This window comes from Trachypithecus francoisi, unplaced genomic scaffold (genome assembly GCF_009764315.1).
Source record: "Trachypithecus francoisi isolate TF-2019V2 unplaced genomic scaffold, Tfra_2.0 Lachesis_group7, whole genome shotgun sequence".
NCBI lineage: Eukaryota > Metazoa > Chordata > Mammalia > Primates > Cercopithecidae > Trachypithecus > Trachypithecus francoisi.
The window spans coordinates 29,496,580-29,640,758 of record NW_022681472.1 but is presented as its reverse complement, the minus strand read 5'-3'; the positions used below and the strand labels follow the sequence as shown (position 1 = coordinate 29,640,758).

Here is a 144,179-nt window from a genome sequence, read left to right as displayed (position 1 = left end):
TCTGGTAGAATTCGGCTGTGAATCCATCTGGTCCTGGACTTTTTTTGGTTGGTAGCCTATCAATTATTGTTTTTGTAAATTAAACACTTCACAAATTTGTGTGTCATCCTTGCACTGGAGCCATCCTAGTCTTCTCTGTATTAGTCCGATTTTAATACACATGCTGCCAAAGCGAACATCATAACTATCTATTGATACAACTCCCTTGTAATCCTCTTCCAAAGTTGTTAGACAGCTTTTAATGGAGACCAGTATACTCCCAACATACTGGCAGACGATAAATTACAAAGGGCATTCCCTGAAGATAGTGTATTAGTCAAATTCTCCAGAGAAACAGACCTAGTAAGATACTTAGAGAGATATGTAGAAAGAGATTTATTATGAAAGATTGGTCCATGAGATTATGGAGGCTGAGAAGTTCCACAATCTGCTGTCTGCAAGCTGAAGGCCCAGGAAAGCTGATGGAGTAATTCCAGCCTGAGTGTGAAGGCATCAGAACCAGGAGTGCTGATGCCCAAGGGCAGAAGATAGATGTCCCAGCTCAAGCAGAGAGAAAATTCACCTTTCCTCCGCCTTTCTGTTATAGCTGGGACTTCAACAGATTGGATGATGCCCAGCCACTTTGGTGAGGGCCGATCTTTACTCAGTCTACTGATTCAAACACCAATGTTTTTGGGAAACATCTTCACATACACACCCAGAAATAATGCTTTACCAGCTATCTGAGCATCCATTAGCCCAGTCAAGTTGACATATGAAATTAACCACTACAAATGGGCAGATACGTGAACAAAAAAAGAGAGAGAGAGAGAAAGCCCTTAGGAAGAGGAAATGCCCAGAGCTTCTAATTAAAATTCAGAATAGTATTGTTAAAATTCAGAATAGTATTGTTTTCTTCTTTTCTAATTTTTCTAGTTCCAGGAAGTTAGGCAGGAGTGTCATCAGCAGAAAGGGCCATCCCAGGCCTGTGAAACTCTGTGGGTCTGCCCAGCAGCCACGGGAGGACCAGTGCAGTTTGCTTTTCCAGGAGAGACAGAATATGCTGCCCCAGGCGTGCTGCCAGATTCCCTGGGAGACTGAGAAGTGGCCAGCTTTGAACTCCAGTGACCCAGTGCAAAAGCCTCAGAACCCAACACAACCTAACTTGGAATCCCATTAAAAACACTTGGATGAGTTCCCAAATATCTGAGTCTTAATATCCCAATCGACATAAAGTGAATCCTAGAAAATCTAAATAATAACATGGGGTTGTGACTGTGAGAATTAAGACAATGTATGTAAAGCACCTGACACTGTGTCTGGATGCTCTCAAAAATGCTCTCAGTAGTTTGCTTTCTGTCCTGCCTTATAATCTTCCTGTATCTCCTTTCCCAGTTATTCATTTGGTCACACTCGACAGGAAAATCCTTACATTCCACTGAAAGCTATCAGCTGCCACTGAAGGATGCTTTATCTCCAGGGCAGATCGTCATAATACTCAAAACTGAGTTTACTCTGGATTTACTTGTTGATTTCTAGCATATGAAAGACATCCAATAATAGATGCCCCCTATTTATTATGATAATTCTGCTTTTTTTTTTTTGAGACAGGGTCTTTCTCTGTCACACAGGTTGGAGTGCAGTTGTGCAATCCCTGCTCACTGCAGCCTCAAACTCCTCGGCTCAAGCAATCCTTCCACCTCAGCCTCCTAAGTAGCTGAGACTACAGGCATGCGCCCCGACACTTAGCGAATTTTTTAAATTTTTGTAGAGACAAGGTCTCGCTTTGTTTCCCAGGCTGGTCTTGAACTCCTGGCTTCAAGCAGTCCTCCCACCTCAGCCTCCCAAAGTGCTGGGATTACAGGCATAAGCCACCACACCTGGCCCATGTTACCTCTTTTACCAATGAGGTATTATCTTAAATGACCTTTGGTATTTTTTTAATGTTTTATTATGTTTTCATATTTTTAATATATTTAATTTTTACACATTTATATATCATAATATTCATTATAATTTATATTTATTTTATGTATTTTTCTATATTTATCTTTTCATTATGTTTTGAATTTCCAGATACACACATAAATAGAATACTAAGGAGAATCTTTTTGAGCCCATCTCTAGTTTTAACAGTTATCAACAATTTAGCATTCTTGTTTTATCTATCAGTTCTCCATTTTTATTGCTGTCGTTTTACTGGAGCAAATCCCTGGGTACCTTATTCTACCAGCATATTATGGTATCTTACATAACCATGATTCCATCATCACACCTGTAGTATAAATAAGGCTATCTGGTCTTCATTCCCGGTTCCTGGCACAAAACTTCTAAAACCCTTGGAATTTCCTGAGTGATAGGAGTGTCTTTTGTTATTCATAAAGCACCTCTTTAGATCACACCTGAGTTCATGCTAATGAAGTATCTGGAAAAGGGCGGACTCAGAGTAAGTGCTATAAAAACTCTTGAACAATGAGATTTGATGAGCTTCCAGGTTGGTGAATACATCAAGGTGCTGGGAGGGTGGCGTGCCCAGAGAGAGAAGAGAAGAGACACAAACCACTCTCCGGCCCCATACATTGCCCTATGCATCTCTTCTCTCTAGATTTTCTAGAGGTGTGGCCTTCATAATAAACCACTAAACGTAAGTAAAGTGTTTCCCTCAATTCTATGAGTCATTGTAGAAAATTATCAAACTTATTATGGGAAACCCCAATTTAAAGCCAGTCATTGAGAACTGCAAGAGCCCCAGATATGCGATTGACATCTGAAGTAGGGGCAGTCTTGAGGAACCGAGCCCTCTAACTTATGGAATCTGATGCAAACTTCAGGTAGATAGTCTCAGAATTAGATTAAGTTGTAGTACACCCAGCTGGGATCCAGAGAGTTGGAGAATTGCTTGGTGTGGGGGGATAAAACCCACACATCTAGTGTCAGAAGTGTTATGTGAATATAAACAGCATGTTTTCTCAACCCCCAAGAAAAAATTAACACTAATCCCCTACTATCATTGGATACCCAGTCTATATCTATATTCCCACAATTGTCTCAAAAGTATCTTGGGGCGGGCATGGTGACTCACGCCTGTAATCCCAGCACTTCAGGAGGCCAAGGCGGGTGGATCACCTGAGATCAAGCGTTCAAGACCAGCCTGGCCAACATGGTAAAACCCCGTCTCTACTAAAAATACAAAATATTAGCCGGTCGTGATGGTGCAAGTCTGTAATCCCAGCTACTCGGGAGGTTGAGGCAGGAGAATCACTTGAACCCAGGAGGCGGAGGTTGCAGTGAGCCAAGATTGCACCATTGCACTCCAGCCTGGGTAACGAGAGCAAAACTTCATCTCAAAAAAAAAAAAAAAAAAATAGTATCTTGGTTGTTTGTTGGAATCAGGAATCGTTGGCATTTGATTGATGTCCCTTAAGTCTTTCTTAATCTATGAAGGTTCCCGGGGTAGCCATGGAGGGGCATCACCGAGATACCCATCAAGAAGAACCTGAAGCCCAACTGCAAGGTGTGGGGTCAGCAGACAGCCTCCAGCTCTCAGCTCCTTCAAGGTCAGCATCAGCCGCTGAGAGCTGAGGTCACACTCTTCCCCGAGCGACCCATATTCAGCGACTGAGAAAGGAGGGGTGAAAAGGTCCAGCTGTTGGCCTGACACAGAACAACTCTGATAAACAATATTTGCTCACAAAGCCACTCTGGGTTTGCCAAAGTTTTGCCAGGCCTGCGTTGCAACAGGTCTTTTCCATCTAGCACCTTCCCTTTATAGGCACTGCGCCTTACCATCATCCTACACGCAAACCGTGTGTCAGCATCTGCTTCCAGAGAATCCAATTTGCAACAGTTACCTTTTACTTGTTGAAGAAACTAGGACTGACTTTATATTTAAAACATGATTTTCAACATTCCCACAATCATTTCTCAAGAATGAAAATTATAAGCCAAACATTCTCATTTTTACTAATAGGAATTTCTAATTATTTAATCAAAAGAAATTAAAGATAAATACAATATATTTTAAAAGTCTCACTTTATCTTCTAAAATAGGTAAACCATATCAATACATTTCAATTAAATCGCTGATGTCACCAAAATAAACCACAATAAGCCAGGCACAGTGGTTCATGCCTATAATCCCAACACTTTGGGAGGCCAAGGCAGGAGGATCACTTGAAGCCAGGAATTTGAGAATAGGCTGGATAACATAGCAAGACCTTGTCTCTACAAAAACAAATTTAAAAACTAGCTGTAGTAGGGCATGCCTGTAGTCCTAACTACTCAGGAAGCTGAGGCAGGAAGATCGCTTCAGCCCAGGAGTTCGAGGCTACAGTGAGCTGTGATTGCGCCACTGCACTCGAGCCTGGGCATTAGAGCAAGATGCTGTCTCAGAAAATAAAAGATACAAATAATTTTTTAAAGCCACAGTAGAAGTCTAGATTCTCTATATAATAATAAAGGAGTCAATTCAGCCAGAGGATATAATAATTGTAAGTATATATGCACTCAACACTGAAGCATCTAGATGTATAAAGCAAATATTAGAGTCAAAGGGAGAGATAGACTCCAATATAATAATAGTTGTAGACTTCAACGCCCGTCTTTCAGCATCGGACAGATCTTCCAGACAGAAAATCGATACAGAAACATTAGACTTAATCTGTGCTATAGAATAAACGGAACTAATAGGTATTTACAGAACATTTCATCCAACAGCTCCAGAATACACATTTTTTTTTTCTCAGCATAATGATCATTCTCAAGGATAGATCATGTGTTAGGTCACAAAAACAAGTCTTAAAACATTCAAAAAAATCGAAATAATATCAAATGTCTTCTCTGGCTACAATGGAATAAAACTAGAAATCCATAACAAGAGGAATTTGGGAAACTATACAAACACATGTAAATTAGAAAATACGCTACTGAATGACTAATGGGTCAATGAAGAAATTAAGGAAACTGAAAATTTTCTTGAAACAAATGATAATAGAAACACAACATACCAAAACCTATGGGATACAGAGAAGGCAGTACTAAGAGAGAAGTTTATACCTTTAAGAATCTACGTCAAAAAAGAAGAAAAATGTCATGTAATTAACTTAACAATGCATCTTAAGCAGAAAAGCAAGAGCAAACCAAACCCAAAATTAGTAGAAGAAAAGAAATAATAAACACCGGAGCATAAATAAATAAAATTGAATGAAAACGATATAAAACATCAACAAAATTAAAAGTTGGTTTTTTCGAAAAGATAAACAAAAATTTTAAAAAGAAAGAAAAAGAATCAAAAGAAAAGTAATATTCATGACACATAAAATAATTAAAAAGTCAAATTTCAGTGTTAAAAAAGTCTAGACTTATATTTTTAAAACTATGGTCATGCCGGGCACACTGGCTCATGCCTGTAATCCCAACACTTTGGGAGGCTGAGGCAGGTGGATTACTTGAGGTCAGGAGTTCGAGACCAGCCTGGCCAACATGATGAAACCCTGTCTCTACTAAAACTACAAAAACATTAGCTGGACGTGGTGGCGTGAGACTGTAATCCCAGCTATTCAGGAGGCTGAAGCAGGAGAATCACTTGAACCTGGGAAGCAGAGGTTGCAGTGAGCTGAGATCGTGCCATTGCACTGCAGCCTAGGCAATAGAGCAAAACTCTGTCTCAAAAGCAAAAACAAAAACAAACAAACAAAACCAAAATTAAAACTATGGTCATATTTAAATTACAATAAATTCATCAGGTCGGGTGCAGTGACTCACACCTGTAATCCCAGCACTTTGAGAGGCTGACGCAGGTGGATCGCTTGAGCTCAGGAGTTCAAGACCAGCCTGGCCAACATGGCAAAACCCCATCTCTACTAAAACTACAAATATTAGTCAGGCGTGATGGCATCCTGCCTCAGCCAGGCAGGAGGCTGAGGCAGAAGAATTGCTTGAACCCAGGAAGCAGAGGTTGCAGTGAGCCGAGATTGTGCCACTGCACTCCAGCCTGGGCAACAGAGCAAGACTCGGTCTCAAAATAAACAAACAAACAAACAAACAAACAAATAAGTAAATAAATTCATCAATCTCTTTTTTCACCCCTAATCAATCAAGGGCCAACTTGAGCAACCACAGGTTGTGGGAAACTGCATGGATTAGAACTGCAAACCTACCCTTGAGTATCTGATTATAAAAATGAAAAAATTTGCAGTCCCATCACCATTCCTCCCTTCTACATGACTGAGCTCTGGAATTTCAGTTTACCCACCTGTGCATTAGAAATGCTTACACTTCTAACCTCACAGGCTATTGTGTGGACTGAATGAGATCATCTGTGAGAAAGCACCTTTCACACCGTTGGATGCCTATGGCTGTAAATTCTTTCTTTCCCTCACATACATCTGCTGATCTACTGACTTACCTGGTGGCAGGAAGGCACAGCAGAACCTGCAACTGCTCCGCCTTCCCCTTCCCTCCTTCAGCTTCTTCTCCTGAGCCAGGTGTATATGGTTAGGTCCTCAGTAAAGGACCTTGGCTTCTACAGACAGAATGGCCACACTATCAAGGTCAGAGGCAACAAGAAATGACACGGATTTCAGTCCGTTTGTGTGGGCTTAGCTCATGCTTGCAGAATCCTACCTGCCCTCGGTCTCCTCTAATTTCCATCTGTCTTTTATGCCTGACTACCTGCACCATGGACTTCAAGCTCCAGCCTCACACAGACACAGGGATAACAGCCTTACAGAGACCACTTAACCCACTTCTTGAGTTGCAAAAACCCAAATCCTTATATCTGTACATATATCTGCTAGCGGTTCTGCTCCCCTGGTTGAATCCTGACTGAGGCACCCACATGCTCACCTCTGAACTCATGTAGGCTCCTGGCCTTTCTCAGAAGGGCTGTGCTGAGCATGGCTCCTCCCCTCCCAGCTTTTTCCAGGACCTCCCTATGTGTTCAAGCTTTTCCTCTTTCACCCCAACTTTGTCAAAGCCCATAAAACTGCTTATATGTTTCACAGGTTAAGAGAAAAACCTCATCAGATAGATTGGCACTATTTCAGGAGGTAACTTTTCAGTGTATTATCAAAATATTTTACAAAATGAGCGTGTCTGCCTCCTCAGCCTACTCCACTTCTAAGATTTATTTGAAAGAAAGAAATCCTGAAGATACACAAAACGTTATCAGGTCAGCTTTACTTGTAATAGCAAAATATTGGGAAAAAACAAAATGTCCAACAATAGAGGACTAATAATTATATTTTAACCATATGTTAGATTATAATGCATCAGTTAGAAGTGGAAAAAGAACAAATAAATTGCAAAGAACAAGCCTTTCACAGAACAGAAAACAGACATGGCCCATAAAATATGGAAAATTTTTAATTTCATTAGGACTTAGAGAAATGTGAACAGGCTTGCAAGATAAACAATTTTATACCCATTAGTTCGGTAAAATTTAAAATTTGTGGACATTTAGCCACAAAATGTCCACTTCACAACTTTAATTCAAAATAAATTTTAATAAATTTATATTCATTTCTATATCTATTAAAAACGATATAGATCAATGCATAGTAGAGTAAAAACTGGTACAACCACTTTGGAAAATTATTTAGTGTTATCTTGCAAAGTTGAACATCCACATACACTCCAGCTCAGTAATCCCATTCCTATTTATCCCCAAAAATGTTTGTGCTTGGCATTGTACTTGGCATACAGGAGACATGTACAAGACCATTAGCAATGTTTGCAATAGCAAAAAACTAGAAACAACTCCAATGGACATCAACAGGTAAATGCATAAATAAATAAATTGTGATATATCCACACAATGCAACATGATATTGCAGAGAAAATGAACCACCACTACACACAATGTGAATCAATATTAGTAACATAATGTTGAGGAAGGAAAGGCAAGAAACAGATAACTATATATCGTTTACATAATTCTCAAAACAAGCAAAGGCGAACAATATAGTTCTTAGACAAATATTAGTGCTAAAACCATATTTTTGCTTAAAAAGCAATAGGATGGCAAGCCTCTAGGTAGGCCTGGAGGTGAGAGGCAGGGGACTGGGATAGGGAAAATATACATTGGTAGATACAAAATTTTGGAAATATTCTAGTTCTTGGGTTGAGAAGTGGTTCATAGTATTTGTGATATTACTATATTTAATAACTAATATTGATGTTACAGGTAATCTCATGTATATTATCATTTTTTTTTATTACAAAAGGCATTCTGGAGTCAGATGGATTCAACTTTGAGGGTGGCCAGAGGAGAACTGGGAACTGGTTGCAGTACCCTACATTAAAGAGTTAACTCTGCTGGCAATATAAAAAACTGAAAGAAGAAGAATTATTTGGAACTATTTTCTGATTCTACAAAAAAACATTTTTCTGTTTCTTCTAACTCTGTTTCTTCATATTTCAAAAGTTTTGCTTCTAAAAAAAAAAGAAAGTCCTTGTAAGACAATTTATCCTGCTTAAGGTACTTCCTGCCACATCTCCTATGAGGAATGCTTCTGAGCAACTGAATAGCATCATAGCATGGTGCTCATAAGCCCATGTTCTGGAGTCCAACTGCCTGGCTCCAACACCTGCCCTATACTTGCTAGCTGTGTGACCGAGGAAAGTTACTAATATCTCAGTCTCATTTTTCTCATCTTTCAAATGGGGATGAGAATAAGAGCCCTAGCAAATTTCATTAATGTGAGAATTAAACGCTTAATTGTGTAGTAAAATGCTTGATACTGGATACCCAGTAAGGAAATTTTCATTTCTAGCAATATGATGCACAAGTTACCCAGAACATTTCTGCTTAAAAAAACAAAATCATGCCATATAAAATGTTTTTAATTTTTTAAAAAATGTATCCATAAAATGTCAAGAACATAAAAATCCCTTGTATCCTGATTTTGGTCTCTAGTGCCATTCCCTATGGAAATAAAAATAACAATTAATCATTTTTTTAAAAAAAAAAGCAAGATTCCTTGGAGAACTGATTCCAGAGGCAGGATGGTAAGGACACGAAGTGAGCCTGGGGTATTTCTGTAATGCTCAAAAACAAGGAAATTTCCAAAGATGAATGGACTCATAACAAAAGGACACAGGAGTCAGTTGAAGGGGAACTTACTGACATAGTTGTGATAACATAAGCATCAAAAAGAATAATGATCATAGTTAAATGGCATACATTGGTTATGTAAAAACCCAGAAGTCTACAATACTGAAAAAACATAAAGCTGGAGTGGGGGAGACTCCTTTGTCTAAAGAAGCTATTAAAAGAAGCCATCTAAAGAAGCTATTAAACCAAATTCTTGTTTTGAAAATTGGCAAAGGGAAAGATTTAAGCATTCATCTTAATTTTCTAATATGAAATATATTCAGGAGAGCCAGCCAGCCCTACTTTACAGAAGAATGCCAACTAAGAAGTATAGAAGAATAATTGAATTAATTAAAACTCATTATTTCCATTATTTCACAGCTCCTAATTGAAATTACTGATTCATTTTCTAACAAATAAATGGGCCAGGCACAGTGGCTCATACCTGTAATCCCAGCACTTTGGGAGGCCGAGGCAGGAGGATCACCTGAGGTCAGGAGTTCAAGACCAGCCTGGCCAACATGGTGAAACTCCATCTCTACAAAAATACAAAAATTAGCTGAGCATGATGGTGGGTTCCTGTAACCCCAATTACTCAGGAGGCTAAGTGGGGAGAATCACTTGAACCCAGCAGGTGGAGTTTGCAGTGAGTCGAGATGGTGCCATTGCACTCCAGCCTGGACAACTGAGCAAGAATCTGTCTCAAAAAACAAACAAATAAAAATAAATAAATAAATAAATTTATTGACTGCTGATTAATGAAGTTTAAAAATGTTAGGTAAAGGCTGAGCGCAGTGGTTCACACCTGTAATCCCAGCACTTTGGGAGGCCGAGGCAGACAGTCAGGAGATCGAGACCATCCTGCTTAACATGATAAAACCTCGTCTCTACTAAAAATACAAAAAAAAAAAAAAAAATTAGCCGGGCGTGGTGGCAGGCACCTGTAGTCCCAGCTACTTGGGAGGCTGAGGCAGGAGAATGGCGAGAACCTGGGAGGTGGAGGTTGCAGCAAGCCAAGATTGCACCACTGCACTCCAGCCTGGGTGACAGATCGAGACTCTGTCTCAAACAAAATAAAATAAAAAAGTGTTAGATGGGTGGTAGATGGGGAACTGAACATGCAAATGGTGCTATGGAAACACCACGTAGAGTTCTTCCTGGTCACGTGTGTGAATGCCACTGTCCATCCCAGGAATGAGGCTTCCTTCCCCAGGTCTCCTGAGGATATGTGCATGAAGGGCACAACACTTCTGACCTATGATAGCCACAAAATGTCCACTTCACACCTTTGATTCAAAACAAATCCCAGATCCAAACCTAAATGGATAAAACTACTAGAAGAAAACACTGGAGAACATCTTCATGACCTTGGGAAAGGCGAAAGACACAAACTATTTTTTAAAAATAGATTGAACTTCAGGAAAATCTAAAACATGCTTTTCAGGGGACATTGTATAAAAAGATAAATCACAGAGGGAAAATATTCACAATATATTTATCTGACAAAGGACTTGTATCCATAATATCTCAAGAATTATTAAAACTCTGGCCGGGCACAGTGGCTCACACCTGTAATCCCAGCACTTTGGGAGGCCAAGGCAGGCAGATCACTTGAGATCAGGAGTTCGAGACCAACATGGTGAAACCCTGTCTCTACTAAAAATGCAGAAATTAGCCAGGCATGGTGGTGCGTGCCTGTAATCCCAGCTACTTGGGAGACTGAGACACGAGAATTGCTGGAACCCTGGAGGCAGAGGTTGCGTGAGCTGAGATTGCGCCACTGCACTCCAGCCTGAGTGACAGAGTGAGACTGTCTCAAAAAGAATTATTAAAACTCAGTAATAAGAAAAAAAAGCAATTGTTTAAAGGCAAAAGATTCTTTTTTTTTTTTTATTTTTTTTTATTTTTTATTTTTTTTGAGACGGAGTCTTGCTCTGTCACCCGGGCTGGAGTGCAGTGGCCGGATCTCAGCTCACTGCAAGCTCCGCCTCCCGGGTTCACACCATTCTCCTGCCTCAGCCTCCGGAGTAGCTGGGACTACAGGCGCCCGCCACCTCGTTTTTTGTATTTTTAGTAGAGATGGGGTTTCACCAGGTTAGCCAGGATGGTCTTGATCTCCTGACCTCATGATCCGCCCGTCTCGGCCTCCCAAAGTGCTGGGATTACAGGCTTGAGCCACCGCGCCCGGCCAAGGCAAAAGATTCTAAGAGATCCTTCATAAAACAAGATATTGCATATGAATGACCAATAAGGACATGAAAAAATTCTCAACATCATTGCGAATTAAAACCACAATGCCATCCTCTGCATACCTACTAATGACTAAAACCAAACCCTGACAATATCAAGTATTAGAGAGAATGTAGAGTAATCATACACTGCTGGTGAGAAAGTAAAGTTCAACTAATTTGGAAACCATTTTGAAAATTTACCAGAGTTAAATATATATTAACCACATGACCCAGTAGCTCTATTCTTAGGTATTTACTCAGAAATTATTTGTTCACACAAAGATATGTACATGAGTATTCATGGCAGCTTTATTCATAAGAGCTAAAACCAAAGACTACACAAATGTCTGTCAAAAGGTAAATGAATAGTGTATCTTTTTTTTTTTTTTTTTTTTTGAGATGGAGTCTTGCTCTGTTGCCCAGGCTGGAATACAGTGGTGTGATCTTGGCTCACTACAAGCTCCGCCTCCTGGGTTCATGCCATTCTCCTGCCTCAGCCTCCCAAGTAGCTGGGACTATAGGAGCCCACCACCATGCCTGGCTAATTTTTTTTTTAGTAGAGATGGGGTTTCACCATGTTAGCCAGGATGGTCTTGATCTCATAACCTCATGATCCACTCGCCTTGGCCTCCCAAAGTGCTGGGATTGCAGGCGTGAGCCACCATGCCCAGCCATGAATTATGTATCTTTATAACAGATAACAATACTCAGCAATAAAAAGAAACAAACTCCCAATACATATAACATGAATGAATCTCAAAAGATTATGCTAAGTGAAAGAGTGCATTCTGTATGACTCCATTTATATGAAATCTAGAAAAGGAAACTCTAATATACAGAAACAGAAGACAGACTGCTGGATTTTTGGACCCAGGATTGGCAGATGCTCACTGGAAAGATAAGAAGAAAACCTTTGGGGGATGATGGAAAAGTTCTTTTTTTTTTTTTTTTTTGAGACAGAGTTTCACTCTTGTCACCCAGACTGTAGTGCAATGGCATGATCTCGGCTCACTGCAACCTCCACCTCCTGGGTTCAAGCAATTCTCCTGCCTCTGTCTCCCGAGTAGCTGGGATTATAGGCATGTGCCACCATGCCCAGCTAATTTTTGTATTTTTAGTAGAGACGTGGTTTTACCACATTGACCAGGCTGTTCTCGAACTCCTGACCTCAGGTGATCTGCCCGCCTCAGCTTCCCAAAGTGCTGAGATTACAGGCGTAAGTCACTGCGCCCAGCCTGGATATGTTTTATATCTTGATTGTGATCTCAGTTGCAAAGATTTTTTTTTTTCCAAAACTCAGTATTAACCTCAGAATACACCTCAACACCTCCATCTCCCCCACCATTGCCATATCCAAATGGTTGTCAACTTGTGACAGTTCTGCTACTGAGCATCAGTTGAATTTGGGTAGTCCTCTCTAGTCCCACTTCTGCTTTTGTGAAAGTTGTCAGGATCAAAATGGAGTCACTGTGTCAAACTCTAACAACAACAAAAAGAAAACACATGGAAGGCGCAGTGGCTCACATCTGTAATCCCAGCACTTTCCAATGCAAGAGGATCACTTGAAGCCTCAAGACCAGCGTGGGCAGCATAGTGAGACCCCATCTTTACAAAAAATAAAAAATTACACATGGTGGTGCACACCTGCAGTCCCAGCTACTTGGGAGACTGAGATGGAAGGATCACTTGAGACCAGAAGGTTCAGGCTACAGTGAGGTGTAATTGCACCACTGCACTCCAGCCTGAGTGACAGAGCAAGACTCTGTCTCAAAAAATAAATAAAGCCGGGAGGTTAAGAAGGGAGGGCTGTCATGCACACGTACCTATGATAATAACTATTACAAAGACTCTCTGAAGGGCTTTATGCACATATGCCTGTAACCAAAACTTTTGCCAAGGACTTTCCAAACTGCAGCTTGCTACATGAGTCACAAGGACAGCTAGCGGGATGCACAAGAACACTTGCCTGACACACTGTCTCCACTAAAGAACTAGTGTCAACTCCTGTGATGAGCCCCTGTAACCACTGTTCTCTTTGTTTCAAAACAAATTACCTGTACTTCTCTCTTTTGCCTTTAAAAGATTCCCCCTGCCTGAACCTCTTTGGACAGATGTGATCCCCAAAGCCCACACATTCTGCATTTGCAAATCCCCTGAGCACTCCCAAATAAATCTTTGGATAAATATTTGGGTATTATCTTTGGAGAATCTCCCTCTGTTTAGGTTGACACCTTCATCCTAGCTTAACTAGATTGTAGCTGCTGGTCCACCTGCCTCCAGTCTCTTGCCTTGGGTCCATCCTTCCTCCAGGTAAATCTTTAAAAACACAAATCGTCTCCTATTTATTCCCTGCTGCAGTCTGTCAATGTCTCACCGATGCTGACAGGTTAAAGCACAAATCCTCAATATAAGTCTTTAAGCCTAGACGCTATCTATTTTTTCAGCTTTATTTTATACTTCTTTTCTCCACACCCATCCCCCACAAAATACATATGCATACCTGCTTCCCTCACACCCATGTTATCCTACCATCGTACTGAATTCCTTAATAATCCCCAAAGACATCTTTATCCATCATGTCTCCACACCTTTGCACATGTGAGTCCTCTGCTTGGGGTGTCAGCTATGATTTGAGTGTTTGTGTCCCTCAAAATTCATGTTGAAACTTAATCTTCAGTGCAAAAATATTAAGATGTGGGGCCTTCAGGAGGTGAATAGGTCATGAGGACTCCATCCTTATGAATGGGATTAGTGTCCTTATAAAAAGACTGGAGTGATTCTGTTGGTCTCTTCTACCACTACCCCTTCTGCCATATGAGGACACAGCAAGAGGTGCCATCTGTGAAGCCGAAAGTGAGCCCTCACCAGAAACTGAATCTGCTGGTGCATTGGTCTTGGACTTTCCAGCCTCCAGAACTATGAGAAATAAATGTCTATTATTTATAAATTATCCAGTCTAAGGTATTTTGTTATAGCAACCCAGACTAAGATGGTACTCTTCCCTCACATACAAGGTTGCCAGATTTAGCAAATAAAGACATAGAATGTCCAGATACGTTTGAATTGTCCTGCATGTCCAAAGTGTGCCATGTATAACATGTTAACAGTTTCACCTCTGTACTCACCAGGATAATTCAGGGGTTTGCTTTCAACTCCAAGAGCATTCCTCCATTACCAGACTATGGCAGAATGTTCCCTTTTAATTTAAATGGCTCAGAAATGTGTTTCTGTCTCAGCTGTGAAGATTGTCTTCATAGCTACTGTAATTCAACGCTAACTGGGTTAAGTGATTTATATACACTCTGTCTTCTTTATCATCTCAGTTGTCCCAATGGATAAGTAATGTTAGTAATTTTCATTTACAGATGAGGAAACCAAGGCATGGAGAAGTTATAGAGCTTGGTCAAGTTTACATAATAAGTGGGGGAGCACCAGAATTTGAATTCAAATAACCTCACTACAAAGCCCACAGGATAAGTCTTTGTGCTTCAACAACTACTCATGTTTGCATAATACCTTACAACTTGTGAAACTTTTATTTCTTTTCCTTATGTGATGTCTTAGAATAAGGTATAAGAATAATACAACCAAAACTCATGTGCACACCTACAAGAAATACAGTGCAAATATAGCTGAAACCTGTTGATGAAAAGAACCAAACTCTGTAAAAATATTTAAAGAGGTTTATTTTGAGTCAATATGAGTGACCATGACCTGGGAAACAGTCTCAAAAGGTCCTGAGAATGTGTGCCTGCAGTAATCAGGTTATAGCTTGGTTTTGTACAGTTTCAGGAGACAGAATTTACAGGCAAAGACATAAATCATTACATGTAAGGTATACATTGGTTTGGCCCAGAAAGGTGAGACATCTAGAAATAGGATCTTACAGGTCATGGTTGGATTCAAAGATTTTCTGAGGAGCAACTGGTTACGAGTTAAGCTTTGTCTAAAGAGTTGAAGTCATGGCTGGGCACAGTGGCTTATGCTTGTAATCCCAGCACTTTGGGAGGCTGAGGTGGGAGGACTGCTTGAACCCAGGAGTTCAAGACAAGCCTGAGCAAAATGGCAAAACCCCATCTCTAGAAAAATTAGCCTGGCTGGTTGGCATGCACCTATGGTCCCAGCTACTCAAGAGGTTGAGGCGGAAGGGTCGCTTGAGCCAGGGAGGTCAAGGCTGCAGTGAGCTGTATTCACATGACTGCGCTTTAACCTGGGTGACAGAGCAAGACCCTGTCTCCAAAAAAAAAAAAAAAAAAAGGAGTTGAAGTCAGTAGAAAGAAATGCAGAAATGCTTGAGTTAAGATAAAGACAGTTGTAGAAGCCAAAGTTCTTGTTACATAGATCAAGTCTTTAAATGGCAGGCTTCAGAGAAAATGGATGGTAAATGTCTCTTTTCAGACCTTAAAAGGTGTCAGACTCTTAGTTAAATTTTTGCTAGATACAAAAAAGACCTAGAAAGGGGCTGGACATAGTGGCTTATGCCCATAATCCCAACACTTTGGAAGGCCTAGATAGGAGGATCGCTTGAGCCCAGGAGTTCAAGCCCAGGGCTACAGGGTGAAACCCCAACTCTGCAAAAAATTAGCAGGGCATGGTAGAGCATACTTGTAATCCCAGCTACTTGGGAAGCTGAGGTAGGAGGATCACTTGAACCTAGGAGGTAGAGGCTGCAGTGAGCCGAGATAGCACCACTGCACTCCAGTCTGGGCAACAGAGTGAAACCTCGTCTCACAAAAAAAAAGAAAAAAAAAAAAAAGAACTAGAAAGGGAAGGAAATTTTCTACATATGCAAATTTCCCCCACAAAAGACAGCTTTGCAGAGCCATTTAAAAATATGCCAAAGAAATATATTTGGGTGTAAAATATTTTGATTTCCTCCGGGGCTTACTATCTTATGTTGTGCTATACCAGAGTCAAGTTGGAATTTGGTATCTTATTGTCACAGATAGTCTGTTTTGTCAGTCTTATGATCTCTATTTTTAGATTAATGCTGGTCTGTTGTGCCTAAACTCCAAAAGGGAGGGAGTATGATGAGGCATGTCAGATCTCTCTTCCCATCATGGTTGGAAATTCAGTTTTTCAGGTTTCACTTGGACCACAGGGGGTCCATTCAGTCAGCTGGGGGCTTAGAATTTTGTTTTTGGTTTACACCTCCAGTAACATTTTCTTCACCAAACCTGTACCCCTAACGAGTTCTTATCCTTCACCCTAATGTACAGCTTATGTAAAGTGTACAATGTACAATATTACTTCGTATTTTAAACACATTATTAGTGTTGTTATACTGTGTGTATTCTTCTGTGGTTTACATTTTTCTCACTTTTTGCATTTTTGAGACTTAGCCATGTTGATACATTATATCTGTCTATTTTGTATTGCTATAAAGCAATACCAGAGGCTGGGTAATTTATGGAGAAAAGAGGTTTATTGGGCTCCCAGTTCTGCAGACTGTACAGGAAGCCTGGCACCACCATCTACTTCCAGTGAAGGCTTCAGGGAGCTTCCAATACTGGTAGAAGGAGAAGGGGAGCTCACATATGACACGGCCAGAGAGGGAGTAAAAGTGGGGAGGGGGTGCCACGTACTTTTAAAATACCAGCTCTCTGAATCTTAAAGTCTGCTGGTGAAAAAATAAATAAACAATTTTTTTAAATAAACAATCAACTCTCTTGTGATCTAATAGAGTGAGTACTCTCTTAAGGATGAGGATGACACTAAGCCATTTATGAGGAATCCACCTCCCATGACTCAAACACCTCCCACTAGGCCCCACCTCCAACACTGGGGATCACATTTTAACATGAGATTTGGAGGGGACAAATATCCAATCTATATTACATATGTAGGTTTATTTATTCATTTTCGCTGCTGTATAACTTTTCATTGAATGACTATATCATAATTTAGTCATTCATTCTCTTGTTAATGGACATTGTTATCATTATCAGCCTTTTGTTTCTTGTTTTGGTTTTTATGTTGGTTTTTTGGTTGTTTTTGTTTGTTTCTTTGCCTTTTCTTGGCTGGAAACAAAGGCTACTATAAATTACTTTAATGGCTCCTTATACACCTGTGCCAGAATCTCTCTTGGTAAATGCTTATTTTCCCTAAGCTGCAATATACGGATTAAACTAAACTAAACTGCCAATATTTACAGTCAATCTAATTGACTGTACAGACAATCCAAAATTTGACAAGACAAAAATTTAATAAGAGCACAGCAAAAGAGGCTGCTCATAAACTTAATGTTCAAGTATTTGTTACATTCTTACACTATAGCAAAGAAGGTTGGAAAATATAAATTTTAAGAATAATTAGGAACAAATTTTACAAAAGATGTACAGGATCTTTATGAAGAAAATAATAAAAATTTATAAAGTGCATCATAGATCTAAACAAATAGATATAATCATGTATAGAAAAACTTAATGTTGTAAGGCCATTAGTTTCCTTCTAAGTGAACAGATGTGAATTTATTGCAATTCCAATCACAATCTCAGTGGGACTGCCACAGACTGGGAGAAAATATTTGTAATTCAAATATCCAACAAAAATGATTGTCCAGAATACACAAAAAATACCACAGGACAAATTTTTTTAAAACACAAGGGGATCATCAATATACAGGTGGTGGTTTTTAAAATGTCAACAAATTCTGTCCATATTCCCTTCAAAAAGCAGAGCTAATTCTCCTCTCCTTGAGTATGATCTGGATTTAGTAACAAATTTAACAAGTAGAATAAGATGGAAACAAGATAACATGTGTGACTTCTAATAAGTTATATAAGGGATCATGGCTTCCTCCTTGCTCACTCTTGAATTACTTACACTGGAATAAGCTAACCACTATGTCATGAGGACACTCAAGCAGCCCTATGGGTTGGTCCATGTGACAAGGAACTGAGCCCTTCAGCCAACAGCCATATGAGTCAGCCATCTTGGAAGCAGATTCTATGCCCCAGTCAAGCCTTCAGATAACCCAGCTGACACCTTGACTTCAATTTTGTGAGAGATCTTGATACAGAATGACATAGCTGAGACACTCTAAGATTTCTGATACTCAGAAGTTATGAGTTAAATTTTTGCTGCATTGAGCTGCTAAGCTTAGTAGTAATGTGTTATGCTATTATAGATAACTAATGCAGGAAGTTGTATATTAATAACATAGTAACTAAGAGCACAAGATCTGAGCCAGACTGTCCAAATTCAAATTCTGACTTCAACACTGACTAACCATATGACTATGGCCAGTGACTAGTCATGTGACTGCCTCATTTTACGCATCTGTAAACTAGGGATATTAGCAACATACCACATAGGACCACTGTGAGGATTGACTTGATATGGATTGAGTTGATACAACTAAAGATACTAAAAGACAGGAAATCAACCCAAATGCCCATCAACAATAGACTGGTTAAAGAAAATGTGGTATATATACACCATGGAATACTATGCAGCCATAAAAAGGAATGAGATCATGTCCTTTGCAGAGACATGGATGAAGCTGGAAGCCGTTATCCTCAGCAAACTAATGCAGGAACAGAAAACCAAAGACCGCGTGTTCTCACTTATAAGTGGGAGCTGAACATTGAGAACACATGGACACAGGGAGGGGAACAACACACACTGGGACCTGTCCGGCGTTGGGGTGGGGGGAGGGAGAGCATTAGGAAAAATAGCTAATGCATGCTGGGCTTAATACATAGGTGAATGGGTTCATAGGTGCAGCAAACCACCATGGTACACATTTTCCTGTGTAATAAACCTGCACATGTACCCCAGAACTAAAGATAAAAATTAATGGAAAAAAAGATACTAAAAGAGTACCTGGCCACCAGTCCATCTGAGAAATATTACCTGCTGTTACTAATTTACAGAAGAGTAAATCTGAATGTCAAATAGGAAGCTCAGCCTCACTATAAATCAGGGAAACAAATTAAAAGCAAAGTGAGATACCATTTGTTACCCATAAAATTGGCAAAAAGTATCAGTTCTTAGCTTGAGTAGTGGTTACTTGGGCATGCTCATTTTGCAATAATTTACCAAAAAGTACATGTCTGATTGGAGCACTTTTTTGTGTGTACACTGTACTTCAATCCAAAAGTTTAAAGAATAAACAAAATACATACAGAAAAATCCTCTCCCTCCCTCTACCCTTCCCCTAGGAATTGCTCTGTCAATATTAAATGTTAGCAAAGACGTAGAACATGAGAGTTTTTGTGGTTTGCTGGTGTTAGCATAAATTGGGGCAACCATTCTGGAGAGCAATTTGACAATATAAGAAAAGTTGAAGTTGCACAACTAAGGTTTTACCTGAATAGCTGAATAATAAAACATAGACTTTCGCTGCCCATTTTTCTATATCCTCTTTTTCTTTTTTTTTAGGAGCAAAACTGCAAATTTATTTGTGGTCACCTAGCTTCAGGGGAAGAAGGTGGGTAGGGAGAGGTCTGTGGGCCTCCGGCAGAGGAGGCCGACAGAGTCCCCCGATGGGGCTCTTGGGCGGGGTTCCTGATGCAGTCCGGACATCCCTACAGGAGTGGGGCTGGGAAGTCCGCGAGTGGCGTCCTTCCGGAGCGGCTTTTCTAGGAGTGGGAGGGCAATAGGCGGGGCACGGGCGTGTGGGGGGGGGGGGGGGGCGTTCCGCAGGTGCGACCAGGTAAATCTTAGTCTCTTCGGATTGACGTCACCTGGCACATGCCCGGTTGGTCTGCACCTTCCCAGGTCGCGGGCTGCATTTTCGCGCGTGCGGGAAAAGCCGCTACCAGGAGAGTTACCCACGGCTTGGCGAGGGTGATGGGGGTCCCCGAGTCTCTGCACCTTCAGTTGTCGTCGTCCAGATGTAGGAGCTGGAAGGAGCTCCCAGGATCCTGGGAAAGGGGGTCACGTGGAGACGCGGCACCTGTTCTCAGGGTGGGGCAATCAGACCTCCAGTGTCCTCCCTGCTGGCAAGCAGGGCAGGGGGTTGCTGGTGGATGAGGGTTAGGACATTCACTGGCCCAATGATCTGATGCCTTGCACTTATAGCAAGGCTGTGTTGGGGCTCGGGGACCTTGCGGACACCTGTTGGCATAGTGTCCTGCCTTGCCGCACTTATAGCAGGCTCCTTTTGAGTCTGTGGGGTGTGTGCTCTCTGGCCTGGGGTTACGACTGGGCTGTAAAGCCGCTGCTAGGAGCTGTGCCTCAGCTGTCTCCTCTCTGGAGTTATAGACCTTAAAGGCTAATTTAACTAGGTCTTGTATTGGTGTCTGAGGACCATCCTCTACCTTTTTAAGTTTTTTACGAATGTCAGGAGCTGATTGAGCTAGGATGCGCTCCTGCTCCTCAGGGTTTAGGGTGGAGGTTAGGATAACCTGGAGGTCATGCCAAGTTAAGTCATAGGCCTGACAAAGGTATCTAAATTCCTTTATGTATATGGTAGGATTAGCTGAGAAATCACCTAAACGCTTCTCAATTTTGGAAAGATCGGCCAGTGAAAAAGGGACATGTACTCTGACTACCCCCTCCACCCCAGCTACCTCTCGCAAAGGTGCTAACACTGTAGGAGGGTGTGGGCAGAGATAGGGGACTCTAGGTGGCCGGCTGAGGACGTGGAAGGGGGCACGGGTGCGAGCGGGCTACCAGTCGATGAGGAGCAAGGAGGAGGAGTCTGGGCAGGAAGGGAGGGGGTGGAGAGAGCGGGGAGAGAAGGAGGAGTATAGGGCAGGTCGAGAGCGTAAGGCCCAAAAGCCTTCTATGTAATTAATTTCGGACCACTTGCCTAGCCGCTGGCAGAAATTGCTGAGGTCAATCACGCCACGGTGGAAAGGAAAATTAACCGCTTCCTCCTAAGGTCTTGTTCGAGCTGTAAGGTTTTTAAATTGGCTAGGAGGCACCCTAAGGGGGTGCTCTTTGGAAATTTGGACTGGGGGTTTCCCGTTTGTTTCCTCTTTACTTACACAATGGACACAATGGAAATGGAAGTGGATCTCTGCCTGGCTTCAAAGCGTCCTTTGGAACCAGCAGAGACAGACTGGAGGCTCATGGAGCCAAAGTGGAGATTACCTTCAGGCGGACATCTCCGTCCTGAATGGGTCTCCCGAGCCACTTGGTGGCTCAAAAGTGGGCCTCGGACCTGCGCAGGATTTTTGGCTGAGGGAGGTAAAGAGGAGACAAGGGCACTTACCCCAGAGAGGCCGTGAGGGTGAGGGAAGCGGGTCTCAGGTCCTGGTCCGTCTGTGGTGTGGGAGCAGGAGGAGGTTCCTCAACCCTTAGAGGCCTGAGGAGGGGTCTCCTCCCGGGTCTTCGGCACCAACTGATTTGTTTTTTCTAAGACCAGCAGAGCGGGCACAAAAGAACCAGCGAGTAGGCAAGGGTAGGAGCAAAACTGCAAATTTATTTGTGGTCACCTAGCTTCAGGGAAGAAGGTGGGTAGGGAGAGGTCTGTGGGCCTCCGGCAGAGGAGGCCGACAGAGGCCCCCGGTGGGGCTCTCGGGCGGGGTTCCTGATGCAGTCCCGACATCCCGACAGGAGTGGGACTGGGAAGTCCCTATATCCTCTTTTTCTAAAAAAAAAAATCGACATCACTTTTTGTGGTGAGACATTAGAAATTTACTATCTTAGTAACTTTGAAATATACATTATAATTAACCATAGTCACCCTACTGTGCAACAGATCTCACACATTTAATCCTGCTGTCTAACTGAAACTTTGTACCCTTTGACTATCTCCTTATTTCTTCCTCCATCCCCCAAACATTCATTTCTGTTAAGAAACATATTTCTCTCAATTCTAGAGACTGAGAAGTCAAAGATCAAAGTGAACATCTAGCGTCTGGTGACAGCCCTCTTTCTGCAAAGCAGACAGTCATCTTGTTTTGTTCCAGTGTGCTGGGGAGCAGAGAGAGAGGAAACAAGCTCTACAAGTCTCTTCTTATAATGACATTAATCCCATTCACATGAGGGCTCCACCTTCAAGACCTAATTACCTCCCAAAGGCCCCACCTCCTAAAACCATCACATTGGAGGTTATGGTTTCAACATTTTAAACCGGGAAGGGACACAAACATTCAGTCTATAACAGCAATCAGTTGTCACAGGAGCCTAGAGAAGGGAGGAGGCCAGATCCTTGAAGGGCTTGATTTGGCATGCCGAGGAATTTGGCCTTCATCCTACAAGCAGTAGAAAAAATACATAGCATTATATCTCTGAACACAAACAGAGGTCCATTCTCCAGGACACAAAGATATAGAAATGCTCAACATTTTGTCATTCTTGAGTAGGGATGGTATTTTTGATAGCAAATAACAAAGCTCAGAACCTGCCACGGCAACTGGAAAACTGGATTACCAGAAAGAGGTTTGGAAGGACCACGTGGGCCTGGAATTACCCCAAGTGTTAAATAAATAGATCAATTTACCTCTCCTGAGGAAACATAATCTCCTAAGCTAGAGGAGAAAACCTGAGGGCAAGGCGTGACCAGACTACCCCTCAGCTTACTACCTGAAATGAATTTGGTTGTGACTTCCAACATCCACCCCCTAGATTTGCACAGCAAAGATGGGGCTATGCCTGTGCAGTACACAAGGGTCAAGGAGGGACTCAGGTTTATTCATTTATTCCATCAGTCTTACAACATATATTTATCGAACACCTATTATGTGCAAGAAACTGAGACTCAAAAGTGGAGAGTAAAAACACCCCAGATTTTGTTCCCTCCTCTCTAGGAGCTTACTGTCTAGTTGCTCAACAAGGAAAAAATGATTTAAGAGTGAAAAGTGTTGTGATGTAATTACCCCGACTGAAAGTCAGGGTTCTGATAGGCAGTGAATTTTAAGCCAAGACCTGAAGGTTAAGAATGGCCTATTGCCTATCCCATTAGATGTTTTTAACTTTGCTAACTGATTTATAAAATTTTAAGAAATATTTTCCAGATATCAATTGTTTGTTATAACTGAAAACACCTCTCAGACAGACACTTAACTTTTATCTTTGTTAATGGTGTTTTTTTCTTTTGACAATAAAAGTTGAAAGTTTTTTCATTGTTGTTGTTCTTGTTGTTTGAGACAAGGTCTGGCTCTCTCCCCCAGGGTGGAGTGCAGTGGCATGATCCTTGCTCACTGCAACCTCTGCCTCCTGGGCTCAAGCCATCCTCTCACCTCAGCCCCCTGAGTAGCTGGCACCACTCGTGCACACCACCATGCACAGCTAATTTTTGTATTTTTAGTAGAGACAAGGTTTCACCATGTTGCCCAGGCTGGTCTCAAACTCCTGAGCTCAAGTGATCCACCTGCCTCAGCCTCCCAAACTGCTGGGATTACAGGCATGAGCCGCTGCGTCCAAGCAAAGTTTGAAGTTTTTGATGTAACAAAATTTATCATTTTTTTAATTTTATACTTTTGTTGTTTGTGTCTCATATGCCTAATATTTTGCCCTGAGATCATAAAGCTGTTCTCCTAATAGTTTTAAGTAGATTTTTTGTATAATTGTTTTGAAGTTTTGCTTTTCACATTTAGACCTTAAATCCATTTGAAATTTAACTTTTTTGGAAATTTAACTACTAAAAAATGTGAATTAGACATTTCATTTTTTTTTCCATAAGGAAGGTGAATTTTGGCAATGCCATTTATTGATTTTACCCTTTTCCAACTGGTATATGGAAAGTTCCTATGAATATCATCTGTTCCCAGATCTCACTGTCTATTCTGTGTCAATAGTACGGTTTTATTTCTATAACTTTTTAAAAACGCCTTTATATCTGATAGAGAAATCCCCACCCCCTGCTTCTTTTTGAGAATGTCTTGGCTAGAAGTTCTTAGAATCTGTTTGTTAAGTTCCACACAATAATGTTGGGATATTGATTAGAACAGCATTAAATTCATAATTTAATTTATGGAGAATTCATATCTTTCTATCAAGCATTTGCTTCCATAAATATGTTAGATTTCTTCATTTCTTCAGCTCTTCTTTCATATCCTTTGTGATAGTTAATTTTATGTACCAATTTGCCTGGGCCACAGGATGCCCAAATATCTGAGTAAACACTATTGCTGGGTGTGTCTATGAGGCTGTTCCCAGGAGAGGTTAGTATTCGAATTGGTGGACTGAGTAAAGATGATGACCTTCCCCAATGTGGGCGGACATCATTCAATCTATGGAAGGCCTAAATAGAACAAGAAGGTGGAGGAAGTTTGGATTAATCCTCTCTCTGCTTGACTGCTTGAGCTGAAACATCAGTTCCCCACCCTTGGCGCTCCTGGTTCTCAGATCTTGAACTATGTCACTGCCTTTTCCTAGGTTTCCATCTTGCAGACAGCAAACTGTGGGACTTCTCATTCTGTATAACCGCATAAGCCAATATCTTATAATAAATCTCTTTCAGCCAGGCACGCTGGCTCACGCCTGTAATCCCAGCACTTTGGGAGGCTGAGGCAGGTGGATCTCCTGAGGTCAGAAGTTGAAGACCAGCCTGGTCAACATGATGAAACCCCATCTCTACTTAAAATACAAGAATTAGCCGGGTGTCATGGCACATGCTTTTAATCCCAGCTACTCTGGAGGCTGAGGCAGGATAATCATTTGAGACCAGGAGGTAGAGTTTGCAGTGAGCCAAGATCATGCCACTGCACTCCAGCTCGGGCAACAAAGCAAGACTCTGTCTCAAAAAAAAAAAAAAAAGTCTTTCTAGATAGATAGATGGGTATAGATATATCAGTATCCTTTTGCTTCTGTTTCTCTGGAGAACCCTGACTAATATATTCTCTAGTAAACTTAAATTTTTCTCCATAAAGGTTTTGCAATGGATGATATTTTCAAAAGCTGAAGTTCATGAGTAGCAGAGAGTTTAGGCTTAAGGTAGAAATTAAAGTTATAATCCAGAAGCTTCCTCTGGATCAGCTTAATATAATTAAAACTATCATGAAAAAAATAAAATGGAAATTCATTTTAATGGATTTAATGGGAATGTGTTCAGCATAATCTGTGTTGTAATATTTTAGTTTTTGGTTTTTTTTTTTTTTTTCACTCTTACAAGGGATCAAAAGAAAGGCTGTCCTAGCGTTTCTTGGAACATCTACCTAATTTGCTAGAGTCATAGGAGTCTCCCAGGCATATTTGTTCAAGCCTAGACCTGGGGAAGTATCCTCTTCAAACAGGACTACTAACTGTCCTTAGGCTCACGAAGTATTGATGGCCTAAGAAGGTAATCATGGCAGGCTGGATCCCAGAAAGTGAATGCATGTTTTCACCTCTAGCTGGAGCCCTTTTCTACTCCACAGATGTTCACTGCCCTTTTCCATGCCTTCCATTCCACATATTTATACTGAAGCATAACTTATGCTAACACCTCATCCCCTGGATTACTTTAACAGAGAATAAAACAGAGAATAAAACGTAAAAGGAAATTAAGCTATTAGAGTAAAATTGCACGTGTGAGCCTGGCCACCCCATCGCCATTTAATGAGTTCAGACCACTAAAATCAAAACTGATCCGTATCAATGACCTAAAGAAAGCCTTAGCAGGATGAGAGAAACCTAAGTGGGAGTGTGAAGATATGCCCAAACAACCATGATTTCTGTGTGGCAGGGGACAGTGAAATTGGGCCTATTCCAGAGCTCCTCAGAAATGTCAGTCACCTATATGAGACATTGCTCTGTTTGAAGAGCTTCTGAGGGCTTTCTTAGAATAAGGGAGTCAGCATATTCTTTTTCTAAAAGTGAGACAATAATCAAATTTAAATGACCTTCCAATTACCTCCTGAGAAGGATTATCCAATACAAGTTAAGGTAACATTTATAAAAACATTATGATATTTTGTATTTGTAATCTCTATATGTTTGCCATTTGTGTTAAAGTGTCATAATCCCCAGAGTAATCAACGGTAAAATCCCAAAAGTTTTAAAAGCCTGCAGGCTTCTTTTGAGGCCATCAAAGGTAGGAGAGCTTCCCAACATAGCCTTAGAAAATGGGGACTGCTGAGGAGATATGCATGTTCAATTCTTTAGTGTTGCAAGGGGAAAGGTGCGCTATGTGAAATCACTGTCTGTATGAAGAGTGTGATTTAATCTTCAAGAAGCTGAAACTACATGATGTATTTTCCAAGATAGCCTTTCTGCATACAAACTCTCTCCTTCTGATCTCTGCCATTTTTGTTAGCTAGGAGTCTGTGCTTGGGGCAAATGGAAGTGATGATGATGCTACTATATAACGCTAATGCTTGTATAATAACTTAGTTGTCTTTCACTGCCATAACAAGTTACCACAAAACCAGCAGCTTAAAACAACACAGACTTATTACCTCGCAGTTCTATGGGTCAGAAATCCAGTGAGCTCAACTAGTTCCACACTCAGAGTCTTACAAGGACAAAATCGGCCGGGCGCGGTGGCTCAAGCCTGTAATCCTAGCACTTTGGGAGGCCGAGACGGGCGGATCACGAGGTCAGGAGATCGAGACCATCCTGACTAACACGGTGAAACCCCGTCTCTACTAAAAACTACAAAAAAACTAGCCGGGCGAGGTGGCGGCGCCTGTAGTCCCAGCTACTCGGGAGGCTGAGGCAGGAGAATGGCGTGAACCCGGGAGGCGGAGCTTGCAGTGAGCTGAGATCCGGCCACAGCACTCCAGCCTGGGTGACAGCGCGAGACTCCGTCTCAAAAAAAAAAAAAAAAAAGGACAAAATCAAGTTGTCCACAAGCCTGTACACTTCTCTGGAAGCCTTAGGGGGAAAATCCACTTCCAAACTTATTCAGGCCCCTGTTTCCTCACTGACTGCCAGCCAGTGTTGCCTTTAGCTCCTAGGGGACTGTCTCCAGTTCTCCTCCTCACACACAACAAGCAAGACTTTTGTCATCATGAAAAGTCTAAATATTAAACAGGTTCTTGAACTGGTGGCTCATATATAACTGCTCATTCAACTTTCCCACCTGTCTCATCCCCAGTAGCTTTTCCAGAACTGCTTCCTTCACCATGAAGCTCCCTGAGTTTTCTCAATTCAAACTTGGGCTTTTTAAGCATGTTTACTTTTCTAATGAAGACCTTATGGACAGGGTAACTAGACTGGCAAGGCTTTCTATGTATTTGTAGTGCTGTCTTAAATCAATTTATTGATTGTCTCTTTTAAGACATCTGTCTGCACCTCTGGGATCATGATTTCCATCATCTCCTTCCAGATTTGTCAGACCTGTTGGTGCTGAGCATAAACATAATGCAAACCAATTGCTGGGTCACACAGAACAAATGAAGCAAGTAACCACAGGTAGCCTGAACATCAACATGAGCTTCAGTCATGAACTACCATGGAACACATTTTGTTATGGATAAGATTCATGCCATGAAAGCTGGGCAGGTGGATTTTACCCTGAACATTCTCAGTAATTAGTCTGAATTTTCTGAATGCAGCTTCATCATTCTCCACCTCAGCAAGGCTTACCTCAATATCACAACTCTTGAGGCCAGCAGATGAGTTTTGGCTCCTTGTGTCCCTGGGACTAGTGTTCTACCAATATTTCTTACATTGAACATAGCTGGTACTTTCACATTGTACCAATTTTCTTAGAAAATGTTATCAACCACTTTCTTCTTGGCTTCTTTTTTGTTGCTTTTGGTAAAGCACTAATTCTTGCCAACCACCATCATGCTGCTCAGAGAGCCGAAAGGGGCCAGTCCTTGCAGATGGCCACGTGGCCTCCTATATCTTAGGGCCGGCAGTGCTGCTGTAAAAGCTTCTCATACTTGGGATCTGACTTCTCTTTCTGCTCCATCACTTTTGCTGCCAGCCAGCAAAAGTCTTCTCCTCCTAAGGGATCATGTGATTAGATTGTGCCACCTGGATGATCGATGTCTTAAGGCCTATGACCTTGATTTTAATTGCAAAGTCCCTTTTGCTGTGTAACATAACATATTCACAACTCAAGGCTTAGGATGTGGGTATCTTTGAGGGACCATTCTGTCTACTATGCATAGTGTGTCTTGCGTTTGTGCCACATGTCCTGGATGCACTACATACAGCAATTGATTTAAACTTCACCAAAACCTTATGACTGACACTTTGAATATCATAACCATCTTACAGATAGGGACCAAGGAAAAAAGCTTAAAAAACTTGCCCAAGGTCATGCAATTTTTAACTAGCACTAGTGAGCTTCAAATGCAGAGGGACAAAGGGAGACCCCGTCTCAAAAAATAAATAAATAAATAAATACCATACAGTCTTTTCCATCTGTGTATAAACAGGACATAAAAATTCAGCCAGCCATAGTATCTGTGCCCTTAAGAATGATGCATGATGGCCGGGTATGGTGGCTCACACTTGTAATCCCAGCACTTTGGGAGGCTAAGGCGAGCAGAGTGCTTGAGCCCAGGAGTTTGAGACCAACCTGGGCAACATGGCAAAACTCTATCTCTACACAAAGTAGAAAAATTAGCCAGGCATGGTGGTGCTGGCCTGTAGTGCCAGCTACTCGGGAGGCTGAGGTGGGAGGATCACCTGGGCCTGGGGAGGTCAAGGCTGCAGTAGGTCATAATCAGGCCACTGCACTCCAGCCTAGGCAACAGAATGAGACCCTGCATAAAACACTTTTTATAAATAGAGTGGTACATGATTTTTTATAGTCCCAAGTTTAGAGACCAGCTTGGGCAACATAGAAAAAAATTTTTTTTTAACTAGGTGGGCATGGTGGCACATGCCTGTGGTCCTAGCTACTCAAGAGGCTGAGGTAGGAGGATTACTTGAGCCCAGGAGGTTGAGGCTGTGGTAAGCCATGATCGCATCATTGCACTTCAGCCTAGGTGACAGAGTGAAACCCCATCTCAAATAAAAAGGAAGGAAGGAGGGAGGGAGGGAGGGAAGGAGGGAGGAGGGAGGGAGGGAGGGAGGGAGAGAAGAAAGAAAGAAAGAAAGAGAAAGAAAGAAAGAAAAGAAAAGAAAATAGAATAAAATGAGGAATCTGTGTTCCAGGTGACATCACTGAGTCACTGAATCAGACCAACCCTGAAGCCTGCCCTACCACTTGCATTAGATAATAAGTCTCCTTAGTCCATTTTCTGCTACTATAACTGGGTAATTTATTTAAAAAGAAGTTGTCCAAGCACGGTTGCTCATGCCTGTAATCTCAGTACTTTTGAAGGCTTGAGGTGGGAGGACTGCTTAAGCCCAGGAGTTAGAGACCAGCCTGACCAATTTGGTGAGACCCCATTTCTACAAAATATCTTGTAAATAGTTGGGCACTGTGGCATACACCTGTGGTCCCAGTTACTCAGGAGCCTGAGATGGGAGAATCACTTGAGCCCAGAATGTTGAGGCTGCAGAAAGCCATGTTCACAGCACTGCACTCTAGCCTGGATGACAGAACAAGACCTTGTCTAAATAAATAAATAACAAGTGTATTTAGCTCACAATTCTGGAGAGTCCAAAGTCACAATTCTGAAGTCCAAAAGCACAGTACCAGCATCTGGTGAGGGCCTTCTTGCCGCATCATAAAATGGTGGAAGACATCACATGGCAAGAGGGAAAGTCCATGCATGTCAAGTCAGATCTCTCTTCCTCTTATAAAGCCACCAGTCTCATCATGGGGGTCCTACCCTGACAGCCTTATCTAATTCTATACTCCTCCCAAAAGGCTTACCTCCCATCAACCTATGAATTTTGAGATTAACTTTCCAACACATGAAATTTGGCAGACGCATTCAAATCATAGCATTAGTTAAGTCCGTTTGAGTTGGGGTTTGTGTTGCTTACAACTAAACACATCCTAATACAGAAAGGAAAGGGTATTCATTCTAGGTAAGAAAAGCAGTGAGAGTAAAGGTAGAGAGTAATGAAACAGCGTGACCCCTAGAGGAGCTGTGGATGATTCAGTATGTGGAGCACAAACGCTGCAAGGAATGATGCTGAAGTTGCAGGCAGAAGTCAGTATGTGGAGCTAAACATGCTAAATCACACTGATTTTATTCTATAGGGAGTGGGGGAAGATGGGAATTTAGAAGGCAGGGCTTCAGTGCAATGACTTGCTTCAATTTTTATTTTTAGACAGATCACTGAAGGATTAGAAATGGGTGAGAAATGACTGAGATATGGGTTAGATCAGAAAAGAAATTGTGAAACTCTAAAAGACATTGAGAGCAGGAATAAAGAAAGGGGACAAATATAAGAGACAGAGATTTCAGGAGGCTAAATCCACATGGCGAAGTCATGTATCCAAAGTGAGGAGTGGAGTAGAGGAGGAGTCAGGGCTCATGCCCACCTGCCTAGCTTGGGTTCCTGGCAGTCTGTGGCATCACTTGCTGAAATAGGGACTACAGATGGAGTTCCATTTTTGACATGTGGAGTTTCAGGGGCCGTGGAATGTGCAAGGGTTGCTTGGCAGGTACAATAATGTCCCACATGGTACTGTTAAACTTTTAAAATCAATTGCCAACATTTTATGATTAAATTTTCACATAAAAATGTAATTTACCCTTCTCTTGAAAAATCAGAAGATGTGACAGCATTGGTTCAGTATTCCCACATGGCAAATTTAAATGCTGCGTGTGTTCTTCTATTCACCACAATCATCCCTCCTTACTACCCAGCTATTATCCATCCTACTCTATCTGGTCCCCTTAGATCTGAATTTGCACTACCTCTGATGTATGCGATTGATGTGCTAGAACTAAGCATCATCCCCTGAATCAAGTTCCCATCACCCACATATACCTTACTTCCTAGGTGCATTTCTAGAAGCATGTGGAGCTCCTGCCACCAGCCTACCAACACCAAAATCTCTGGTCACCATGCCACCAACAGGCCACAGTTCCCTTCTTCTATAGTTAGGCTTGCTGCTACAACTGTGTCCCAAAAGGAGTCTCCAGTTTCCAGGTCTCTCATGCCTTTAATATCTGAGCCTTAATCTCATATTTTTCTCTTCTTCTGTCTATTTTTCATCTTCCTACTTCTAATAAAAGAAGAGTAGGTCTATATTAGATGAGGAAAGGAAGAGTCAGAAACAGAGCAGCCTGCACAAGGCCAACCGGGCTAAACTGGGGGTAGCTAAAGGTTGCAGCCCTTCCAAGTATCTGTGTGCACACAGGGTTGCCTGGCACCCTAACTGAAACTGTGACGGAGGCAGTTATGTCACACTTCTACTTTCTTTTCTTAGCCCCTGTTGTCTAGCACTCCCACCAGCCCCTGTGGGCCTCCCACACGCACACTCAAGGCACGTGCTCACATACACAGTCCCCTCCTACTGGCAAAAACCTTCCATCCACCAAAACCTCCTTCCCTTCTCCAAAATAACCTCTTCTCTCCCCAACAATATTGCCAAGTATTTTTCTTTTTCTTTTATTTTTCCTTTCCTTTTTCTTGTTTTACACCTTCAGCTGCACTACACATCTGTAGGAATAAATTTTACTTATACAGCTGCACTAAACATGTATAGGAATACATTTTACTCATACAGGGGTTGAACTTGAAAATTCAATAATTTGAATTAAGGAGTGAAATTGAACCCCACTGTCCTAGTATGTATGAACTGCTATAATAGGATACCATAGACTGGGTGACTCAAGCAACAAACATTTATTTCTTCCAGTTCTGGAGCTAGGAAATCCAAGATCAAGGCACCAGCAAATTCGATGTCTGTTGAAGGCCGACTACCTCGTTCATAGGCAGCCAACTTTTCACTGTGTCCTCATATGATGGAAAGGGAAGGGCATTCTCTGAGGTCTCTTTTGTAAGGCGCTAATCCCATTCATAAAGGCTCCACCCTCGCGACTTCATTACCTCCCCCACGGCCCTGCCACCTAATATCCTCACAGTGGGGATTAGGATTGCAGCACAGGAATTTTGGGGAAGCCACACGAATGAATTTGGGGGTATATTCAGTCCATGGTACCTGCTAAAAATTTCAGCATCATGAGAGAGAAGCATGAATTATGAAGATAATTACTAAGAAGTATATATGGATTGGAGGACCTACCTACAGTCAAATGCATTCCTGAGCAGCCACTGAACAATTTAAGAAGCTACTCTCAGTCTTTTATCTCATGCCCAAGTTACACCAAGAGCAAAACAACTGAATTCTCGAGCACTAATCCTTGGTTATCTGCACACCAAAGCCTGCTGTGTACTTTTTGCCTGAAAGCATGTTGTTCTCATTAGCAGTTATATCCAGATCAGGCCGACTTATGAACACTAAGGAAACAGAAGCTCTTCATTTCTCTTGCTTTGAATTACTGCTTCCTCTCTTGGCTCTGAGAATTATAAATGAATGTTATACAAGAAAATGCGTCTTCTGCCCATTGGCCACATTTGTGCTTATGTTTAGAACAACCCCATCTTCTTTCCTCTATTTCCAATAGTATCTTATGAGTCTTAGATAATTTTTTTTTTTTTTTTTGAGACAGAGTCTTACTCTGTCGCTCAGGCTGGAGTGCAGTGGCATGATCTCGGCTCACTGCAACCTCCACCTCCTGGGTTCAAGCGATTCTCCTGCCTCAGCCTCCTGAGTAGGTGGGGTTACAGACATGTGCCATCATGCCTGGCTAATTTTCGCATTTTTAGTAGAGACAGGGTTTCACCATGTTGGTCAGGCTGGTCTCGAACTCCTGACCTTGTGATCCACCTGCCTCGGCCTCCCAAAGTACTGGGATTACAGGCATGAGCCCCCGTGTCCAGCTGAGTCTTAGATAACTTTTAAAAGAGCATTGCTAACAGGATTGGTGGTGGTAATTATGTTTTGGTGATGGTAATAGTGCTATAATTTCCTTTAATTAGCAACAATATGAAAACAACATTAAAGAAGACATGTTAAAATAACAATAATAAAATTGAAAGCCCCCCACCTTCACACATTTTTCATATAGCTTCATTAAGAGTGTCCATATTAAATATATTATTTTATATTCCTATTTTTACAATATGATAATGATAAGCAAAACATCTGTACCTGGTGACGGATGGTGGAGTGGGCAGGTGGGTGTATGTTATGGGTGAGGTGGCCATCATTCACACCAAGTCTTTTTTAAAATATTTTAATTCATACTTAATTTATTGTAACTTTTTTTTTTAATTGAGACACAGTCTGGCTCTGTCACCCAGGCTGAAGTTCAGTGGCGCTATCTCAGCTCACAGCAACCTCTGCCTCCAGTGTTCAAGCGATTCTCCTGCCTCAGCCTCCTGAGTAGCTGGGATTACAGGTACCCACCACCATGCCCACCTAATTTTTGTATTTTTAGTGGAGATGGGGTTTCACCATGTTAGCCAGGCTGGTCTCCAGCTCCTGATCTCAGGTAATCCGTCCGTCTCGGCCTCCCAAAGTGCTGGGATTACAGGTGTGAACCACCACGCCTGGTCATACTTAATTTATTTAATTGCATTTATTTATTTATTTATTTTTAGGGATGGAGTCTTACTCTGTTGCCCAGGCTGGAGTTCAGTGATACAATCATAGCTCACTGCAGTCTCAAATTCCTGGGCTCAAGCCACCCTCCTGCCTCAGCCAGCAGAGTAGCTGGGACTACAGATGTACACCACAATGCCGGGCTCCACCAAGTCTAAACTAAGCTTATTAATTGATCAATACAATATTAATCTCTATTGACTGCTAAAACTCATGGATATTGCATTAATTAGCAACTTAAAATACCATCCTTCTAGATTCTAAACAGAGAATATAACATTTAACTCTTTGCTTCCCAACTCTCATGGAAAGCTGAGGTTTGAGAAACAGCACTCATGTAGAATTGCACGAATGCCCTAATTCAAGTATCTATTTCACTCCACAGCAAGCAAGTCCCTGGGTGTGCTGGCTAACTTGGCCCTTTTGTTTGTTTGCTTTTTTCTTTTTGAACTTTTTTTTTCCTTTGGCCCTTATTTTTTGACTGCAATCAGCCGTGTCAAGCTCTTCATGTACCTCAGGTGATGTTATCATGTATCTTCATGTACCTCAGGTGATGCTATCAGAATTGACATGCTATCATGTCAAATCTCAAAATGAGAAGTATAAATAAAGATGTGAAAATGTGTATCACCTGAAAACTCACCAAAGAAATGTAAGCAATAGTGAGATGACTTTCTTTGTTTACCAGATTAGCAGTGATTTATTTTTAATTGATAATGAATACATTGCTAGGCAATCACAAGTGGTGTGGTCTGGCTGGAGTGTCAAGCATGACAGGGATAGCAAGAGGTAGGGACCTGATTCATTCATGCATGTATTCAACAAATGTTTATTAAGATCCCACTGTGTGCCAGGCACTGGAATAGATGGTAAAGATACAATGGTGAGCAAAAACACATACGGTTCCTGCTCTTGTGGAGATACAGTCTAGTGGGGTAAGATAGCTATTAATCAATAATCACACTAATTAATCTAAGTTGGGCGTTCTGCTCCAGGGACCACTAGGTGTCCTCATATCCACTCACTTTATCTACAATAACAGAGTTCCAGGTACACAGCTATGCACAAGGCAGCTAAAATAAAGGCTACTTTTCTGAGCCTCCCTTACAAGTGTAGCCCTCCCTTCTGAGTGTAGCCACGTGACCAAGTTCGTTCATTCGTTCATTCTCTTTCTTTCTCCTTTTCTTTTTCTTTTCCTTCCTTCCTTCCTCTTCCTTCCTCTCTCTCTCTCTCTCTCCTCTCTCTCTCTCTCTCTCTCTCTCTCTCTCTTTCCTTCACACAGACCACTTCACGAATTTGCATGTCATCCTTGCACTGGGGCCTTAGCTAATCTCTGTATGGTTCCAATTTTAGTATATGTGCTACAGAAGCAAGCACATGACCAAGTTCTGATCAGTAAAAGGTGAGTAAAGTAATGAGTGCAATTCCTGAGTCATGCTTTTATAAAGAGCAGCTGTTTCCTTCCTTTTCTCTTTCTTCCTTCCACTGGCTGGAATGTGGATGTGGCAGAGCATCACCCAAAGCATGCTAGGGAGCCCAACAAGGCAGAAGCATCCTGGGTTCCCAACATCGGAGCCTCCAGACAAGTCCTGGGCTGCTTAGGCCCACACCAGATTTACAAAAATTACCTGGGCACAAAAACTACCTGGGCATGGTGGCAGATGCCTGTAATCCCAGCTACTCTGGAGGCTGAGACAGGAGAATTGCTTGAACCTGAGAGGAGGAGGTTTCAGTGAGCCAAGACTGCGCCACTGTACTCCAGCCTAGGCGACAAGAGCAAAACTCTGTCTCAAAAAAAAAAAAAAAAAAGGACTAAACAAAGGCCACTGTGGCTTAGAGCCTAGAGTAAGAATGTATTAAAATAATGGTGGTAGCTGATGCCAGGCTCCAAGGACTTGAAGGCCATATCAGAGATGTGAGTCTTCATTCTAAGACCAGGTGGGCTTGAGTCCAAGGAGTTCGAGACCAGCCTGAGCAACATAGGAAGACCCTCACCCAAAAGAAAAGTTAGCTGTGTGGTGGTATGTACCTGTGGTCCCAAATACTCAGGAGGCTGAAGTGGGAGGATTGTTTGAGCCAAGAAAGTCAAAGCTGCAGTAAGCTGTGAGCTGTGATTATGCCACGGCACTCCAGCCGGGGGAGACAGAATGAGATCCTGTCTCATTAAAAAGAAAAAAAAAAAGCAGTGGGAAACTGTTAAAATATTTTAAGCAGGGTAATGATATTATCAGATTTGTGTTTCAGATACATTGCTCTAGTTGGGATTACGGTTAGGATTATGGTTTGGATAATACCGCAGCAGTCTAGAAAGAAATTCACAACCACGTGAGGAGGTAAGTATTATTAACTGTGTTTTAGAGATGTGAAAACTCTGGCTTTAGGCACACAATTAGTGGCTGAGCCAGGACACAAAGCCAGGTTAGAGGGTGTTCTACCAGTATTGCCATAATTTATTTACCAGTCCCCTGGCATTGCACTGGGGTAGCAGAATAGCTTTTCTCTTGTATCTTGTGCACAAAGATTGTATTACTGGGCACGATGCTTTACCCAACTTTCAAAGTAGACAGCCAACTTGACCTGCTAAGATATTCTTCCTCCTGTACCCTGATTCTGGTGGAGAAATGCTCCTGAACCCTCTGCCTCCACGCTTACCCATAAGTTGTGGGGACAGAAGCACAGTGTGAGAAACAGACTCCACCACACCTTCCTGGCTGTGCAAAGAAGTCAGATGATGTTTGAGTCTGTGCTATTGTGCCAGAAAGTGTATTAAGGAAGAAATAGTCCCTCTAGTGCAGAAGACAGGCTCTTCCATGAATTCAGGACCAAATCTTTTCATATAGAAAATCCATGTAGAATGAATGGGTCAGGGCCGGGAGCTGTGGCTCACACCTGTAATCCCAGCGCTTTGGGAGGCTGAGGCGGGCAGATCACTTGAGACCAGCCTGGCCAACATGGTGAAACCCCGTCTCAACTAAAAATACAAAAATTACCTGGGTGTGGTGGTGTGCGCCTGTAATCCCAGATACTCAGGAGGCTGAGGCAGGAGAATGGCTTGAACCCAGGAAATGGAGGTTGCAATGAGCCAAGATCGTGCCCCTGCACTCCAGCCTGGGTGACAGAGTGAGACTCGGTCTCAAAAAAAAAAAAAAAAAAAGAATGAGAATGAGAATGGGTGGGTCAGTAAAAATGTTCACTTCCCCCAAAAAGCCATAAGAGATAAGTTCTAATTTAGAAAAACACGCATATAGGAAAGAGAAGGGGGATTGCTGGAAGAGAAGGTGAAGGATTATAAAGATCGATCATAGTTTACCCTTCACAATTAGCAGAGGGTGTGTTATTTAAGAATAGCCTTTGTTTCTTAGTATAGCTCTCAGTCTTTGTTATTGATCATATGCCACCAAAAAACAAGTTCAGAATGGCTTTGTGTTTATTGTTAATATCAGAAAATGTTCATGTATCCTGTCTGGGGTTTTCTTGTGTGGGGGGTGTGCATATTTATATTCTGTTTTGAAAAAAGCACAGAAGAGTACTTTTGGTATGCAGAATTTTCTTCTTCAACTTACACTGCCTTACTAACTTGAAAAATGTGTTCCTAATAAATAGCAAGATTTTTGGTGGGTATGCTGTTAAAGTTTTGCTATCCACATTCAGTAACCATTAAATTACCAGTTCTGGGAGTTGTCAAATATTGACTGAGAAGGTGTTGCAAAGGTCTTTGTGAACACTTGACTGTCAGATTCTTGGTCACTTAGTTGTTCTGGGCATCTTCTTTTTTTTTTTTTTTTTTCAGGAGTCTCACTGTGTCACCCAGGCCTGAGTGCAGTAGCACAATCTCAGCTCACTGCAACCTCCGCCTCCCGGATTTAAGTGATTCTTGTGCCTCAGCCTCCCAAGTAGCTGGGACTACAGGTGCATGCTACCATACCCAACTAATTTTTGTATTTTTAGTAGAGACGGGGTTTCACTGTGTTGTCCAGGCTTGTCTCAAACTCCTGACCTCAGGTGATCCACCTGCCTTGACCTCTGAAAGTGCTGGGATTTCAGGCACGAGCCACTGTGCCCAGCCTAGTTCTGGACATCTTCCATTCACCCCTCCAGATGCTCTCTACCCTTCTCCACTGTCCTCTGTGCTCTGGGAAGCTGACCCGTATAGACTAGATCAGCTGGCTCCCTTGTCTTCTGGTTCCAGTGGGTCCAGCAATGGGGAGCCCAGCAGGAGATCTGAGGGTGTAACAGTGCGATCCCTCCCCGTAGGGTTACTTCCAGCTGGTTAGTTACATAAAGGAGGTGAAGGGGGGTAGTCTTCACCTTTTGCTACTCTCAGACAGGCCCCCTCTGTCTCCTGGTTCTCCCACCCTTGACCCTTTAGATTCGAGCAATAATGGGGCCTCACTCTACTACTAACACTGGGGGACTGCACTATTCATGTTTTCCTACACCTTGTCCACAGCTCTGTAAATATTCCCTTTATTAAACTCTCCTTAAGTAACCCCAGTTTAACTGTGTCTTCTGTTTTCTTCAAGGACTCTGACTGACACAGTAATAATACCTTACAGCTGAAAGCTTTTACAGTGTCTCGTTAATGTATTCAGACTTGGATAACATTTTTTGGATTTTTTAAACAGTAGACCTAGAACCTTAAAATGCATCAGAGTTTGAGTCCTAAATCTGTTTGCTGTCAAGTAGAACTGAACAGTGCCTTTGTTTTTGTCATTGGCATTTATTGTAGCCTTTGTGTTTTTATTTTCATCTGTTGTTCCCTGTATGGTTTTTATATTTATGTCATGTTAAGGCATGAAACAGCTTTTTCCCATTGATTATTGCTTGTTTCATTTTTTATCCTCTCTAATACCTGGACTGACAAGCCTGTGAATGCCCTGAAGACAGGGACCAAGTGTTTTTCTGTTTGTATCCTCTGCATGAAGCACAGGACAGGCATTTTGAATGAATGGAGAATATCATCTATTCTGGATTTCAGTTATTAGGGAGCAAAGATTATCAGACAGTGCTCTGCCCACCTGGGCACCACCCAGTCATGCTCTGAAGCCCCAGCAATGGCTGACAGGAATTTTATACATTCCCACAGCTTAACCACAGAGGTTGTATAATGTGAGCCAAAAATCAAAGATGAACCCAAACCTACTTTCCATTTCGAAGTAAAGTTTCGTTCATAGAGAATAAGGGATTCATAGGAATGTAAAAGAAATCCTTCAACTTGACAACCCACTGACAAGGCAGCTAAAATGTAGGAGACAGAAACCATTTTTCTTTTTTGCATTGAAAGTAGGTTAATGTGGTTAATTCATGAATGTTTAAATGGGATAATTTGCTCAGAGAAAAAAAATTCTTCATCTTTGAATTTTTGAAGGAGAAAAGAATGAAAAGGTAATGTGAGTCTGTGAGCCCTTCAGCTTCCAAAGGTCCCTCACCACCATCTCCATTTGCTTTGCCCTCTTCCCATGCTCTGATCAGCTCTAATTTTTTTCTCACTCTGCCAACATCTTGATGTTTATCTAATTTTTGACTCACATTATACAGCCTCTCTGGCTAAGTTGTAAGAACATATTACATACATTGGGATGGGTACAGTGACTCACAGCTATAATCCCAGCTTTGGGAGGCCAAGGCAGAAGGATTGCCTGAGCTCAGGAATTCAAGACCAGCCTGGGCAACTTATCAAGACCCCATTTCTACAAAATAATTTTTTTTAAATTAGCTGTACATGGTGGTGCATGCCTGTAGTCTCAGCTACTTAGGAGGCTAAGGCAGAAGAATTGCTTGAGCCTAGGAGTTGGAGGTTACAGTGAGATATAATTGTGCTACTGCACTCCAGCCTGGGTGACAGTGAGATCTTATAAAAAAAAAGAAAAAGAAATAAATTTTTCTTAATGTACAAAAGAAAATAACATACATGTTTCCACCTTGCTTACTAAGTGTTATTTACCTTTCTCATGTTTGCTCTGGCACTGGCCATTGTTTTAAACTTTACAATGCTGCTCTGGCTTGGTGGCTTATGCTTACAATCCCAGCACTTTAGGAGGCTGAGGTAGGAGGATCCCTTTAGCCCACGAGTGTGAGACCAGCCTGGACAACCTCCCAACTACTTGGAGGGCTGAGACAGGAAGATCACTTGAGCCTGGGAGGTCGAGGCTGCAGTGAGCCATGATGGCACCATTGCATTTCAGCCTAGGCAACAGCCAGACCATGTCTCAAAGATAAAAATGAAACAATATTAAGATGCTAAAACTTTCATTTTTAATTTTACATGCCTAAGTGTCCTCTTTTAGTTAATTAGGCATTCATCAATTTTTATCATCTATGAATGATGATGAAAGAGTTCATTTATATCATTAATTTTTTTAAGTTAATTTATATTAAGATCTTCATAGTATTGTTTATATTTTCAACCAGTGTGTGTAATCCAAGTATCCAACAATAAGCAGATATGCCAACTGAAGCAGATAAGGCCAATTAAAAAATGACAAATATACATGTGTCAACCTCCTTGGCAACTAATATGAGCAAATTCCAGTCAACCTCAACCTGGAAAAAGTGTTGGGATTACAGGCGTGAGCCTCCGTGCCCAGCCCCAGTCTCAAATTCTGTTAGTTTGACTAGAAAAGTACGCAGTAATGCATGCATGCCTTTGTTGTTTTTAATTAACTTAAATATGTTTAGTTTTAGCTAATTTATTGGGGGAAGCCGCTCCCAATATTTCAATGTAGGTTCTTTCTATTTTCCATAAGTGTCGGCCAACTTATTCTAACTATTTTGTTTATTATACTGAAACAGTTTGTGCCTTCAATGTCTTGTCTCAGCACCTAGGTAATCTTTTGCCCACAATCCTATTTGGCCAGCTGAGAAATAAAGAGAAAGAGTACAAAGAGAGGAATTTTACAGCTGGGCCTCCAGGGGTGACATCACATATCAGCAGGACCGTGATGCCCACCTGAGCTGCAAAACCAGCAAGTTTTCTTAAGGATTTCAAAAAAGGAGGAGGTGCAAGAACAGGGAGTAGGTCACAAGATCACATGCTTCAAAGGGCAAAAGGGAGAACAAAGATCACATGCTTCTGAGGAAACACGACAAAAGGCAAAACAGAACTACTGATAAGGGTCTATGTTCAGCTGTGCACATATTGTCTTAATAAACATCTTAAACAACAGAAAACAGGGTTCAAGAGCAAAAACCTGTCTGACCTCATATTTACCAGGGCAGAGTTTTTTCCCCACCCTAATAAGTCTGAGGCTACTGCAGGAGACCAGGGCGTATTTCAGTCCTTATCTCAATCGCATAAGACAGGCACTCCCAGAGAAGCCGTTTATAGACCTCCCCCCAGGAATGCATTCCTTTCCCAGGGTCTTAATTATTAACATTCCTTACTAGGAAAACAATTTAGTGGTATCTTCCCTACTTGCACATCCATTTGTAGGCTCTCTGCAAGAAGAAAAATATGGCTTTATTCTGCCCAACCCCGCAGGCAGTCAGACCTTATGGTTGTCTTCCTTTGTTCCCTGAAAATCACTGTTATTCTGTTCTTTTTCAAGGTGCACTGATTTCATATTGTTCAAACACACATGTTTTGCAATCAATTTCTACAGTTAACACAATAGTAGTTCTGAGGTGATGTACATTCTCAGCTTATGAAGATAACAGGATTAAGAGATTAAAGTAAAGACAGCCATAAGAAATTATAAAAGTATTAATTTTGGGAATTGACAAATGTCCATATTAAAATGAAATCTTCACAATTTATGTTCAGAGATCGAAGTAAAGACAGGCATAAGAAATTATAAAAGTATTATTTGGGAACTGATATATGTCCATATTAAAATGAAACCTTCACAATTTTTATTCCTGTGCCGCAGCTCCAGCTGGTCTCTCTGTTCGGGGTCCCTGACTTCCCGCAACACTAATTTTAAATAAATATTTAAATAATCTCAGATTCATAATAGTTTCAAATTTATAGAAAAGTTGCAAGAAGGCGGGTTGATCATGAGGTCAGGAGATCGAGACCATCCTGGCTAACACGGTGAAACCCCGTCTCTACTAAAAATACAAAAAATTAGCCAGGCATGGTAGCACATGCCTGTAGTCCCAGCTACTTGGGAGGCTGAGACAGAAGAATCACTTGAAACCAGGAGGTGGAGGTTGCAGTGAGCTGAGATCATGCTACTGCACTCCAACCTGGGTGGCAGAGCGAGAGTCCATCAAAAAAAAAAAAAAAAACCAGACACATAGAGTAATGGAACAGAATAGAAAACCCAGAAATAAATTCATACATCTATAGTGAACTGATTTTTGACAAGGCAACCAAGAACATACATGGGGAAAGAATAGTCTCTTCAATAAATGGTGCTGGGAAAACTGGATATCCATAAGCAGAAGAATGAAACTAGACCTCTGTCTCTCATTATGTATACAAATCAAATCAAAATAGATTAAAGACAAATCTAAGACCTCATACTATGAAACTACTACAAGAAAACATTGAAGAAACTCTCCAGGACACTGGTCTAGGCAAAGATTTCTTGAGTAATACCCCACAAGCACAGGCAACCAAACCAAAAATGGACAAATAGGATTGTGGGCAAAAGATTACCTAGGTGCTGAGGCAAGAGACTGAAGGCACAAGCTGTTTCGGTATAATAAAGAAAATAGTTAGATTAAGAATAGTTATGATACAAATTAGATATAGAGATGATCGTGGACATTATCAATCATTAGCTTTTAATATTACTCTTTGTTGCATTACTAATATAACCTAGGAATAACTGGCAGGTTGAGTACTGAAGGGATGTTGTGAGAAGTGACCTAGAAGCCAAGAGGTGAGCCTTCTGTCACACCCGCATAGGGGCCACTTGAGGGCTCCTTGGTCAAGTGGTAATGCCAGTGCCTGGGAAGACACCCATTACTTAGTAGACCACAAAAGGGAGTCTCCTTTCCTTGGAGGAGTCAGGGAACACTCTGCTCCACCAGCTTCTTGTGTGAGTCTGGATATTATCCAGGCCTGCCCACAGTCATCCAGAGGCCTAAACCCCTCCCCATGGTGCTGTGCTTCAATGGTCACACTCCTTGTCCACTTTCATGTTCCTCCTGTACTCCTGGTTCCTCTTTGAAGTTCATAGTAGATAGTGGTAGAATAAACAGAGAAAGTCTTAAAGTCTTTGATCTTTCTTATAAGTGCATAGAAGAAAATGCTGACATATGCTGCCTTCTCTCTCTGCTTTGGCTACCTAAAAGGGAAGGGCCCCCGTCCTATGATCACGTGACTTGCTTCACCTTATCAATCACTTAGAATATCCACCCTCCTTACCCTGCCCCCCTTGTCTTGTATGCAATAAGTATCAGCACACCCAGCCGTTCAGGGCCACTACCGGTCTCCGTGTCTTGATGGTAGTGGTCCCCGGGGCCCAGCTGCTTTCTCTTTATCTCTTTGTTTTGTGTCTTTTTTTATTACAGTCTCTCATCTCTACACACGGGGAGAACACCCTCTAAGCCCTGTAGGGCTGGACCCTACATAGGATCACATCAAGTTAAAAAGAGCTGCACAGCAAGGAAACAATCAACAAAATGAAGAGACAACCCACAGAATGAAAGAAAATATTTGCAAACTACCTATCTAACCAGAATATATAAGGAGCTCAAGTAACTCTACAGGGAAAAAAAATCTAATAATTTAATTTTTAAATGAGCAAAAGACTTTAACAGACATTTCTCAAAAGAAGACATACAGATGTCAAAAAGGCTGTATGAAAAGGTGTTCGATTGGCCAGGCATGGTGGCTCATGCCTGTAATCCCTGCACTTTGGGAGGCCAAGGCGCGTGGATCACCTGAGGTTGGGAGTTCGAGACCAGCCTGACCAACATGGAGAAACCCGGTCTCTACTAAAAATACAAAATTAGCTGGGCGTGGTGGCACATGCCTATAATCCCAGCTACTAGGGAGGCTGAGGCAGGAGAATTGCTTGAACCTGGGAGGCAGAGGTTGCGGTGAGCTGAGATCATGCCATTGCACTCTAGCCTAGGCAACAAGAGTGAAACTCTGCCTCAAAAAAAAAAAAAAAAAAAGAAAGAAAAGGTGTTTGACATCATTGATCATCAGAGAAATGTAAATCAAAACTACAATGAGATATCATCTCACCCCAGTTAAATGGCTTTTATCTAAATATCAGGCAATAACAAATGCTGGCAAGGATATAGAGAAAAGAGAACCTTCATACACTGTTGGTGTGAATGTAAATTAGTATAACCACTGTGGAGAACATCTTTGAGTTTCCTCCAAAAACTGAAAATAGAGCTACCGTATAATCCAGCAATCCCACTGGATTATCCAAAAGAAAGGAAATCAGTATATCAAAAAGATAACTGCACGCCCATGTTTATTGCAGCACTATTCACAATAGCCAAGATTTGAAAGCAACATAAATGTCCATCAACAGATGAATGGATAAAGAAAATGTGGACCATTTACACAATAGAATACTATTTAGCCACAAAAAAGAATGAGAGTCTGGGTGCCTATAATCCCAGCTCATGCCTATAATCCCAGCACTTTGGGAAGCTGAGACGGTAGGCCTCCCCTGAGGCCAAGAGATCAAGACCAGCCTGGTCAATATAGTAAGACCCCATCTCTATGTAAAAATTAAATTAAATTAAAAATAAAAAAATAAGAGCAAGAACAAGATCCTATTATTTGCAACAACATGAATGGAACTGGAGGTCATTATGCTAATTGAAATAATCTAGGCACAGAAAGACAAACTTCACATGCTCTCACTTATTTATGGGAGCTAAAATTAAAACAATTGAACTGATGGAGATAGAGAGTAGGACGGTTACCAGAGGCTGGGAACAGGGGGTGGCACAGAGGAATGGGGTTGGTTAATGGGTACAAAAAAAATAGTTTAAAAGATGAATAATACCTAATATTTGGTAGCACAGCAGAGTGACTATAATAAAAAATAATTTAATTGTATATTTTTAAATGACAAAAAGAGTATAATTGGATTGTTTGTAACAAAAAGGATGAATGATTGAGCTGATGTATACCCCATTTATCCTGATGTGATTATTACACATTGCATATCTGTATCAAAATACCTTATGTATTCTTGGAAGTCTATTTTGATTTAAAAAAATTTCTCATGTAAACATTAAATATATACACCTACCACATACCCACAAGAATTAAAAATTAAAATTTTTTTAAAACAAAACATTTTTGAGGACTGTCGGCACTGTGCTTACTCTACCTAATGGATAAGTTAGCCCTGCAACCATTTAGCAAGAGAAGGGCTGAAAGCAATGGGGAAACTCAGACGGGAATGGTAAGACAATTTAGCTGTGAATCAACTAGAATGCTCTTAGGTGCAGATAATAAAATTCTGACTCCAATTCACTAAAGCAATAACCAGAAAGTCCAGAAGAATGGCAAGACCCAGGCTTGGGTGATTCAATGACCCCACAGTATCTGCAATTTGAGTTATTATTTTTTTAATTTTTAAAAATTATTTAAAATTTTATTTTTGAAACAGAGTCTCACTCTGTTGCCCTGGCTGATGTGCAGTGGTGCAATCTCAGCTCACTGAAGCTTCAAACTTCTGGGATCAAGCTATCATTTCACCTCAGCCTCCTGAGTAGCTGTGACTACAGGCAGGTGCTGCCATGCTTGGCTAAATTTTATTTTATTTTTTGGAGAGATAGAGTCTCACAATGTTGCCCAGGCTGGTCTTGAATTCTTGGGTTCAAGCAATTCTCCCACCTCAGCCTCCAAAGTGCTGGGTTTACAGGTGTGACCCACCACGCCAGGCTCTTATTTTTTTAGACTAACCATTCTTCTGTTCACAGTATCAGCTTCATCCAGATGCTAATTCCCTTTCATGGTCATCAGATGATTGTCCACAGAAATGCGGGCAACATTCCTCCTTGTTTACATCTAGTGAGACAACCAAGGAATTTGTGTCCATCCCTTCTGATTGAGCCAACCTCAGTCATGTGACAAACCAGACCAATTAACCATACCCTGGGAATACTTCACATGGCTGACCTAGCAAATCAAGATCCACCCTGGAGTAGAAATGTGGTGTACATCAGAAAAAGAGCAGGAAACATGACATGTCTCATAATCCATTCCACAGCTCTGAACCCTGTCCTCACATCAAGCACATTAGAAGGTCAAAGAATCTTTTAATCCAAGAGAAAATCTAAGAGAGAGGGTTTGCGGAGGATATTTTTAGAGAAAGCTATGCTGTGAGTCCTGTTTCCAAACCCCTCCCCGTAAGGACTGAAACAGGGTTAGGTAAAAACCTGCTCTACCTCAAAGCTAAGTGAGAGGGGACTCCACAGAGCTACTCAGAGAGCTTAATGTGTAATCAATTGCCTGATATGTTCTTCTTGCCCACTGCAGTTGACTGAGACCATGGCACTGCAGTAAGGAAAGTTTAATTAATATGAAGGAGAACTGGAGTTACCACTCAAATCAGTCTCTTGGTATAGCCAAGGGACTTAGAATCAAAAGAACTCTAAGCCAAGGGACTTAGAGTCAAAAGACTTATAGCCAATTAAATGTCCAGATAGGAATAGACATGGATAGGCATTCATTATCCCTTAAAAAAAATGTTTTTACGTAAAAAGTCAGTAATCAAAAAGCCGAAGGCAAGGTAACAAAACTGACTTATCTTTAACTTCTATGCCTTGAGCTACAGTAATCTTGGGTTTAGTTACAAACTTTGAGCAATTAGCTATACAAAACGCAAACATTGTTCTGAAACAAAAAGTTTTTAAATATATATCTATCTTCACAACTCATAACTGGGAATTTTGTACCCAGGAGGCTTTGTCACAAGGTATCTTTACCCTGTCTGTAATTATCTTCCTTTAATTCTACAGGAATTAGAAAAGGTGCCACATAACAGCTCAGAAGGCAAAGTCCCTTGTTTTACTGGCTGTTTAGGCATCTTTGTACCCATCCTTGATTTGGAGGGTCTGACTTGGACTTAATTCTGTCCCTCAAAACTGGCCCTTACAGTCTCATATGCTCACCTCTTCCATGACAGTCTCCAGGCCTAGAGGGAGGATGTTTGTACAGTCTTAGCAGCAGGGCATTTTCAGTGAAAAGCAAATTGGAGCCAGTGTGATGCCAAATGAGGGAGATTCGCATCTCTACTCTTCAGAATACCATGATTCTGGTTTCCTTGGAGATAAAACAAGGAAAAATAAAAAACAATATTTTTGAAAACCAAGAGTATTTGTGTGTCAGAATAGAAAAAGGAACCTATTCCATTAGGGCACCAACTAAAAATATGAAGAAAAATGCTAACATGGCACTCTTTAGAGGATTATATAATTCATGATTCAATCTGCACTCAAAAACAAAAGTTGGGGCTGAAATCTAATAAAAAGTGTTACACTTTTCCTTTGAAACAACCTCTCTCTCTAGTTCTCCTTTTCTATTAAAGAATTTTTTTTTTTTTTAAAGGCAGAGAGTCTCGCTTTATCGCCCAGGCTGGAGTGCAGTGGTATAATCTTGGCTCACTGCAACCTCCATTTCCCAGGCTCAAACAATTCTCATGCCTCAGCCTCCTGAGTAACTGGGGTTACAGGCGTGCACACCACACCTGGCTAATTTTTGTATTTTCTAGTAGAGACAAGGTTTCTCCATGTTGGCTAGGCTGATGAAACTTCTGGCCTCAAGTGATCCACCCACCTTGGCTTCCCAAAGGGTTGGGATTACAGGTGTGAGCCACTGCACCCAGCCTAAAGAGAAATTATAGTAAGACCAATTTATGTGCAAAATAAGTTTTAGGCTTATTATACTTGGCCTGATTATTCACAGAAAGTGCAGCAAGTATTAATTGGCCACGTAGGCTCCTTTTAAGTTGGCTTTGCTGGAACTTTGCCTAACAATATGTTATTCTAGTCTAAGCCCTGGGGAAAAAAAAAAAAAAAACACAGTGTCTCCAATTGTCCTGTTTTGAAAGAAAAATAACTATATTGTCATAAAATCAGAATACTCATGAAATTCTGGAGAGCTCAGAGAGAAAAGCAAACTTGCTCACAAACACATTCTTCACTTAATTGCTCTAAACTATAAATAATTCAAAGGAAAAAGATTTGCTTGACTCCTCTTTAACCACAGCAGCAGCCTTCCAAACACGATGTCCTTTGTTCACCTTGGAAGTTCACAAGTGAAACAGCTCTGGTTAGATGGGAGCTGTCTATCAGGCTCTGCAGAATCTAGAGCAGCTCCTACCTAGTTAGAATCAGTCTTAGGGGAACAAGAGGCCCTCTGCTCAAGTATTCTCCTCCTTGCATTCGTCAGGTAGCAAGACCCTATATCAAAAGGATATGGGTCCCCAGCAGGGGTTGGGCCAAGGCACTCAGTCCCTTTTGTCAATCTTTATCTTAATTTGCCCCATTATTGCCACAGGCAACGTAGCATTCTCATTATAACCATTGTCTTTGGATTTTTCTTAAATTTTCCAATCTGGAGCAAATAGTGTTTTAAAGGCCTTTGTTTTAACTCCCTAAATTTTCATTTTATTTATTTCATTTATTAATAACCATCCAAAAATTTGTGTCACCCTTCTGCAGTGAGCTCTTTTACTCCCTTTCTCTTTTCCCATCTTTTATTTATTTATTTTTTCGTTAATTGCCCCTGATATTTTATTAAGCATCTGTAACACCCACAAGAGACAGCAAATTTGATAAGGCTTCTCACATAGTCCTGTGATTCTGCTGGAGTAATGTCACCCAGGGTGCTCATGTAAAAAGGGCTCCCTAAACCCCACAATTTACCACGACGTGGGTAATAGAAATTTTTGTTGGAGAATATTTGGGTCACCATGAAGCCAGTCCCACGTGGGTTGCATATGAAGCATATCAACTACTTCACCTGGGGTGTTCCACTTGGCATTTTATAGGGAGAGTTGGGCAATCTCCTTCTCAGGATAAACACTAGGCTTGTTGTTCTCTCAGGAATCACCTCCTGTGTATTTCAATCACATACATTCACCAGCATTTGTTTAATAGTGAGCTGTGGGTCCTGCATCAACCCAAGCAAGCTCTTTCATTCTGTAGCATTTAAAATTAACGATTCTATCCTTAAAGTAGTTATTTTTACAATTTTTTGTGTAGCAGGATGAGCTGCAGACAAGAACCCCTCAGACACTGAGTTGTAGAGGGAAAGGGCTTTATTCAGCTGGGAGCATCGGCAGACTCACGTCTCCAAAAACCGAGCTCCCTGAGTGAGCAATTCCTGTCCCTTTTAAGGGCTTACAACTCTAGGGGGTCCGCATGAGAGGGTCGTGATTGATTGAGCAAGCAGAGGATACGTGACTGGGGGCTGCATGCACCAGTAATCAGAACAGAACAGAACAGGACAGGGAATTTCACAGTGCTTTTCTATACAATGTCTGGAATCGGTCAGGGGTCGATCTTTAGCTACCAGGCCCAGGGTTCAGTGCCGGGCTGTCTGCCTGTGGATTTCATTTCTGCCTTTTAGTTTTTACTTCTTCTTCATTTGGAGGCATAAGACAGTATGACGGGTGGTCTCCTCCCTTAATTGTAATAAAGGTTTCTCAGGGAGATGATGATACCAATCTACAAAATGGAACAATTTCTTTACATAACACCCTGTGGCTTTTTGGGTTTTTTGTTTGGTTGGTTGGCTGTTTTTTTTGTTTGTTTTGATTTTGTTTTTTGAGACAGGATCTTGCCCTGCCACCCTTGCTGGAGCGCAGTGGCACAATTTCGGCTCACTGCAACCTCCGCCTCCCAGGTGCAAGAGATTCTCACACCTCAGCATCCAAAGTACTGGGATTATAGGTGCGTGCCACCACTCCCAGCTAATTTTTGTATTTTTAGTAGAGACAAGGGTTTCACCATGTTGGCCAGGCTAGTCTGGAACTCCTGACCTCAGGTGACCTACCCACCTCAGCCTCCCAAAGTGGTGCAATTACAGGCAGAAGCCACCATGACTGGCTACCCTCTTGTTTTAATGGTTACTTCATTTTGCCCTTCCTCCACATTGACTGTCTTCTTGGTAACCACAGATCTCAGAGGTAACTTTGTTGCCTGAGCTTAGTTTTTCTCTTTATCCATTTAGTTTTATCTGTATAATTTTTCCTTTACTCTAAAGCAATTCTTAGTCACTTAATTTTTTAAAAATTACTTTTTTTTTTTTTTTTTTTTGAGATGGAGTCTCACTCTGTTGCCCAGGCTGGAGTGCAGTAGTGGCATGATCTCAGTTCACCGCAACCTCCACCTCCTGGGTTCAAGCAATTCTCTTGCCTCAGCCTCCTGAGTAGCTGGGACTACAGGTGCCCTCCACCACGCCAGGCTAATTTTTGTATTTTTAGTAGAAGCGGGGTTTTAACATACTGACCAGGCTAGTCTTGAACTCCTGACCTTGTGATCCACCCACCTTGGCCTCCCAAAGTGCTGGGATTACAGGTGTGAGCCACTGCACCCAGCAAAATTACATTTTCTTTAGCAAAAAAACACATCCTGTGTCTTTCTGTTTTTTGTTCTTTTTTGGAGCAGAGGTTTAATAGGCAGAAGAGAAAAGAAAGAGAAATGGTCTCCAAGTGGAAAAGACCAGCAGGAGGCATATACTCCAGATTTTACAGAGAGGATGAGAGATATGGTAGTTGTGGACAGGAAAGGAGGAAATTATGATAGGAAAAGTGGAGATCCTGTTAATGACACCCCATCAGGTGGTCAGAAGCTGCGGTCACTCCAGAAGCCTTTGGATAACACCAGGTGGTAGCTCCAGCCAGAAATCCTCAGTTGCTCCAAAACCTCTTCCAGCCCCATGCAACAGCTAAGTCCTCTCTGAAAGTAAGCTGGTTCAAACAGGACCAATATGCCCAGCAACCCATAGGTACGGGGGAATTCTCCATGTTCTCTCCAGAAAGCCTGTCCTCCAAGTCTTATGAGGCTGGCAGCCATGCTAATTGTTTTTAAATGACTGAAGGTAGCCCAGTAGTTGGTTTGATTTGGTTCTTAAATGGAGACTGAGAGCCTTGAAATGAAAGGACAGAGTTGGAATCTGCTCCTCTGCTCACCATTTCAATGAATGTTGTACCTTGGTATCCCAGATGAACCTCCAATATGAAGCTGCTATGTTGTCTGGAGTATAAACCCAGGGTTTTATCAGGGGAACCAGTCCCCAATACATAGGTTCTTTTCTATTTTCCTTAAGGGTCGGCCAGTCTGAGAAATAAAGAGAAAGAGCACAAGAGAGAAATTTTACAATTGGGCCTCCGAGGGTACCATCACATATTGGTAGGACCGTGATGGCTACCTCGAGCCATGAAACCAGCAAGTTTTTATTAGGGATTTTAGAAGGAGAGGGAGTGTACAAACACAGAGTAAGTCACAAAGATCACATGCTTCAAAGGACAATTAAGATCTCAAGGCAAGGCAAAATTAGAATTACTGATGAGGTTCTATGTCCCGCTGTGGATGCATTGTCTTGATAAACATCTTAACAGAAAACAGTGTTCGAGAGCAGACTACTGGTCTGACTAGAATTTACCAGGCTGGAATTTTCCAATCCTAGTAAGCCTGAGGGCACTGTAGGAGACCAGGGTGTATTTCAGTCCTTATCTCAACCGCATAAGACAGACACTCCCAGAGAGGCTGTCTATAGACCTACCCCCAGGAAGGCATTCCTTCCCCAGGGCTATTCCTTACTGCAAAAAGAATTCAGTGATATTTCTCCTACATGCACATCCATCTATGGGCTTTCTGCAAGAAGAAAACTATGACTCTATTCTGCCCAATGCTTCAGGCAGTCAGACCTTATGGTTATCTTTCCTTGTTCCCTGAAAATCGCTGTTATTCTGTTCCTTTTCAGGGTGCACTGATTTCATATTGTTCAAACATACATGTTTTACAATTTGTACAGTTAACGCAATCATCACAGGGTCCTGAGGTGACATACATCCTCAGCTTACAAAGATGACGAGATTAAGAGATTAAAGTAAAGACAGGCATAGGAAATTATAAGAGTATTGATTGGGGAAGTGATAAATCTCCATGAAATCTTCACAATTTATGTTCAGAAATTGTAGTAAAGACAGGCATAAGAATTTATAAAAGTATTAATTTTGGGAGCTGATTAATGTCCATGAAATCTTCACAATTTATGTTCTTCTGCCACAGCTTCAGCCAGTCCCTCCGTTCGGTGTCCCTGACTTCCCTCCCGCAACAGGGTTTGTCATCTTGCACCAGGAAAACTTAGGACACAAACACACACGAGGAGTTTAGGAGTAGAGGTTTAATAGGCAGAAGAAAAGAGAAAGAGAAACAGCTTTCTCTATATAGAGAGAGGGGTCTCCAAGCAGAAAAGACCCCATACTTTTGTTTCTATAAACTTCACCAAAAACACCTCTGTCGCCAGGCTGGAGTGCAGTGACATGATCTTGGCTCACTACAACCTCCACTTCCCAGGTTCAAGCGATTCTCCTGCCTCAGCCTTCCGAGTAGCCAGGATTACAGGTGCATGCCACCAGGCCCAGCTAATTTCTGTATTTTTAGTAGAGACAGGATTTCGCCATGTTGGCCAAGCTGGTCTCGAACTCCTGACCTCAGGTGATCTGCCCACCTCAGCCTCCCAAAGTGCTGGGATTACAAGCGTGAGCCACTGCACCCAGCATTTTTAATGTAAATTCTTGGTAAACAACTCAGAAACTCCCTCTTCTTTCCATTTAAAAACCCTCTTGTAACTGCTGCTAATTTATGGAGTATATATTCAGGCAACTCAAGTTGTAATGCTCCCAGGATGCAATCCTCAAGTTTAACCCAGATAAACTCTCTACTTACACTAATTCTGCCTCAGCTTCTTCCTTTTAGGTCAACACTGCTATATTAGTCCATTTTCATGCTACTATGAAGAAATACCCAAGACTGGGTAATTTATAAAGGAAAGAGGTTTAGGCTGGGCACAGTGGCTCACATCTGTAATCTCAGCACTTTGGGAGGCTGATCACCTGAGGTCAGAAGTTCAAGACCAGCCTGACCAATATGGTGAAACCCCATCGCTACTAAAAATACAAAAATTAGCCAGTGTGATGGCAGGTGCCTGTAATCCCAGTTACTTGGGAGGATTAGGCAGGAAAATCACTAGAACCTGGAAGGCAGAGGTTGCAGTGAGCCGAGATGGCACCACTGCACTCCAGCCTGGGTGACAGAGTGAGACTTCATCTCAAAAAAATAAATAAAATATAGGAAAGAGGTTTAACTGACTTACAGCTCCGCAGGGCTGGGGAGGCCTCAGGAAACAATCATGGCAGAAGGGGATGTAAACATATCCTTCTTCATATGGTGGCAGGAAGGTGAAGTGCAGAGCAAAAGGGTGGGTGGAGAAAGCTCCTTATAAAACCATTAGATCTCATGAGAACTCATTCATTATCATGAGAACAGCATGGAGGTAACCGCCCCCATGATTCAATTACCTCCCACTGGGTCCCCCACAACACGTGGGGATTATGGGAACTACAATTCAAGATGAGATTTGGATGGGGACACAGCCAAACCATATCAATTACTTACCCTACCTTGCCCATTGCTTCCTATGGAAAACACAATAAACACTCTTGCCCACATTTTCCCCCTCCCTCCACGTTCTCACAGACCCTGGTGCTTCCCCAGGTGGCTCTGCATGGTGCACCACACGTCCGTTTTCTAGAGATCTGTGAGGATAAGCTTCTTTCTTCATGACAGTCATTTCTGCATCTTCCTATCCTACCATATCTGATTAAAACAAATCCTGAGTACCCTTAAAACAGGAACAATACCTTCAAAAAATTTGTTGATATACTCAATTTATTCTAATTTGAATTAGGTTGGTGTATGATGACGAACTCCAAGCAAAAGAGCATTTCTTCTGGACTCCCAGAAATAGCTTCAACAACACATTTGTATTTTCCCTAAAATGAAGTATAAGAAATACAAGTAACACAAAATGTTAGATGCTACTATTTCAGAGGCTTTGTAAGAACTTTCTCTTACTAGCAGAAAGCCACTTAAATTGGATTGATCTTATTAGTTTTCCAATGAGACAAAATGTTCCATGTCTTTGAATTAGATGAGCATAAGCCCATTTATTTCCCAATTATAAAATTATGTTATTTTTAAAAACTAACCTAAGAGGTTTTGAAATATTAGATATTAGTTTATAACAAAATAATGAAAGAATATGCATTATTACACTTTATTTTAAAATGGTCACCAAAAGTAAAATGCATAAAATTTCATTATTAGATACGTCATGCAAACATCTAAAATCACAATGGTATTATTCATTGAGGCAGCAATTATTTTTACAAAGGCATGGATGACCAGGCTAAGTTCCCAAGAAAATCTTGAACAAAATAAGTCTGTAATTTACATGATTTTTATTCTCCTAAACAATATTCACATTATATTTAGTATATTACATGAATAGTTACAGAGATTTACTGGCTTATACACAGTGGTCATTCAGTGCTTTCATCTGAAGACTGTTCAACAGATTAGTAATGAGCTCTTGCATTCAAATTACTCTTGCCCATGTATGTTAAAGGGAAAAAATGAAGTGGAAAAAGATGCTATCTTTTGTGCAATTTTTCCATAGTCTACAGAAAGAAAAAATACCAAAAGACCTAATACTAAGGCTGCGCACGGTGGCTCACACCTATAATCCCAGCACTTTCGGAGGCCAAGGCCAGGTCTCACTAACAACTGTTTCAGTACTGACCGAGTGGTTAAGTTAAATATTGAAAGCCAGTGCCCTTATACAAAGGATGGGATGTAACAAAAGCCCATCAGGAGTTTTGCCCAGGCCTTTCCTGGGCCTTAAAGCATGACAAAATAACTAAGAAATTCTTAATAGGACCCATTTAGGATTAATCAAGTTTTATTGTGGGTCTGAAGAAACTCCCCAGGTTTCCACAACCAAGTTTATTGGGGGTCTGAAGGAACTCCTCAAACCTCCATGATTTAGCAGGAGACAAGATAAAGGTAATCACCCCAGCACCCAGACCCATTTAGATTAAGTAAAGTTACTGAGGCTCCAGAGGAAGGTCTTCAGGACTCAGACCTTAGTCATAGATTAAAAGAAGTTAATCACTTGTGTCTTCAGATGAATGCACACTTACACATAGACATATTCCTTAGAATGAATATAAGCTCTGAAAGATTTGTAATTTTGAGTTGGTCTGGCAATAATTTCCAGACCTTCTCCCTGTAACCAGTTACAGAAACAAAAGCTCTCTTCCTCCCCAGTTCATCTGCATCTTGTTATTGGGCTGCAAGAAATGGCAGCCTGACCCTCATTTTGGTCCAGGAACAAAGGTGGGTGGATCACATGAGGCCAGGAGTTTGAGACCAGCCTAGGCAACATGGTGAAACCCCATCTCTACTAAAAATTAAAAAATTAGCTGGGCATGGTGGCATGTGCCTGTAACCCCAGCTACTTGGGTGACTGAGGCACAAAATCACCTGAACTTGGGAGGTGGAAGTTGCAGTGAGCCCAGAACACACTTCACTCCAGCCTGGGCAACAGAGCAAGACTCAGTCAAAAAAAAAAAAAAAAGCTAATTCTAAATAAAAGTGAAGGAAAAAACCTTGAACATCTTAATCTTGAATTGCTATTCATGAAATTGTCAGCTGGGCACAGCTGCCCACACCTGTAATTCCAGCACTTTGGGAGGCTAAGTGGAGTGGATTGCTTGAGTTCAGGAGTTCAAGACCAGCCTGGGCAACATGGTGAAACTGCATCTCTTCCAAAAATACAAAATGTTAGCTGGCATTGTGGCACGCACCTGTAGTCCCAGCTAGTCAGGAGGCAAAGGCATGAGGATTGCTTGGGGTGGAGGTTGGTGGGTGGAGGTTGCAGTGAGCAGAGATTGTGCCACTGCACTCCAGTCTGGGTGACAGACTGAGATCCCATTTCAAAAAAAAAAGGAAGAAGTTGTGAATTGCTTGTTTCAAATGCTTAACATGTCTATTACTGCTAAAGGTTAGACAGTACAAAATAAATATTGAACAATACCTTAGAAAATTTTATTCCCCTGAAGGAGAATGGTACTGTTGTATTCACAGTCTCTGCAAACAAAATATAAAATACAAGACGTTATTGGTCACGGTTAGGTGTATTTTTTCTTGGTAGCATAGAGTACACCTTTATGGCATACACTTAACTACTGACAGAGGCAGTCCCAAGCAAAACTGTAGAAAAATAATGAACCTTTTATACCCTGGCTACTATTCTCCTGTGGCTTCCTTTCCCTGCCCCTAGAGCCTCTCTGTACACCTGCCCCTGTCCCCTCTTAGGGGACACAGACTATTAAGACGTGGTGGTCTCAATAATGAATAAACGATGAACAAACTAGTGCTAATATGCTTCAGACCAAGTTACATATGTATATTTTAAACTAGTTTTCAGAGACATTGAGGCTGAGTATAATAGAGAATAATCTTTCCAAAGACACATGAGATATTTTGGAGGCAGCCCGAATACTGAAGTGCCTCCCAATTACACCACTGAGAAGCTCAAGTTAGCTTCTGTTTAACTGCATAGCCATGGGCCTGGCCCCACACAAGCTGTGGAGCACAGAGTCAAAAGTGCAGGAAAATTCACACCCTACTGTTCTAGTCAGAACAAAGTAGTGAATGTGATGTTATGGGGTAAAGATAGAAATATATGTTTTGAATCTCAAACAAAAGAAACAGTGGCCAAAAATATTTTTGATATAAATAGTTAAATCAAAAACTATAATATTGTTCTCAGAAGTAAATAAATAATGTCTGCGTGTATACTTCTACTCTCACAAATAAGCATTTATTTATTTACTTCTGGGTGTATCCTTTTTTTGTTTTTGTTTGTTTGTTTGTTTGTTTTGAGATGGAGTCTCACTCTGTTGCCCAGGCTGGAGTACAATGGTGTGATCTCTGCTCACTGCAACCTCTGCCTTACGGGTTCAAGAGATTCTCCTGCCTCGGCTTCCTGAGTAGCTGAGATTACAGGCACCTGCCACCACACCCGATTAATTTTTGTATTTTTAGTAGAGACGTGGTTTCACCATGCTGACCAGGCTGGTCTCAAACTCCCAACTTCAGGCTATCCACCCACCTCAGCCTTCCAAAGTGCTGGGATTATAGGCATGAACCACTGCACCCAACTGTTTTTTCTTTTCTTTTTGCTTTTTCTTTAAAGCAAATAAAGGGTGTATTGTTATTATTATTTTTTTTTTTTTGAGACAGAATCTCGCTCTGTCGCCCAGGCTGGAGTGCAGTGGCGTGATCTCGGCTCACTGCAAGCTCCACCTTCCAGGTTCACGCCATTCTCCTGCCTCAGCTTCCCCAGTAGCTGAGATTACAGGCACCCACCACTACACCTGGCTAATTTTTGTATTTTTAGTAGAGACGGAGTTTCTCTGTGTTGGCCAAGCTGGTCTTGAACTCCTGACCTCAGGTGATCTGCCCGCCTTGGCCTTCCAAAGTGCTGGGATTACAGACATGAGCCACCACACCTAGCCAGGTGTATCCTTACTAAAGGAGTTGGTACCTGAGGTGTTTCTTCTGCTCAGTAAAGTGATCATGTCTTCATAATCTTATGATCTTTCATTCAAGGCCAATCCAATTCAAAACTTAACAATTCAACAACTACTTATTGAAAGCCTACTACCCACCAGGGCCTGGGAAGACAATGGTAGTACAACTCTGTCCCTTCTCTCAAAGAGCTAAAGTCTGTTGAAGATATAGATATTTAAGAAACCATTCCAGCTGTGAGCGGTGGCTCACGCCTGTAATCACAACACTTTGGGAGGCCGAAGAGGGGAGATCCCTTGAACTCAGAAGTTCAAGACCAGCCTGGGCAACATAGTTGATCCTTATCTGTACAAAATATAAAAAAGAAAGATGGGTATGGTGGCGTGTGCCTGTAATCCAGTTACTTGAGAGGCTGGGGTGGGAGGATCACTCGAGCCCAGTAGGTAGAGGCTACAGTGAGCTGTGTTTGTACCACTTCACTCCAGCTTGGGTGACAGGGAGACCTTGTCTCAAAATAAATAAATAAATAAATATTAAATTAAAATTAAAATTTTTAAAAAACAAAAAAAGACCCCCAAAATAATAAGAAGAAACCATTCCAAATACAATATGCAATGGGAAAGACGCAGTAAGGATAAATATAACATCTTTGTAAGAGTGATGGCCCTGGGGCCAGAACTGCTTGGGTTTGAAGCTCAGCTCCCCTACTTGGTGTGTAACTTTGGACCAGTCACTTAATTTTTCTATGGCTCAGTAAAACGGTGATGGGTGATAACACGTATCTCATAGAATTATCACAAGGGCTATACCAGTTAATACATGTTAAGTGCTAAGAACAAGGCCTGGGACACAGCACTTATTAAATATTATTACCACTAAATGTTACTTATAACGTTTAATATTATTCTTTCTCGCTTCTAGACCCTCCTTCCAATGGCATCTTGTGAATAATAACATATTCATACCTTGTGAATATTAATACATTAATATATTAGTTATATATGTATATATTATATAATAACATAATAATAGGCTCTATCTTATTAACTTGCTAGTTTCTTTGAGAGTATTTATCACAAATTGAATCATATTTCATTTTTCTCCTTTTCTTTATTTTATTACTTCATTAGGATCTTGTTTTCTCCACTAGTCTGTAATTTCCATGAGGACAGGGGTTTTGCTTTGGACATTTTTGAATCTGGCTCCTAGTACCTAATTCTCAGTACCCAGCTTCAGGACCAACTATTAGGTTGGTGTAAAAGTAATTGCAGTTTTTGCCATGAAAAGTAATGCAATACATCATTACATAATTAAATCCATAATTTGCAAGGCCCAGCACAAAATGACGATGTGAGGCTGCTTATTCAAAAGATGGGGGAAACCTGTTAAAGTTACTAGAACATAAAACTTTTCCTTTCTTCTATGTGTTTCTCTCTCTAGACTTGCCATAATGTTTTTATTGCAATTTAATATCATTTGTAATAAAGAGAACATTTTAAACTATTAGTATGAATTTCAGTATTCATCTTCTTATAATACAATGCCAGTTTTAAATGCAAATATCAAAGCATTTAACTTTAAGGTAGAATCACTGAAATTACACAATTTGTCTTTCCCTGCTCATCCCCAGGGGGTGCCTCGAGCCGAGCCAGCCAGAGGAAACTAACTCAAGCCAGAGGCAGGAAGTTTGAACGAGAAAGAGAAGATCCCCAAGGTGTGGAACAGCCTGAGGGAACGCCCCCTCAGCAAGCAGCACAGGTGAGTGTAGAAACACCCAGGGGCTCCTCCACCACTGGGGGCTCCTGTGCAAGCTTCGGCCTGAGAGCTGCCTGTCAGGGTCCTCCTTCCACAAACTGCCAGATGCCCCGTGCCCCAGTGAGGGTGAGGAAGTCCAAGCAAGTACCTTTCTTTCCCACAGGCCTGCTATTCAACAGTGACTCTCAATGCACTGCAACCTCCATGCAATACCTCCACACACTACCTGTTTTGGTGTGGAGCAGGGGATGGTGTGCCCAACTAGTCAGCTGCTGAACAGGGCTGTGGCGCTGCCAGCCAAGGTAGGGCAGCCACTGTCATGCCCACGCAAGATACTGCAGGGCACCCACACCAGATCCTGACCCTCCCTGTAGCCAGGATTTCACCAGGAGCAGAGGTTAGCAGGTCGCACTGGACAGAAGAGGGGAGAGGATCCCAGGGTGCCAGCAGGGAAGTGGGCAGCGAGAACCAAGAACCAGTCCAGGGAAGGTGGGTTCATACCCCATCGTCTCATTAGATTTCACTTACACAAAACACACACTCGAAAACAAAATTATTAAGAATTTCAAGACTGTGATCACAAGGCATTAAACCCCAAGCACAGGGCCCTTCTGTATACGGGGCCCTGGGCTCTGGTCATGAAGCCAACTCTGTCAACTTTGTGGAAGGGGTGGGGGAGGAAGATGGATGAGACTTAAGGATTTGAGAAAGAAATTAAAAACAACTCCTAGGCCGGGCGCGGTGGCTCAAGCCTGTAATCCCAGCACTTTGGGAGGCCGAGACGGGCGGATCACGAGGTCAGGAGATCGAGACCATCCTGGCTAACACGGTGAAACCCCGTCTCTACTAAAAAAAAATACAAAAAAACTAGCCGGGCGACGTGGCGGGCGCCTGTAGTCCCAGCTACTTGGGAGGCTGAGGCAGGAGAATGGCGTAAACCCAGAAGGCGGGGCTTGCAGTGAGCTGAGATCCGGCCATTGCACTCCAGCCTGGGCGGCAGAGCGAGACGCCGTCTCAAACAAAAAAAAAAGAACAACTCCTAGACCAGGTGTGGTGGCTCACGCCTATAATCCCAGCACTTTGGGAGGCCGAAGTGGGCGGATCATGAGGTCAGAAGTTCGAGACCAGCCTGGCCAACATGGTGAAATCCTATCTCTATTAAAGATACAAAAAATTTGTTAGGCATGGTGGCACACACCTATCATCCCAGCTACTGGGAAGGCTAGGGCAGGAGAATCGCTTGAACCAGGGAGGCAGAGGTTGCAGTCAGCCGAGATTGCACCATTGCATTCCAGCCTGGGCAACAGGACGAGACTCTGTTTCAAAAAAAAAAAAAGAACAACCCCTAGTTTTCTATTTAGGGAGACTGTCTTAACACTTAGCAGGTCAGGTAGGCAGACGGAGTTCTAACCTCTTCTGTTGGATAGACCTCTTTTTCAATTGTTTTGTCTGTCTTAGAAGGCTTTTTTTTGTTGTTTTTCTTTTTTTGAGACTGGAGTCTCACTGTGTAGCCCAGGCTGGAGTGCAGTGGTGGGATCTTGGCTCACTACAACGTCTGCCTTCATTCAAGTAATTCTCCTTCCTCAGCCTCCCGGGTAGCTGGGATTACAAACATGTGCTACCACACCCATACTTTTGTATTTTTAGTAGAGACTGGGTTTCACCGTGTTGGCCAGGCTGGTCTGGAACTACTGACCTCAAGTGATCCGCCCGCCTCGGCCTCCCGAAGTGCTGGGATTATAGGTGTGAGCCACTGTGCCTGCCCAGAAAGCTCATATCTTGCTCATATCTTCCATTCTTTTCTTTTCTTTTTTATTATACTTTAAGTTCTGGGGTACATATGCACAACGTGCAGATTTATTACATATGTATACATGTGCCATGTTGGTTTGCTGCACCAATTAATTCATCATTTACATTAGGTATTTCTCCTAATACTATCCCTCCCCCATCCCTCCCACCCCATGACAGGCCCCAGTGTGTGATGTTCCCCTTCCTGTGTCCAAGTGTTCTCATTGTTCAGTTCCCACCTATCAGTGAGAACATGCAGTGTTTGGTTTTCTGTTCTTGTAATAGTTTGCTCAGAATGACGGTTTCCAGCATCATCCATGTCCCTACAAAGGACATAAACACCTCCTTTTTATGGCTGCATAGTATTCCATGGTGTATATGTCCCACATTTTCTTAATCCAGTCTATCATTGATGGATATTTGGGTTGGTTCCAAGTCTTTGCTATTGCGAATAGTGTTGCGATAAACATACATGTGCGCGTGTCTTTATAGCAGCATGATTTATAATCCTTTGGGTATGTACCCAGTAATAGGATGGCTGGGTCAAATAGTATTTCTAGTTCTAGATCCTTAAGGAATCGCCACACTGTCTTCCACAATGGTTGAACTAGTTTATACTCCCACCAACAGTGTAAAAGTGTTCCTATCTCTCTACATCTTCTCCAGCATCTGTTGTTTCCTGACTTTTTAATGATCGCCATTCTAACTGGTGTGAGATGGTATCTCATTGTGGTTTTTATTTGCATTTCTCTGATGACCAGTGATGATGAGCATTTTTTCATGTATCTGTTAGCTGTATAAAAGTCTTCTTTTGAAAAGTGTCTGTTCATATCCTTCACCCACTTTTTGATGGGGTTGTTTGATTTTTTTCTTGTAAATGTGTTTAAGTTCTTTGTAGATTCTGGACATTAGCCCTTTGTCAGATGGGTAGATTGCAAAAATTTTCTCCCATTCTGTAGGTTGCCTGTTCACTCGGATGGTAGTTTCTTTTGCTGTGCAGAAGCTCTTTCATTTAATTAGGTCCCGTTTTTCTATTTTGGCTTTCGTTGTCATTGTTTTTGGTGTTTTAGTCATGAAGTCCTTTCCCATGCCCATGTCCTGAATCATATTGCCTAGAAGAACCTTTCTTCTAGGGTTTTTATGGTTTTAGGTCTAACATTTAAGTCTTTAACCCATCTTGAGTTAATTTGTGTATAAGGTTTAAGGAAGGGATCCAGTTTCAGCTTTCTACATATGGCTAGCCAGTTTTCCCAGCACCATTAATTAGATAGGGAATCCTTTCCCCACTTCTTGTTTTTGTCAGGTTTGTCAAAGATCAGATGGTTGTAGATGTGTGGTGTTATTTCTGAGGCCCCTGTTCTGTTCCATTGGTTTATATCTCTGTTTTGGTACCAGTACCATGCTGTTTTGGTTACTGTAGCCTTATAGTAGAGTTTGATGTCAGGTAGTGTGATGCCTCCAGCTTTGTTCTTTCTGCTTAGGATTGTCTTGGCAATGCAGGCTGTTTTTTGGTTCCATATGAACTTTAAAGTAGTTTTTTCCAATTCTGTGAAGAAAGTCATTGGTAGCTTGATGGGGATGGCATTGAATTTATAAATTACCTTAGGCAGTATAGCTATTTTCACAATATTGATTCCTCCTATCCATGAGCCTGGAATGTTCTTCCATTTGTTTGTGTCCTCTTTTATTTCGTTGAGCAGTGGTTTGTAGTTCTTGAAGAAGTCCTTCACATCCCTTGTAAGTTGTATTCCTAGGTATTTTATTCTCTTTGTAGCAACTGTGAATGGGAGTTCATTCATGATTTGGCTCTCTGTCTGTTATTGGAGTATAGGAATGCTTGTCATTTTTGCACATTATTTTGTATCCTGAGACTTTGCTAAAGTTGCCTATCAGCTTAAGGAGATTTTGGGCTGAGATGATGGGGTTTTCTAAATATACAATCATGTCATCTGCAAACAGGGACAATTTGACTTCCTCTGTTCCTAATTGAACACCGTTTATTTATTTCTCTTGCCTGATTGTCCTGGCAGAATTTCCAACACTATGTTGAATAGGAGTGGTGAGAGAGGGCATCCCTGTCTTGTGCCAGTTTTCAAAGGGAATGCTTCCAGTTTTTGCCCAGTCAGTATGATATTGGCTGTGGGTTTGTCATAAATAACTCTTATTATTTTGAGATATGTCCCATCAATACCTAGTTTATTGAGAGTTTTTAGTATGAAGGGCTGTTGAATTTTGTCAAAGGTCTTTTCTGCATCTATTGATCAGCACGGGAGTTTTCACCTGCTCCGTTTCCGACCTGGGCCGGTTCACCCCTCCTTAGGCAACCTGGTGGTCCCCCGCTCCCAGGAGGTCACCATATTGATGCAAAACTTACTGCGAACTTAGTGCGCTATCGGCATAGCGCACTACAGCCCAGAACTCCTGGACTCAAGCGATCCTCCAGCCTCAGCCTCCCTAGTAGCTGGGACTACAGGCACGCGCCACCGCGCCCGGCTCTGCATCTATTGAGATAATCGTGTGGTTTTTGTCTTTGGTTCGGTTTACATGATGGATTATGTTTATTGATTTGTGTATGTTGAACCAGCCTTGCATCCCAGGAATGAAGCCAACTTGATCTTGGTGGATAAGCTTTTTGATGTGCTGCTGGATTTGGTTTGCCAGTATTTTATTAAGGATTTTCACATTAATGTTCATCAGGAATATTGGTCTAAAATTCTCTTTTTTTGTTGTGTCTCTGCCAGGCTTTGGTATCAGGATGATGTTGGCCTCATAAAATGAGTTAGGGAGGAGTCCCTCTTTTTCTATTGATTGGAATAGTTTCAGAAGGAATGGTACCAGCTCCTCTTTGTACCTCTGGTAGAGTTTGGCTGTGAATCCATCTGGGTCTGGACTTTTTTTGGTTGGTAGGTTATTAATTATTGCCTCAATTTCAGAGTCTGTTATTGGTCTATTCAGGGATTCAACGTCTTCATGGTTTAGTCTTGGGAGAGTGTATGTGTTCAGGAATTTATCCATTTCTTCTAGATTTTCTAGTTTATTTGTGTAGAGGTGTTTATAGTATTCTCTGGTGGTAGTTTGTATGTCTGCAGGATCAGTGGTGATATCCCCTTTATCATTTTTTATTGCATCTATTTGATTCTTCTCTCTTTTCCTCTGTATTAATCTTGTTAGTGGTCTATCTATTTTGTTGATCTTTTCAAAAAACCAGCTCCTGGATTCATTAATTTTGTGAAGGGTTTTTGTCTCTATCTCCTTCAGTTCTGCTCTAATCTTAGTTATTTCTTGCCTTCTGCTAGCTTTTGAATTTGTTTGCTCTTGCTTCTCTAGTTCTTTTAATTGTGATGTTAGGTTGTTGATTTTAGATCTTTCCTGCTTTCTCTTGTGGGCATTTAGTGCTATAAATTTCCCTTTACACACTGCTTTAAATATGTCCCAGAGATTCTGGTATGTTGTGTCTTTGTTCACACTGGTTTCAAAGAACATCTTTATTTCTGCCTTCATTTCGTTATTTACCCAGTAGTCATTCAGGAGTGGGTTGTCCAGTTTCCATGTAGTTGTGCAGTTTTCAGTGAGTTTCTTAATCCTGAGTTCTGATTTGATTGCACTGTGGTCTGAGAGACAATTTGTTGTGATTTCTGTTCTTTCACATTTGCTGAGGAGGGCTTTACTTCCAATTGGAAGTATGTGGTCAATTTTGGAATAAGTGCGATGTGGTGCTGAGAAGAATGTATATTCTGTTGATCTGGGGTGGAGAGTTCTGTAGATGTCTATTAGGTCTGCTTGGTGCAGAGCTGAGTTCAAATCCTAGATATCCTTGTTAACCTTCTGTCTTGTTGATTTCTCTAATATTGACAAAGGGGTGTTAAAGTCTCCTATTATTATTATGTGGGAGTCTAAGTCTCTTTGTAGGTCTCTAAGGATTTGCTTTGTGACTCTGGGTGCTCCTGTATTTGCTACATATATATTTAGGATAGTTAGCTCTTGTTGTTGAATTGATTCCTTTACCATTATGTAATGGCCTTCTTTTTCTCTTTTGATCTTTGATAGTTTAAAGTCTGTTTTATCAGAGACTAGGATTGCAACCCCTGCTTTTTTTTGCTTTCCATTTGCTTGGTAGATCTTCCTTCATTTCTTTGTTTTGAACCTGTGTGTCTCAGCACAGGAGATGGATCTCCTGAATATAGCACACTGATGGATCTTGACTCTTTATCCAATTTGCCAGTCTGTGTCTTTTATTTGGACCATTTAGCCCATTTACATTTAAGGTTAGTATTGTTATGTGTGAATCTGATCCTGTCATTATGATGTTAGCTGGTCTTTTTGCCCATTAGTTGATGCAGTTTCTTCCTAGCATCGATAGTCTTTACAATTTGGCATGCTTTTGCAGTGGCTGGTACTGGTTGTTCCTTTCCATGTTTAGTGCTTCCTTCAGGAGCTCTTGTAAGGCAGGCCTGGTGGTGACAAAATCTCTCAGCATTTGCTTGTCTGTAAAGGATTTTATTTCTCCTTCACTTATGAAGCTTAGTTTGACTGATTATGAAATTCTGGGTTGAAAATTATTTTCTTTAAGAATGTTGAATATTGGCCCCCACTCTCTTCTGGCTTGTAGAGTTTCTGCCAAGAGATCCGCTGTTAGTCTGATGGGCTTCCCTTGTGGGTAACCCGACCTTTCTCTCTGGCTGCCCTTAACATTTTTTCCCTTCATTTGAACCTTGGTGAATCTGACAATTATGTGTCTTGGGGTTGCTGTTCTCAAGGAGTATCTTTGTGGTGTTCTCTGTATTTCCTGAATTTGAATGTTGGCCTGCCTTGCTAGGTTGGGGAAGTTCTCCTGGATACTGTCCTAAAGAGTGTTTTCCAGCTTAGTTCTATTCTCCCCATCACTTTCAGGTACACCAAACAAACGTAGATTTGGCCTTTTCACATAGTCCCATGTCTCTTAGAGGCTTTGCTCATTTCTTTTTACTCTTTTTTCTCTAAACTTCTCTTCTCGGCCAGGCGCGGTGGCTCAAGCCTGTAATCCCAGCACTTTGGGAGGCCGAGACGGGTGGATCACGAGGTCAGGAGATCGAGACCATCCTGGTCTACACGGTGAAACCCCGTCTCTACTAAAAAATACAAAAAACTAGCCGGGCGAGATGGCGGGCGCCTGTAGTCCCAGCTACTCGGGAGGCTGAGGCAGGAGAATGGCGTAAACCCGGGAGGCGGAGCTTGCAGTGAGCCGAGATCGCGCCACTGCACTCCAGCCTGGGTGACAGAGCAAGACTCCGTCTCAAAAAAAAAAAAAAAAAACTTCTCTTCTCACTTCATTTCATTAACTTGATCTTCAATCACTGATACCCTTTCTTCCACTTGATCGAATCGGCTACTGAAGCTTCTGCATGTGTCACAAAGTTCTCATGCCGTGGTTTTCAGCTCCATCATGTCATTTAAGGTCTTCTCTACACTGTTTATTCTAGTTAGCCATTCATCTAATCTTTTTTCAAGGGTTTTAGCTTCCTTGCGATGGTTTCGAACATCCTTCTTTAGCTCAGAGAAGTTTGTTATTACTGACCTTCTGAAGCCTACTTCTGTCAACTTGTCAAAGTCATTCTCCATCCAGCTTTGTTCCGTTGCCGGCGAGGAGCTGCGATCCTTTGGAGGAGAAGAGGCGCTCTGGTTTTTAGAATTTTCAGCTTTTCTGCTCTGGTTTCTCCCCATCTTCGTGGTTTTATCTACCTTTGGTCTTTGATGATGGTGATGTACAGGCGGAGTTTTGGTGTGGATGTCCTTTTTGTTGATGTTGATGCTATTCCTTTCTGTTTATTAGTTTTCCTTCTAACAGTCAGGACACTCAGCTGCAGGTCTGTTGGAGTTTGCTGGAGGTCCACTCCAGACCTCTTTGCCTGGGTATCACCAGCAGAGGCTGCAGAACAGCAAATATTGATCCTGATCCTTCGTCTGGAAGCTTTGCCTCAGAGGGGCACCCAGCTGTCTGAGGTGTCAGTCAGCCCCTACTGGGAGGTGTCTCCCAGCTAGGCTACATACGAGTCAGGGACCCACTTGAGGAGACAGTCTGTCTGTTCTCAGAGCTCAAACACCGTGCTGGGAGAACTACTGCTCTCTTCAGAGATGTCAGACAGGGACATTTAAGTCTGCAGAAGTTTCTGCTGCCTTTTGTTCAGCTATTCCCTGCCCCCAAAAGTGGAGTCTACAGACGCAGGCAGGCCTCGTTGAGCTGCAGTGGGCTCCACCCAGTTCGAGCTACCCACCACTTTGTTTACCTTCTCAAGCCTCAGCAATAGTGGACGCCCCTCCCCAAGCCAGGCTGCTGCCTTGCAGTTCAATTTTGGACTACTGTGCTAGCAGTGAGCCTTGCTCACTGCTGAGCCAGGTGCGGGATAAAATCTTCTGGTGTGCTGTTTGCTAAGACCACTGGAAAAGTGTAGTATTAAGGCAGGAGTGTTCCAATTTTCCAGGTACAGTCTGTCACAGCTTTCCTTGGCTAGGAAAGGGAAATCCCCTGACCCCTTGCACTTACCAGGTGAGGCAATGCCCTGTGCTGCTTCGGCTCACCCTCCATGGGCTGCACCCACTGTCTAACCAGTCCCAATGAAATGAACCAGGTACCTCAGTTGGAAATGCAGAAATCACCCATCTTCTGTGTCAATCACGCTGGGAGCTCCAGACCAGAGCTGTTCCTATTCAGCCATCTTGGAATGGACCCTTCCATGCTTTTCTTTTTTTTTTTTTTTTTTTTTTTTTTTTTTTTTTTTTTTTTTTTTGAGACGGAGTCTTGCTCTGTCACCCAGGCTGGAGTGCAGTGGCCGGATCTCAGCTCACTGCATGCTCTGCCTCCCAGGTTTACGCCCTTCTCCTGCCTCAGCCTCCCAAGTAGCTGGGACTACAGGCGCCCGCCACCTCGCCCGGCTAGTTTTTTGTATTTTTTAGTAGAGACGGGGTTTCACCGTGTTAGCCAGGATAGTCTCGATCTCCTGACCTCTTGATCCGCCCGTCTCGGCCTCCCAAAGTGCTGGGATTACAGGCTTGAGCCACCGCGCCCGGCCCCTTCCATGCTTTTCTTAGGAAGTTAGCTTGAAGCTTTGCCCACAATGAAGAAGGCAAGAGGGAACTTAGGAAGGGCGAGGGAGAACAGAACCCCTTCTTAGGCTCTCCTCTCCTCTTCCCAAAAGGTATCCATGCAGCTCACTCATGGTCCAGTCTAGTTTTCCTGGCAACTATGCAGGAAGCGGGATCTGAGCCTCAGATGGTATTGTACATTGAATTGTGTCCCCTAAAAAGATATGTTGAAGCCCTAACTTTCAGTGCCTGTGAACATGACCTTATTTGGAAACAGGATCTTTGCAGACAGTCAAGTTAAAATGAGGTCATTAGGATGGGCCCTAGTCCAATATCCGTTATTAAGAAGGGGAAATTTGGACACTGAGATAGGAACACATAGGAGGGAAGACCACAGTGAAGGGCCCCAGGAAAAAGATGGCCATCTACAAGGCAAGACGTGCCATAGGCCACCAGAAGCTAGGAGAGAGGCCTGGAACAGATCCATGCCTAGCTCCTGCAGAGGAAGCATGGCCTCGTTATCTTGGTTTCAGACTTCTAAACTCCAGAGCTGTTAGATGATAAATTTCTGTTTTTCTAAGATATTTAGTTTATGGTACTTAGTAACAGCAGCCCCAGCAAAATCCCGGTAATAGAACTTACAGGCTTATAAAGTTTTTTTTAAACAGGATCTTGCTCTGTTGCCCAGGCTGGAGTGCAGTGGTGCAATCACAGCTCACTGCAGCCTCCACTGCCCAAGCTCCAGTGATCCTCCTGCCTCAGCCTCTCAAGTATCTGGGACCATAGTCATGAGCCACCAGGCCCAGCTAATTTTTGTATTTTTGGTAGAGACGGCATTTCACCATGTTGTCCAGGCTGTTCTCAAACTCTTGATGTCAAGCAACCCAAGGCTTTGTGAGCCTTGGCCTCACAAAGTGCTGGGATTGCAGGCATGAACTACCATGCCCAGCTCAGGCTTATTAAATTTAAGATGCTTTGAAATATCCATCTATTGATTCATAAATGTGTTTTTGAAAGAAACAGATATATATGTGTGTGTGTGTGTGTGTGTGTGTGTAAAAACTGGTGAGATTATGGGTAACTTTTACTTTATAATTGCTTGTCCATATTTTCCAAATATCATATCATAAAGATGTATAACTTTTATAACAACCAAAAGGAAAATTATTTTAAACATAGATATATATGGTACTTGCAAATTTGACTCCCAAATTTCAAGGGACTCTTGATACGTCAATGCTTCTTAAATCAGAAAGTCCTAAGTTCTGGGCCCACATACTCAGCTGCCAGATGGCCATGTTTATTTGAATGTTCCAAAATTACCTTGAGCTTAACATGCCCAAGCCAGAACTCATTATGTTTCCCTTAAGAAAAAAAAAAACCTGCCTGTTCTTTTGTACACATCATCTTAGATAATAGCACTTCCATACATCCAGTCACTGGCCCTCAAGTGTGGTGCTTTTTTTTCTTTATCTTTTCTTTTCTTTTTTTTTTTTTTTGAGTCAGGAGTGCAGTGGTGGATCACAGCTAGCCAAGACCTCCTGGGCACAAGTGATCCTCCCACCTCAGCCTCCCAAGTAGCTGGACTAAAGGCTGGTACCACCACACCCAGCTAATTTTTTTTTTTTTTTTTTTTGAGAGATGGGGTTTCACCTCCTTGCCCAGGCTGGCCTCAAACTCTTAGCCTCGGCCTCCCAAAGTGCTGGTATTACAGGTACCCAGCCCAAGAGGTTCTTGATCTTACCTAATCCTTGCCTGCCACATTAAATCAGTGTATCCTGCCTATTCTGTCTCCCAAAACGCTCTCTTTCATCTCCTGCCTGCTACTCCCTGGCTGCCATCACGTTCACCCTTCATGATCTCTCACAGAGCCTCCTGGATGCTCTTCCTTCCACCCAAGTTTCCTGCCTCAGCCTACCCCCACCTCCTGCCATATGGATGCTAGTTATCTGCAAAAATGGAAATCTCAGTGGGTCATCCCTGCCCACGGACTATAGGATACAGGCCAATATTTTGCTCATGACTTATATGCTCACACTGCCCCCTTTTCTAGGCTTATCTCCAGCAATTCCCCACAAGCACATTCTGCTCCAACTACAAAAAAACTACTCTCCAAATAAACCATACTCTTTCATGACTAGATGTGTTTGCATATGCTGTTTCCTCTCCAGGGAATGTTTTTCCCCATCACTCTCTGATGCTTTCAGATTCAAGACTAATAAAATACTCTATTGAAGGCTTGTCTGACCAGCCTGGGCAATATAGTGAGACCCTGTCTCTACAAAAAATTTAAAAATGCCCAGGAGCAATGGCTCATACCTGTAATCCCAGCACTCTGGGAGGCTGAGGCAGGAGGATCACTTGAGCCCAGGAGTTTAAGACCAGCCTGGGCTCAAGATAAGGTGAGACCTTATCTCTATTTTTTAATTAAAATAAAATTAAATTTAAAATTAGGGCCGGGTGCAGTGGCTTACACCTGTAATTCCAGCACTTTGGGAGGCCGAGGCAGTCAGATGGCCTGAGGTCAGGAGTTTGAGACCAGCCTGGCTAACATGATGAAAACCTGTCTCTACTAAAAATGCAAAAATTAGCTGGGCGTGGTGGCACACACCTATAGTCCCAGCTAGTCGGGAGGCTGAGGCAGAATCACTTGAACCCAGGAGGTGGAGGTTGCAGTGAGCTGAGATTGTGCCATTGCACTCCAGCCTGTGTGACAGAGTAAGATTCTGACTCAAAAAAAAAAAAAAAAAATTAGCTGGGCATAGTGACCTGTGCCTGTAGTCCTTGCTACTCAGGAGGCTGTGACTAGACGATGACTTGAGCTGAGGAGTTTGAGGCTGCAGTGAGCTATGATTGCACCACTGCACTCCAATCTGGGTGACGGAGCAAGATCTTTTCTCAAAAAAAAAAAAATCTTATCCCAGTTTTTCTGCCACAGTTATTTAGTAACTATATAGTTAAAACTAATAACATATAGTTCTATTGCTAATAGAACTATATATTATTTACATATACTTTTTTACAATTAATTTACAATAAAATTATATTTAGTATAATTATATGTACATATAATTTTATTGTATGGCAATGGCTCACACCTGTAATGAATTTACAATAAAATTACATGTAATTTTATTGTAAATTTTGTTTTTGTGACAGTATTTCCCAGAATGGAGTGACTTTTTTTTTTTTATACTGATTTGCCAGGTACATGTGCAATCTCATTACCTGCATAGGTTGTGTAGTGGTCAAGTCAGGGCTTTTAGGGTGCCCATCACCCAAGTAACATATACCCATTAACTAATTTTGCATCATCCACCCCCTCACCCTTCCAACTCCTCACTATCATTCCACTCTCTAGTACACGTGTACACATTTTTAGCACCCACTTACGAGTGGGAACATGCAATATTTGACTTTCTGTGCCTGGTTTGTTTCACTTAAGATAATGGCCTCCAGTTCCATCCATGCTGCAGAAAAATACATGATTTCATTTTTGTAATGGCTTAATAATATTCCATTGTGTAAATATACCACATTTTATTTACCCATTCGTCTGTTGATGGACACTTAGGTGAACTCCATATCTTTGCTATTGTGACTAGTGCAATAAACATATGAGTGCAGGTATCTTTTTGATGTAGTGATTTCTTTTCCTTTGACTAGATACCTAGTAGTGAAATTGCTAGATGGAATGGTGGTTCTATTTTTAGTTATTTGATAAATCCCCATACTGCTTTCCATAGAGGCTGCACTAATTTACATCCCCACCAAAAGTGGATGAGTTCTCTTTTCTCCATATTCTTGCTAACATCTGTTACTTTTCATCTTGTTAAGAACAGCCATTCTGGCCGGGGTAAGATGATATCTCATTGCAATTTTAATTTGCATTTCTCTGACGATTAGTGATGCTGAGCATGTTTTTATATACGTGTTGGCCATTTCTAGCTCTTCTTTTGAAAAGTATCTATAAGTATCCATTCATGTCCTTTTCTCACTTTTTTTTTTCTTTTTTTTTGAGACTGAGTCTCACTCTGTCACCTGGACTGGAGTGCAATGGCATGGTCTCACCTCACTGCAACCTCCACCTCCCAGGTTCAAGGGATTCTCCTGCCTCAGCCTCTCAAGTAGCTGGGACTACAGGCGAATGCCACCACACCTGGCTAATTTTTGTATTTTTAGTAGAGACAAGGTTTCCCTATGTTGGCCAGGCTGGTCTAGAACTCCTGACATCGTGATCCACCTGTCTCAGTCTCCCAAAGTGCTGGGATTACAGGCATGAGCCACTGTGCCACTTTTCCCACTTTTTAATGCGGTTGTTTTTGTTGTTGTTGTTGAGTTGTTTGAGTTCCTTGTACATTCTGAATATTAGTACCCTGTTGGATGAATAGTTTGTGAATTTTTTCTCATATACTACAGACTGTCTGTTCACTCCATTATTTCTTTTGCTATGTAGAAGCTTTTTGATGTAATTAAATCCTTTTTATCTACTTTTGTCTTTATTGTCTGTGCTTTTGAGATCTTTGTCATAAATTCTTTGTCTAGACCAATGTCCAGAAGAATCTTCCCTAGGTTTCTTCTAGTATATTTATAATTGCAGATCTTATGCTTAAGTTGTTAATCCATCTTGAGTTGATTTTTGAATGTGGTGAGAGATAGGGGTCCAGTTTCATTCTTCTGCATATGGCAATCCAGTTTTCCCCAGAGTGAGGAGCAAGGAGATACTACCATTCAACTTCAGATAACCAGAACCTAAATCATGATTTGCTCAAATTAGGTTCAATAGATGTTTATGGAAGAAAGTGGGAGGAGGGAGAGAAGAAGTAGACAAGCTGACTTGAGTCTGACACCTCTGAGGTCTCAAGAAAGAGAAACTTTGAAGATTCAGGTAAAATATCAGTGTAATCCCACAGAGATTGTGTAAAATAATTGTAAAACAGTTGTGCAAAAGAAATGCACAATTAAAAAAAAAACAGTAATCTGCTAAGGGAATTTTTTTTTTTCAAAGAGAAAGCATGACACAGTAGAAGAGTCATATCTTAGAGTTAGGAGGCTACTCTGTTACTAGTTCTCCAAATGACCATGGACACCTTACTGAGCCACTGCAAACATCAGTTCCCTCATTATAAAGATGACAGGACCGGAAAATCAGTAACAAAAAAAGGATTCTTATTCTGAACACTGCTCTAGGCTTTTTTTTTTTTTTCTTTTACACACATTCTCTAATTTAATTCTTAAAACTATGTATGATGTGTTTTACTTCCCCATTTTACAGCTGAGGAAAATGAGGCCAAGAAAGGTTAAATATTAATAACATGCTGAAAGTCACATTGCTGGTAAACGGAAAAGCTGGAATATAGTTTTAAAGTGGTAATTCTTTTTTTTAAATTCATTTTTTATTTATATTTTTTATCCCTTGGTGCAAGATCTCTGTAAGGGTCCTAATTTCTGGATGTTATTATTCTGTAAATAATTCCAAGGAGGAACATAAAGGCAGAAGTCACTGAAGAAACCAATGACTGTATAGAAAATCTGGTGAGTTACTATGAAAAATATTAACAATACAAATCATATAAGTGTCATCTTAACAATTCAAGTACATAATTATAAAATGCTATTTAAGCTGCTAAAAGTAAAAACTTTGGATAGAAAAAGAATTATTACCAGAAAAGGAAGTTTTCATTTTCAATGTATTTAATTTTCATAAGGAATTGTTTCCTATTCTAAAAGTAATATGAATTGAACACTTACCTCCCTTCAGAGCTCTGCAAAAAGAATAATCATCATCAGATCCTCGGCAAATAATTTCTTTGCGCTTTGGAAGAGTCATGGAGTTGACAGTTATACAGAGATTGAAATATAATTGCTTTAAATCTCTCCCTTTAAAAGAAAAAATCCCATTAGGTCCTCAAATAGTAGATTCTTCTATACATAATAATTAACATTTGTTGTATAGTTAAAAGGGGCCCTGTGCTTTTCTTACATTATTTCATTTAATCATCACAACTATCTAAAAGGTGGGTATTATTACTCTTCTTCTGCAGATAAGAAAACTGAAGTTCTGAGAGGGCAACTAGTAAATCATAATCAAATACAATGTTCCACGGTAAAACTATGCATGCTCTGCCTAAAAACAGAAGAGCCTTCATAACTTCTTAGAGAAAACAATGAAATAAAGACATAAAATGTCTAGTTCTAGTCATGGTTCTGCTAGAAAATTCAAAAGAAAAGAAAGGGAAAAGAAAGACAGTGGGACAGTCAACTTTCTAGGAGTTCTGATGAAAGAGTTCTTGAGAATAAAATAGAATCTTTTGATGAAAAATAAATATATGGCTATTTTTTAATTTCCTCATGATCCCGCCTATTTCCAACTACCATGAAAAATTCCAGTAATCAATGCATTTTTCTCAACTCTTCCAACTTATTCAGTTGGCCCAAATGAAAAAGATGCACAATCCTTTTCTTTGTTTTTCTTTTCTTTTTTTTTTTTTTTTTTTTTTTTTGAGACAGACTGGAGTGCAGTGGCATAATCTTGGCTCACTGCAACCTTCACTGCCCAGGTTCAAGCGATTCTCCTGCCTCAGCCTCCCAAGTAGCTGGGATGACAGGCACCTGCCACCGCATCCAGTTAATTTTTTTTATTTTTAGTAAAGATAGGGTTTCACCATCTTGGCCAGGCTGGTCTTGAAGTCCTGACCTCATGATCCAACCGCCTCAGCCTCCCAAAGTGCTGGAATTACAGGCATGAGCCACTGTGCCCGGCCAAAAAAGATGCACAATCCTTTTCATAATGAAAACAATTTTGCAACCACTACCTCACTGAAAATATTTTCCTAGTAAGATCACCATGACTCATTATAACCATAATCAAAAGACAACTTTTCTAACTTTAATTTGAACTTGGCTATGCTTAATAGAACTGCCTGCTTCTTTCCCTAAACCTTCTTTGGTGTTGGTGAAACCACTCTCTTCCAGGTGTCCTCCAATCTCTCTGACTCCTCCTCCTCAGTCTATTTCATTGACTCCTAGATTTCTCCAGGTTCTAGCCTCAGTTCTCCTCAATTTTCAGTCTGCACACACTCTCAGACCAAGTACCACATAAGGTGACAATTCTCAAATCAACTTTAGTCTCAACCTTTCTCCTGAGCAGTGATCCCATGTATTTATTCAATATCTCTACTCAAATTTTGCCCAGTTATCTTACCCAACAGATCTAAAAATGATTTCCTCCTCTTCATCACCAAATTGGCACTAGAATTCCCAGTCCTAGTAAATCTTTCTAACCTCCTTTTCATCCCCATTACCTTGCTGCCTTCATGCAGGCCCTCATTGCTCTGAACCTGAAGCACCAGCAACCTTCCTAATTTGTCTTCATTTCTCAACTTTCAGGGTAGGGTGTGGAGAAGAATATCATGGGGTCTGTTTCAAACAGTGATTCCATGGCCTACTCCATGGACTTGGGCTTGAACTTCTCCAAAAGCAGGGCTGTGTGTAGAAGTTGAAAGACCGTTTTCACAATGAATTCCTAGAGACACAGAAGCACAAGACAGTGCCACTGTGGTGTCCAGTGACAATGCAGGGCAAAGGACCTTCTTCCATTTCTTCGTGAAACACAGCATGATTCCAGTCTTCAATAACTCCAGGAAAGGAAGTCCTGCTTTGACAACTCAATAGTTTATGTTGTGAGAAACTCCTTGGCCTTGGACACCCCTGTGGTCATGTTAAGAACATGAATAATGGCAACAATGAGACACCACTTTTGTGGCTCAGCAGGCTAGGGATGTCAATGTGGGTGTTGGAGTGAGGGACAAGAAACATGGGCTGGGCACGGTGGCTCACGCCTGTAATCCTAGCAATTTGAGAGGCTGAGGCGGGCAGATCACCTGAGGTCAGGAGTTCGAGACCATCCTGGCCAACATGGAAAACCCCATCTCTGCTAAAAATACAAAAATCAGCTGGGCGCGGTGACAGGCTCCTGTAATCCCAGCTACCAGGGGTACTGAGGCAGGAGAATTGTTGGAACCTGAGAAGTGAAGGCTGCAGTGAGCCGAGATCACACCACTGCACTCCAACCTGGGTGATAGAGTGAGACTCCGTCTCAAAAAAAGAAAAGAAACATGGTGGCTGTCATGTGGTATATAAGAGGCCTGTTTTTTAGCTTACCAAAGACAATTCCAGGAACTTCCAGAAATAACCTTAAAGGAAGCTTATGCTCCAGTTTTATTTGTCAATCAGTTAATAATATACAAATAATTTACTAGCAAGGCTATGACGTCTCAAAAGATATCATTTCTATTCTCAACCTATTTTTGGTTCAAGTTTGTACTTGTATCTCCTTCTGAATTCAAGTAGAAATAAGGCCATAAAAATAAGGTTGATTTCCATGAATGTGGCCTCACACTTTATACCAACATTATAGTATATTCTATGGAAACTCAGGTCATAATTGCGCTATAAAAATGTGACTGAATAATTATTGTGTTGATGAATTAATATAATTTGTTACATAAATGTCATATTTAGTGAGAAATAATAAAACATTTGTGATGGCCATCGAGATGTGTTCCTCAAATTTCCCTTCAAAAGCAGCTGCTGTGAGGAGAGTAGCTGGCAGAGAGTCTGCAGCTGCCGCACCTTCACATCTATCTCAGTACTCAGCCAGAGGCCACCCTCTCATAGGCTACTCCTATAATGATCCAGCACTGCAAGGACCCTAGAGCCAGACTACTCCCGCCTGTCATGGGACTCTTATGACAGGCATTCTGCTCTGGGGCTCCCTATGTTGCCCAGGCCAAGAGTGTCTCAGGGATGCATTCTGGTCTGAGGGTTATCCTACTTAATTCTCTTTCCTCCCTACTCTCTTTTCAAAGGTATCAGAGCTGCACCCCAATCTGAATTTTCTCCTAGCCTACTCTGGCTTCCTTTATTGTTCACAGGTGTTTCCTCCAAGAACTCTCTAGCCTAATTCCTTCTTAGTGTCTGCTTTTCAGAGAACTCTAAATGTTTTCGTACTGTCTTATTATCTTGGCCTGGAAAGATACAACCTGTTTCCTGTGTGTAAGGGGAAGGGATTCAATTGAAAGTGAGATTACTCATTATGTAAATCATCTTTTATGGCAAATGTGTAGGGGTAAAACCTGCCAACAGACCAGAAAACAGAACCCAGGAAAAAGGAAGAAACTGTAGAGCCTTAGCCAAGCAAACCTTTATTTATTTTATCCTTGGCCAGGAAATTGGAGGAAATAGAGTTAATCATCCTTTGCTCTGTGCTGTCACTAAGCTCTATTCCTATCACTTCACTTATACCGTACTATCTGCACATCTGTCTCTCCTATTGCACTGATGGATTCCTGAATTTCAAGAGAATGTCTTATTGGGTGGGCACGGTGGCTCACGCCTGTAATCCCAGCACTTTGGGAGGCCTAGGCGGGTGGATCACTTGAGGTCAGGAGTTCAAGACCAGCCTGGCCAACATGGTGAAACCCCATCTCTACTAAAAATACAAAAATTAGCTGGACGTGGTGGTGGGTGCCTATAATCCCAGCTACACAGGAGGCTGAGGCAGGAGAATGGATTGAACCCAGCAGACAGAGACTGCAGTGAGCCGAGATCATGCCACTGTACTCCAGTCTGGGCAACAGACAGAGACTCTATCTCAAAAAAAAAAAAGAAAAAAAGAGAGAGAGAGAGAATATCTTATCAATGAATTTACAGTGCCTAGCACAATACTTATAATTTACTAAGCATTTTTTAGTGAATAAATGAATGCAGATACGGAGTGTCAAAAAAACAGGTTGAACAACTAGAATCATGAAAATTAAAACACAAGTTTATTGTCTACCAACCCTGGGTTCTCAGTTTTGGGAATTTTGTTGTTGTTGTTTTTCATTTTTCTGGTAAGCCAGATAACTAATATCAGGGGGAAAATGTTTAAGCTTATTTATGTAAAACTACTCTGTAAAGCATTAATATAAAACAAGCTCCAAATCTAAACTAGTATGTGAATATGGTGATAATGATGATGATAAAGATTAAAACTAAAGTTTTCTGGGATTCCAGAGCTTACAGGCAAAAAGCAATGTTGGGTAACTGGTAGGAGAAGAAAAAGGTTTGTATCTGCACAGAGATTGAGATATAGCCCCATGCTATCACCCCACCTGTGTTAGTTTTTTCTAAGCTGATAACAAGAAGAGTCAGAGAGAGGAAAACCAAGACACAACACAAAGCAAAACAAAACACATTGCCTTCTGTCATCACATTATTACTGTCTTTTTCTCTAGAAAGACCATCTTTAAAAAATTTTAAAGTCCTGGCTTGCTCACACACAGATCTTCCACTAATGGAAACCCAATATTACTTATAGCTAATGATTGACAAAGCATATACCTGTAAAATTATTGGACTTCTGAAGTTATTTCCATTTCTACCCACATGTTCTTGTGTAATCCTCTCCCAATAGTATGGGCTAGCCTAGTGATTTGCTTCTAACCAATAGAACACAGCAAAGTTGATGGAGTGTTACTTCCATGATTATGCTACATAAGATTGTGAATTTTGCCTAGTTAGCTGACTGTCCCCCTTGCTGGCTTTGAAAAAGCAAGCAGCCGTATTGAAAATGCCCATGTGGTAAGGAACTGACGGTGGCCAACAGCCATCAAGGGACTGAATACTAACAACTGAATACAGACAACAGCTGCATGAGTTTAGAAGTATAATTTCCTAGTTGAGCCTCAGAAGGGACTCCAGCCTGGCAAACACCTTGATTGTAGCCTTATGGTAGACCTTGAAGCAGACACAGGTAAGCCATGCCCAGAATACTGATCAACAAAGATGATGAGATAGTAAGTGTGCGCTGTGTTAAGCCACAAAGATCATGGTAATTTGTTATATAGCAATAGATAACGAACACAAGTATATTTGAAACACAATCATTTATCATTGATATTTCTTAACTCCTTTGATTGGTCTATAAAAGCAAAAATTGGGACTTACTTGGAATGTAGAAAATGTGCAACAATCCTCTGGATCCCTTCAATTCTATGCAGGGATTAACATTAATTGAAATTGGGTATTGCATTTTATCTAAAAGCAATAAAGATAATGTCAATAAATTACTACAAATCATCTCCAATAAGTATAGTATTCTGGATATCAGCCTTTTAAGATTAATTTTGCATTAAAATCATAAAATAAGAAAAATTGATGATGCTTGAAAATGTCTCCCCAGAGGAATGACATCAGCAGCGTGTCAGAATCAGAAGCCCTGAACTCTTCTTGCCTCCACTAACACAACAATTTACAGAAAAATTCCCTTTGTGAGAAATCAAACTAATTGAAAGACTCCTGCACCCAAGGAGAACTCAAAACCAGATTCAACAAAGCCAGTAGGGAGACTTGGGACATTCTTTAAACAGAGATTATTACCCTGGTGTGGTGTTATACAATCAGGAAGAGACCCCCCACCCCCAGCTCCTAGCTCCACCCTTGGGAGGAAAGAAGTTGTTTCACATGTCCAGAACCCCAACTTTTTCACGAGGGCTCCCCAGAGGACTGGCTTCTGTCTTGCCAGTCTTTGAGTTCCGATGAGTCTGGCACAGTCTACCACCCAGGGGAGAATAAAGGCAGTGTCTTGGGCAGATAGGCATCATTGATCCTCCCCTCTGCTCAGCACAGACTGAGCAGAGGAAAAATCTTAGTTCTCAGCTTTCTCCTGGGGAGGGAGAGTTAATCCGTGCATCCAGCACCCCAACTTCTCTGGGGATCCCAAAACACTTACATCTTTCTCATCAGTCCTAGAGCTCTGACAGGTCTGGCATAGTCTAGCTGCCTGGCAGGGGAATGGAGACAACAGATTGGGCTGGTAGATGCCACAGTTCCCTCCACCACCCCATCTCTGGCTCAGCACAGAATAGGTGGACAAAAAAACACAGCTGCCTGCATCTCCCTGAAGTGAGAAAGAGTTGGTAGAGGACCCCAGAATCTCCCCAGGCTAATAGTGAAGTGGGAAATTAAAGAAAGAAAGAAAAATAAAAATAAAATTAAAAAGAGAAAGAAAGAAGCTTTTCTGTATTAGGCCAACTCATCTCAAAGGCAGTAGCAGGCAAGGCCCAGCCCCGGGAAAAGTCTTGATAAACACTATCTGAGAAGCTAGGACACAAAGGAATGTGCTCAGCACTCCCTCAACACAGGGAGAGGAAAAACAAATTTTCCTTTCTTTTATGGTATGAGTTTATAGATTCTTGCTCTCTGTAACTAGTAACTTCAAGTATTCTGTTTTATTTAAGAAGTACAGTGAAGGTCATGATAAGCCTGAGCAGGCCTGAACTATAGCCATCTGGGCACCATGGTGAAGATTATGAGATAAACCACTGCAAGGCTCTTTTGAACAAAACCTAGATAACAGACATCTGGGTTGCATAGCAACGATCATGTGTAATCCTGAGTTATGAACCTGTCGCAATTTGATTAATTGTTCTGCCTCTATATCCTTGCTTTCGTGCCACTGTAAGCCTGCTTCAAGCTAGCCTCCCCGCTTTTAGAAGTGTGTATAAAAGTCAAGTGCTGTCTTTGTTCTGGGCCCAGTTTTTAGATGTTAAGTCTGCTGGGTCTGAGTGCATTCAATAAAGATCCTCCTGCTTTACCCTGAGGTCTCTCTCATCCTCCTGATTCCCACAACAATAGGTGTGGGTTATGTTCCTGTGTGAGGCCAATTTGTGAAGACTGAAAGAGATGTCTGCTTTGTAATGTGCAGATGCCAAACAGAGAAACAAGGAAAATGAAAGATCAGGCAAAAATGTTTCAAACAAAGGAGCAAGACACATCTTCCTCACTTATGCTAAGGAAATGAAGTTATATGATTTACCTGACAGACAATTTGAAATACCTTTTATAAAGATGCTCACTGAAGTCAAGAGAACAATACATGAATGTAGTGAGAACTTCAATAAGAAGAAAGAAAACATTTTAAAAGACCACACAGAAATCATGGAGCTGAAGGCTGGGCATGGTGGCTCATGCCTGTAATCCCAGCACTCTGGGAGGCCAAGGCGGGTGGATCACCTGAGGTCAGGAGTTCTAGACCAGCCTGGCCAACATGGCGAAACCCCATCTCTATGAAAAAAAATACAAAAATTAGCTGGGTGTGGTGGCACGTGTCTGTAATCCTAGCTACTTGGGAGGCTGAGGCTGGAGAATCGCTTGAACCCAGGAGGTGGAGATTGCAGTGAGCCAAGATTGCACCACTACACTCCAGCCTAGGTGACAGAACAAGATGCTGTCTCAAAAGAAAAGAAAGAAGAAAGAAAGAAGAAAGAAAGAAAGAAAGAAAGAAAGAAAGAAAGAAAGAAAGAAAGAAAGAAAGAAATAAATAAATCATGGAACTGAGGAACACAATAACTGAACTAAAAAAGTTCACTAGAGGGGTTCAGCAGCAGACTAGACCAAGTAGATGAAAGGATCAGTGAACTCAGAGACAGATCACTGCAAAAGGATTCAATCAGAGGAGCAAAAGGAAACAATAATTTAAAAGAGTGAAGAAAACTTAAAGTAATGGTGAGATACTACCAACCAGAACCATATATGCATTATGAGAGTTCCAGAAGTGGAAGAAAAAAAGAACAGACTACAGAAAGTTTATTCAAAGAAATAATGGCTATAATCTCAGCCACTCGGGAGGCTGAGTCACAAGAATCACTTGAGCCCAGGAGACAGAGGTTGCAGTGAGCCGAGATCATGCCACTGTACTCCAGCCTGGTTGAAAGAGCAAGACTCTGTCTCAAAAAAGAAAAAGAAAGAAAGAAAGAGAGAGAGAGGAGAGAGAGAGAGAGAGAGAGAGAGAGAGAAGAGAGAGAGAGAGAGAGAGGAGAGAGAGAGAGAGGAGAGAGAGAAGAAAGGAAGGAAGGAAGGAAGGAAGGAAGGAAGGAAGGAAGGAAGGAAGGAAGGATTGAAAACTTCCCAAATCTAGGGAAGAAAATGGAAATAATGGAAATACAAATCCAAGAAGCCCAATGAAATAGTTTTGTTTGTTGGTTTGTTTTTAAATACAGGGGTCTGCTCTGTCACCCAAGCTGGAGTGCAGTGATGTAATCATAGCTCATTGCAGCTTCTAATTCCTGGGCTCAAGTGATCCTCTTACCAATAGCTGAGACTACAGGTGCATACCACCACACTCACCTAAGTTTTTTATTTTTATTTTTTTATTTTTTTATTTTTTTTAATTTTTTTGTAGAGATGAGGTCTCACTATGTTGCTTAGGCTGGTCTTGAACTCCTGGACTCAAGTGATCTTCCTGCCTCAGCATCCCAAAGTGCTGGAATTACAGACATAAGTCACTACATGTGGCCTGTTTTTTGTGTGGTTTGGTTTGTTTTTAATTTAAAAAAAATTGTAGAGGCCAAGTGTGCTGGCTCATGCCTGTAATTCCAGCACTTTGGGAGGCCAAGGCAGATGGATGGTTTGAGGTCAGGAGTTCAAGACCAGCCTGGCCCACATAGCAACACTCCATCTCTGCAAAAAAATACAAAAATTATCTGGGCATGTCAGCACAGCATGTGCCTGTCATCCCAGCTATTCGGGAGGCTGAGGCACAAGAATCACTTGAATCCAGGAGGTGGAGGTTGCAGTGAGCTAAGATCACACCTCTGCACTCCAGCCTGTATGACAGAGCGAGACTGTCTCAAAAAAAAAAAAAAAAAAAAAAATCTGTAGAGATGGAGTCTTTCTTTGTTGACCAGGCTGGTCTCCAACTCCTAAAGTGTAGAGTTGTTATATGTGATTCAATTTAAGTTGTCATTAGCTTAAAACAGACTGTCAAAACTATAAGGTGTTGCTATGGTTGGAATGCATTCCCTAAAGTTCATGCATTGGAAATTTAATACCCAGTACAAGAGTGTTGAGGGGTGGAACCTCCAAGAGATGATCAGTTCATGAGGGCTCTGCCCTTATGAATGAATGAATGCTGTTGTTGCGGGAGTGGATTAGTTATTGTGGGTATGGATTCCTGATAAAAGGATGAGTACAGCCTCCTTCCCCACCCCTCACACGTGCTCTTTTGGCCTTCTGCCCTTCTGCCATGGGATGATGCAGCAAGAAAACCCTTGCTAGATGTTGCTCAATGTTGGATTTCTCAACAACCAGAACCATGAGCCAAATAAATTTCTGTTTATTATAAATTATCCAGTCTTATATATTCTGTTGTAGCAGCAAAAAACAAATGAAGATAGAAAATTGGTGCCAGAGTAGTGAGGTGTTGCTGTAACAGGTACCTAAAAATATGGAAGCAGCTTTGAAAATGGATAATAGGCAGAGGTTGGAAGAGTTTGGAGGAACAGGCTAGAAAAAATTCCATATTGCCATGAACAGAGCATTAAGGGCAATTCTGATGCGGGCTCAGAAGAAGGGAAGAAATGTAGGGAAAGTCTGGAAATTCTTAGGGATTACTTAAATGGTCATAATCAGAATGTTGGTAGAAATGTGGAAGGTAAAGGCAATTCTGATGAGGCCTCAGACACAACCGAAAAACAAGGTACTGGAAACTGCAATAAAGGCCATCCTTGCTACACAGTTGCAAAGAACTTGATAGACTTTTGTCTGTTTCCTAAAACTGTGTGAAAAGTAGAACTTAAGAGCAGGAATCTATACTGTCTGATAGAAGAAATAGATACGCAGGAAAGTGCTTAAGGTGCTGCATGGCTTCTTTTGGCCACTTATAGTAAAATTCGATAACGAAATTAGTATGGATAGAAGGGAGCCAAGTGTTCTTCTACATCAAGACAATGGGAGAATGACCTGAAAGGCATTTCAAATATCATTAAGATAGGCTAGGACTTTGAGGGCAAGGTCATATATGAAAAGCCCATAGTCAACATCATACTCAATGGTGAAAAACTGAAAGTTTTTCCTCTAGGATCAGGAACAAGGCAATGATGTCCATTCGCACCACTCTTGGTCAGCATAGTACTAGAAGTCCTAGCCAAAGCAATTAGTCAAGAAAAAACAAAAAAGGCATCCAAATTGGAAGGGAAGAAGTAAAATTATCTTTTTGCAGATGACATGGTCTTATATATAGAAATCCCTAAAGACTTCATTAAAAATTGTTACAGCTGGCTGGACATGGTAGCTCGTGCCTGTAATCTCAGCACCTTGGGAGGCAGAGGTGGAAGGATCACATAAGGCCAGGAGTTCAAGACTAGCCTGGGCAACATAGCAAGACCCTGTCTCTATTACAAACTTTAAAAATTTTTACAGAAAATAAAAATGTAAAAAATTGTTAGAACTAATAAATGAATTCTGCAAAATTGCAGGATATAAAATGAACCTACAAAAATCAGTAATGTTACTATACACTATCAACAAGCTATTAGGCCTGGTGCAGTGGCTCACACCTGTAACCCCATCACTTTGGGAGGCCGAGACAGGAGAATCACTTGAGTCCAGGAATTCAAGACCAGCCTGGACAACATGGCAAAACCCAGTCTGTACAAAAAATACAAAAATTAGCCAGATGTGATGGTGCATGCCTGTAGCTACTCAGGAGGCCGAGGTGGGAGGATCACTTGGGCCCAGAGAGTCAAGTCAGCAGTGAGCCAAGATTTTGCCACTGCTCTCCAGCCTGGGCAACAGATTGAGACCCTGTTTCAAAAAAATTAATATTGCCAGGTGTGGTGGCTCACGCCTGTAATCCCAGCACTTTGGGAGGCCGAGGAGGGTGATCACCTGAGGTCAGGAGTTTGAGAACAACCTGGCCAACATGGTGAAACCCCATCTCTACTAAAAATACAAAAATTAGCCAGGTGTGGTGGCAGGTGCCTGTCGTCCCGGCTACTCAGGAGGCTGAGGCATGAGAATGCCCACTGCGTTCCAGCCTGGGCAACAGAGCAACACTCTGCCTCAGAAAAAAAAAAAAATTATAACAAGCTATCTGGAAAACAAATTAGAAAAACAATCCAATTTACAATGGTACCAGGAGGAATACAATAAACTTCACTAAGGAAGTTAAAGACTTGTATAGTAAAAGCAACAAAATAAATTGATCAAAGAAATTAACAGGACGAAAACAACCAGAAAGATATCCCTTGCTCATAGATTGGAAGACAACGTTGCTAAAATATTCATACCATCCAAAGTGTTCTACAGATCCAGATTTGAAGCAATCTCTGTCAAAATCCTAATGGTGTTTGTTGTTGTTGTTGTTGTTGAGAGAGAGAGAGAGAGACACAGGATTTCACTCTGTCACCCAGGATAAAGTGTAGTGGCACAATCATAGCTCACGGCAACCTCAAACTCCTGGGCTCAAGTGATTCTCCCACCTCAATCTCCTGAGTAGCTAGTACTACAGGTGCATGCCACCACACCCAGTGAATTTTTTTTTTTCATTTTTTTGTAGAGATGGGGCCTCACTATGTTGCTCAGGCTGGTCTTGAACTCCTGGCTTCAAGTGATCCTCTCACTTCAGCCTCTCAAAGCACTAGGATTATAGGCATGAGACACCACGCCTGGCACCAATGACATTTTTTTACAGAACTAGAAAAAAAATAACTATAAAATGTATACAGAATTTGTGATATTGTAAAATAATAAGAAATACATATTTTGTCTTTGCCCCAGTTTCTGGCACAGAGATCCTAAAATCCTGTAGTTTACAGAACAATGGGAGTGGTAAGAGAATTTTTTTGTCCTAACATTTGATGTTTGATGCCAATTTCTTGCCCAAAGCTTCTAGTTCCTTGGACTGTCCTGGGCAATAGCAGCGTCTTTTTTTCTAATGGCGACTCTTGGTGGGTTCATGGATAAGGGCCAGTTACCAGAAAGACCAAGCCATGATGAGAAGCCTGGAACTTTTAGCCCCACCTCCCATCCTGCAGGAAGGAGAGAGGGGCTACAGACAGAGTTAACATTCGATTATGCCTACATAATGAACCCCCCCCATAAAAATTTCTGAACGACAGGGTTAGGAGAGCTTCTGGGTTGATGAATATGTGGAGATGCTAGGAGGATGGTGCGCCCAGAGAGGACATGGACATTCTGGTTCCCTTATCCTGCACCTTACCTTATGTATCTCTTTTATCTGGCTATTTGTCTGTATCCTTTGTATTAATAATATCCTTTATAATAAACCAGTAAACATAAGTGAGTGTTTCCTTGTGTTCTGAGAGCTAGTCTAATAAATGATCAAACCCAAGAAATGGGAACCTCCAATTTATAGCCAGTGAGAACCACAGGTGTCAACCTAGGGCTTGCACATGGCATCTGAGCTGGGAGGCAAACTTGTGGGAAGGACCCCCTAGTGGGTGGGATCTGACTGTAACTCTAGATCCTGAGGAGTCTTGGAGGTCTTGGTACAAAGCTGAGATTTCACTCTAATTGTAGTGAAAAACTACTGGAGGATTTTCAGCAGGAGAAATCACATTATCTGACTTATTTTCATTTTGCAAAGATCTCTCTGGCCTCTGTGCCAAGAATAGATTGTATGGTGGCAAAAACTGAAGCAGAGGGAGGGCATTTTAAGAGGTTTTTGTAGAGGCCAAGGAGAGACAAATGTGGCATGAGTGTTAGAGAGCAGTGAGAAGCACTTGGATATAGAATAGAATCTGAAGATCATGAAAACAGGAATGACTAATACAATAATGTAATAAGTGAGGGAAAGAGATACTTAAGGATACTTCTGGTCTGGGGCCTAAGGAATTAGGTGGATGATGAGATGGAGAAGACTTAGACAGAAACAGGTTTAAGGCCAGACACGGTGGCTCATGCCTGTAATCCCAACACGTTGGGAGGCCAAAGCAGGCTGAACCCCTAAAATCAGGAGTTCAAGATCAGCCTGGTGTCTATTTAAAAAATACAGGTCGGCCGGGCGCGGTGGCTCAAGCCTGTAATCCCAGCACTTTGGGAGGCCGAGGCGGACAGATCACGAGGTCAGGAGATCAAGACCATCCTGGCTAACACGGTGAAACCCCGTCTCTATTAAAAAATACAAAAAACTAGCCAGGCGAGGTGGCGGGCGCCTGTAGTCCCAGCTACTCGGGAGGCTGAGGCAGGAGAATGGCGTAAACCCGGGAGGCGGAGCTTGCAGTGAGCTGAGATCCGGCCACTGGACTCCAGCCTGGGCGACAGAGCGAGACTCCGACTCAAAAAAAAAAAAAAAAAAAAAAGAAATAAAAAATACAGGTCAGGCGTCGTGGCTCACGCCTGTAATCCCAGCACTTTGGGAGGTCCAGGTGGGCAGATCGCCTGAGGTCAGAAATTTGAGACCAGCCTGACCAACACGGTGAAACCCATCTCTACTAAAAATAGAAAAATTAGCTGGGCGTGGTGGCGCACTCCGGTAATCCCTGCTACTCAGAAAGCTGAGGCAGGAGAATTGTGTGGTGGCACACTCCTGTAATCCCTGCTACTGAGAAAGGGAGGCAGAGACTGCTGTGGGCCAAGATCGTGCCACTGCACTCCAGCCTGGGTGACAGGGAAAGACTCCATCTCAAAAAAGTAAATCCCATCCCAAAAAATACAGAAATTAGCTAGGACCAGGCGTAGTGGCTCACACCTGTAATCCCAGAACTTTAGGAGGCCAAGGTGGGCAGATCATTTGAAGTCAGGAGTTCAAGACCAGCCTGGCCAACATGGTGAAACCTCATCTCTACTAAAAACACAAAACAATAGCCAGGCATGGTGATGCACACCTGTAGCCCCAGCTACTTGTGTGGCTGAGGCACGAAAATCACTTGAACCTGGGAGGTGGAGGTTGCAATGGGCTGAGATTGCACCACTGCACTCCAGCCTGGGTGACAGATCAAGACTCTGTCTCAAAAAAAAAAAAAGAAAAGAAAGAAAGAAAGAAAAGAAACAGGTTTTAGGCCTAGCATGGTGGCTCATGCATGTAATTTCAGCACTTTGGAAGGCCGAGGCAGGAGAATTGCTTGAGCCCAGGGGTTGGGACTGACCTGGGCAGTACAGCAAGACCCTGTCTCTACAAAAAATTTAAAAATTAGCGAGGTTCGGTCTTGCTCTGCTGTCCAGACTGGAGTGCAGTGGCACAAACATGGCTCACTGCAGCCTTGACCTCCTGGGCTCAAGCCATCCTCCTGCCTCAGCCTCCTGAGTAGCTGGGCTATACTACAGGTGAGTGCCATCACATCTGGCTGGCCATCCTGATTTAAAATGCAGCCCCCCAGCTTCTCTACCTTTGCATCTTTGCACCCTCTACCCCGCACCCTCCAGCCTTATTTTTCTTTCACAGCAATTACCACCATCTGACATGCTGAATATTTTACTGAATCCATAAGGGCAGGGACTTTTGTCTTCGTTGTTAATTCAATTATCTCCTCCGTTCCTAGAGTACGCGCATGCTAACTTCTCAGAGAATATTGGTTTCATTAAATAATCTATTAATTCCTTGGATTTTCTAACCATCTGTAGCAAAAAAAAAGATTAGAACTGAGACCAACGACTCGGGATCATAGGAGAGCATGTGCCTAAGGCCCTGGAAACCAACTCATACACCCACATTTTTTGCCTTTCCCAAAATTGGGAGAATAAATCAGCCAATTTTTGTCATTTCTGTATATTATGGACTGACAGAAATGTGTCCTCATTCCCCCGTCCCCATTCATATGTTGAGGCTCCAGTCCCTCCGAATGTCACTGCATTTGGAGACAGTGCCTTTAAAGAGGTAATTAAGTTAAAATGAGGCTGTTAGGATGGGCCCTAATCCAATCTTGTTGGTGTTCTTACAAGAATAGGAAATTTGGACATACAAAGAGACACCAGGGATGTGCACACACAGAGGAAAGGCCGTGGGAGGATACAGTGAGAAAGCAGCCAGCTGCGAGTGTCTTAGTCCACTTTGTGCTGCTATAACAGAATATTGGTGTCTGGGTACCTCATAAAGAACAGAAATTTACCATCCTGGCTAACACAGTGAAACCCCATCTCTACTAAAAATGCAAAAAAATTAGCAGGGCGTAGTGGCAGGTGCCTGTAGTCCCAGCTACTTGGGAGACTGAGGCAGGAGAATGCTGTGAACCCAGGAGGTGGAGCTTGCAGTGAACCGAGATTGCATCACTGCACTCCAGCCTGGGCGACTGAGCGAGACTCCATCTCAAAAAAAAAAAAAAAATAACAGAAATTTATTTCTCACAGTTCTGGAGGCTGGTAAGTTCCATGTCAAGGTACTGGCATCTGTCAAGGAACTTCTTGCTGTCTCATCTGCTGGTGGAGGAGCAAAAGGGCAAGAGGGGGGCAAAAGCAAGAGACATATGGGGGCTAAACTTGTCCTTTTATAAGAAACTTACTCCCTCTGGCCGGGCACGGTGGCTCAAGCCTGTAATCCCAGCACTTTGGGAGGCCGAGACGGGCGGATCACGAGGTCAGGAGTTCGAGACCATCCTGGCTAACACAGTGAAACCCCGTCTCTACTAAAAAATACAAAAAGCTAGCCGGGCGAGGTGGCGGGAGCCTGTAGTCCCAGCTACTCAGGAGGCTGAGGCAGGAGAATGGCGTAAACCCGTGAGGCGGAACTTGCAGTGAGCTGAGATCCAGCCACTGCACTCCAGCCTGGGCGACAGAGCGAGACTCCGTCTCAAAAAAAAAAAAAAGAAAAGAAACTTACTCCCTCAATAATGACATTAATTTATTCACAAGAGGAAGAGCCTCCATGGCTTAATCACCTCTTAAAGGTCCCACCTCTTAATATCATCACAATGGCAATTAAATTTCAACATGAGTCTGCAAGGGCACAAAATTCAAAACACAGCAGCAAGCCAAGGAGAGAGGTCTCAGGAGAACCCAATTATGCAGACACCTTGATCTTGGACTTCTACCCTCCAGAACTGTGAAAAAATAGATGTTTGTTGTTTCAGCCATCCAGTCTGTGGTATTTTGTTATGGCACCTGAACTAATTAAGACACTGTAGCCCTGAATCAGTGGCTCAGGCCTGTAATCCCAGCACTTTGGGAAACTGAGGCAGGGAGATTGCTTAAGTCCAGGAGCTCAAAACCAGCATGGACAACATGGCAAAACTCCGTCACTACAAAAAATTTGAAAATTAGCCAGACATGATGGTGCAGGCCTGTCGTCCCAGCTACTTGGGAGGCTGAAGTGGGAAAATCACTTGAGCCTCAGAGTTTGAGGCTGCAGTGAGCCATGATTGTACCATTGCACTCCAGCCTGGGTGACAGAGCAAGACCCTGTGCTTAAAAAACTATACACTTAGATGCCCAGCAGCTTGACCAAATGGAAATTTATCTCTGCTTTTTCATGGAGATCATCATCACAGTGAATCAGAGGTTGTTGTCACCAACACCCTCACAATAGTACCTAGCAGAATCACAATAGTACCTAGAGGAATCAGTGCTTCCCACAGGTAATGCATTTTTGGCCTGGCGGGATGGATTCTCTCAGGCTGGGAAGGCAGTCATACATATGGCAGTGGGGATGGCAGCAAGCAGCATCTTGCTGTAGATGTGTATTCCAGTGGCTTGTCCACAGTCCCTTTGACAGTGGGGCAGCAGGAAAGGACCACAGGATTTCTCAGAGAGAAAGAAGGAAGATCCTCCTTCATAAAGTCAAATCAAATTAGCCGGGCATGGTGGTGCACGCCTGTAATCCCAGCTATTTAGGAGGCTGAGGCATGAGAATTGCTTGAACCCAGGAGGCAGAGGTTGCAGTGAGCTGAGATCATACTACTGCACTCCAGCCTAGACAGAGTAAGACTGTCTCAAAGAAAAAAAAAATTAGAAAGTCAAATAAAAAGATAAACCAATGGTGATGGTTTCACAGCAATGTGCATATACTTAATACAATTGAGCCAAACACTCAAAAATGATTAAAATGTGAAATTTTAAGCCAGGTGCAGTGGCTCATATCTGCAATCCCAGGACTTTGGGAGGCCAAGGTGGGAGAATCTCTTGAGCCCAGGAGTTCTAGACCAGCCTGGGCAATATAGCAAGACTCCATCTCTACAAAAAAATTAATAATTAGGCCAGCTGCGGTGGCTTATGTCTGTAATCCCAACACTTTGGGAGGCCAAGGTGGGCGGATCACCTGAGGTCAGGAGTTCGAGGCCAGCCTGGTCAACATGGCAAAACCCTGTCTCTACTAAAAATACAAAAATTATAGGTGGTGGGCACCTATAATCCCAGCTACTCAGGAGGCTGACACAGGAAAATCGCTTGAACCCGGGAGGCACTTGTTGCAGTGAGCCAAGATCACGCCATTCCACTCCAGCCTGGGCAACGAGTGAAACTAAAAAAAAAAAAAATTAATTAATAATTAGCCAAGTTAATTAATTAACCAAGACACATGGTGGCACATGTCTGTAGTCCCAGCTACTAGAAAGGCTGAGCTAGGGGGATGGCTTGAGCCAGGGAAGTGTAGGTTGCAGTTAGTGGAGATCATGCCACTCACTCCAGCCTGCACAACAGAGCAAAACCCTGTCTCAAAAATAAATGATAAAAAATGATAAAATGTGAAATGTTTTTAAAAGACAAATTGAGTTATTGTTAAGAAAAGACTAAAAGCTAAATAATAATACAAAATGTTATATCCATAAAGATCATATAAAGAGTGGCATAAGCCGGGTGAGGTGGTTCATGCCTGTAATCCCAGCACTTTGGGAGGCCGGGGCGGGCGGATCACGAGATCAGGAGATTGAGACCATCCTGGTCAACATGGTGAAACCCTGTGTCTACTAAAATACAAAAAACAAAAATTAGCTAGGTGCTGTGGCATGCACCTGTAGTCCCAGCTACTCAGGAGGCTGAGGCAGGGGAATGATTTGAACTTGGGAGGCAGAGGTTGCAATGAGCCAAAGTCATGCCACCGCACTCCAGCCTGGCAACAGAGCAAAACTCCGTGCATGCGCGCACACACACACATGCACACACACACAGAGTGGCATAATTCGCACATGGTACAAAAGGGCCAAAGGAGGAAAGGGAAGTGGGGGCCAAGTAGAGTAGGAGCCTTGCTGGAAGAGCGGAATGCAAAAGGATCTTGTAGCATGGAGAGATTTTAGAGATACGTTGAGAGGGAATTCAGTGCAACCCACCAGGAGAAGAAAGGCCATGGTGTGTGACTGGCCACATTCCTAAGTCTCCTTCTCACATGTGGCAATTATCCCAATTTCCCGAAAGTCACTTTATATTAGCATTTGGCAGAGCATGTTTCTCAAGAGAGTTAACATACCCTCCAGACTAAAAACCAAACAAACAACAAATGAAATTGAAAATGTTGTGGTTAAACAGGTACTTTTACTGCAGAACTTCTCAGAACTCAAAGTACATCTGTAAATCTCTCCCAGATGATTAGGCCATAGATCCTATTTTCCCAAAAGAATCTTAAAGAACTGGTATTTTGGGAAGCACCACTTTAAACCTTCCAGATAGTGCCAGTGGGTGGAAAAGGGCAGCCAACCCATGGTGAGCCGCACGGTGGAAAGTACCGAACCAAAACAGCTGTCAGGCCTGACACTGTGCCTTCAGACCCGAGGACGCTTGCTAATGAGCAGCTGGGGCAGCGGACAGTGATACAGCCAGTGAATAGCATTAGGGTATGGCTGACTCCAAAAAAAAATTAAGAGTATTGTCTTTACGTGACCCTGTGCTAAAAAACTTCACCTCACAACACCCTTATCAAGTAGGCTATAAAATCACTTTCACTTTAGTGCTAAAAAGGCTGGAGTACTTTGCTTCAGGTCACACAGCTAGTGACAGAAACAGGCTTACATCCAGTTAGGGAGATGATTCCAAGAGCCCTCAAAAGTCACAGCTTGGAGCAGAAATCAACTACAGGAAGCAGCTGGGACTGCTCTACCATCTCAAGAAGAAGAACTAGTAAGTGTCAAGGCTGAGGCAAAAGCTCAGAAGCAGACGGTTTTACTGAAACTGGGCAGAACCCAAAACTGGGCTCAGGGTAAAGAAAGATGACACAGGGAACAGAAGCGCTTGGAGGTCAAGCACAACACAGTTTAGAGACTCGCGAGCTCTGTGAGGGGTCGAAAAGATTCTCACGGGGCAGCTGCCAGCTATTGCTTTTCCTGGTGGCGGCGTCCACCACAGCAGCTGGAACACACTGACATTTCCTGTGTTCCAGCCACAACAGTGTAAGGTTCTTGTGAAAACTTACCCTCAAAATAGTTGATGCTACAATGATTTGTTTTGCAGTTTTACTTACCACAGTAGGTGTATGAAATACTCGCGTCGGATGAGTTGCAGACCCAATAGTGCGTCCAAGCTTCAGTAAATATGGAAGAAAATAGGGTGGAAAAAAACAGAAATGGTAACATGATTCAATATCTCCAAAACTTTACAAATGCAAAGAGGATCAATAACTAATCATCAGACTCTTCCTTTTCAGTAAGCAGAAAAGATTTAACTTAGTCATCAGTCACATGATTTCTGAGTTCCTATCCAACTGTTTCCTCTTTTTGTGTGTGTGTTTAACATTTGAGCACTTCCTGCAAAGGAAGAGAGAAAAATGATTTAGAATGTACTCTTCAAACACTTACTGTAAATGAGAGTGATCAAAGCCTTAAAAATAAAACAAGACACTTTGGCCAGGTGCGGTGGTTCACGCCTGTAATCTCAGCATTTTGGGAGGCCAAAGCAGGTGGATCACTTGAGGTCAGGAGTTCAAGACCAGCCTGGCTGACATGGTGAAACCCATCTCTACTAAAAATACAAAAATTAGCCAGGTGTGATTGGCGCATGCCTGTAATCCCAGCTATTCAGAAGGCTAAGGAAGGAGAATCACTTGAACCTGGGAGGCAGAGTTTGCAGTGAGCCAAGATGGCACCACTGTACTCCAGCCTGGGCAACAGAACTCCATTTCGAAAAAATTTTTTAAATGAAAAATAAAATAAAATAAACAAGACACTTCCCAGTCAACTGTAACAAAACCAGTCCCTAGGTCCCCCTGAAAGTCTCAACAGACAGGAACTCCTTTTCCCTCTGCATTGCTTTTCTCTCCCACAGCTCTGTATACCAGCAGTTCCCAACATTTTTGGCCTCAGGGACCAGTTTCTTGGAAGACAATTTTTCCATGGACTGAGGGGATGGGGAGGGATGGTTTCAGGGTGAAACTGTTCCACCCTAGATCATCAGGCATTAGATTATCATAAGGAGCATGCAACCTAGATCCCTTGCATGTATACTTCATAACAAGGTTCCTGCTCCCCGCTGGGAATCTAATGCTGCTGCTGGTCTGACAGGAGCTGGAGCTCAGGTGGTAATGCTCGCTCACCTGCTGCTCACCTCCAGCTGTGCAGCCCAGTTCCTAACAAGCCACAGCCAGATTCCTAACAGGCCATGGACTGGTACTGGTCCATGGCCCCCAGGGGATGGGGACTCCTGCTTTATAAAACAAATTCTCAGCCAGGCATAGTGGCTCCTGCCTGTCATCCCAGCATTTTGGGATACTAAGGCGGGTGGATCACTTGAGGTCAGGAGTTCAAGACCAGCCTGGCTAACATGGTGAAATTCTGTCTCTACTAAAAATAAAAAAATTAGCGAGGCATGGTGGCGCACACCTGTAGTCCCAGCTACTCAGGAGGCTGAGGCAGGAGAATCGCTTGAACCCAGGAGGCAGAGGTTGCAGTGAGCCAAGATAGGGCCACTGCACTCCAGCCTGGGCGACAGAGTGAGACTTGGTCTCAAAAACAAACAAACAGGCTGGGCGCAGTGGCTCACCTCTGTAAATACCAGCACTTTGGGAGGCCAAGGTGGGCAGATCACCTGAGGTCAGGAGTTTGAAACCAGCTTGGCCAACACAGTGAAACCCTGTCTCTACTAAAAATACAAAAATTAGCCAGGTGTGGTGGCAAGTGCCTGTAGTCCCAGTTAATCAGGAGGCGGAGGCAAGAGAATTGCTTGAACCCAGGAAGTGGAGGTTGCAGTGAGCCAAAATCATGTCACTGCACTCCAGCCTGGGTGACAGAGCGAGACTCCATCTCAAAAAACAACAATAACAACAACAAATCAAATTGTCATGGCCCAGAGAGCTGCACCTATGGATCTGAAGTGAACAGTCTCATGGGAACTATTTCTTTTCAGCAGCAGGTTTAGTTACAGGACACAACAGGGCCAGATAAGACCCCAAACAGGGGACACTAGCTGTAATTCTGTGCTGTGGGCAGGGACTCCACCAGTCTTAATAATGCATTCACCTACAACAAGCTAGACCTCAAGAGAACATTTTGAGTCCTAATGATGAAATGTCATCATTTTGTTGTGACATGTATTTCATTTCAAAACTCTTACTCCATTTTAGAAAGCCAGTTATTCCTTTAGATATTTTGCTACTTGAAATCCTTTATAGGATATAGTTTAGGGTTAGTAGCCAAAAATGGCATGGAAGTTTGGCTAAAAATCTGCACACTTAAGAAGAAAATAATCATATGTTGGTAAAAATATTTTAAAACAGAAATGTGTTTCTTTCCATTTTTTTAGAGACAAAGTCTCACTGTGTTGCCCAGGCTGGGGTGCAGTGGTTATTCTCCAATGTGATCCTAACACACTGCAGCCTCAAATTCCTGGGCTCAGCTGGGACCACAGGTTTGAGCCATGGCTGTTGGCCCTGCCATTTTCAAAAATGCAAAAGTCCAAGGGGGGAGGGGGAAATAGGGAGTTGTTCAATGGGCATAGAGTCTCAGGTTGACAAGATGAAAGAGTTCTAGAGATCTGTTGCACAACAATGTGAATATAGTTAACACCACTGAACTCTATGCTTAAAACTGGTTAAGATGGTAAATTCTTTAAAAAACACAATTTTAAAATAAATTTAAAAGGCAAAAAGGCAAAATCCCATGAACACCCTTAGTGGTCTCAAAATACCATTTCCCACTATAAGCAACCAGCACTCCTTGGAGTCTGGGGTAGAAAATGTACAAAATGAGCCTAAAACACTTTATTATATTAGATAACCAATTTGAAGATGGTTCCACTGACCAAAGATAGGTGTTTCTAGTTTCCTATAATGGCTGTAACAAATTGCCAAAAGATTTCATGGCTTTGGCCGGGCGCGGTGGCTCAAGCCTGTAATCCCAGCACTTTGGGAGGCCGAGACGGGCGGATCACGAGGTCAGGAGATCGAGACCATCCTGGCTAACACGGTGAAACCCCGTCTCTACTAAAAATACAAAAAAAAAAACTAGCCGGGCGAGGTGGCGGGCGCCTGTAGTCCCAGCTACTCTGGAGGCTGAGGCAGGAGAATGGCGTAAAACCCGGGAGGCGGAGCTTGCAATGAGCTGAGATCCGGCCACTGCACTCCAGCCCGGGCGAAAGAGCAAGACTCCGTCTCAAAAAAAAAAAAAAAAAAGATTTCATGGCTTTAAATAACATAGCCTGGGCACAGTGGCTCATGCCTGTAATCCCAGCACTTTGGGAGGCCAATGCGGGTGAATCACCTGAGGTCAGGAGTTCGAGACCAACCAGGCCAACATGGCGAAACCCCATCTCTACTAAAAATACAAGAAATGAGCCAGGCGTGGTGGCAGGCGCCTGTAATCCCAGCTACTCCGGAGGCTGAGGCCCGAGAATTGCTTGAACCCAGGAGGCGGAAGTTGTAGTGAACTGAGATTGCGCCACTGCACTCCAGCCTGGACGACACAGCAAGACTCCATCTCAAAAAACAAACAAAAACTGTAAATGTATTCTCTTACAGTTCTGGAGGTCTGAAGTCTGAAATCAGTTTCACTGTACTAAAGTCAAGGTGTCAACAGAGCTGTTTCCTTCTGGAGACTCTAGGAGAAGAATATGTTTCCTTGCCTTCTTCAGCTTTTAGAGCTACAACACTTGTATTTCTCCATCTTCAAAATGCATCACTTCAATACTTCAATCTCTGCTTCCATCATCCCATCACCTTCTTTCTTCTTTTTTTTTGAGCCTCCCTCTGTCGCCAAGCCTGGAGTGCACTGATACAATCTCAGCTCACTGCAACCTCTGCCTCCCAGGTTCAAGTGATTCTCCTGCCTCAGCCTCCCGAGTAGCTGGGACTACAGGCACGTGCCACCACACCCAGCTAATTTTTGTATTTTTAGTAGAAACGGGGTTTCGCCATATTGGTCAGGCTGGTCTTGAACCCCTGACCTTGCAATGCGCCTGCCTCCGCCTCCCAAAGTGCTGGGATTACAGTCCTGAGCCACTGCGCCTGGCCCACTTCATCACCTTCTGCTCTGATTTCATGCCTCTTTCTTATAGGGACCCCAGTGATTACAAAGGACCCAGCTGGGTAATTCAGCACAATCCAAATTAAAATCCTCAATTTAATCACATCTGCAAAATTCCTTTTGCCATGTAGGGTAATATTCACAGCTTCCAGTGATTAGGAAGTGAACATTTTGTGCCATTATTTAGCCTATCCATATGACTATATGAACATTAGTAAGACAGTAATTGCACTAAGTTGAAATACTTTAATGTATTTAAATCCATAAGCTCATAATATTTTATTTATCATTTTTGTGAGACAGGGTCTACCTCTTTCACCCAGGCTGGAGGGCAGTGGCATGATCACAGCTCACTGCAACCTTAAACTCCTGGGCTCAAGCGATCCTCCCTCCTGAGCCTCCAAGTAGCTGGGACTACAGGCATACACCCCTATGCCCAGCTAATTGTTTTAGTTTTTTCTTAGAGACAGGGTTTCACTATGTCGCCAGGGCTGGTTGCGAACTTGCGGCCTTAAGCAATCCTCCCCTCAGCCTCCCAAAGTGGTGGGATTACAGGCGTGAACCACCGTGCCCAGCCTCATAACATATTGTTTAAGTCTACTTATCAACAGATGATGCTAGGAAACCAAATCTATTTTTAAAACTGGCAAATAAAAGGACAGAATCAAGCATTTATCCTGACTTTTCCATACAAACTGAACTACTCAGTTACCAAATAGCAGAGAGAGGCAAATTTCTCTTGCCTTCTTGTGCTTTTAGCTCTATTTTTAGAAGTATTTCAGCTAATAAGTGAAAAGGGAATAATAGAATATAACCATTTTTCAACATCTAATGAATTGGTGGACTTACGCATTGAGCATCAATGGTTGCTACCATCACAAAGAGACAAAACAACATTATGTACCTCTTAATGGGAGAACACTACAGGGACTGGCCTCCAAATAGCTCCCAATGAGCTTTGCCTCCTGGTGTACAGGTCCTTGTGAATCCCCTCCAACATCGAATAAGGCTGACTGTGTAACCAATAAAGTATTGTGCAATGACAGTGTGCAAATTTCATGTAGGTCACACAACACATTGTATAACCTTACTCTCTTCGATCACTTACTCTGGGAGAAGCAAGAGCACTAAAGAGAGATCCATGTGGTGAGAAACGGAGGCCTCCTGCCAAAGAGCTAGTACCACACTCTCAGTCATGTAAGTGAGCCATCTTGGACACGGGGGGTTCCTCATGCCCCAGCCCAGCCTTCAGATGACAGCAGCACCAGCTACCTCCTGAGAGAGCTTGAGCTAAAACCACTCAGCTAGGCCACTCCTCATTTCCACATCTACAGACACTGTGCAGTGTTAGAAATGTTTATTGTGGCTTTAAGCATGTAAGTTTTAGGGGTAATTCGTTACGCAGCAAGATAACAAATATGATCATCTATAAAAGTAGTTTCGTCCAAAATAATCAAACCTCACTCTGGTGAAGTTTTAAGATCTACTTACCAATTTATAGGAAATATAGAAGACAGAGAAACATGTTAAAATACAGCTCAGGGATACAAGTAGAAAATCTAGACCATGAGAAGGTCTAGGCCGGGCGCGGTGGCTCAAGCCTGTAATCCCAGCACTTTGGGAGGCCGAGACGGGCGGATCACGAGGTCAGGAGATCGAGACCATCCTGGCTAACACGGTGAAACCCCGTCTCTACTAAAAAAAAAAAATACAAAAAATTAGCCGGGCGAGATGGCGGGCGCCTGTAGTCCCAGCTACTCGGGAGGCTGAGGCGAGAGAATGGCGTAAACCCGGGAGGCGGAGCTTGCAGTGAGCTGAGATCCGGCCACTGCACTCCAGCCTGGGCGACAGAGCGAGACTCCGTCTCAACAAAAAAAAAAAAAGAGAAGGTCTAAGTGACAAACAACTATTTCTTCAACAGATAATTTGCAAGGGAAAAAAAAGGGAAAGGCCTGGCCGGTACAGTGGCTTACACCTGTAATCCCAATACGTTAGGAGGCCGAGACGGGTGGAGTTCAAGATCAGCCTGGGCAACAGGTAAAACACTATCTCTACAAAAAATACAAAAATTAGCTGGGCATGGTGGCACACGCCTGTAGTCCCACTACCCTGGAGGCTTGAGGTGGGAGGATTGCTTGAGTCTAGGGGGTAGACTCAATGTCTAAATGTCTTCTAAATGTCTTTTAGAAGAGTCTTAAAAGCCTTTTAAACAATTGGTATGTGTAAGATAGGAAACTTATTTGGAGATATATATATATATATACACACACACACACACATATATAATTTTTTTAACCAACTCTTCATTCTGGTCTGATTATTTGAATCTTAAATCCAAGCAAATGTGGGAAAAAATTATGAAGCAATTGGAAATTTAAACAGACTGATAGATTGATGATATTAGAGCTGTGGGGTTGTTTCATTTTTGTAGATCTGATCATGGTATCGTGGCTACATTTTTAAAGAAGTCCTCATCTTGTAGAGTTACAAAAGTAAATACTTAAGAAAGAAATATTATTATGACTGGAATTTGTTTTCCCCAAAAAGTAGAGGGGAAATGATTACGGTCTAGATGAAACAATATTGACTATAAATTGGTCATTGTTGAATCTGGATGAGAGAGTCATGCAGGTTCACTGTACTCTTCTACTTCTGTGTTTGAAATTCTCAATAAAAATAAAAGCAAGTACAAGGTTTTCTAAAAGAATCAGAATAAAATTTTTACAAATACATTCAAGCTAAGACTGTCATTTATATCTAATGGCCATCTTGTTACTTTTGCTTCCAAAAGCCTTTCAGTACGGTGAAATCTGCATTAGGGAAAAGGATTGCAATATTTTATTGTTAACGGGGTTATTACCTGATGTAACCCAGATGTCAGCTAGGATCACCCTGCCTTTTCACACGCAAATAGGTAACTTTTGTGATGCAAATAAATGATTCACTTTCCCTAAACAGTGAGAGATTCATTACCTTCCCAGTCTTCCTGAGATTACTCTGCCTGGGATAGAGGAGCAAAGTGGCATGAGGGAGGTGCCTATGTTTCTCCTAACCTTGGCCTGAGTTGGTTCTGCTGATTATTTCAGTGATGAATCATCCTGTTATCCTATGCATGCTGATCCTTTCTCTATCCTAGTTTCTCACTCCAGATCATGCCCTTAAGATGTCACCTTTCCCACTTAGTGTAAGCATATTTTTCCCCTAGACTACCAAGTTGTCTTCTGAAGAATTATTCTGATATCAACCAATAAAAACAAGTTTTTCACTCCACTCCATAGTGATAAAATGTCTTGAAATTTCTTTTTAATTGCATCCTTGGAGCTTGCATAGATCATTTTACTTTTCAGAGGTGCTAGTTCTGGTGCCCACAAAAAAAAAAATCAACTCTTCTTTTCTGGATTCTTTTGTTTCAAAGCTTGCATCATACAAAGGATAACAACAATCTTTTTCAGGAAGCATTCCCACAAAATGCTTGAAAGGATCAGTTATAGTTATGCCAACATCTCCACCATCTCTTTGCCTTCTACAATGATGCACTTTTTGTCTGCACTGAGACAAAAAATGACAACCTTCTTTCTTTTCTTGACTTCTTCTGGTGTGGAGCATTTACGAACTTTCGTGTCATAAAAAATGCGACATACTTCATCAGTTACTTGCACTCCTGAGGCCATCTTCCCCTCGGGCGGTCCCAGGGACACGGGGGAGGAAGCCAGTGAGCAGTGAATCTGCAGAGCGTCCTCCTCACAGCTGCAGGACTGAGAGCACAGTGATAAAATGATCACATGGATACAGAACATGTAAATGTTAGATATGAGTTCTAAATTTCTCTTCAAAGAATCAATATGTCAGTATGTTCAATTCTTTACCTTCTACTTTTAAACTTAACTTCCTCGCAAACCAACCTTTTCTGATTACCTGTTCCACCCTGACTCATTCCAGTTACCTGCTCATTCTCCACAATCATTTTCCCGCCAAACCACTCACTCTGTCGCTCTTTTGAAATTAGCCAATCGGAATTAGTTTAGCCTGTGCTGTCTAACCTGAGCCAATAGGGGAACGACAGAGCAGCAGGGGCCACCTGTGTCAGGAATAAGACCCCCCTTTTCCTCCCTTGTCCAGGTGTGCGCTCACCATTGCTCCATCTGTGAGGGTGCAGTCTTCTATAGAAGTAAACTGCCTTGCTGAGAAGAAAAAAAGAAAATTTTATATTTGAGTGCTATTTCTTTTGCGGCACCAAAACTTTATTTATAACATAAAGAAATATATTGTACTTAAGTTATGAAGAGAGGTAATATTGGAAGAGATCTTTAAAATGTAAACAATGCAACTTTTTCTAGGGGGAACTAGGAGTGATTTTTCCTTTTTTGTTTTTGAGATGGGGTTTTGCTCTGTCACCCTGGATGGAGTGCAGTGGTGCAATCCCAGCTCACTGCAGTCTTGATCCCCCAGGTTCAAGCGGGTCTCCCACCTCAGCCCCCCAAGTAGCTGCGATTACAGGCAAGAGCCACCACACCCAGCCTCTTTTTTCCTTCTACTTCTAATGTATCCATAATAAACATTTGATCATGGAATAACTTTTTATAGAAAGCTATCTCTTATCTCAGGGGTGTCCAATCTTTTGGCTTCCCTGGGCCACGTTGGAAGAATTGTCTTGGGCCACACATAAAATATACTGATAGCTGATGAGTTTAAAAAATATATCTCAAAAATAAAATGTAAGTTTATGAATTTGTGTTGGGCCACATTCAAAGCCATCTTGGGCTGCAGGTTGGACAAGCCTGCCTTATCTAGTAGGTTGCTATGAAAAAAAAGAAAGACATCTCTCATTCATTGCTAGGATACATCTAGGGGACAAAGGACAGAGGAGCAAGCAGGCAAAAACCCACCCTGAGCAGATGACACAGGAATGGCAGTGAGAATTCTGTCTGATGAGCTGGACAATCCAAGCAGAGGGCAGGTTCTAAGCCTCAGAAAGACAACTTTCTGTCTTATCTCCTATGAATAAATTTCTAGAAGCCTGGGAATTGAATGATCTCTTTGATCAGATGCTCCTGCTGCTTCCCCATCAACCTCCCTCATACACATGTACACCATAAAGTTTAAATTTACTATTATGGTAGCCGTAGACAATGTTAGGTAGCTCCATAAAGACAGACTGGGTGTTTTGTTCTTAACTGTGATCTTAGTAACTAGCACAGTATTGGGCACTTAGTAAATATCTACTGATCTAAATAGTGTGGTTTGAGGCCTCTTGTTCCTAGCTAAAAATTCTTGGCAAGAGTCAATCTCCACTTTACAATAGAGGTAAAAAATCTTACAATGGATATTCTTGACAAAGCTAGCATAGAGACAGCAATTTTACACAAGGTATTTTTCACCTACTTAGTAACAGTGGTTTCCCTAAACCCATAGGGTGCCACCAAGGGAGGAGTGCACAGTTGAAGAAACAAATTAAGACTACTGAAGACAACACTACTTATCATTTCCCTTATAGCTAACCACCAGTTCAACTGCACATGAATGTTCTTATGGGCAATCATGCCAGGGGTTAGGCAAAAACCTGTGTTCTGAACCAAAGGGGACTTAAAACTCTTCCCATAATTTGTGAATTTCTTGAAATTTTGGGGTTTAAAAAAATTTTTTTAACAACTGATAATCAATTTATGAAAATAATCGACTTAAGCATTTGCAATGGCTACTTCCATCTCAACTCCTGGCTCAATACTGATGGAAGTAATCTGCTTAACAATCTGAGGACTGTGCAAGTCAGAGTCGCTTGCGGACTCTCAACTGGAAACGATCCCATGTCTTAGAACCTTCACAAGTTTTTGTTGTAGTGATTCTCAAAGTCTTGGTAGGCATTCAAACTGGTCCTTTCACTGATTCTTTTCCATTGCTCCTCTGATCAAGTCAGCACACAACTTATCCAGGGATTATACGTTGCAACTCGTTAGTGATTTGAATTCGGTGAATTGCCACCTCTGACTCCACAGGTGTTTTTCTGGTATCTTTAAAAGCCATGGCTGCTGCAAGGCTTCCTAGCCAGCTTCCTGACAGATTTGGTCCTCAGGCAAGAGCAAAGAGCAGTGAGTCAGGAGCAGGAGCAGGTGGACCACAGCTCCGCACCACCTACGACTGCGTCTTCCTCAAAGAGAAAATGTCTTTTAATGTCAGAAAATATTTATACACTTAGAAAAATCCATATACAAAGAATAAAGTAACTCTCCCATTTGCTACTGACATCAGATCCCCAGTTTAGAGTCAACCACAGTAATACAGAACTCTTATACCAGCATGAACATATTTATTCATACCTTTTTCTAAAACACGAATGGCAGATACTACGTTTTCGTTTTCAAACATAGCTTGTTTTATTATAAACAAACATCATTCTCTGGAAATTATAAGCTTTGATAATTCAAATTATTTAACAATCAGTCACTAACAGAATGCAAAAGGCTATTTTATTATTACACATTAAAACGTAAATCACATTTAAGTACAAACATTTAAACATAAGCTCATTTCTCATCTTTATGCTGTTTCTCTTCACTGGGTTTTTCCATATCCAAAATGAATTCTTCTTTGTCGTAACCCATTAGATGGACAAAGTCTTCGCGGTTTGGAAAGAGCACTGGATTAACTAACAGTGATTTTGTTTTAGCATAAAATGTGGTAAACACATGTGTAGCATCTGGAATCTTCACATCATCCTGGTGAAACAATGTACTCGTTTCTGCAAGCAAAGCATTGTAGGTAATGGCTTTATAAGTGTCTGTTGTGGCCTCATGGTACAATCGAATGACATAGCCTTTTGTAATAAAGTGAAGCAGCACTGGGGTGATCAACGTAAAGCTTCCTATGATGCCATAAAATACGATTTGAACAGGCAGAGACACACTTTCAAAAAAAGCATTATTTTCTGTAAGCAAGTATGGCAGAAATGTAAGGCCAATCAGACTTGTAGAATAAGAGAAACATTTCACACCTAAATGGGAAAAAAAGAGAGAGGACCAATACTTGTAAATTTTATAAAAGAATCAATCTATCCCACTAATTCTTCCATTTTTCTTCTTACTGTATCAGCTCAAGACAACAAAATCAAACCATAAATACCGTGCTTATTATATTCCAACCTCTGTTTTAAGGACTTTACATATTTTGACTTCAATGTCCATGCCACTGACAATTAGAATGCACTGCCTCTCCAGGCAGGAAATCTGCTTTAGGGTTTAAGTGGCCCCACCTCAGTTCCACAATAAAGTAGTTAATATTACTTAAAGATCCTTACTAATACTGTACTACAAAAGTTGATTCAGAGAGCAGATTATCAAACAAAACTCTCTATTAACAAGCACTCCAGTATATCTAACATAAAATATTTAAACGTGGTAAATTCTATCAGGCTAAATGCCCAGGATTAAAACAGCAAATCACCAAAGAAATAACACCAGTGGTTAAAAAACATATGGGACTGGCTCATGCCTGTAATCCCAGCACTTTGGGAGGCTGACGTGGTTGGGTCATTTGAGGTTAGGAGTTCAAGACCAGCCTGGCCAACATGTTGAAACTACATCTCTACTAAAAATACAAAAATTAGCTGGGCATGGTGGCATGTGCCTGTAATCCCAGCTATTCAGGAGGTTGAGGCAGGAGAATCCTTGAACCCAGGACGTAGAGGCTGCAGTGAGCCAAGACTGCATACTGCACTCCAGCCTGGGAGACAAAGCAAGACTCCATCTCAAAAAAAAAAAAAAAAAAAGAGAGAGAGAAACATACGGGAAAGATATTCAACTTATTTAGTAAGGAAAGACATTCAAGTTAAAACACCGAGATGGCCGGGTGCGGTGGCTCAAGCCTGTAATCCCAGCACTTTGGGAGGCCGAGACGGGCGGATCACGAGGTCAGGAGATCGAGACCATCCTGGCTAACACGGTGAAACCCCGTCTCTACTAAAAAATACAAAAAACTAGCCGGGCGAAGTGGCGGGAGCCTGTAGTCCCAGCTACTCTGGAGGCTGAGGCAGGAGAATGGCATAAACCCGGGAGGCGGAGCTTGCAGTGAGCTGAGATCCAGCCACTGCACTCCAGCCCGGCGACAGAGCGAGACTCCGTCTCAAAAAAAAAAAACAAACAAAAAAAAAACAAAAAACAAAACAAAACAAAACAAAACACTGAGATAAGCAGCCTGGCCAACATGGCGAAACCCTGTCTCTACTAAAAATACAAAAATTAGCCAGGCTTGGTGGCATGTGCCTATAATCCCAGCTACTGGGGGTGCTGAGGCAGGAGAATTGCTTGAACCCAGGAGGCGGAGGTTGCGTGGGCCGAGATTGTGCACTCCAGCCTGGGCAACAAGAGCGAAACTCTGTCTCAATAAATAAATAATAAAAAATACAAATAAAACACTGAGATACCATTTTTACCTAATACCTTAGAAAGATTAAAAATAAATGACTTCTAGCGCAGTGCAGTGGCTCATGCCTGTAATCTCAGCACACTCAAAGGTGTAGGCAGGGGGACTGGCTTCTAAACTGTATACTTCAAAATGATTAAAGTTTGAGACCAGCCTAGGCACCATAAGAAGACCTGTCTCTACAAAAAAAATTTTTTTTAATTAGCCAAGGCTGGTCTGATGGTAATGAGTTATCAGAACTTAACATTGGTATCACTAAAGTTGGTGTACAATGTCCCCACTGCTAAATTTGACTAGCTTAAAAAAAAATCAGCCAGGTGTGGTAGCACACGTCTGTAGGCCTAGCTATTTGGGAGGCTGAAGTGGAAGGATCAGTAAAGCCCACAAGTTTGAGGCTGCAGTGAGCTATGATCATACCACCGCACTCCAGTCTAGATGACAGAGACCCTGTCTCTAAAAAACAACAATTGTTTTTAAAAAATGGCTTCTAAACTGTATACTTCAAAATGATTAAAGTGAAAAATTTTATGTTTATCTAACCACAATAAAAAATGACTTAAAATGTAAATTTATCTTACCTTTAATTTATAATTTTAATATGATCCTAATAAAAATTACCATCTGTTTGGAAAATAAAAAAGTTGAGATCCTAAACAAGTTGATTTTAAAGTTCACTTGGAAAAACAAAAGCAGCACAAATAAAAAAATAAATAAAGCAATGAGGTGAAGTTACCCCTTCCAAATATTAAAACATAATAGAGGCCGCGTGTGGTGGCTCACACCTGTAATCCCAATACTTCAGGAGGCCGAGGTGGGTGGGTTACTTGAGGTGAGGAGTTCAAGACGAGCCTGACCAACATGGTGAAACCCTGTCTCTACTAAAAATACAAAAATTGGCCAAGTGCGGTGGCACATGCCTGTAATCCCAGCTACTCAGGAGGCTGAACCAGGAGAATCGCTCGAACATGGGAGGTGGAGAGTACAGTGAACCAAGATCATGCCACTCCACTCCAGCCTGGACAACAGAGTGAGATTCTGTCTCAAATAAAAATCTAAAAATGCAAAGGTCTCTACATCTTATCAACACACCTCAAGAAAAAAATGAAAATCTAATTTTCCTTACGCATTGTAATTAAGGGATGCCATAACAACAAGTAAGATATGGTAAGGATATTTTTACAATTAAAAGAGAGAAAAAAAAAAGTAAGTACCCTCACCTCCAATTACTTACCAAACACTGCTCGGGCCATATTGCCAGTATAAATTAGCCTTCCATCTTCTGATTTGTCAGACGGCGTATGTAAGCATCGAACATATCCTTCCCAACAAACAGGGATCTATTGAAACAGGGATCATTATGATCGACCAACCTTCTTAAATTTTTTAAGTTTTTTTTTTTTTTTTTGAGACAGAGTCTCGCTCTGTCTCCCAGACTGCAGGGCAGTGGTACGATCGCGGCTCACCACTGCAACCTCCGCTTCCTGGGTTTAAGCATTTCTCCTGCCTCAGTCTCCTGAGTAGCTGGGATTACAGATGCCCACCACAACACCTGGCTAATTTCCATATTTTTAGTAGAGATGGGGTTTCACCATGTTGGCCAGGCTGGTCTTGAACTCCTGACCTCAAGTGATCTGCCACCTTGGACTCCCTAAGTGCTGGGATTACAGGCATGAGCCACCATGCCTGGCTTAAGTTTATTTTTAAAACTGTAATGAAGAGGGCAGGAGCAGTGGCTCATGCCTGTAATTCTAGCACTTTGGGAGGCTGTGGTGGGCGGATCACTTGAGGTCAGGAGCTCAAGACCAGCCTGGCCAACATAGTGAAACCCCGTCTCTACTAAAAATACAAACAATTAGCCGTGCGTGGTGTCAGCCACCTGCCAGCTACTCGGGAGGCTGAGGCAGGAGAATCGCTTGAATCCAGGAGGCAGAGGTTGCAGTGGTCTGAGACCACACCATTGTACACCAACCTGGGCAACAAAGCGCGACTCTGTCTCAAATAAAATAAAATTATAATGAAGAGAACCTGTCACACGAGGTGACATAAGGAATTCTCCCAAATAATCTACAGAGCTAAAGAAATCAGTTGGCTGACAGAATGGCCTGCCTTAATTCTAGTCACAAGTAGAAAACTGCAGAGTTGGAGTTTGTTAGCTTTGCATCCCAGCTCTCAGGTTTCTAGGTCTAGTATGACCTTGAACAAGTAAAAATAGTGGAACAGTTTCTTCTACTCCACTGTTAATGAGGACATCATTTCCATTCTATTTAAATGCAACACCTTTTCAAAAAATAAATACATTTAGCAGGTGTAATGGAACATGTCTGTACCCCAGCTACTGGGGAGGCTGAGGTGGATCACTTGAGCCCAGGAGTTCGAGGTCAGCCGGGGCAACATGGCAAGACCCCATCGCTAAAAAATAAAATTTAATTTTACTAAAATAACTTAAGTAAAACACCCTGCAAGTTCAGATTATATTTCAAGCCCAGGCCTTTTATAAATACTTATAAAATATTTATACAATAGTATTAAAAGATATCAATTCTTTCTCTAAAGACCTTGTAAATACTGTGTATCCCCTGGTCTTTTTATTTCTTGCCAAGAAATAAAATTTGGCTGGGCACAGCGGCTCACACCTGTAATTCCAGCACTTTGACAGGCCGAGGCAGGAGGATCATTTGAGGTCAGAAGTTTAAGACCAGCCTGGCCAACACGGTGAAACCCTGTCGGTACTAAAAATACAAAAAAATCAGCTGCTCTGTGGTGGAGGGCGCCTGTAATCCCAACTACTGGGGAGGTTGAGGCAGGAGAATCGCTTGAACCCGGAAGGCGGAGGTTGCAGTGAGCCAAGATCACGTCGCTGCACTCCAGCCTGGGTGACAAGAGTGAGACTTCATCTCCAAAAAAAAAGAAATAAAATTTACTTGAAATCCTACATCAAATTTCAAGGGAAAAGAAGAGTTCCCCAAACATCTGAAAACGAGGTTCACAGTGTACACACTTCAAAATGTAAAAGGCATGCCTAATTCCTCAATGCTGAAATGTAATTAGATTCCAATTTCCATTTTAAGCATTTCTTCCAAGTTTTAACCAGGTTTGCCAATCCTGATATTTTACAGAGTAGAATTAGGAGACAATTTATTCAGGTCAAAATAAAAGAATTAACATCTGCATCCTCCCCTTTTCCAAGGGACCAAAGTAATTCTTAAAAGTACAGCCACCTAATAAAAGTAAAACAAGCTCAAAGTCAGGTTAACCTGGCTCTTTCGGTTCTATTTCCAGGTGCTGCATCCAATTTCTTGCAAATTAACACTTCTAAGCTTCTGCTCAAAGGTAGAAAACTGCATATAATCGTCACCACAAACCCTGTGGATTTGAAACCACCATAAAAGTAAGCACTTTCCAGCCTTTCTCCTGGACTCGCGGAGGCTGAGGACCCCGGGGCCCTCGGCCTGCTATTTCTCCCAGCCCCGCAGAGGGGGCTCCTCCCGCACTCCAGTCACGGACACCCGAGAGAGGTCGCGAAGAGTCGCCGGGCCTCCCCAGGCCCGACGCGACGCCCGCCCTCCCCGCCTCACTTGGGACACCAGATCTCGGACGCCCGACCTGCGCTCGGCCCGGACGCCGGAGAAGGCGCGCGGCTCCCCAGGGCCCCGTACTCCCGTCGGCTACCGGCCCCGAAGGCCTGCTGCAGGAGGACGCCCGGGAGACAAAGGCCCGGGGACCTCGGTGCGCGGCGGCCGCACACAATGCAATCCTACTTCCGCTGAGACGCAGTTCGACCGCCCACGGGCGGCCTAACGCCACAAACAGCATCCCGCGAGTGACTACCGGCTGCGGACGCCCCAGCTGCAGAGGCCCACGCCGGCAAGACACTGCTTCCCACCCGACTGCTGCAGAAGCGGCGCAAGCCTAGCCACTGACGCCTGCCGGGCAGCTGGGCTGCCCGCGCGTGCGCAGAATCTGCCGCCCGCCTTCCGCCTTCCCGGCAGTGCGCGTTACCTGCTAGCTGAGCTGGGAATCCGCCGCTCTGTCCTTGGCTGAGCGGCTCCTCCTTCCTAGAGTTTTACCTTCTTTATAACAGTGTGGAAGGGCAGAGGGCTATGCGAGAATGACAAAGCCCAGAAGCCAGGGTTAAATCTTTTTTTTCTCGTGGACGACATCCCTAAAAACTGTTTCCTTTGCGGAAAATGATTCCAGCCTGTTGGCACAGAAGGAAGAATATACGATCTGAACAAAAATGAATGATAATTTAATTCAGTCATCAGATTGGAGGAAAATAAATGGAATTTGTTCGTGTAATATTGATAGGTGTTATCAGATTTGTCTTCGGAAATCATTCACATCTATATACACAATGATTCATTACTTGTTAAAGAGGTACTGAGTGACTATTGCCAAGACTGAGCTAGGAGCAGAGGATACAAAGATACTAGATAAAATTGGGACTCCACAGTGCTTAAATAGTGGGGGAAAACACCTGAAAATTGGCTAGAATATAATGGAATGTAATTGAGATACCGCAATATACAAAATGTGGCCGGCTGTGGTGGCTTGCACCTGTATTCCCAGCGCTTTGGGAGGTTTAGGCAGGAAGATCTCTTGAAGCCAGGAGTTTGAGACCAGCCTGAGCAATACAGGGAGACCCCGTCACTACAAAATTAAAAATTAAAAGGAAAAAAAAACTTAAAACAAAAAATAAACCACACATGGTAGTGTGTGCTTGTGGTCCCAGCTACCCAGGAGGCTGACATGGTAGGACTGCCTGAGCCCAAAGTCGAGGCTTCAGTGAGCCAAGACCACACCACTGCACTCTAGCCTGGACCACAAAGTGACACTGTGTATCAAAAAAAAGGAACAAACAAATGCCACAGAAGTACAAAGAAGAACATGATTAATTTTGCCTCAGAATGTCTTCAGACTGGCTTCACATTTAGCTCAGTCTTGAAGGATGAACATCTTAGTAATAGAGACACACTTTTGTTTACCACTGCAGAACTATAACTGTTTTTGATTTGGTATGTTATTTGCACTGCAGAGGAACAAATTCATAGTCTAAAATAATGTGTGGCCAAGTGCGGGAGCTCATGCCTACAATTCCAGTACTACATGGAGGGCCAGGTGAGAGGATCCCTTGATTCCAGGAGTTTGAGAACAGCCTGGGCAACAAAGTGAGACCCTGTCTCTACAAAATTTTTAAATGCACTGGGCGTCGTGGTGCCCGCCTGTAGTCCCAGCTACTTGGGAGGCTGAGGCGGAAGGATCACTTGAGCCCAAGAGGTTGAGGCTGCAGTGAGCCCTGATTGCACCACTACACTGGGTGACAGGGCTAGATCATGTCTCAAAAATAAAAGTAAAAATAAAAATAAATCAATAGAACAACATGATCATGTTGGCAACTCCAAATACTGTCTATTGGGGGGAGTATTCGGAAGGAGATAATGATAATACCTCTATATGGATAACTTTATTTTATAAAAAGTTAGCTTCTACTTATATTTTGTTTCTTTTTATTTTAACATTTGTTTTAATAGTAGAGAGAGAGTTTCACCATATAGCCCAGGTTGCTCTCAGACTCCTGAGACTCAAGCTATCTACTCACCTCAGCCTCTCAAAGTGCTGGAATTACAAGGGCGAGCCACTGTACCCGCCTTTTATTTTGTTTTTGAGACAGGGTCTTGCTCTGTTGCCCAGGCTGGAGTGCAGTGGCACCATCATAGCTCACTGCAGCCTTGACCTCCCAGGCTCAAGTGATCCTCCCACTTCAGCCTCCCAAGTACCTGGGACTACCGGCCATGCCACCATGCCCAGCTAATTTTTGTATTTTTTAGTGGAGACAGGGTCTCCTTTAGTTGCCCAGGCTGGTCTTGAGCTCCTGGAATCAAGGGATCCTCCTGCCTGGGCCTCCCAAAGTGTCAGATGAACCTAAGCTACCACACTTGGCTTATTTACATTTTAAAAACTCTTCTGTTTAGGGTAATTCATTCACAATCAATATTCACTATATTATTTTGCTGATATATTAAATTTTTCATATAAAAACGTTTTTCTTAACTATATTGAGAGAACTCAAATATTTTATCTTCTGTAAAGCTGTTCCCCCTACAAATACTATATGTAGATGAAAATAAAAACATTTGTTTGATCTAGTTCTCAAAATTTCTAAATACATAAAATGAGATTTTATTCTGAAAACTCTGTACTATAGATTTACATAGAATTGTTATTTATGTTAGATGGATTTTCCAATTCCAGTAATTTAGAGACTTTTGTTAAATATAAACTAATGGGATTTTAGAACGATTTTAAGGATGTTTTTAGGCCAGGCACGGTGGCTCACGCCTGTAATCCCAGCACTTTGGGAGGCCAAGGTGGGCCGATCACTTGTGGTCAGGAGTTTGAGACCCGCCTGGCCAACATGGTGAACCCCGTCTCCACTAAAAACACACAAAAAAGTCGCCCGGCGTGGTGGAGCACACCCGTAATCCCAGCTACTCAGGGGGCTGAGAGGCACAAGAATTGCTTGGGCCTGGGAGGTGGAGGCCGCTGCGAGCCGAGATTGCGCCACTGCACTCCAGCCTGGCAGACAGAGCGAGACACCCTCTCAATAAAAAAGAAGGAAAGAAAAAAGAAAAGGGGCCTACAGCCTAGCCTCATCTGCATCTCCATGCCTGTCCTCCCCACCAAACTCTACTTCGAGCTACCGTTACAACCAAAAAATCTTTGTTCTGATTTCTGCAAAGGCTTTGAAAAATTTATCCAAGACAATCTCGATTATTGCAATTAATTATAAAAAGCCAATGCTTTTATCTACCAAATCAACCAAATTAAAAAAAAAAGGCTTTTCTGTCAAGTCCTCAGTTCAACAAACTCCGGATAGCCTGTTATCTATTTTTTGAGCACACAAAGTGCCTCGTTGAGCAACTTGCAATGTTGTCTTGGCCCTACATACATTCTCTTCATACCACACTCCTGGAAAACAGTAGAAGGTGAACTTTATTTAGCTGTTTCAGCCTTCCTGGAAAGGTGCCTGTATATCTTACCACAGGAAACGCTGGGGGTGGGAAAGGAGGCGTGGAATGAGAAAGAAGTTCCCCAAAACTGAGTAACGGTATTGGCAGGCGCCTGGATTTTCTGTGCGTGAGCTCAGGATCCAGAATAGCTGAGCTAACCCAGAGTCAGAGGCAGGACCCTCGGGGGTGTAGTGCGCGGGGAGGGGGGTTGGTTAGTTTTCAGTAAGCATTGAATTCTACCGGGAAGAGAGGAAATGAGGCCAGCCGATTGAGCTAGTCGTTGCTGTGCTGGCTTTTCTGCACGCACAGCAACTTTTCACAAGGGACAGATGCTGCTTCATAAAGAGCACGATCTCGTTAGCAAAGAAACCGCCCTCCCACGTTTCAATCTTTCCTCCGCAGTCTCCCACCTCCAGGCGTACCCCTAAATGAGAGGCAGGGACAATCTCTAAAACCACCAAAATCTTCACACGCAGAGCGAGAAACTACAAGTCCCAGGATGCAGGGCTGCCTCGGTCCCAAGGCGGACGGTATCCACCAGAGAAACTACAAATCCCAGAATGCAGTGCTGTCTCGGACTCCCGAGAGCCGCTCTAAGGATGCGTCTTTACAGTAATTGGAGCAGGGTCTGCGCTGCATGCTGGGAATCCAGAAGAGCTAGACTCGGATTGGCCGAAATTTGCCGGTGTCGTTCATAGGCTGGCCTACTATAGGGGAAGAGAGTAGGGCGCTACGCACTACCTCCAGACGGAAGTGAGCGACGCACTCTGCGTCCTCGCCTCACCAGGTACTGATCTCCCGCGCGTCGCAGAAAGCTCCTCTGACCCAGCGGAAGTAATTCTTTCGACTGCCCCGGAACCCACAGGAGCAGGCAGCTGGGGGCGGGGGGGCCGCCCTGGGATAGGGGCTGTGGCAGTACGCGGGGACCCGGCTGCGGTGGCTGCGGGGCTGTCGATTGAGTCTCGGGCTGGGGCAGAAACGGAGCTCCGGGTAAGGGTGGAGGGCGAGGGAGGCCGAGACGGGACGAGCTCGCAATCCCACTTCCCACCCCTTCCCTTCTGGGCGGGGAAGGAACGGAAGCTGTTAACCTCCCTGGGCCTTCCCAGCCCCTGGTTTGGGGGAGGGGATGGCGGCGGGACCTTTCCTGGCGCCGCTCGGTGGGTTTGGAAAGAGGTGGAAGGAGGGGCAGCAGCCCGCGAGACTGGGCCTTCTCCGGGCTGAGCGCGGGAGGGTGGAGTTAGGAGCATGGTAGCCCTGTCGCTTTTTCTTACTGCTTTCCTCGTGTCCGCTCAGATTCGTTATTTTCTTGAAGCCAGTCCCTAGCCCAAGGAGAGGTCTCTCGCTTCTTCCAGCTGCAATACCCGAGAAGTTTACCTTCTGGGTAACTCGTTGGGTGATCTATGCTCGACTTCATGAGTTGGGGGTTTCGTGCATCTATTGCCCGTCCAGTCTTGTCTGAAAGGAGGTATCTAGTGTGAAATATTGTGCCCACTGAGTTTCTCTTAAGGAACTGAGATCTATTTAGTAACATATAACTGTGGAGTTTGTGCCATTTTAGAGTGAGCATTTCTACTCCACATTGCTTTTAGTGTAGAAAACCGAAATTCTTTTTTAGAGGGCCGGGGGAGACAGACTTTTGCTCTTGTTGCCCAGGCTAGAGTGCGGTGGTGCGATTTCGGCTTGCTGCCACCTCTGTCTCCCAGGTTCAAGTGATTTTCCTGCCTCAGCCTCCCAAGTAGCCGGAACCAAGACGCATGCCACCACGCCTGACTAATCTTTCTATTATTAGTAGAGACGGGGTTTCGACATGTTGGCTTGGCCAGGCTGGTCTCGAACTCATGACCTCAAGTAATCCGCCCCCTGTCGGCCTCCCAAAGTGTTGTGATTACAGGCGTAAGCCACTGCGCATGGCCTTGAAATTCTTTAGTGTCTTAAAACCTCACTTTTTAACTGCCATCTTGGCTTTTTTTTTTTTCTTTTTCTTTTTCTTTGCCTTTTTGTTTTTGTTTTTGTTTTTGTTTTTGTTTTGAGACGGAGTCTTGCTCTGTCTTGAGGCTGGAGTGCAGTGGCGTGATCTCGGCTCACTGTAGCCTCGGTCCCCGGGGTTCAAGTTATTGTCCTGCCTCAGCCTATGGAGCAGCTGGGACTACAGGCGCGCACCACCACTCCCAGCTAATTTTGTAATTTTTTTTTTTTTTAGTAGAGATGGGGTTTCACCACGTTGGTCAGGCTGGACTCGAACTCCTGACCTCGGGTGATCCGCCCGCCTCCGCCTCCCAAAGAGCTAGGATTACAGGCATGAGCCACCCCACTCGGCTCCGTATTTGCTTTTTGATCCCCTAAAGTTGTTTCCTTTTCTGTTCATTGACCTAAAATGACAAATCTCTGATCTCATTTACATTATAATCATGTTGTTGAAACATAGCAGTTTACATGTGGATTTATTCATTCTGGAGATACAATGGCAACGAAATAGCTGTGGTACGTACTATAATGGGTATTTATTGTTTCTTGCCAATGATGATTTGGGGTCCCTGTTTAATTTTAAATGACCGTTCCTCTTTTACTTAAATATGAAATTTAATAACTACCATTCAAAAAATATACATGTATGCATTACCAGATGGTAATTCCCTAATATAATAGGCACTGGTTCACAGCCAGAAGTTATAGTGAATCCTATACATCAAGTTCTAAAGTGATATTTAATTGTTTAAATCTTCTAAAATGTTTATCTGGTTTTTTTGGTAGATTTTTTAGTACTGGAAAATAATCAAGAAAGTCTTTGCTATTATGCTCATATTTATTTTTGAGTCAGAGTCTCACTCTGTTCTGCACTCCCAGGCTGGAGTGCAGTAGTATGATCACAGCTCACTGCAGCCTCAACCTCTTGGGCTCAAACTATCCACCTGCCTCAGCCTCCCTAGTAGTTGGGACTATAGGTACCCACCACCACACCCAGCTTATTTTTTGTTTGGGTGGCTCAAGTGGTCTTCCTACCTTGGCCTCCGAAAGTGCCGGAATTACAGGCATGAGCCACCAAATCTGGCCGGCTATGGTCATATTTATGTGTTAATGCATTTCAGCTAAACTGCTATCCTAAATTCTTTATTGTTCTGTTATTAAGTAAGAGCAGAAAAAGCCCATCCAGTAATGCCTGAATTTCAAGCCTCAGCGATTAGGAAAATAATAGTACATTCACTCAAGAAATATTTATTGAGCATCTACAAAGTGCCAGGCACTATTCTAGGCCTGCTGTCAAGGAACTTGAGGAAAGAAAGGATATGTGTAAGTAAGCGAGTATAGTTTCAAGAAGTGATAAATGTGAAAAAAATATATAGCAACGTTAAGGGTTAGAGTGACTGGGATAGGGGTGTCTAATTTTGGTAGGATCATCAGGGAAGGAAGAGCTCTCTGACGAGTTGAAGTTTTACTTAGAGATCTAAATGACGAGAATTTAAAAGCTTTTGAGACAACAGCAATTACAAATGCAAAGACCTTGAGGTAAGAGTGAACTTGACTGATTTCGAGGAATACCAAAAAGGCCAGTGTGGCTGGAGCATAGTGAAGGAAGAGTGGTGGGAGACAAGATCAGAGTGGTAAGCAGGAAAGTAAATCAAATGTCCAGTTGAGATATGGTAATTTGAACTACAAGTGTAGAGTTGAAAGTGAGTAGTAGTCTGATTTGGAATGTAATTTGAAGCTGGAACCAAATGGGTTTAGCTTTCTTCCCAGGAATAAAATAACAAAAAAAATGTTTTTTGAATAAGCAATCATTTTTCCAAGCATCTGGGTAAACAGCAGTGCATGTACTGAAATGTGGAAGACTGGAAAGGGAGTATCAGTTTCTGAGATTGATAAATCAGAAGTTCTGTATGGGAATTACTGAGTTTGATAACTAGTAGGCACCTGAGAATATGTGCAGTAGAAAAGTTGTATATTCACGACTGGCACTCAGAAAAACTAGGGAGATGACTGGGAGTCATATTTTATAGGTGATAACCTGTAGTCTGGAGGACATCAAATAGAGAATGTTAAATGGAGAAGGCAGATGACTGGGAGCACTCCAGTCAGAAGAGGAGCATACAGTAATGGAAGCAGAAAAGCCAGGAGTGTGTGACATCTGGAGTACTAAGGAAAAAATGTTTCATGATGGAGGGAGTAGGTAACTGTATAAAACACTGCTAAATGAGCATTAAAGATTGACCCTGTGACTAAGTGAAGTAGTTGAAATTTGATAAGAACCCCTAACATGGACTGGTGGGCCAAAAGGCTGATCAGAATAGGTTAAGAAGTAGATGGTAGATTGGTATGTGGATGGAAATAATGGCCATAGCAGAGTCTTTAGTTAGGTGAGGGGATAGCAATCATTGCTTAAGTGGAAAGATTGACCTTTGGTAGGAAGGACAGTTTTTATTCAATATTTTGAAATAGCAGGGTGGACAAAATGTATGTTATACAAAAACAGGAATGCTGAAGATGGAGAGACAAGGCAACTGAAGTGATTGGTTTCAGTTTATTTTTAGCCAATCTTTCTTTTTTTTTTTTTTTTTTTTTTTTTTTTTTTTTTTTTTTGAGACGGAGTCTTGCTCTGTCGCCGGGGCTGGAGTGCAGTGGCCGGATCTCAGCTCACTGCAAGCTCCGCCTCCCGGGTTTACGCCATTCTCCTGCCTCAGCCTCCCGAGTAGCTGGGACTACAGACGCCCGCCACCTCGCCCGGCTAGTTTTTTTGTATTTTTTAGTAGAGACGGGGTTTCACAGTGTTCGCCAGGATGGTCTCGATCTCCTGACCTCGTGATCCGCCCGTCTCGGCCTCCCAAAGTGCTGGGATTACAGGCTTGAGCCACCGCGCCCGGCCTAGCTAATCTTTCTAAAGGTTCTGTAAATTATAATATGTAGAATCTATGATTAATACACATTATAAGTTGGGAATATCTGCTCATAATTTTAAAACTGAAACAAGGGGGTTTGTAGATATTATTTGAGAGAATAATTAGGTCATTTGCAGGGGTGAGGCAGACAGACTCAGTGAGAATATGCAGTACTCTGGAGCCCTTAAGTTCTGTGTTGTGGGAGGGCGACTCTGGGTAATAAACATGGGAAGCTGAGTTATAGGTGGTTGTCAGGGAAGGATGAATTTCAGATGGATTTAGTAATGATATAGTGGAGCCAGAGTGGACTTTTGGACATAATTGAGTCCAATTCTCTCATTTGGAAGATGAAGAAACAGAAGTCCTGTCACTTAATTTACCTGAGTCTCAAGATAGAAATGCCTAACAGTAGAAATTCAGATGTGGAGATGGGTTCAGGTCTATATAAGGTAGCCATTGACTTTCATTCAACAGGGCTAGTTCTTAATTTATGATAAGAGATAAAAGCTGTGGACCTCCTCATTCTGCTTACCCTGAACTGCACATAGGCACAAAATTGTGCTTACAGGTTCAAGGATTTGGGATTCTGCTGCTTATCTATGAACCTGGAGGAGTGGGGGACTGCAGATTAAGAACCCGCTAGAATAGGGTCAACAGGTTAGAACCACAGGCCACATCTGACCCACTACCTGCTTTTATACTACCCACAAGCTAAGAATGCTAAGAATGGTTTTTAAATTTTTTAATAGTTGGACAAAAATTCGAAGTAAATATGTATTTTATAACATGAAAATTATAGGCTGAATGCAGTGGCTCACGCCTGTAATCCCAGCGCTTCTCGAGGCCAAGGTGGGCAGATTACCTGAGGTGAGAAGTTTGAGACCAGCCTGACCAAATAGTGAAATCCCATCTCCACTAAAAATACAAAAAATTAGCTAGGTGTGGTGGTGCATGCCTGTAATCCCAGCTACTCAGGAGGCTGAGGCAGGAGAATCACTTGAACCCGGGAGGCGGAGGTTGCAGTGAGAGCAAGGATTGCGCCACTGCACTCCAGCCTGGGTAACAATAGTGAAACTCTGTCTCTTAAAAAAAAAAAAAAAGAAAGAGCAAATTATATAAAATTTACCTTTTTTTGGCCCATAAATAAAGTTTTGTTGGACCATAGCCACACTCAGTAGTTTACATCTTGTCTGTGGCTGCTTTTGCACTCCAGTGGCAGAGTTGGAATAGTTGTAACAGAGACCTTACAGCCTGCTAAGCAAACAGTATTTACTTTCTGGTCCTTTAGTGTGTCATCCACCACACTAAAAATGTAAATTCCAGGATACGGGTGGAGGAGAGGTTGTTGGATTTATTTTGTCCACAGATTCCTCCCAAGCATGTAGAGCAGTGCCTGGCACATGGTAGGCCCTTGATACATATGGGAATGAACCTCTGGTTCAAAAATAGAATAATGGCCAGTGTTCTAATGTGTGCTGGGCAGTATTGTGAGTGCTTTTATATGTAAAGCCATTTATTCTTCAGAACAGCTCTGTAAGGTAGATGCTGTATTATCCTCATTTTACCGTTGAGGAAAGTAGGCACAGAAAGATTAGGTTAGTTTTCCCACAGTGATATAGCTAGGAGCTTGACTGATTTTAAACACTGCGTTATATGGAGGGCTGAAATCAAGTCTTCAGAAATGATAGAAAGCAGCAAAAGGATAGATGGGAGTGATGAAACAGGGTAATGTAGCAAAGAAGGAATACATTCTTCTGTAGCGTTGTTTACTATTAAGGCATTCAAGACCCATGTCTTGGACTGGGTGTGGTGGCTCACACCTGTAATCGCAGCACCTTGGGAGGTCAAGGCAGGAGGTTTACTTGAACTTATTTCGAGACCAGCCTGGGCAACACAGGGAGACCTCTACTTAAAAAAAAAATATATAGCCAGGCTTGGTAGCAGGCTACTCAGGAGGCTAAGGTGGGAGAATCCTTTGCGCTCGGGAGATTGAAGCTGCACTGAGCCAGGATTGCACCACTGTACTTCAACCTGGGTGACAGAGCAAGAACCTGTCTCAAAAAAAAAAGACCCATGGCTTAGTCAGTATCTCAATGTGTGCTCCTTATGTGTATCGCTGTTTCCCTCTTTGATAAAGTCCAACTTCCCAAACTCTCACCTCTTCCTATTTTCCTACACTCTCTTCTTGACTCACTCCTCTGGCCAGACTGGTCTCCTTGCCATTCTCCCTCCATAAAAGGCTCTTCCTTCAGATATCTGTGACTCATTCCCTTGCTTTCTTCAGGTCTCTGTTAATGTTAGTTCTTCACCACGCTGTATGAATTATTTTATTTTGGTTTTCTGTCCCCGCCATTCTTCCCATGAGGTTGGAATCTTTGTTATGTTCATCTCAGTCCCCAGTGCCTAGGCGAGCATCTAGCATACTAACCCTTGGTAAATATTTATTGAATGAATGAATTTGTAAACTGATTTCCAACAACACTGAATTGCATTATGTGCCCCAAGCTCTCTGACTCAGGTCATACTGTTCACTTTGCCTGGATCTCCCTCGCTTTCCAGTTTTGCCTGGTAAAAAGACCTCTACCAGCTTGCAGTGAGCTGAGATCGCGCCACTGCACTCCAACCTGGGCAGCAGAGTGAGACTCTGTCTCAAAAAAAAAACAAAAACAAAAAAACAAACCTCCATCCATCGAGACCCAGATCAAAAGCTACTTTCCTTTTATAGCTGTTCACTTAACAGATTTTCTGTTGCAGATTTGTAGTCTCATATTTCCTTTCTTTGGGATGACCAACTCATTCCTTCTCTGTTAGTATTTGCATATCTAGAGAATTTGGGTTAATTTTATTACTGGTGTCACTTTTGAAAGCTTAATTAGGCAGAAAACCATCCTAGAGTGATGATATCTTTGGAGTTAAGGTAAAGTAAACTTCAGAAATGCTATCATTTTAAAAATTCTAGCTTTAATATAACCTACATATGGTGAAATGCTAATTGTACCATTTAGTTTTGACATTTTTATCACTCTAGAATGTTCCTCTCTAATCACTTGCTGAGCTATCATCATTGGTTTGTTTTGCCTGTTGTATAATTTTATATAAATCGGATAATACAGTGTATACTTTTTTGTTTGGCTTTTCCACTTAGTGTAATATTTTTATATTCTTCCGTGTTGTATCAGTAGATCATCCCTTTTTGTGAATAGTATTGCTCTGTATGAATGTACCACAGCTTATTTATCCATTCTCCTATTATGATGGACTCCCCATCAGCAGTGTATGAGAGTTCATTTGCTCCACATCCTATCCAGCATTTAATGTTGATGGTCTTTTTAATTTTAGCTATACTGGTGGCTGTATAGTAGTATTTCGTTGAAGTTTTGAGTTTCGTTTCACTGATAAGTAATAATGTTGAGCACTTTTTAATGTGTTCCTTCAATTCTTCTGTCCAACTTTAATTGGATTTTTTTTATTGACATACAGGCATTTTTTAATTTACTCTGGATGGAAAGCCATTGTCAGATATGTGTTGTGAATATTTTTTTCCGATTCATGGCTTGACTTTTCATTTTTTTCATTTTTCTTTTTGGTTTTTGAGGGGGTTTTTTGTTTTGTATTTGAGACAGAGTCTTACTGTTGCTCAGGCTGGAATGCAGTAGAACCATCATGGCCTGCTGCAACCCCAACTTCCCTGGGCTCAGGTGATTCTCCCATCTCAGCCTCCCAAATACATGGGACTACACGCATGCACCACCATGCCCAGCTAATTTTTCTATTTTTTATAGAAACAGTGTTTCACCACTATGTTGCCCAGGCTGGTCTCAAACTCCTAGGCTTAAACATTCGGCTTGCCTCGGCCTTCCAAAGTGCTGAGACGTGTGAGCCATGATGCCCAGCTGTGGTAGTTGATGAACAGAAATTTTGTTTTGGAGAAATCCAGTTTATCAAGTTTTTCGTTTACAATTTGTGCTTTTTGCATCTTGTCTGAGATTTTTGTTTTGTTTTTTGAGAGAGTCTCGCTCTGTACAGGCTGGAGTGCCTGGCTGGTCTCAAATTCCTGACTTCAAGTGATCTCCCTCCCAGAGTGCTGCGATTGCAGGTGTGGGCCACTGCACCTGGCCGCTGAGAAATCTTTGCCTACAGTGAGGGTATGAAAATAATTTGTTTTCTTTTGGTAGCCTTATTTTGCATTTTAAGTTGAATTCTGTGAACCATCTGAAATTGATTTTTGTGTATGGTTTAACAGTGAGCTTCTAATCCATATGGCTATTGTTCCAGCTTCCTTCGTTGAAGAGACTGTCCTTTCTCGCCATACACTTTCCACTCACTTTTCCAGTATAAGGATTCAGGAAGTCTGTTTTTTTTTTTTGTTTTGTTTTTGGTTTTTTTTGGCCATTTATAATTTGATATGAAACGACTGCAGCCCACCAAAATATAAATAACCATCATTCACTATCCAGGGACCACTTAACATTACTGTGATTGCCTGTTGCAGTCCACACTACCATATGTAATACTTCTTTTTTTTTTTTTTGAGACGGAGTTTCACTCTTGTCACCCAGGCTGGAGTGCAGTGGCACGATCTCGGCTCACTGCAACTTCCGCCTCCTGGGTTCAAGCCATTCTCCTGCCTCAGCCTCCCGAGTAGCTGGGATTACAGGCACCCACTACTACACCCAGCTAATTATTGCATTTTTCGTGGAGATGGGGTTTCACCATGTTGGTCAGGCTGGTCTCGAGCTCCTGACCTCAGGTGGTCCACCCATCTTGACCTCCCAAAGTGCTAGGATTACAGGCATGAGCTGCCGCGCCTGGCCCATATGTCATATTTCTGATTGGTCATTTGTGGCTGGTCTAAAATACAGTTCTTAAGTATCAGAGATTTCTTCTGATCAAAATTCCTTAAGCCCCACAATACATGATAGATCATAGGACTGGCATTTGTGAGAGTGTGTTACTAGAAATCGAGACCCTGCTAATGAGATATTATAACATTGATTACTGGGTATTATTAGATGAGTCGTCATTTTATTACTAAAAGTTTGACCATTTGGAAGAACAGTTCAGCTGTTACTAAGTATTAGCTATCAGAAACAGATTGGAAATTGAGATCAATGCTTTTACTTTGTGTTTTAATTTTAATTTTTTTTGAGAGCTCCCCTCAAGATAGAAGTGTGTTTACTTTAATGACCTGATAGAATTCTTAGTAAAAACAGAGAACTTCCCTCTTTGACCCACTGCCACTGAAGACAAAACTGAAACAACGAGCTCAGAACAGAAACTCAGAGTCTTAATGCTAAGAGAGCAGCTAGCTTTAATGCTAGGAAATTTGAGGACATATCAAATAATTAACATCTTCAAACAACTGTATCTGTTCTAAGAAACACGAAATTCCAGAAATCTTGTACATGTTTCATACACTCGCATATATTATTAACAGTTATGGTAGTGGGTACATAATTGGGAGACTGCTATTTTAGATATCCTAATTTTATAAGATGCCTGTGTCCTGTAATTTTTTTTTTTTTTTCCTCCAGACAGAGTCTTGCTCTGTCACCCAGGCTGGGCAGCAGTGGCACGATCTCGGCTCACTGCACCCTCTGCCCCCGAGAGGTTGCTTAAGCAATTCTCCTGCCTCAGCCTCCAGAGTAACTGGGATTACAGGCTCACGCCACCCCACACCCAGCTAATTTTTGTTTTTGTTTTTGTTTTTGAGATGGAGTTTCGCTTTTGTTACCCAGGCTGGAGTGCCATGGCACGATCTCGGCTCACTGCAACTTCGGCCTCCCAGGTTCAAGCGATTCTCCTGCCTCAGCCTCCCGGGTAGCTGGGATTACAGGCATGTGCCACCACACGCAGCTAATTTTGTATTTTTAGTAAAGACGGAGTTTCTCCATGTTGGTCAGACTGGTCTCAAACTCCCGACCTCAGGTCATCCGCCTGCCTTGTCCTTCCAAAGTGCTGGGATTACAAACATGAACCACCATGCCCAGCCCATCAAGCCTTTTTTTTTTTTGGAGATAGAGTCTTGCTCTGTTGCCAGGCTGGAGTGCAGTGGTGCAGTCTTGGTATACTGCAACCTCTGCCTCCCGGGTTCAAGCAGTTCTCCTGCCTCAGCCTCAACCTCCAGAATAGCTGGAAGTACAGGCTCCCGCCACCACACCCAGCTAATTTTTGTATTTTTAGTAGAGATGGGTTTTCATCATGTTGGCCAGGATGGTCTCCTTCTCTTGACCTCATGATCCACCCACCTCGGCCTCCCACAGTGCTGGGATTACAGGCATGAGCCATGTACCCAGCCCCATCAAGCATTTTTATACCTGTGTAAGCCAGTTGTATTCTTTTTTCTGGTATTTTTCCAGAGTTCGTGGATTTTTTACATTTGAGTCTTTAATCTGTAGTGTATTTTTGTGAGTGATCTGTAAAGTATTTGTTGTTAAACATACACATACACAGAAAAACTTGAAGAGATTAATGTTTATATGTAACACCCTAAAAGCATAATGACGTCTCAGGCCATTGTTCATGTTCTTTCTTCTGCCTAGAACTATTCTCAATCCAACGATTCCCTTATGACTGGCGTTTACCTGCCCAATTCATATTTCCAGAATTCAGCTCCGTCATGCAATAGATGTTCAAGCTGAGATTTTTGTCTCCTCAAACTTAGATTTCTTTAGATAACTTATGGGTTAGGTCCAAACGTAATCATATTTTAAATATTTCTAACTTCTACCTAAGAATTAGGAATTTTAACTCTTAATGTTGATTTTCCCTTTCATTGTTGGGAGAAAGGGTGGGTCTCTTCTTCCTCTGCTTAATCTCTGTTGTATAAAATGATGGAATTGATTTACTACATTAACTCTGTAGAGAAACTGTTGCTACCCAAAGGGCTCCTAAGATGTGACTTTGCATTGTTGCTTAGCTACTGCTAGTTAAACATCCTCAGTGTTTTATTCTAGAGATTTTCCAGGTAGAAGAGTTGGCCCTTGAAATTCTTGTACTTCAATCTTTCTAGTGTTTTTTCTTTTCTTGTTTTTTAAAAGAGTAATTATAAAGCAGTATAATGAAAAGAAAATAATAATGGCTGTTGTGAATTGTTAAATTGTGTAATATCATAAAATGACAGTACTATTTTTAAATTTTAGAGAACTATTTGAGGATTTACATCAGTAGCTGTTGGGAATTGTGGCAATTAAGTTTAACTGGAGCCAGAATTTTTTTACTGTGGCAGTAGGCAATAATGGAAGGAATGGAATATGGGCTGTGAAGTCAAACCTACCTAGGTTTAAATCCTAATGATGCCACTTAAGCTGTAGAAGCCTTGAGCAAGTAGCAGACTCTTCCAGTGTTGCTCATCTCTAAAATCAGAATAATTCCCTTATGGAAGAGTTGTTTTTAAATAAGATGGGCCAGACACAGTGGCTCACACCTGTACTCCCAGCACTTTAGGAGGCTGAATTGTGTGGATCACTTGAGCTCGGGAGCTCGAGACCAGTCTGGCTAACATGGTGAAATCCCGTCTCTACTGAAAATACAAAAATTAGCCAAGCATGATCCCATGCACCTGTAGTCTCAGCTACTCGGGAGGCTGAGGCACAAGAATCGTTTGAACCCAGAAAGCAGAGGTTGGCCAAGATCACGCCACTGCACTCTGGCCTGGGCCAAAGAGTGAGACTGTCTTAAAACAAAACAAACAAACAAATAAATAAATAAAATAATGTATATAAGGCATTTAGTACAGTGTTTACCACTTATTAGGCCTGCAAAATGTTCATTGTATTTCATTGTTACTGCTGCCTGTTTTCTCTGCTTTATCTCGCATTGGAAATGGTACTTTGGGAGGCTGAGGCAAGTGGATCACCTGAGGTCAGGAGGTCGAGACCAGCCTGGCCAACATGGCGAAACCTGGTCTTTACTAAAATACAAAAATTAGCCAGGCATGGTGGCAGACACCTGTAATCCCAGCTACTCAGGAGGCTGAGGCAGGTGAATCATTTGAACCTGGGAGGCAGAGGTTGCAGTGAGCTGAGATCACGCTACACACTCCAGGCTGGGCAACACAGCAAGACTCCCTCTCAAAAAAAAAAAAAAAAGGTACTTTTGAATATCTGTCTCCATGCTTAGCAAGTGTTCTAGACTAAGATTTGATTTCTACTCCTGCTCTGTCACTACCTGAAACAAATTGTTTAGCCTCTCTACATGGATGACATTATTCAAACCTGAGGCATTAGAGAGGTTACCTGCAAGTTCCTTTTCTGCTCTGAAGTGTTATGGTTCATTTTCTTGATCCTTCTCTTAATGCCAGAAATAAAATTTGTCAGGAATTTCTTAGAGCTGGATAGTTAGGAAATGCTTTTTTCCTGTAAATGATGTAAAAAAGAATATCAGTATGAATAAGGTCCTCCTCTGAATAAATGCTGTAGTATATTATTAAAATACAAATTACTGAGAAAGTGAAACATTTTCTTTAGCAATCATCTTATTTTGTCAAATTTATAATTTCTCAAAAAATTGTAAATTTTTAACCACTTTATTGTTAAATTTCAAAACTTAGGTAACCTGTATATGGAAGAGATGGAAGCATGAAAATATGTATATGTATGCTTATCTAAGTAAAGAGCAAGACTTCTCTTTTTTCTTATTTATTTATTTCTATATTTATTTTAGAGATAGGGTCTCAATATATTGTCCAGGCTGGTATCAATCTCCTGGGCTCAAGCAGTCCTCCTGCCTCGGCCTCCCAAAGTGCTGGGATTACAGGTGTGAGCCACTGTACCCAGCCCTGTGCTTTTTTATTCTCATGGAAGTTACTTCATGTCCTTGGTTATTATATCATGCCATTCATTCAAATATTTGCTTATTGTCTACTACTGTGTACTAAATACAAGATCCAGAACTTGCTGTGTCCTCCCTGTATTAAGTCAGTATGCAACATCCTTCCAGCACATTGATGTGTACCATAACAAGGTGTACAGAGCATTGCTAACCTCAAAAGCTCACTTGAGCCTTGGTGTCCAGGGATTTTCTTGGGGTTTCATTCTGTAGACATGATTGATGAGTCATAAGCAACAAGACTGAGCTCAGTCTTCAGCATACCTCCAACTGGAGGTGATGGTGATATCAAAAAAGGCACCTCGGAACCCTTTGTCCTGAGTCCTCTTGTTAAACTATCCAAAGGCCCACTGTGAGTTACCTATTTAACGTAAACTACCAGGACCCATGATGAATAGCAGAGACTTGCATCACCAGGGAAATTCCAAGGATTTAGAGGCCATATCTCAAAACGAGGATCAGAAACCAGCCAACTTCTTTGTTATACAACAGGACCGATAGTTTTGTTCGGATTTTCAGCAGAGTCCTTTACCTAGAAAAAGAATAAAGGACCTCTGCCTTAGAACACCTCAGTATGGCAGTTTTTTCTTGATAATTATGTTCTGTGTATGTATTTTAATGGAATGAACATTTTTACATGTCTGTTACTTTTAACATGTCACACCTCTAACCTCTTCAACAACCCCACCCCCAATCAATTTATAATGATTATGTTTCTATTTTAAGTAGTCTTTTTCCAATTCAAAAGTGCCAACTGATTAAGCTCTCAAAGCATTTTGGTATTCAGTTGATTTTATTGAAGTGCAGTGTTTTTGCTGTGTAGGAATGGTGAGCTCGTAATGTAACCAGGAGGGAGAGTTCTTAAACTTTTAACACCAAGGACATATTAAATAACAGTGAGTGAAAACTTGTCTCTTACAACATTAATCTTAATATGATATTGTTATATTTTCAGGAAGCTACTAAAGTTCCTGGGGAAGCAAAGTAGAATTTCATAAGAACAAAATGGGTAAGCTAAAGATAATTAATTTTGTGTTTTAACTAGTAGAAACCGGTTTTTTGTTTCAAAGATCTTCAAAATCAGTGAACGCAAGTGAAATTTCAGTAGACTGAAATTAGTTGTCCATATCAACAGCTTATTTTTACTACACAGTCATGCCCTGCATAATGATGTTTCAGTCAGTGTTGAACCACATGTGTGACATGGTCTCATAAAGATTATAATAGAGCTGAAAAATTCCTGTTGCCTACGGTGACATCTTGATGATCTTGTCCTTGTGTAGGCCTAGGCTAATGTGTGATTGTGTCTTAGTTTTTAACAAAAATATTTAAAAAGTAGAACAAAAATTACAATTTTTTAAAATAGAAAAAAGCATATAGAGTAAGGATATAAAGAAAAATTAGGCTGGGTACAGTGGCTCATGCTTATAGTCCCAACTGCCTGGAAGGCTGAGACAAGAGAGTTGCTTGAGTGAGCCCAGGAGTTCAAGGCAGAAATAAACCGTGATTGTGTGACTGCACTCCAGCCTGAGCAACAGGTAAATTTACTGTAGCCTAAGTGTATAGTATTTATGAAATCTGTAGTAGTATAGTACTGTGTTAGACCTTCACATTCACTCACCACTCACCCAGAGCAATTTCCAGTCCTGCAAACTCCATTCTTGGTGAGTGCCCTATACAGGTACACCTTTTAAACTCTTTTGTGCTATATTTCTCCTGTACCTTTTCTATATTTCGATACACAAATACCATCATGTTAGAGTTGCTTGCAGTATTCATACAGTAACATACTGTACAGGTTTGTAGCCTAGGAGTAGTAGGCTACACCATATAGCCTAGGTGTAAGTACACTCTAGATTTAGTAAGTGTACTCTTAGGATGTTTGTGTTACAACAAAATTGCCTAATGATGCATTTCTTGTCTTGGAAGGTATCTCCATCATTAAGCAATGCATGACTGTATATTCCTGATAGGCAGATCAGTAATAATATCGTGGTAACTCCAATTTGTGATTTTTAGTGCGTAATTTTACCTTACATTTGAAACTTTCACGACAAACATGAAATGGTTTCTGTTGCAAAAAATATTAGAAGCATAAATTGAAATAATAACCATTATTACTTTCTTTTTAGAGGTTGGCAAAAACTGCTAAAAATCTATATGCTTGAATAGTCTATAATTTAGAAACTACTTACATCTTTATGGATCCTCCAGCTTTTTATGAAAAATTAGACAAAAAAGGATACTAACATAGCTTTCACCAGATTGTTAATGTTTTGCCACATTTGCTTTCGTATGTGTGTATGTGTGTGTGTTCATACTGTAGAGTTGGCAAAACTCCATCTCAGTCCTCTTAGGGTCCTGGCTGGGTCTGAGAATTAAATCGACATAACATAGATGAACATTACATAACATAAGATGACATAACATGGATGAATATTTATTACACGTTTTACATGGAACAGAAGCCCTTTTTGAAAAAACAAAGACCAAAGCCAGGCATGGTGGTGCATGCCTGTTTCCCAGCTACTTTGGAGGCTGAGGCAAAAGGATCTCTTGAACCCAGGAGTTCCAGATTACTGTGAGCTATGATTGCACCACAGCGCTCCAGCTTGGGTAACAGAGCAAGGCCCTGTCTCTTAAAAAAAATAAACCATAAATAAATAACTAGTCCAGGTGCAGCGGCTTATCCCTGTAATCCCAGCACTTTGGGAGGCCAAAGCACTTGAAGTCAGGAGTTCGAGACATCCTGGCCAATATGGTCTACTACTAAATACAAAATTAGGCAGGCATGGTGATGGGTGCCTATAATCCCAGCTGCTGGGGAGGCTGAGGCAGGAGAACCTCTTGAACCTGAGAGGTGGAAGGAAGTTGCAGTGAGCCAAGATTGTGCCACTGTACTCCACGACAAGAGTGAGACTCCGTCTCAAAAAATAAAAAATAAATAAATAAATAAATAAATAGGCAGGCGGGTGGGTGGATGGATGGATGGATGACTATAGATGGATAGATAAAAACATTTTTAAATTATCATACTGCATTAACTTGTCTCTTTAGTCTCTAAATAGTTTTCTACTTCAAAGACTGTTCCTCAATTTAAATTTGTCTGGTTGTTGTGATTTGATTCAAATATTTTTGGCAGTGGTAGCACATGAGTGATTTTGAGATTTATATTAATTTTGATTTTAGAGATTTCTGAATTAATTGTTTAACAAATGGATGTCTGTGGCCGAACAGTATTTCTGCTTCCTTCTGGAAGTACTTCTTCATCCTTCTGCTTTTTTCTAGGGCTTCCTGAGTTTTTAGAATAAACCGTAAGCTATTTTATTTCACATGTTAATAATTATAAAAGTTAAAATTCTGTTATAGTACAAAATTGTAAAAATTAAGGAGATTTTTACTCGCGTATGTAACTTTTACACTCTATGTATGTGGCTACTGTGACTGAAGCCAGTACAGCAGCAATGGCGGTAGCAGAGTAACATCTGTGTACTCTGTCTCCTCATGTCAGCTTTGGGTTTTTTTGGGGACCAATATTTTGTCCGTATTAATTACTTTTAATCTTGCATGAATTTAAACTGAGTATTGTTTAAATGTGTACTTTGATCATTATTTTTAGCCATCAAGTGTGAAATGCTGAGTAAAAGAAGTCTTAACTTTTAGAATTTGGGGCTTGTCAAAGGAAGTTGAGCTCACATGGCATATAAACACTGATTTGTAAATCTGCTATACATCTTATTTTTAAAAATGAATATTTCGGGTGACAGAATTAAAGTCATACCATTTAAATATTTCATCTTAGTCTTCAAATTTGAATGGGCTGCTTTGGTTACAAAACAACTGTTGATACCTCCTTGAAAAATACTAGTAAATTTTCACTGAAGTAGCATTCTTAAATCTACAGTTTGTTCTGATATTGGAAGATGTTTATAGAGAAGTATAAAACAAGGAGTTGAAAACTATTAAAGTCTTGGTGACTATTATAATACCTTTCAGAAATGTTTCTGGTCTGAGTTCTTCAAATATTAACCTTGTTAATAAACCTTTTATTTATTTATTTGAGGCAGAGTTTTGCTCTGTCACCCAGGCTGGATTTTTGTATTTTTAGTAGAGACAGGGTTTTACCATGTTGACCAGGCTGGTCTTGAACTCCCGACCTCAGGTGATCCACCTGCCAAAGCGCTGGGATTACAGGCGTGAACCACTGCGCCTGGCCAAACCTGTTTATTTTTAATACATTGTGTGATTCAAAAATTGTTTTACTACTTACTTTACTTTAGATGGAGAGGAGAAAACCTATGGTGGCTGTGAAGGCCCTGATGCCATGTATGTCAAATTGATATCATCTGATGGCCATGAATTTATTGTAAAAAGAGAACATGCATTAACATCAGGCACGATAAAAGCCATGTTGAGTGGCCCAGGTAAGCATAGTTCTGTCTTTTTCTTCATATGTTCACTTTTAATGTTTGATGGATGTTTTTAAGTTGAATTAAATGATTCAGCATTTAAAGAGAGTAAGTCTTCTAACATTGTTGTATGATTGTGTTTTTGTTTTTTTCTTTGTTTGTTTGAGAGAGACAGAGTTTCGTTCTGTTGCCCAGGCTGGAGTGTGATGGTGTGATCTCAGCTCACTGCAGCCTCCCCTCCTGGGTTCAGGTGATTCTCCTGCCTCAGACTCCCGAGTAGCTGGAATTACAGGTGTGTGCCACCATCCCTGGCTAACTGTTGTGTTTTTAGTAGAGATGGGGTTTCACCATGTTGGCCAGGCTGGTCTTGAACTCCTTACCTCAGGTGAGCCGCCCATCTCAGCCTCCCAAAGTGCAGGGATTACAGGCATGAGCCACCGTGCCTGGCCTTTGGCTTGATTATGTTGCAATGGGAAAAAATTGATTTCTGCCATTTTCTGTTTTCAGTTATTTATTCTATACGTTTCAACAAGACTGAATGGATTTCCCTACATTAGTTTCCATAGTCAGCCTTTTTTTTTTTTTTTTTTTTTTTTTTTTTTTTTTTTTTTTTTTTTGAGATGGAGTCTCACTCTGTCGCCCAGGCTGGAGTACAGTGGTGACATCTCGACTCACTGCAACCTGCAACCTCTGCCTCCCAGGTTCAAGTCATTCTGCCTCAGCCTCCCGAGTAACTGGGATTACAGGCGCCTGCCACCACGCCTGGCTAATTTTTTGTATTTTTAGTAGAGGCAGTGTTTCACTATATTGGTCAGGCTGGTCTTGATCTTCCGACCTCAGGCGATGCGCCCGCCTCAGCCTCCCAAAATGCAGGGATTATAGGCATGAGCCACTGCACCCGGCCCATTGTCAGCCTTTTAACCACAGACTGGTGATTTGTGTTCCTAGCTAGATAAAAAGTTTATCTTTACAAGTTGCCACCTTCCAAATCTCTATTCTTTTTTTTTTTCATTTTGAGATGGTGTCTTGCTCTGCCGCCCAGGCTGGAGTGCAGTGGTGGCATCTCAGCTCACTGCAACCTCCACCTTCCAGGTTCAAGCAATTCTCATGCCTCAAGCCTCCCAAGTAGCTGGGACTACAGGTGCCCACCACCACGCCTGGCTAATTTTTTGTATTTTTAGTAGAGACGGGGCTTCACTGTGTTAGCCGGGATGGTCTCATCTGACCTCGTGATCCACCTGACTCAGCCTCCCAAAGTGCTGGGATTACAGGCGTGAGCCACCTCACCCAGCCCAGATCTCTATTCTTAACATTTTTTTCTCGAAGTAAAATTCACATAATGTAAAAGCAGCTGTTTTAAAGTGTACAATTTAGTGGCATTTACTACATTCACAATATTTTGCAGCCATCATCTCTATCTAGTTCCAAAACATTTTATTACTCCAAAAGCAAGCCCCATACTCATTAGCTGTCACTATCTCTTCCCATTCTCTACCCTCAGTGTCTGACCACCACTAGTCTGCTTTCTAATTTACCTATTCTGGACATTTTGTATAAATTGAATCATACAGTATATGGCCTTTTGTATCTGGCTTTTGTTATTTTTCATGTTTCCAAGGTTCATTTATGTGGTGCATTTACAGTACTTCTTTCTTTTTTATGACTGAATAATATTCCATTCAGCCAGATGTGAATATACCACAATTTGTTTATTCATCAGTTGATAAATATTTGGGTTGTTGACACATTTTGGCTACCATGTATAGTTCTGTGAACATTTGTGTACAAATAATTGAATACCTGCTTTCAGTTCTTTTGGATGTCTTCTTAGGAGTGTAGTTGCTTGATTATATGACAATTCTGTTTAACTTTTGGAGGGGCCACAAAACTCTTTGCATAGTGGCTGAATTGTTTTACATTTCTACCAACAGTGTGCAAGGGTTCCAGTTTGTATACATCTTAGCCAATATTTGTTATTGTCCTTTTTTTTTTTTTTTTTTGAGACGGAGTTTTGCTCTCGTCCAGGTTGGAGTGCAATGGTCAGATCTTGGCTCACTGCAACCTCCACCTCCCAGGTTCAAGCAATTCTCCTGCTTCAACCTCGCGAGTAGCTGGGATTACAGGGATGCACCACCATGCCTGGCTAATTTTGTATTTTTAGTAGAGATGGGGTTTCTCCGTGTTAGTCAGGCTGGTCTCGAATTCCCAACCTCAGGTGATCCACCCGCCTCTCAGGTGATCCGCCCACCTTGGCCTCCCAAAGTGCTGGGATTACAGGCGTGAAGCTGCTATCTTAATGGGTGTGAAGTGGTTATCTGGTGGGTTTTTATTTGTTTAGTGGTGGTGATGGTGGTGGTGGTGGTTTTTTGAGATAGTCTCACTCTTACCCAGGCTGGAGTGCAGTGGCACAATCTCCACTCACTGCAGCTTCCACCTCCCAGGTTAAAACGATTCTCATGCCTCAGCCTCCAGAGTACCTGGGGTTATAGGTGCACGCCACCACGCCCAGCTAACTTTTTGTATATTTGGTAGAGACAGGATCTCACTGTGTTGGCCAGGCTGGTCTTGAAAACTCCTGGCTTCAAGTGATCAGCCCTCCTCGGCCTCTCAAAGTGCTGGGATTACTGCCACCACACCCAGCCTATCTGGTGATTTTGATTTGCATTTCCTTAATGACTAATAATGTTGAACATTATTTAATACACTTCCTAGACATTTTTGTATCTCCTTTGGAGAAATGTCTATTCAAGTATTTTGCCTGTTTTTGAATTGGGTGGTTTGTATTTTTGTTGTTGAATTGTGAGAGTTCTTTATTAATTCTCAGTAGTAGACCCTTATCAGATACATGATTTGCTAATATTTTCTCTCATTCCATAGATTTTTTTTTTTTTTTGGAGATCGAGTATTGCTCTTGTCACCCAGGCTGGAGTGCAGTGGCTCAACCTTGGCTCACTACAAGCTCCGCCTCCTGAGTTCATGCCATTCTCCTGCCTCAGCCTCCTGAGTAGCTGGGACCACAGGCACCCACCACCATGCCTAGCTAATTTTTTTGTATTTTTAGTAGAGACGGGGTTTCACTGTGTTAGCCAGGATGGTCTCAATCTTCTGTCCTCGTGATCCGTCCATCTTGGCCTCCCAAAGTGCTGAGATTACAGGCGTGAGCCACCGTGCCTTTTATGGTGTCATTAGAAGCACATTTTTATTTTTATTTTTTTTAATTAATTAATATCTTTATTTATTTTGAGACAGAGTCTTGCTCTGTTGCCCAGGCTGGAGTGCAGTGGCACAGTCTCGACTCACTGCACCCTCTACCTCCCAGTTCAACCAATTCTCCTGTCTCAGCCTCCTGAGTAGCTGGGATTACATGTGCCCACCACCACACCTGGCTTATTTTTGTATTTTTAGTGGAGACGGAGTTTCACCGTGTTGGCCAAACTGGTCTTGAAATCTCAGCCTCAAGTGATCCACTCGCCTTGGCCTTCCAAAGCTTTAATTTTGAAGTGTAACTTATTTTTCCTTTGGTTTTTCTGTCATATATAAGAATCTGTTGTCAAATCTAACCCTGTGTTTTCCCCTGTGTTTTCTTATAGGCGTTTTATGGGTTTGGCTCTTTAATTTAGGTCTTTGGTCTTAAGTTAATTTTTGTTTATCCTGTGAGGTAAGAGATCAGCTTCATTCTTTTGCATGTGGCTCTTCCACTACCATTTATTGAAGAGACCGTTTCCTCGTGGCATCCTTGTTAAAATTCAGTTGACTGTAGATATTTGTATTTCTGGGCTCTCACTTATATTCCATTGATCTATATGTCTGTCCTTATGCCAGTACCATGCTGTTTTGATTACTGTAGCTTTGTAGTAAGTTTCAAAATCGGAAAGTATGAGGCTTCCAACTTTGTATTTCTATTTCAAGATTGTTTGGGCTATTTGGGATCCCTTGCAATTCTTTCTGGTTTTGTCTGTTGTTTTTTGTTGTTGTTGTGGGGTTTTTTGTTTGTTTTTGAGATAGGGTCTTGCTGTGTTGCCCAGGCTGGAGTATAGTGGCACAAGCCCTCCTAGGCTCAAGCAGTCCTCCCACCTCAACCTCCTGAGTAGCTGGAACCACAGGCATGCACCTTTTTTAAAATTTTATTTTCTGTAGCAATGTTGCCCAGGTTGATCTTGAACTCCTGGGCTCAAGCAGTCCTCCCGACTTGGCCTCCTAAAGTGCTGGGGTTACAGGTAGGAGCCACCGTGTGTGGCCACAATTCTTTTTCTGTTTTTACTGTGGAGATTTTAAAACCTACACAGAAGTAAAGAGAACTGTATAATACAGCTCCATGGGCCCATCATCCAGCTTCAATAGTTATTAACATTTTGTCAGTCTTTCACTCTATCTCCCAGACTGGAGTGCAGGGGCACAATCTCTGCTCACTGCAACCTCTGCCTCCTGGGTTCAAGCGATTCTCCTCCCTCAGCCTCCCCAGTAGCTGGTATTACAGGCATGCCACTACCACACCCAGCTAATTTTAGTATTTTTAGTAGAGATGGGTTCAGGCTGTTCTTGAACTCCTGACATTTAGTAGAGATGTTGGTCAGGGTGTTCTTGAACTCCTGACCTCAAGCAATCCACCTGCCTCAGTCTCCCAAAGTGTTGGTATTACAGGCATGAGCCACTGTGCGCAGCCCATTTTGCCAATCTTAAGTTGTTTCATTATCCCTACTTTTTTGGAGTATTTCAAGCACATGCCTGATGTTGTGCCATTTCACTTGAAAAATCTGCAATAGTTCCCCTGCACATTTTCTTTTTTTTTCCAGGCCGTCAGTTAATTTTACAGAGAAGCAAGGTCATTTGTATGCTGTCAATATTTCATATTGAATTATAGTTGAGTTTTTATTCTGTAAACTCATAGTTAAAATTCCAGAGACTTGACTATTCATTTTTGTAGGCAAAGGATACTTTGTAGGTAGCACTCTTGTATTCCTGTTATATCATGTCTTTTAGCAGTGTCAAGCTTGATCAGTGGGTTCCAGGTTGTCAGGCTGATTCATCCATTAAAAATTCCCCACTCTGAATTAGCATTCATGTGATTATTGTTAAGATTTACTTTGAGATTACGAAACAGTGAGTTTCCAATTCTGTAAAATTTTTTTGCGTTTATTAGCTAAAATTGTCCTATAAGATACTATTTGGTTACATTGAAATACGGTCTAGGCCGGGCGCGGTGGCTCAAGCCTGTAATCCCAGCACTTTGGGAGGCCGAGACGGGCGGATCACGACGTCAGGAGATCGAGACCATCCTGGCGAACACGGTGAAACCCCGTCTCTACTAAAAAATACAAAAAACTAGCCGGGCGAGGTGGCCGGCGCCTGTAGTCCCAGCTACTTGGGAGGCTGAGGCAGAGAATGGCGTAAGCCCGGGAGGCGGAGCTTGCAGTGAGCTGAGATCCGGCCACTGTACTCCAGCCTGGGCGACAGAGCGAGACTCCGTCTCAAAAAAAAAAAAAAAAAAAAAAGAAATACGGTCTATATGGAAAGATGATAAAGACTTGATTTTTTTCCTTTTAAATATAATTTTTCAGAGTAATGAATTGGTTCTTCAGCATCATCCAGTAGTAAAGAGTGTTTTGTTCTTGAGTGCATGTCATCATGAATTCATGACTTTATATTTCATGTTTTTCAGTCTGTTGCAGTCATTCTTGCTGATGCTCAGATTGTTCCATTTGCTTCATTTTTATGTCAGAAAGAGCCACATTGTGTTAACTCCTATGTCCTTTTGACATGGCTCCGTTAGTCTTGAATAGTTATACTGCTTTCTGTAATAAGATTTCTTAGGCGTGTCATGTACATTGTTCCCCAATCCTGAAAACAGCTGTTTCTCCAAAAATCCCTGTTTTGTTTTAGTAGAAAATGGTATTTAGGGGCCCCAATCTGGGTACTAAAGACACTCATTGCTCCTTGGTTGAATTGCACCCTTCACTCCTCATACACACACACAACATGGCTCTGATGAATATGATGAATTGCTTTTGGGCTTTTCCACAGGACAATGCAAGGAAGTACTTTAGGAAAAAAAAAAAAAATCACAAATGCCAACAGAATTTTAATTAAAAATTAGTTTTATAACAGCAGGCTAGAAGCAAAGAGCTTTTGCTTTTTATAAATTTGATCTTTAATTTAAACAGGAGATTTTTAGTTTGGAAAGATCAGGAAAACATTCAGCCTCAAACTACTGTTTGCATGAAAAGGAATGAAGTACTGATAACATGCTACAGTGTGTATGCACCTCCACAGCATGCTAAGTAAAAGAACTCAGACACAAAACGTCACACATTTGTATGATTCCGTTTATATGAAATATCCAGAATAGGTAAATCCATAGAGACAGAAAGCAGATTGGTGTTTGCCAGAGGCTGGGGGTGGAGTGAGGAAGATGAGGAATAACTGCTTAATGGATTTACTGGGTTTTAATTTGGGGTGATGAAAATGTTTTGGAACTAAATAGAAGGGATAGTTGCACAACATTGTAAATATACTAAATACCACTGAATTGTACACTTTAAAATGGTTAATTTTATGTTATATAAATCTCACCTTTTAGAAAAATCACTAATGTTTGATATCAACAGCTTAATAAGTGCCTATTGGTAATATTTCAGATATGTATTCAAGAAAGGAAGTTCTAGTTATTGGCAAACCAAAATTTACCTTATTGTTGTGAATTATTTGCTGAGTCCTGCTGTACTGCTTTCTTCCTACTACAGTATACCCCCAACCAACAGATATATAAAAGGCATTTTATATATATTTTAGTATTTTAAAGTACTGTATTCTCAAATACTGTATTCTCAAAGTATATTTGTAGATGTGAAATGCCTTTTATATTCAGTACACAGTGCTAGTACTAGACTGCTAAGAAAATATTTTATCCCTATATGTAAAGGCAAAATGATACAACCTCTGTGTAGCTACAGAAATTTTGAGAAATGACTGAAAAACTGTTTATGAAATGCTGTTAAAGGAAAATGTCTTGTGAAGAGATCTCATTAACATGATCATATTTTTAAAAAACTGAAGGAGGAAACAATGGAATTCCTTTCCTGAAATGTTTTCTTTTGCTTGCTTGCTTCCTTGCTTGCTTGTTTGTGGCAGGGTCTCTGTCTGTTGCCCACGCTGGAGTACAGTGGCGCCATCATGGCACTCTGCAGCCTCGAACTCCAGGGCTCAAGCAGTCCTCCTACCTGAGCCTCCCTAGTAGCTGAGACTACATGTGGGTCTCCCAAAGTGCTGTGATTACAGGCGTGAGCCACCATGCTCAGCCCATCTCTTTTAAGTAGAATTTTTCTTATTTTAGGTAAATAGTTAAATAGTTTAAATAGTTTTTTGTTTGTTTTGTTTTATATTTTAAGACGGAGTCTTGCTCTGTCACCCAGGCTAGAGTGCAGTGGTATGATCTCAGCTCACTGCAACTTCCGCCTCCTGGATTCAGGTGATTTTATATATTCACTAATTCTCAGAAAAGCCAAATCAAAAAATCCGTTATGTGCCCTGGCTTTATTTTTAAATGGTAATTCAGTACAACACAGGGATCCTGATGATCCATAAAGACTTGATTGCCTGGATTGATCTTTTTTAAAAAAGCTTTACTTTTTCATCCTGCTCACCCTTCAGTAATCATATCACCAAGATTCTTAGGAAAAGCTACTTAAGTTTCCAACCCACAGGGAGAGAATTAGAATTTTAAAATTCAGTCTTGAGAATCTCAAGTACTATCTTTTTTTGAGACGGAGTTTCGTTCTTGTTGCCCAGGCTGGAGTGCAATGGCGCAATCTTGGCTCACTACAACCTCTGCCTCCTGGGTTCCAGAAATTCTCCCGCCTCAGCCTCCCGAGTACCTGGGATTACTGGCACTCGCCACCACGCCCAGCTAATTTTGTGTTTTTAGTAGACATGGGGTTTCACCATGTTGGCCAGGCTGGTCTCGAACTCCTAACCTCAAGTGATCACCCACCTCGGCCTCCCAAAGGGCTAGGATTACAGGTGTGAGCCACCCCGCCCGGCCCCCAAGAACTATTTTAGTGAAGGTTTTTTCATGTTGTTGGCCGGGTGCAATTGGCCAAGCCTGTAATCTTAGCACTTTGGGATTCTGAGGCAGGGGAATCACTTGAGTCCAGTAGTTCAAGACCAGCCTGGGCAACATGGCAAAACCCTGTCTCTACAAAAAATACAAAAATTAGCCAGGCATGGTGGCGCTCACCTGTGGTCCCAGCTACTCGAGGAGGCTGAGGTGGGAGGATCACTTGAGCCCGGAAGGCAGGGGTTGTAGTGAGCCACAACCATGCCACTGCACTCCAGCCTGGGCAACAGATCAAGACCCTGTGTCAAAAAAAAAAAATTATTATATCATTAATACTAAAAAAATCAGAATTCCTTAATTTATGTGGTGCTAATTGAGGTTATTTTAATGATGATTAGTTTGCTAGGGCTGCCATAACAAAGTACCACAACTGGATGGCTTGAACAACAGAACTTTGTTTTCTAACAATTCTGGAGTGTAGAGGTTAAAAAGTAAGGTGTTGGTAGAGTTGGTCTCTTCTGAGGCTCTCTTCTTGTCTTGTACGTGGCCATCTTCTCTGTGTCTTCACACAGTTTTCCCTCTGTGCCCATCTCTTTCCGGATCTCTTCTTATGAGAACACCAATCATGGCCGGGCGCAGTGGCACATTCCTGTAATCCCAGCACTTTGGGAGGCTGAGGTGGGCGGATCACGAGGTCAGAAGTTTGAGACTAGCTTGACCAACATAGTGAAACCCTGTCTCTACTAAAAATACAAAAATTAGCCGGGTGTGATGGCGTGCACCTGTAATCCCAGCTGCTCAGGAGACTGAGGCAGGAGAATCACTTGAACCTGGGAGGTGGAGGTTGCAGTGAGCCGAGATCATGCCATTGCACTTCAGCCTGGGTGACAAGAGCACGACTCCGTCTCGAAAAACAAAAAACAAAGAAACACCAGTCATATTAGATTGCCACCCCAATGACCTCTTTTAATTACCTCTTTAAAGAACTTATCTCTAAATACAGTCACATTCTGTGGTACTAGGGGTTAAGACTTCAACATATGAATTTGGAGGACACAATTCAGCCAATAACATACATAATTCTTTTGTTTTACAGGTCAGTTTGCTGAGAACGAAACCAATGAGGTCAATTTTAGAGAGATACCTTCACATGTGCTATCAAAAGTATGCATGTATTTTACGTACAAGGTTCGCTACACTAACAGCTCCACCGAGATTCCCGAATTCCCAATTGCACCTGAAATTGCACTAGAACTGCTGATGGCTGCGAACTTCCTAGATTGTTAAATAAAATAAATTATAATAAACTGTTAACTCTTTTCAGTATTTAATACCTGTAGTTCAGTTAGTAACTTTTTCATATATAGCATGTTGCCTGTATGCAGTTGAACTATATAAAGTTCATTGCAAAGCAGATTATCTTCTGTTTTTTTGCATAGCAATCAAAGTTGAAATTTGTTTGCTACATCAACAAATTAAGGACATTTTCACAAACTGAGAAATAAACAAATATGCCAATTCGTAGGTGGTTTTGCCTTATCCTTTGAATGTGACTTAAAATCAGCAATGATGATATAGTAAATACTGAAATTTAGGCATAAATTAACACATTCTACAGGGAAATAATGGGACTAAGTATTTTTATGTTTTTAGTGGTTTTTTAGAAACCTATTCTGATCTTATAGCTGCCGTTAGCATTACTAGAGTTATGCAAATAATTGCATTATAAACATGTTTATAACTTAGCCAAAACATTTTTATAACTCTCCAAGTATGAGTTGAAATTTCTTATGTCTTTTGATAAACTGCAGTATTCTTTAAGTGTGCTTTGTCCTTTTGTTTATTGCTATAATTTAAGAACTTTATTTAAAAACAATTTTGGAAGGTTACTAGGTACAACTTTTGCAGAAGTAACTGAACTGTAGCCAGATGGTCAACAAGTAAACTACATGACTTAGAGTTCTTGTGCATTATACATTTCGGATAATTCAAAGTACTGTATTTGCATTGACTATAAAGCATCTTTTGCAGTTTTTATTCTTCCTTCATAGTCCCTTGTTGTGATTACACTTCCAGTTGTTTAAATGTGTTTTAAAAGACTCACTATTAACTTAATTGAGATCTTAAAAGCTACACGTTTCTGAACTATTCCAGTCTTTCTCCGTCCAATTAGAATGTTATGGAATAACATGTGAAGAGATATAGTGAAAATCTTATAATGCATTGAAGATATCCTACATGAATTATCTTCTATTAAAATATGTCCCAATAAATATATCCATAATCAGTGGGTCTTCTACTGAAATCAAGCTCATTCAGCTTTTCTATTAAGCAGCCAAAAACTTTTTTGAAAAAATGTGACAACATCATTCCTTATGCATGGGAAAAGAAGCACGGAGATGGGTTTAGTATTGTCTTTATCTCAGAGGTGGAACAAAGTTGTCATTATAGGGTCTATAAACTTAAGTCTTCAGCTTATTTGAGACTGACTTAATATTGGCTGAGCTCAGTGACTTATACCTATAATCCCAGCACTTTCGGAGGACGAGGCGGGTAGATCACTTGAGGCCAGCCTGGCCAACATGGCAAAACGCCGTCTACTAAAAATGCAAAAATTAGCCAGGCCATGGCGGTACACACCTGTAATCCCAGCTACTTGTGAGGCTGAGACATGAGAATCGCTTGAACCTGGGAGGTAGAGGAGACACTGAGCCAAGATCGCACCACTGCACTCCATCCTGGGTGAGAGAGCAAGACTGTCTCAAAAAAAAAAAAAAGACTGGCTTGATATGGACCAGCTTTTCTGGAAACTACAAAAACCATACACAAAAGGAATTTTTCCTCTTGTACTTAAATGTTATACATTCCAGCTTATTGAAAGGAGTTAAATATAAATTACGTATTTTTAGTAACTTTTTTTTAAGCTGCTCCTTGCAGAGCAGGGCTAACTTCTAGGCAGCGCGCCCAGAGCCGCCTTAGCAACTTCTTAAGCTATACTGTTACATATTTTAGTATAGAAGATTATTTATCAAGTACAAGAATTATATTCTGCCACTTGGTGACAAATAATGCCAAGTATAAACCTGAATGATGATTTCAAAAGTCAAGGTCAGGCCGGGCGCAGTGGCTCATGCCTGTAATCCCAGCACTTGGAGAGGCTGAGGTGGGTGGATCACTTGAGGTTGAGAGTTCAAGAGCAGCCTGGCCAACATGATGAAATTCCATCTGTACTAAAAATAGAAAAATTAGCGGGATGTGGTGGCACGCACCTGTGATCCCAGCTACTTGGGAGGCTGATGCAAGAGAATTGCTTGAATCTGGGAGGTGGAGGTTGCAGTGAGCCAAGATGGTGCCACTGCACTCCAGCCTGGGCGACGAGAACAAAACTCCGTCTCAAAAAAGAAAAAATAGCTATGACCTATTTCTAGGTCACTATTAACTTTATTACTTTATTAACTCAGTATTTATTAACTCACTGTTAACTCACTAGTTGTTTTTAGGTCATAGCTAGAAATAAAGTGTAACTTGGACCAGTTTTTATAGGTTATTTTATGTGTTGGAATCAGAATAACCTTAAGACGTTAAAACTGAATCAAAGACTAGGTAAGCCTGTGTATCTTGAAGCACATGGTGCTTGCACGTTAATAAAGGCTGAGTTGACTGAAAGGTATTGATGAACACTTGGTGTTTGATTTTTTTTTTTTAGCCTTAATTTTCTTTTGCCTTAATTTTCTGTTTTTTCTATTTTTATTTATTTTAGCCTTATTTTTTTTTTTCTTTTAGCCTTAATTTTCTGAGGATTTGTTAAACTGCCTCAGGACATTTCTGCCATATGATTGAATATGGGAAATTTTTACTTGGTAAAATTTAAGATATAACACTGAAATCTTAACAGTTTTCTGACACTTGGTGATTAGTTTACTTTTCAAATTATGTGCAGATTCTGCATTTTTTTTCCCACATAAAAAACATTACCACAAAATCCTTTCTATTATTCAGTTATTTCATTTTTACACTAGGTTATGCTTCCTAAATTGCTTATCTTTCATGCAGTTATTATCAAGATAGTCCTCCTTTTTAATTTTTATTTTTTCGTTTTGTTTTTTAGAGAGTCTCGCTCTGTTGCCCACACTGGAGTGCAGTGGTATGATCACCACTCACTGCAACCTTGGCCTCCTGGGCTCAAGAGATCCTCCCAGCCTCCCAAGTAGCTAGAACTACAGGCATGCACTACCACGCCTGGCTGATTTTTTTTCTTTTTAATCTTTTGTAGATACAGAGTCTCACTTTGTTGCCCAGGTTCATCTCAAACTCCTGGGTTCAAGCAGTCCTCCCGTCTCAGCCTCCCGAAGTGCTGGGATTACAGGTGTGAGCCACCATACCCAGCCAATCTCTGCTTAAAAGTAGGGAGATAGTTGTTTATACTGTGAAAAAGGATTTATCTTAGGTGGCACATTCAGCTCATGCTAACAAAGAAATACATTTAGAGACATCTTACTATGCATGGAGCTGTCATCTTAGTGTAATTTTGCTAAGCTTATCAATGCTATTTGAAAATAGTGCACATATTCTGAGAAATAATATAAAATTATTGTTTAATGGCCAGGCGCAGTGGCTCATGCCTGTTTTCCCAGCACTTTGGGAAGCTGAGGTTGGAGGATCACTTGAGGCCAGGAGTTCAAGACCAGCTTGGGGAACATGGTGAAACCCCATCTCTACTAAAAATACAAAAATTAACTGGGTGCAGTGGCATGTGCCTGTAGTGCCAGTTAGGAGGCTGAGGCAGGAGGATCACTTGAACCACAGAGGTGGAGGTTGCAGTGAACTGAGATCACACTGCAGGACTCCAGCTGGGTGACATAGCAAGATCCTGTCTCTGAAAAAAAAATTATTGGCGCAGTGGCTCACACCTGTAATCCAGCTCTTTGAGAGGCTGAGGTGAGCGGATCACTTGCGGTCAGGAGTTCAAGATGAGCCTGGCCAACATAGTGAAATCCTGTCCTAAAAATATAAAAAAGTAGGCATGGTGGCATATGCTTGTAATCCCAGCTACTCAGGAGGCTGAGGCAGGAGAATCACTTGAACCTGGGAGATGGAGGTTGCAGTGAGCCAAGATCACGCCATTGCACTCCAGCCTGGGAGACAAAGCGAGACTCATCTCAAAAAAAAATAAATTCTTTTTTAAATTGCTGTTTAAAAGTGAAGAGTGTGTACATAGATTATATAGAACACTTAATGTCTGGTAGTCAGAGATGGTATTAATCTTTTGTGTATTGTGGTTTTTTTTTGCAGTATATAAATCTGGTTTATTTCCAGGCCAGTCATATTTGTCGTAAGGTTTTATATTGCTATTAGGCTTAACACTTTTAAGTATTAAACCTAATGGTGTATTTGTTTATTTATTTATTTATTTTTGAGATGGTGGTGCAGTCTTGGCTCACTGCAACCTCCACCTCCCGGGTTCAAGTGATTCTCCTGCCTCAGCCTCCCGAATATCTGGGACATACCACCACATCAGATGCATACCACCACACCTAGCTAATATTTTTGTATTTTTAACAGGACAGAGTTTCACCATGTTGGCCAGAATGGTCTCGATCTCCTGACCTTGTGATCCACCTGCCTTGGCCTC

General features: G+C 41.9%; 3 protein-coding genes, 2 non-coding genes and 2 pseudogenes across 13 annotated transcripts; 1 reads left to right on the top strand and 6 right to left on the bottom strand.

Moving 5' to 3' along the window:
* Nucleotides 1–72: 72 nt before the first annotated feature.
* LOC117079764 lies at nt 73–179 on the bottom strand. Its single transcript, XR_004435606.1, has one exon. It is a non-coding gene; the product is annotated as a U6 spliceosomal RNA (small nuclear RNA).
* Nucleotides 180–34,930: 34,751 nt separating this feature from the next.
* Nucleotides 34,931–35,035, bottom strand: LOC117079766. The gene has a single exon (XR_004435607.1). It is a non-coding gene; the product is annotated as a U6 spliceosomal RNA (small nuclear RNA).
* Nucleotides 35,036–46,433: 11,398 nt separating this feature from the next.
* LY96 (lymphocyte antigen 96) lies at nt 46,434–93,195 on the bottom strand. Of its 3 annotated transcripts, none has more exons than XM_033202389.1 (5): nt 92,970–93,178; nt 78,797–78,886; nt 73,556–73,684; nt 55,701–55,753; nt 46,434–46,853 (listed from the first exon to the last, which is right to left on the bottom strand). In XM_033202389.1, the coding sequence occupies exons 1-5, from the start codon at nt 93,079–93,081 to the stop codon at nt 46,830–46,832; spliced, it is 408 nt and encodes a 135-aa protein (XP_033058280.1). In that variant the 5' UTR covers nt 93,082–93,178; the 3' UTR covers nt 46,434–46,829. The 3 variants fall into 3 exon arrangements, with proteins under 3 accessions (XP_033058280.1, XP_033058278.1, XP_033058279.1); XM_033202387.1 differs by lacking the exon at nt 46,434–46,853 and adding an exon at nt 53,474–53,595 and having other exon boundaries at nt 92,970–93,195; XM_033202388.1 differs by lacking the exons at nt 46,434–46,853; nt 55,701–55,753 and adding an exon at nt 68,661–69,168.
* A 6,037-nt stretch (nt 93,196–99,232) lies between these two features.
* LOC117078951 lies at nt 99,233–101,394 on the bottom strand (annotated as a pseudogene).
* Nucleotides 101,395–102,328: 934 nt separating this feature from the next.
* LOC117078950 lies at nt 102,329–103,122 on the bottom strand (annotated as a pseudogene).
* Nucleotides 103,123–103,242: 120 nt separating this feature from the next.
* TMEM70 (transmembrane protein 70) lies at nt 103,243–109,343 on the bottom strand. Its single transcript, XM_033202517.1, has 3 exons — nt 108,979–109,343; nt 106,607–106,712; nt 103,243–103,948 (listed from the first exon to the last, which is right to left on the bottom strand). The coding sequence occupies exons 1-3, from the start codon at nt 109,186–109,188 to the stop codon at nt 103,482–103,484; spliced, it is 783 nt and encodes a 260-aa protein (XP_033058408.1). The 5' UTR covers nt 109,189–109,343; the 3' UTR covers nt 103,243–103,481.
* Nucleotides 109,344–113,077: 3,734 nt separating this feature from the next.
* ELOC (elongin C) lies at nt 113,078–140,590 on the top strand. 7 transcript variants are annotated; one of them, XM_033202434.1, is made up of 5 exons: nt 113,509–113,542; nt 114,811–114,866; nt 127,041–127,094; nt 130,366–130,509; nt 139,644–140,590. In XM_033202434.1, exons 3-5 carry the CDS (start codon nt 127,091–127,093, stop codon nt 139,832–139,834), a joined length of 339 nt encoding a protein of 112 aa, XP_033058325.1. In that variant the 5' UTR covers nt 113,509–113,542; nt 114,811–114,866; nt 127,041–127,090; the 3' UTR covers nt 139,835–140,590. The 7 variants fall into 7 exon arrangements, with proteins under 7 accessions (XP_033058324.1, XP_033058329.1, XP_033058323.1 ...); XM_033202433.1 differs by lacking the exons at nt 113,509–113,542; nt 114,811–114,866 and adding an exon at nt 113,078–113,172; XM_033202432.1 differs by lacking the exons at nt 113,509–113,542; nt 114,811–114,866 and adding an exon at nt 113,211–113,375.
* The last annotated feature ends 3,589 nt before the right edge of the window (nt 140,591–144,179 follow it).

Bases quoted from the DNA above. Each gene is read 5' to 3' on its own strand.
- LY96 (XM_033202387.1), bottom strand. From the start codon at position 93,081: ATGTTACCATTTCTGTTTTTTTCCACCCTATTTTCTTCCATATTTACT. The intron at 78,887-92,969 runs GTAAGTAAAACT...TATTGCTTTTAG, and splicing joins TATTTCATACACCTACTGTG to ATAAAATGCAATACCCAATT. The intron at 53,596-55,700 runs GTATTGTTCAAT...ACTTCATTTTAG, and splicing joins GGGGAATAAAATTTTCTAAG to GGAAAATACAAATGTGTTGT.
- TMEM70 (XM_033202517.1), bottom strand. From the start codon at position 109,188: ATGCTGTTTGTGGCGTTAGGCCGCCCGTGGGCGGTCGAACTGCGTCTC. The intron at 106,713-108,978 runs GTCGGGCGTCCG...CTGTTTCAATAG, and splicing joins GGCGTCCGGGCCGAGCGCAG to ATCCCTGTTTGTTGGGAAGG. The intron at 103,949-106,606 runs GTAAGTAATTGG...TTTCCCATTTAG, and splicing joins TATGGCCCGAGCAGTGTTTG to GTGTGAAATGTTTCTCTTAT.
- ELOC (XM_033202433.1), top strand. The intron at 130,510-139,643 runs GTAAGCATAGTT...TTTGTTTTACAG, and splicing joins AGCCATGTTGAGTGGCCCAG to GTCAGTTTGCTGAGAACGAA.